We start from the raw sequence: 128,085 nt of genomic DNA, 5'->3' as shown, positions 1-128,085 counted from the left end.
TTGTTGAAGCTAATCATGCTGTCCAGGAAATTGACACTAGTGTGAGAGAGTTCAATGGATGAGTGGTAGTTATTGAAGTTGTGGTGGATATCTATAAAGGTCCTCTGTCCAGAGGATGAAAATATCATCGATGTATATCAGGTATATCATTGGCTTTGTGGTGCATTTGTCCAGAAATTCTTCTTCTTCAAGGTGGCCCACAAAGAGGTTGGCATATTGGTTTGAATAGCATGTTTGTTCTTGAATGTAGAATTGTTATGGGTGAGGATGAAATGGAAGCGTTTGGCAATGTGTTTGGGGTGGATAGCTGAATATTGTTCATTATCTTGTAAATACTGGAGGCAGGCAATGATGCCATCATTGTGAGGGATGTTGGTGTATAGGTAGGCAAGGATAGTGTTCTGAGGGAGGTTGTTAATGTTGCAGAGTTTCTGGAGGAAGTGAGTAGTCTCCTGGAGGAAGCTGGCTCTTTGTGTGGTGAGTGTTTTGAGGATACTTTCTATGAGTACTGATATTCCTTCAGTAAGAGTGCCATGGCCAGATCTGATGGGTCTGCCTGGGTTCCCTTGTTCATGTATTTTGGAAGCAAAAAGATCCCCGGGATAGGTTCATGGGAGATGAGGTTGTAGAGTTTCTCTTGGAGTTATTTGGAGAAGGATTGGATACTATCCTTACATTCCTTGGTAAATTGTGATATGGGGTCTTCTTTGAATTCTTTATAGTAGGAGTTGTTAGTTGACTTCGGTAACATAGTCATCACGGTTGAGGACTACAATGGCACCCTCTTTGTCTACGGATTGAATCACTCTTTGGTGGTAAGATTTCACAGACTGTCTTGCTGTCCTTTCAGTGGTGAAGAGATTGTGCTGATGTGATGTTAAGGATTTCACAGTCAATTAAGAGTGTAGTTTCATCCATTGTGGGGTGTCTAGTCAGATAATTCTTTTTTCTTATGACCGTATGTGAGGATGTGGTAATTGTGTGTGGTGTTATCACTGTTGTGCAAGAATTCTTTGAGGCGGAGTTAGTGAAATAATTCTTCTAATTCTCCACATTAGTATGGTATCAGGTATGATGCTGTATGGAATATGTGGGTCACTTTATAAGAGTGTTGATACCAATATTGGTAAAATTGCAAGGAATCTGACCAGATATGCTATGTAAGGTATAGGTATCTGAAAATGTTATGATTTGCAAAGTATGATAAACTTGTTTATATGTTAGTATCACGTTTGTATTATGAATTATAGATCTGTAGGGTATATCTGTATTTCCAAACTTGTGCTGTGTTTCTGGCTGACACCCCCTGACAAAATGGCATCAGCACGAAGCCTGCTTGATGGCTCATTAAGGGACATCAACTGTACAATAAACCGACTGAAAGGGCCAGGGACTACGCTTTATGACTTAGCAAGGCATGCAAGAGTGTGCCTATGGAGAGAACCCTAAGGCCTTTCAATGCCATGTGCCATGAGTTTGTGTTTGGAACAAAGGAAGTACCAGCCACATGGCAAAAGGACTATAAAGGGCAGCTGCATCATCTTCATTTTGTTTTCATTCCTGCTTCTTACTTCTGGAGGAACTTTGCTACAATCTGAAGCTCTGAACAAAGGACTGAATGACCCATCCAAGCTGTGGATGTACTCCAGAGGGACTTTCAAGCCAGCAAACTCACCAATGCTGCTAAGAACCTGATACATGGACTTTGAAGCTATGTATGTGACTGCTTTACCATTAACAACTCTCTTCTTGTTCTTTCTTTTTTCTTTATAATAAACCTTTCATTTTAGATGCTAAAGGATTGGCTGGCAGTGTGGTATTTTGGGTAAGATCCAACCTAATACTTACCTGGCAATGTGGGCCCTTTGGGGTCAGATGACATTTTGTATAGTGAGCAGCAGAGTTTTAAAATAACTTGTCACTGTACTGGATCTAGATGCAGACTGGGAGCCAGAGAACTGGAATGCAATAAGGGGACTGTATGATCCTTTTTTTTTTCTTCTTGATAATCAGTGTGGGGATCAGAAGCACACTTATGACATTTCCCAAGGTACAAGCTGGACTGTTGGACATCTCTGTCCCCTCAATTCTCCAATTGGGATGCCTTTTACAGGCTTCACTGTGAGAACAACCACTCCTAGTCTGTATACACACAGCCTCCAGCATGCAAAATCACTCCCAGCTGAATTATGAGTGCTTTTAGCCAGCCACTCCTGAATTATATTGCAGTGACACCAGCAAATTCACAGTCCCAGACTTGTCCTGCCCAGTTCTCACCTTCTGTGTAGTACAAGCTCATAGAAAGACTGTCATTTCATTATAGAAAATGATATGCACAAACCCTGTTATCTTAAATGGAGGTTCCAGATACTTCAATCCAAACACACACTGGTTTAGATAAAAAAATAAAATGTTTATTAATTACAGAAAGGTAGATTTTAAGTGATTACAAATAATGAGGCATAAAAGTCAGAATTGGTTACAAAGAAATAAAAGGCAAAAAATATCTAACTTAACAAGCTAAGTGAACTTAAAGCAAAAAGGGTTTTTCTCACCACATCATCACAGCAGTCTGGCTGGATTTTGTCCAAGTGGTGAATCCTGGTACTACATGTAACATAACACAGGTGTTCCACATTTTGGTCATTAGTCACACCTTCTGAATGATTGTGTCACCCACTGGCAGGTTTGAAGGTTGAGAGGTATACTTAGTAAACCAGCATTTGCTTTACTAGTATTTTTTACTAACATTTATGGCCATCCATGTAATTATGGATTGCTTACCCAAAAACTGAGTTGAAAGAATGTGAGGCAAAATCAAGCACTCAGAAATTAGGAAATGCCAGAATTACTGTTGCCCTTGCAACCCTAATTCACCTGCCCAATGCATGTCCTTGTGATACAGTCTTTAATTACATAATCACATTTTATTTTTCTCCAGGACCCCTGCCTCATTCTGTGCCAAGACTAGATGATGCTCAGGGAATGGTTTCTTATTCGGTCTTTTTCCTTAACTTCATTGTTCAGTGTGTGGTCGTTGGCCTTGTTTACTGCACTCTACTCAAAGCTTGCACTGAATACAGAATGGGCTCTTTTATAGATACCTCGTGGTAGTGAGTTCCACAAGCTAACTGTGCACTGTGCAAACAAATATTTCCTTTGATCAGTTTTAAATGTGCTCCTGTTCTTGATCACTGATATCGGGGGGCAGGGGGGGAAACAAGCAACTAGTTCCTGATGGCTTATTTGGGGTTTTTCCCCTAAGCAGCTTGCAGTATCCTAACACAAGGAGAAGTGTGGTCCCATTCCTATCACTAACTTCCTGTGGGTAAATCCCTCTGTAACACAAGGATAATACTACTTCCTCATACAGTAATGTTTGGGAAATGCTGAGTATCACAGTCACTGACCTTGGGAGCGTAGCGTCACCTCTAACAGAAATGGGCCCAGACTTGAAAACCAGAGTTTTGGTTCAGGTTAATCTTTAAAACTCTTTGCCAATCATAAGGAGGGGAACTTGACTAGTCCCTGATGTTAAGTCTCAGCCTGTTCCCTGGCAATGGCCAGTAACACAGTGGTTCGGGCACAATGGAGTGGATCATGTGAATAAAGACGTGTGGATGAACATGCTCTTTAATTCCATCTTCCATATCCTTGCAAGCAGCCCAAAGGGTAAATGCAAGATAAACTTTGCCAATCTGGCACAGCTTTTTGGCTACATGTAGAATTCCTTGGCACTGGGAAACCAGCACCTCCCTAACTAAATCCAACTGGAGAAAGGACAAGCACATCCAAACCAACATTTCTCTAGTAAAAGCCTGTCACTGAGCTGAGAAATGAAAAACAGGTTGAATGAGTGTGAAAGTCGTTTATTGAGAATTAGTTACTTGTTAAGTAATTATAATGTTCAGTGCAATACAAGACACAACTAAAAAGAGAGTCCTGGTCCCTAGTATTTTATAATCTGGCCCTCAAATTGATACTCTTAACACTGAATCGTACATTACCTCTCATATAATCCCATTGGTTTCAGTAGGACTACTCAATATGAATAGGGGTATTGCAGTTGGCCCTGAGAGAGAATATTTATGCTCCTGGAATACAGCTACCATCAATCCTCTCAGCAGGCAAGGTGGTGATTTGGTCCCGACTTCACCTACCAGAAATCACAACGTAAAACTTAATCTGAAAAAAAAATTGAAACCCTCTTCACAATACTGATTCTTCATATGACTGTTAAACAGTCACTTTATGGAGTGAATTCTACCCCAACATCTATTCATTGTTATAGAAATATTCCTCTGGAGTTTTTTCACCTTCTGTTGCAGCATGGGCATGGGTCACTTGCTGGTTTCAATTAGAATAAATGGTGGATTTTCTGTCTTTAAATCATTGTTTAAAGACTTCAGTAACTCAGCCAGAGGTTAGGGATCTATTGCAGGAGTGTTGGGTGGAGTTCTGTGGCCTGCAATTGTGCAGGAGGTCACACTAGATGATCCTGATTGTCCATTCTGGCCTTTATGTCTAGTCCTCATCCCCTGATTCTGTTCATGATAACAGACGTCATTCTTATAGCCCCGTTTACACTATCTTAAAAAGGTGTGACTTGTTTCATCAAAACATCCAGCTTGGCTTGATTTAAGAATTTCTACATTTTGATCTGGGTGAGAACATCACTTTTTTTCTACCCCATTTCTTTTCACATCCCCTTCACACCTCTCCCCCCGTTTATTGGTGAATGTAGAAAAAATATCAGAGGATTGAGCACAAGTGGGCAGAGTTTTACATTTATTTAAGACTCTTCGGGAGGATCCATTTTGCTAAGTCAGGCCAGGACATCTTTGTCCTGCATGCAGTTTACAGTTTCCCATTAGTATAATCCCGTTCCTCCTCTAAAATTGAAATGATCATCTCAGAAGCAGAAGTGAAAAATCTCAGCAAAATTGTTAAACAGATATATTTTAAATGATTTGGTTAAGTTAAAAAAAAATCCAACTGGAGTGCATTGTCTGTCCTGTGCAAATATCTTTGTCTTTGCCCTTTGATAATAAATGCAAACATCTAGTAGCCAAGCTCTTATTGCCATAGCAGCTAAGCACAGTGGAGCAAAACATACTTGTACAAAGTTATCCACAATGTGTACCATAAACTAGTCTCTATTGCAAGATTTCCAGGAACACACAGTACAAAATCAACACACTTAACAAACTCTGCAGCAAACACCACCCCCTTTCATTGTTCTCTGAAAGTTGCAAAACTCAAGTAGGGGAGGCCCGCCAATGGGAGAGTTCTCCAAAGCCAGAAAATTCTACCACCATGCCTGGGGAGTGCCACTACATCCTCTAATAACTGCCACAGTGGTGCCTAAATGTGAGGTGGTGCCTCCAGCAAGTAAGCCCACTAAGAGTTTTTAAGATCATTGACATTACCTTGGATTGCATTCCAAATGAACAGGGATCCAGGGCAAAGGTTTGAGCATGAGTGTTAGGCACTCAGAATGGTTTGCTCTAATAGCCAGGTGGATGCCATATCTGCACTAGAAGAAGCTCCTATGTAGTCTTCATGGGCAGCCCTACGCAGAGATCATTGCAGTAGTCTAGCCTAGAGGAGGCAAAGGCACATGCAGTTCTGATCAGGTTCTTATCCATGGCCTGCACTGTAGCAGCTGAATGCATGGGTGACCATTGTGAGGTCCATAGTAGAAAGGAAAAGTCTAAACTTTTTGCTCACTTACAGATATCAAAGTTTCAGTAGTCCACCAGTGATGACTGGGGAACGACGAGCTGGGAATTCTCTCAGTGAAATATGGGCATAATATAATACCATTGTTGGTCGGATGATTGGAGAGGTTTGGAGTTTGCCACACAAACACTCCTAGCAGTTCTCTGGCTGGTATCACCAGGCTGCTGCTAACTGGTATAAATAACCTTGTCCAGTGTCAATGTGGCAGATGAGTTTTTCCCATTACCATCTGGGAAATTTTTCTAGAAAAGTTGAGGAACCAAAACCTCATGTAAGAACCCAACCAAGTTCCCCACCCTGTTCTACTTCCTGTGCTTGATGGAAGTTTAGTATTGAGCAACTCAGGGTTAGACAAGGAGCCTTGAGTGTCTTCTGATCTGTAACCAAGCCTGGCACCCTCAGGATAGCCAGGTTTCTGTGTGCCCAAATTGTCTGCCGCCAGCACTGTTTGGAGCAGGATCAGGGGCGGCTCTAGGAATTTTGCCGCCCCAACACGGCAGGCAGGCTGCCTTCCGCAGCTTGCCTGCAGACGGTCCGCTGGTCCCGCGGCTTCGGCGGACCTCCCGGGAGGTCAGCCGAAGCCGCGGGACAGTGGACCCTCCGCAGGCAAACCGCGGAGACAGCCTGCCTGCTGCCCTCGCGGCGCTGGCAGAGCGCCCCCCCCACCAGCTTGCCGCCCCAAGCATGCGCTTGGCGTGTTGGGGCCTGGAGCCGCCCCTGAGCAGGATCCATTTCACCCTGGACTGAATGCCTGAGCTTAAAACCCGTAACATTTTTGCACTGGACTTAACACCACGGCAGCAATTGAGTAGTTTGGAGGGTGCCCTGGGGTGTGGCCACAAGCTGTTAGTTTATTAATGATAAAATACCAGAAAACAGTCTTCAAATAAGCAACCAGCTACATTACTTTGTTTCCAGCAGCACAATCTTAGGGACAATAGCCACTCCCTCTTTATAATCCCATCTATAATAAATAAAAGCTATGATGATGAAGCATTAAAACCCCATTCATTTGCTATCTTAATTCCTATGCTGGCAATCATCCTCTGTCACTTGGAGGTTTTCAGTTGATATTCGGTCTCTCTGAAAGATACGTGCTAGCTCAACCAGAAGTTATTGGGCTGGGTCCAGGAATAAGGTGACATTCTCTAGCCAGTGACATGCAGGATGTCAGACTAGATAATGGTCCAGGGTGGCCTTAAAATCTATACATACGGATCCCAGGGATTGGGGGAGCTAAGGCTGAGGTTTCCAGCACATCACCAATACCCATCGACTTTCACAGACCCCCCTTCTCCCCAGCCTGGTTACTTGGATCAGATCCCATAGAATCTCTGTCATTCATAAGAGTGAGCTCTCCTCATGGCAATTCCCATGTTAAAGTGCTGACAGATCACACAAGGAGATCGGAGGAGGGGGAAAGACACAAAGTCAATGGCATTTTTCTTCACAGAAAAGAAAACAAGCTGAGCTGTGATTAGTGTCAGTATGTGTCAGAAGGTGCCCCTTTGCAGCCCCTGCTGGGTCCCTATTCCTCTGGTTGCATTTGTGGATACGGGGATTGAATGCTCATATTTCTTCTTCCTGATGGAAATGCAGAGATCTGGCCCACTGATGTGTCCCTCTCTGGCCTGGCTTAGTGAGAGGAAGCTGATGACACAAGTAGCCCAGCCCTGCTCAGTAGGAGACAGGGCTATATTCATTTCTCATGGGATTGGTGGGGAGGTCATTGATGGGCACTGTGCCCTCAATCACTGTTTCAGTGGTTTGCCTGGAACACTTGCGACTCCCTTTCATGCTTTTAAGATTCTCTGAAAGGTGCTTCCTGAACTTCTTGGTGAGGAAGCAGTAGATGACAGGGTCCAGCATGCAGTTGGTGCTCAGGAGGCATAGAGTTACCTGATGGGCATCATTGATCTGCTGGCGCAATGGACAGTTTTCTTTCTGCCACAGCTCTAGGACCGTCAGGGTCCAGGGGAGGTCAATGAGATGGTGAGGTACAAAGCATATGATGAATACAGCGAGGACAGTGCATACCATCCTGAATGCCCTCTGCTTGACACGGGTGCTCTTCTGCAGCTGCACTGACTTGGTCAGCAGTGTCCTGATAATGAACAAGTTACACACCAGTATAAACAGGAAAATGAAAACAAAAATAATGAATATGACAACATGGATGGCGAGGATGGGCAGAGTGTTGCCAGTGGTGTTATAGCGCTCGAAACACCGCTTGATGGTGCTATTGTTAATCTCCTCCTTATTAGTTCCATCGACAATGAGGTAGTACAAAGCACTGCTCATTATCACCACCCAGATAGCTGCGGAGAGGAAGATACCCCTTCTCCGGGTGGGGAACTGAGCAGCTGTGATGGGCTTGGTCACTGCCTGGAATCGGTTGTATGTGATGACTGTCAAAAAGGCGATGGAGCAGTAGGTGTTAACAAAGAACAAGTAGCCGGCCACATTACACAGGAATGTAGGCATAATCCAGTTTCCTTGGTGGTGATAGTAAATGATCCACAGGGGCAGTGTGATTAGGAACAGCAGGTCAGCCACTATCAGGTTCACCATGAAGATCTTGATTTCGTTTAGTTTCCTCCAAGCATAAACCTGGCAGAAAATCCACAGCACATAGCAATTGGCAATGAAGCCCAGAATGAAGATGAAGCTGTACATGATGGTGAAAAGGGGGTATCTGAACTCAGAGTCCACCCCGCATGAGGTGTTAGCAGACAGGGTGGTGACACTCAGGGGTGAAAGAGTGCTAATTCCCCCCTTCGAGGACATTGTGTCACTGACCCGATTCTTCCAAAGCAGAAAATTTTCTGTCCTCTTCTTTTCTTCTTATTCTAAGAATACAAAACATATGATAACAGCATGTAGGGCACTGCCAAGCCCCAGAGCCACCTGTCTGTTCTCAGTTCATATCCTCTCTGACTGCAGGAGTTCTCCAGCATTCCTCTGTGCACACTCACCCCTCTGATCTCTCCTCTCTCTCTTCGACCTCAGACACCCACTCTGCTGTCTGCCCCCACCCACTCCGCTCCTTCCTCTTCTCAGTATTACTCCAGGTTCATACCCACCTACATCCTATGCCCACTTGCTCTGTGGTCCAATAGTTATTACTGGAAATCAGATGTGTTTCCTAATGTCTCCTTCTTGGACACTGGTCATATCACAGGACATTAGGGACCACATAAGCCATGTTCTTTAAAATATAGAATGGTTGGTCACCCTATGAGCTCATATCTGCCTACCCCACCTGCCCCTCCAATCTCAGCCTCTTTCCCAGAGCTGTGTGGTGGGGAAGTTGCTCTTTAATTGCTCCTGGCCCATCTGACTTGCACTGAACATAAGAATGGCCCTACCAAGTCAGACCAAAGGTCCATCTAGCCCAGTATCCTGTCTTCTGACAGTGGCCAGTGCCAGGTGCCCCAGAGGGAATGAACAGAAGAGGGAATCATTAAGTGATCCATCCCCTGTCGCTCATTCCCAGCTTCTGGCAAACAGAGGCTAGGGACACCATCCCTGCCTATCCTGGCTAATAGCCCTTGATGGACCTATCCTCCATGAATTTATCTAGTTCTTTTTTGAACCCTGTTATGGTCTTGGCCTTCACAACATCCTCTGGCAAGGAGTTCCACAGGTTGATTGTGCATCACTGTCCCTTCTCACATTTGCTGTGATTCTTTGCTGCTCCTTCTCACATAGGTTACTTCCTCCCTTTTCTCATTTACTGTTGACCAAGCAACAACCTATTGCCACATAAACACAGAGAAACCAGAATCATTACTTAATCACATATAGTATATGGGACAGTAGGCCCAGTGAGCTCCGTTAGCTCCACCTCTAAGAGCTCACCCATTTCTTTGAGGGAGGGATGTGTTTGTATAGGGACATATGCTGAGTTTCTTGTAACATGACTTTACTGTAAAAATATATCCCCCATGCTGTGAGCTATGATGCCTGCTGAAGCAACCAATGCATAATCAAAGTCCCTGATGGTGGTGCCCAGCCCTCTCCCCCCACCCTCTCCAGGGTGCAGTGTGGTGTGCATGCCCCATGAAATAGATCCATTCCATTGCAGGTTTTACTGACAAGCAGCCCGTGGCAGTGGGTGTGTTCATGGGTGGCAAGTTTGTAGAAATTTTGGTGGTGCCCAGAACCGCCCCCCCAACTCTGCCCCCCCAAACTCTGCCCCCACCTGCCTAAGGCTCTGGGTGGGGTTTCGGGGGGAGGTATGGGGTGCAGGTCCTGGGCTGGGGATTAGGGTGCAGGAGGGGTGCAGGCTTTGGGATGGAGTTTGGGTGCAGGCTCTGGGCTGGGGGTGCGGGTGTAGGAAGGGATGAGGGGTGCAGGCTCTGGGAGGGAGTTTGGGTGCTGGGTGAAGGCTCCGGGCTGGGGCAGGGGGTGGGTGTCAGGAGGGGGTGAGGAGTGCAGGCTTTGGGACAGAGTTTGGGTGCAGGCTCTGGGCTGGGGGTGGGGGTGTAGGAAGCTGAATATGAGTCAACAGTGTGCCCTTGTTGCCAAGAAGGCTAATGGCATTTTGGGTTGTATAAGAAGGGGCATTTCCAGCAGATCGAGGGACGTGATCATTCCCCTCTACTCAGCACTGGTGAGGCCTCATCTGGAGTACTGTGTCCAGTTTTGGGCCCCACACTACAAGAAGGATGTGGATAAATTGGAGAGAGTCCAGTGGAAGGCAACAAAAATGATTAGGGGGCTGGAGCACATGACTTATGAGGAGAGGCCGAGGGAACTGGGATTGTTTAGTCTGCAGAAGAGAAGAATGAGGGGGGATTTGATATCTGCTTTCAACTACCTGAAAGGGGGTTCCAAAGAGGATGGCTCTAGACTGTTCTCAGTGGTAGAAGATGACAGAACAAGGAGTAATGGTCTCAAGTTGCAGAGGGGGAGGTTTAGGTTGGACATTAGGAAAAACTTTTTCACTAGGAGGGTGGTGAAGCACTGGAATGGGTTCCCTAGGGAGGTGGTGGAATCTCCTTCCTTAGAGGTTTTTAAGCTCAGGCTTGACAAAGCCCTGGCTGGGATGATTTAGTTGGGTTTGGTCCTGCTTTGAGCAGCGGGTTGGACTAGATACCTCCTGAGGTCCCTTCCAACCCTGAGATTCTATGATTCTATGAAGGGGGAGGTGGTGCACGGTCTGAGAGGGGGTGCATGCTCTGGGAGGGAGTTTGGGGATAGAAGGGAGTGCAGGGTGAGGGCTGGGGAGGTGAGGATGAGGGATTCTTGATGCAGGAGGGAACTCAGGGCTAGGGCAGAGGGTTGGGGTGTGGGGTGAGGGCTGTGGGGCTGAGGATGAGGGGTTCATGCTGCGGGGGGACTCAAGGCTGGGGCAGAGGATTAGGGTACAGGAGGATGAGGGTTCTGGCTGGGGCTGGGGATGAGGGGTTCATGATGCAGGAGGGGGCTCAGGGCTAGGGCAGAGGTTCGGGGTGTGGGGGGATGAGGGCTCTGGCTGGGGCAGAGGATCAGGGTGCGGGGGGATGAGGGCTCTGGCTGGGGCTGAGGATTAGGGTGCAGGGGGATGAGGGGTTCATGATGTGGGGGTGCTCAGGGCGGGGGCTGAGGATTAGGGTGCAGGGGGGATGAGGGGTTCATGATGTGGGGGTGCTCAGGGCTGGGGCAGAGGATTAGGGTGCGGGGGGGATGAGGGGTTCATGATGTGGGGGTGCTCAGGGCTGGGGCAGAGGATTAGGGTGCGGGGGAAGAGGGCTCTGGCTGGGGCTGAGGATTAGGGTGCAGGGGGATGAGGGGTTCATGATGTGGGGGCGCTCAGGGCTGGGGCAGAGGATTAGGGTGCGGGGGATGAGGGCTTCATGATGTGGGGGCGCTCAGGGCTGGGGCAGAGGATTAGGGTGCGGGGGGATGAGGGCTCTGGCTGGGGCAGAGGATCAGGGTGCGGGGGGATGAGGGCTCTGGCTGGGGCAGAGGATAAGGGTGCGGGGGGATGAGGGCTCAGGGTTGGGGCAGAGGATCAGGGTGCAGGGGGATGAGGGTTGGGGCAGAGGATCAGGGTGCGGGGGGATGAGGGCTCTGGCTGGGGCAGAGGATCAGGGTGCGGGGGGATGAGGGCTCTGGCTGGGGCAGAGGATCAGGGTGACGGGGGATGAGGGATGGGGCAGAGGATCAGGGGTCGGGGGGAAGAGGGCTCTGGCTGGGGCAGAGGATCAGGGTGCAGGGGGATGAGGGTTGGGGCAGAGGATCAGGGTGCGGCGGGATGAGGGCTCTGGCTGGGGCAGAGGATCAGGGTGCAGGGGGATGAGGGCTCTGGCTGGGGCTGAGGATCAGGGTGCTGGGGGATGAGGGCTCTGGCTGGGGCAGAGGATCAGGGTGCGGGGGGGATGAGGGCTCTGGCTGGGGAGGAGGATCAGGGTGCGGGGGGATGAGGGCTCTGGCTGGGGCAGAGGATCAGGGTGCAGGGGGATGAAGGCTCTGGCTGGGGATGAGGATTAGGGTGCAGGAGGATGAGGGTTCTGGCTGGGGCTGGGGGATAAGGGGTTCATGATGCAGGAGGGGGCTCAGGGCTAGAGCAAAGGTTTGGGGTGTGGGGTGAGGGCTGTGGGGCTCATGCTGCGGGGGGGCTCATGCTGCGGGGGGGCTCAGGGCTGGGGATGAGGATCAGGGTGCAGGGGGATGAGGGCTCTTGCTGGGGATGAGGCTCGGGGTGCGGGGGGATGATGGCTCTGGCTGGGGCAGAGGATCAGGGTGCGGGGGGATGAGGGCTCTGGCTGGGGCAGAGGATCAGGGTGCGGGGGGATGACGGCTCTGGCTGGGGCAGAGGATCAGGGTGCGGGGGGATGAGGGCTCTGGCTGGGGCAGAGGATCAGGGTGCGGGGGGATGAAGGCTCTGGCTGGGGCAGAGGATCAGGGTGCGGGGGGATGAGGGCTCTGGCTGGGGCAGAGGATCAGGGTGCGGGGGATGAGGGCTCTGGCTGGGGCAGAGGATCAGGGTGCGGGGGGCATGAAGGCTCTGGCTGGGGCAGAGGATCAGGGTGCGGGGGGATGAGGGCTCTGGCTGGGGCAGAGGATCAGGGTGCGGGGGGATGAGTGCTCTGGCTGGGGCAGAGGATCAGGGTGCGGGGGGATGAGGGCTCTGGCTGGGGCAGAGGATCAGGGTGCGGGGGGGATGAGGGCTCTGGCTGGGGCAGAGGATCAGGGTGCGGGGGGATGAGGGCTCTGGCTGGGGATGAGGGTTTGGGGCCTTGGGGAGGCTCAGGGCGAGGGCGGAAGCACAGGGTAAGGGCAGCCTGCCTTGCCATTTCACGGGGAAGTTTCCATTTTCTGTTCCAAATTGAAACAAACATTAGTGAAGGGCGGGCGCTAGGACCCTGGGGCAGCAGATAGCAGTTCTTCCGGGAGCCGATCTCTGGCAGCGGAAGCAGGCAGGGGAGAGACCCGCGCTGATTTCTGTCAGGCAGGGACGCGGCGCGGTGGGGGGGACACGCAAGGGGAGGGGTGGCAGGCGGGGGCTGGGACCTTCTCCAGGCAGGGACGCAGCGCTGGGGGGAGGCCAGCGCTGGGGGGGCCGGAGCCCGATCCAGGCAGGGCTGGGGGAAGAGACCCAGCTCCAAATATTGCTGGAGCAGGGCACCCAGCCCTGAATATTCCTGGAGCCCGGGCACCGCACACAGATATAACCTGCCGCCCATGGGTGTGTTCAAAGCCTTTCTACAGCAGTGCCTGGAGTTTGGGCACAGTTGCCCTCTGGAAAGGCCCTGTGGAGTCTCTGCTGACTTATCAATGGAAGAGAACATAGAGGAAACTAATCTGTCCCTAACGCCTCACCAGGAGCCGAGTGGAAAACACAAACCAACGCCCCTGTTTTCCTCACAATGCCACCTTGCCCAGAGAGCACCTCTCGAGAGCGACTTGCCTGTCTCTGCTAGAAGACCCCTGGCCAGAGAGGGGGGGGGGCCCAAATGGGAAAGGGGTAATTCCTAGACATCCAAGTTGAGGAAGAGTTTGTAGGCTGGGAGATTGGAAGCTGCTGAGGGAACCTGCAGAGAGACGCTGTCTGGTGCCAGCTGTTGCTCAGTCAGGCTGCTCACTCAGCAGCAGCACTGAAGTAGCCCTTCGATTGACTGCCATGAGAGAGCAGAGGGAAGACACTGCAGCACCTGGCAGCACACAGGGGAGTGTTGCTAAAAGAGAGCTAGAGGTTTGCTCCAAACTCACCTGTTGCTTCCAGAGGAGTCCATCAGCCTTGACAGCCAGGACAGTGTTCCTGCCCTGGCATGTGCAGAGGGCTCTGGAGTGAGGTGATGCTGTTCAGTGCTGGTTAACCTCTGAGCCTGGTCCTCCCCACCCTGTTCAGTAAAGGAGACTTTTTGTGGCTTTGTTCCAATCCACCCTGTCTGCTGCACCCAGAGATTCACTCATGAGGCTGCTGCACTATATTTAGTAGCCTGGAGATGTCCAGGCAGAATCACCATGTGCTAATTTAAATCATTCCAAGCAAGGCCACCTCCTGGCCTTCCTTCCCCAGTGCGGTTGTGGTAGGGGTCAGTATTCAAGCCAGGGGCCAGAGGAACCATCTGGAATACACACTTTGGGGAAATACAATCAAATCTCTGTCTGCATCAGCCAGGGGCTTTGAAGTTGCTTCTCTCTGTACATCCATCCATCTAACCTAGGATTGGATTGTGGAGACTGAATTATACTCTCTCCTGGAATGACCCCTCTAGGTCAGTGTGTGCATGAAGCTGCCCATGCTGTGACTGAGAGAGGGGACTTTAGGCTCCGGGCTGGCAAACCACCACCATCTTCCAATTAACAGTGAATGGAGGTTGATGCTGAATGTACAACAAACCTTTTGTATTAATTATACACAGCGCCAAGGAGGCCAGCATTATGCACTGTAGTACAGAATATATGGGAGAGTACAGCCTGTAAAGGAATTGTTACCAAGTTCCTAGAGGCTTCCCGCTCCTAGTGCATCACACTTGCTCTAACAGAAAGGATTTCTCTGCCTATTTAATGCAATAACCATGGTTCTGTCTCTCCACACATCCTGTAGGCCTAGTCCAGGGAATGAGCATTGCAGCCCAATGAGTGCCGCACATTCAGGCCATCCTGGCTCACCGAGTGTGCATCCCAGCATAAATGGACAGATCCTCGGCTGCAATCAAGGCATTTAGTGCAGCTTAGGAAGTCAGGTTAAGAAAGTCGCTTTAAATTACCTTTCTGTTCCCCTTATCCCGGGGCCATCCTGGTCCTAGTCCCAACTCCAGCCTGAAGGCTGCTCTAACTTACAATATTGCCCAGCCGTCAGGGATCCATTGGGCAAGAGGGAACTCTGGGGATAGACCCTTTGCCAGGAGGGGTTTGTGCCATAGGAACCTTTGCAGCAGCATGACAAGCGCACTGGAGGGTCTGCCCACATCAGGCTGGGTCCCAGACTGAACAGATATTTCTAGCTCATCTCGTGTCTAGCTCCACTCAGTGTGATCTAGGCTTGGATTGGGCACCAGGCTGGGAGTGGAAACTGGGGTTCCATTCCCAGCTCTGCCCTGGACTCACTGTGTGACTCAGGAAAAATCACTGCATCTCTCTGTGTCGCCGTTAGTTTCCCCATCCGTAAAGCATGTTAAGTGCTACACATACTTATGTGTCCTGGGGAAATATGCCTCACATATTCAAGCCCCCAGGAGTACCTGTCCTGACGGAACGTCTAACGCTCCCATCCTAGCGATGGCGGGGCCAGTGGATCTCAGCCTGGCCCAGTGAAGAGGTGTCCCCAGAGGTGAAAGTAAGCTGGTACGGGCTGGTGCGGAGGACCGGTAAGAAAAGGAGACTGACTGAGGGAGGGAAAGAGAAGCCTGCTCCCTGCATAAGAATAGTTCAAACTCAGCTGTTCCCTGATGGTTCAGCCCCCAGGGCTAGGTTTCTGGCATCCTTGTTAATTTCACTCACAGTAGCTGGGGGCAGGGGGTCGAGGGGAGGGTGTGTTTGACCATGGCAGGGGCAGTCCCTGTCTGCCCCCGGGATGAGGGGAATCTCTCCTACTAATATACACAACAAATACAAGCATTTGGCTGCACAGCTTAAATCCAGAGCTAATAAAAGCAGGTGGAAGGGGAAAACTCACTGTCACATTGGTTTCTCATCTCCTCCCTCCCCCTCCTCCAGCCAGGCTGCAGCCAAGGCTCTGAATTCCTCCCCATTCTCCCCAGCAGGGGTTTTCCTCTAGGCTCTAGCTTGCAGTAGACTGGCTGAGATGCCTGCTATTGCTGCCTGCAAAAGAACAGTTTAAACTCAGCTGTTCCCTGTGCAGTTCAGTGCCCAGAGTTAGGAGCCATTTCTGGCATCCTTGTTAATTTCACTCCCAGTTGTTGTTGGGTGCGTGTGACCATGGCAGGGGCAGTTCTTTTCTGCCCCTGGGATGAGGGGATCTCCTAAACACAATCAAAATCAGGAACCATTTCCAAGTTCAAATCTATCCCATTCCCTCCCCACCAGAGGATCATGGTTGTGATGTCCAAACTGCTTGCAGATCCTCTTTGAAATGTTACTGTTTAAAAAAAACAACACAAAAAACATGGAGAACATGGTGGAAAGATGTGTCATGATGATTAGGGTTTATTTTGGGCAAAGCAATTTTGCTAAAGCAACTAAAGATTTACAGGGAAAGCAAATAGCCCCCATAGACAAAACCACAAAGGGATTAGAGGGGAAGACTGAATATTCAGGGAAATTATTGTGCCTCCTTTGAAAGAAATAGTAGTTTTCATTCCAATCCACTCTCTTTATATACTGATTTAAACACCTGAAATGTCCTGAGGACAGCGGGTGCAATCTCAGATCTCTTTTTGTTTTGTCCTGCCTGCAGAGTGCAGAGGCTGAAATTGATAAAACTTTCTTTAAATATCTTGTATCTTTCATGAAGGCTATTCCAGTTGTCCTTCATTCACCCCTGACTTTCTCTTCCTCTCCTCCTCCCCCGGCTCCCTCCCTGGCTGGCTGGCTGTGGTTTTTGCCTTGGTTACTTACTCCTTGGCAGACCCAGCCCAGCGGCACCTGCAGGCTCTCTGCAGGCAGCAGCCCACAGGGGCCGGTTGCTGGGGTCGCTGCTGGTCGGTGGCAGGCTGCAGCAGCATTGTTTGTGACACATTCATACACATACACATACGTACAGTGTGTATGTGTATGTATGAATGTGTGTGTCACAAACAATGCAGCTGCAGCCTGCCGCCGACTGCCCTGGCCCCAGCAACTGGCCTCTACTATTGTATTTTAGTAGTATTGGAGATCCCCTCATCCAGGGGGCAGAAAAGAACTGCCCCTGCCATGGTCACACACAGCTTCCCAACCCCCCCCCCCCAACAACTGGGAGTGAAATTAACAAAGATGCCAGAAACCTCTCTTAACCCTGGGGGCTGAACCATCAGGGAACAACTGAGTTTAAACTGTTCGTATGCAGGAGGCAGTCTCCCTGCTGCAAGCTAGAGGGAAGCCTCTGCAGCAGCTGCTGAGTGCCAGGCAGGGAGAAAGCACAGAGCTGAGCCTCGGCAGCCTGGCTGGAGGAGGAGGAGGGAAGACACAGAGAAAAATGTGACAGTGAGTTTTCACTTTTTCAGGCTTATTCCCATAGTAAAGTTTTATTACAGACAGTACTGGTAGTAGTAATAGGAGCTTTATTTTCTCTATCTATGTCATGCAATGGGAGGGATCCATGAAGTACGTAGGAGAGGTGGGTGGGTTGCTTGCGATTGGACCATATGGGTAAGAAATGTAAATTACTTTCAACCCTGTCCAAACCCCAGGGCTCCCAGCCGCCTCTGCAGCTGGTAGCTCCGGGGTTAATTTAAAGGGCCTGGCTCCTAGCTTCAGCCGAATCTCTGAGCCCTTTAAATCCTGATTTAAAAGCCCCAGGGTTTAAAGGCCCCACCTCTTCCGATAGAGGCCACGCCTCTTCCAGTTGAGGCCCCTCCCCCTCCACAGGACTCTGGAGTACCGGTAAGTCCTTTAAGTTACTTTCACCCCTGAGTGTCCCAGCACAATGTGCCCAGTGCATCCTAGCTGCATACTCATCTCTCAGCACAACATGTTCTGCAGGTCCTGGTACAATGTGCTGAAAGTGACCCAGCTGATGTACACATGATCAACTAAGTCCCTCTGGCCTACTGAGCAGAGCTGGGAAGGGGTTGTAGCCCTGAGGATTAGTCTGTTGGTCTGTATAAAATGTCTTTTTGATAAATTTAAGTATGTAATAGGCTTATAGATTTATAGATTTGCAATAGCTGAAATGCAAGACAGACATCCAGGTCAGACATCCTGTGTGATGCTGAAGGCAACCTTTGGACCCTTACTCAGAAAAGTAATACTAAGACAAATTACCTACGCAGATGTCTGGAGACCTTTAACTGAACCAATAACAGTAAAGTGTGGAAATAGGGATTTTTGCCCACAAATCTAACAAGTACACCACAAATGCGTACATATCTGTTAGCCTATGAGGCAGGTGTACCCTAACATTTCCGTGGGGGAAAGACGAAATTTGGGCATAGGAGGAAGGATTTCCGAATAATGCTCTATAAAAGGTGAAACAAATTACCATTAGGCAGGCGATACACCCATCTATCTGTTCCTGTTTACCCATCGCCTCCACCCCATCTACGCATCGATGCTACCCGTCTACAAGGCTATTAACTATTAATAGGCCGTGGTATTATTTCTTTTCAAAGCTGTAAGTATAAAGGAATCTAGTTTCTGCTTTACCTTTTTAAAGCACATAGTTTATATAGGGTTAAAACCAACTTCCTTTATCAGAAGTGTGAACAACACCCAAAGTGCTACTACACAGAGTGAGTTTATAACAGTGTATTATCATAAATATGTCTCTTAAAGAACTGTGATATTTTGTAACTTTGTAATCTCGAACTGTTTTAACATTTTTACATTTACTTATTGTTTCATTGATTTTAATAAAAGGTCTTTATGACTATTTCTGTCTCAGTATAAGTTCCTGTCATATACCCCGAAACTCCTTTTATAAACTCTGTGAAGCCTGATTCAGGACGAACTTTATCTTCTGATCACACACATTGGCGAGCCACACCCATATTATTAATATATATTAATTATTATTAATATTACTAATTAATTAGAAAATTAATTATCAAATAAAATTAAATTAAGTGGATAAATTCCACCGACCCTACTAACCCACCCCAAATCAGACTACATGGTGATTTCACTCCAGAGGTCGACTCTTCTCTGACTGCACTAATGGCGGAGGATGATGTTGGGGCACTATTCTGCTGTGGGCCCTGATGCTAGAATGAGATGTAAAATGAAGCACTAACGGCTTGTGATCATTAAAGATCCCTTGGCACTTTTCAATCTGGGTACGAATTCCAGTGCTGTGATGAAGCAGAGAAACTGCCAGTCAGAACAGCAGGGTTTAAGGAGAGTCTTTGGGCCCAGCTAGCCCCACCCTGCTATCCCTGCAGACAGTGCCAAGCCTGGAGAGGGGAGGGCTGACTGCAAAGAGGCAGGAGCTAGCTGCCTTACATAACATAAGAACATAAGAATGGCTGTACCGGGTCAGACCAAAGGTCCATCTAGCCCAGTATCTGTCTACCGACAGTGGCCAATGCCAGGTGCCCCAGAGGGAGTGAACCTAACAGGCAATGATCAAGTGATCTCTCTCCTGCCATCCATCTCCATCCTCTGACAAACAGAGGCTAGGGACACCATTCCTTACCCATCCTGGCTAATAGCCATTTATGGACTTAGCCACCATGAATTTATCCAGTCCCCTTTTAAACATTGTTATAGTCCTAACCTTCACAACCTCCTCAGGTAAGGAGTTCCACAAGTTGACTGTGCACTGCGTGAAGAAGAACTTCCTTTTATTTGTTTTAAACCTGCTGCCTATTAATTTCATTTGGTGACCCCTAGTTCTTGTATTATGGGAATAAGTAAATAACTTTTCCTTATCCATTTTCTCAACATCATTCATGATTTTATATACCTCTATCATATCCCCCCTTAGTCTTCTCTTTTCCAAGCTGAAGAGTCCTAGCCTCTTTAATCTTTCCTTGTATGGGACCCTCTCTAAACCCTTAATCATTTTAGTTGCCCTTTTCTGAACCTTTTCTAGTGCTAGAATAACTTTTTTGAGGTGAGGAGACCACATCTGTACACAGTATTCGAGATGTGGGCGTACCATGGATTTATATAAGGGCAATAATATATTCTCAGTCCTATTCTCTATCCCCTTTTTAATGATTCCTAACATCCTGTTTGCTTTTTTGACCGCCTCTGCACACTGCGTGGACATCTTCAGAGAACTATCCACGATGACTCCAAGATCTTTTTCCTGACTCGTTGTAGCTAAATTAGCCCCCATCATGTTGTATGTATAGTTGGGGTTATTTTTTCCAATGTGCATTACTTTACATTTATCCACATTAAATTTCATTTGCCATTTTGTTGCCCAATCACTTAGTTTTGTGAGATCTTTTTGAAGTTCTTCACAATCTGCTTTGGTCTTAACTATCTTGAGTAGTTTAGTATCATCTGCAAACTTTGCCACCTCACTGTTTACCCCTTTCTCCAGATCATTTATGAATAAATTGAATAGGATTGGTCCGAGGACTGACCCTTGGGGAACACCACTAGTTACCCCTCTCCATTCTGAGAATTTACCATTAATTCCTACCCTTTGTTCCCTGTCCTTTAACCAGTTCTCAATCCATGAAAGGACCTTCCCTTTTATCCCATGACAGCTTAATTTACGTAAGAGCCTTTGGTGAGGGACCTTGTCAAAGGCTTTCTGGAAATCTAAGTACACTATGTCCACCGGATCCCCCTTGTCCACATATTTGTTGACCCCTTTAAAAAACTCTAATAGATTAGTAAGACACGATTTCCCTTTACAGAAACCATGTTGACTATTGCTCAAGAGTTTGTTTTTCTATGTGTCTGACAATTTTATTCTTTACTATTGTTTCAACTAATTTGCCCGCTACCGACGTTAGACTTACCGGTCTGTAATTGCCGGGATCACCCCTAGAGCCCTTTTTAAATATTGGCGTCACATTAGCTAACTTCCAGTCATTGGGTACCGATGCCGATTTAAAGGACAGGTTACAAACCTTAGTTAATAGTTCCGCAACTTCACATTTGAGTTCTTTCAGAACTCTTGGGTGAATGCCATCTGGTCCCGGTGACTTGTTAATGTTGAGTTTATCAATTAATTCCAAAACCTCCTCTAGTGACACTTCAGTCTGTGACAGTTCCTCAGATTTGTCACCTACAAAAGCCAGCTCAGGTTTGGGAATCTCCCTAACATCCTCAGCCATGAAGACTGAAGCAAAGAATCCATTTAGTTTCTCCGCAATGACTTTATCGTCTTTAAGCGCTCCTTTTGTATTTTGATCATCAAGGGGCCCCCACTGGTTGCTTAGCAGGCTTCCTGCTTCTGATGTACTTAAAAAACATTTTGTTATTACCTTTGGAGTTTTTGGCTAGCCGTTCTTCAAACTCCTCTTTGGCTTTTCTTATTACTCTCTTGCACTTAAGTTGGCAGTGTTTGTGCTCCTTTCTATTTGCCTCACTAGGATTTGACTTCCACTTTTTAAAGGAAGTCTTTTTATCTCTCACTGCTTCTTTTACATGGTTGTTAAGCCACGGTGGCTCTTTTTTAGTTCTTTTACTGTTTTTCTTAAATTGGGCCTCTATGTATACATTGAAGTTGGGCCTCTATTTTGGTGTCTTTAAAAAGGGCCCATGCAACCTGCAGGGATTTCACTTTAGTCACTGTACCTTTTAACTTTTGTCTAACTAACCCCCTCATTTTTGTATAGTTCCCCCTTTTGAAATTAAATGCCACAGTGTTGGGCAGTTGAGGTGTTCTTCCCACCACAGGGATGTTGAATGCTATTGTATTATGGTCACTATTTCCAAGCGGTCCCGCTATAGTTACCTCTTGGACCAGCTCCTGCGCTCCACTCAGGATTAAATCTAGAGTCGCCTCTCCCCTTGTGGGTTCCCGTACCAGCTGCTCCATGAAGCAGTCATTTAAAGTATCGAGAAATTTTATCTCTGCATTTCGTCCTGAAGTGAAATGTTCCCAGTCAATATGGGGATAATTGAAATCCCCCACTATTATTGTGTTCTTAATTTTGATAGCCTCTCTAATTTCCCTTAGCATTTCATCATCACTATTACTGTCCTGGTCAGGTGGTCGATAATAGATCCCTAATGTTATATTTTTATTAGAGCATGAAATTTCTATCCATAGAGACTCTATGGAACATGTGGATTCGCTTAAGATTTTTACTTCATTTGAATCTACACTTTCTTTCACATATAGTGCCACTCCTCCCCCTGCACGACCTGTTCTGTCCTTCCGATATATTTTGTACCCCGGAATGATTGTGTCCCATTGATTGCTCTCGGTCCACCAGGTTTCTGTGATGCCTATTATATCTATATCCTCCTTTATCACAAGGCACTCTAGTTCACCCATCTTATTATTTAGACTTCTGGCATTTGTGTACAAGCACTTTAAAAACTTGTCCCTGTTTATTAGCCTGCCTTTTTCTGATGTGCCAGATTCTTTTTTATGTGACTGTTTATCATCTGATCTGGCCCTTACATTATACTTCTCATTCCTCTGCTCCTGACTATAACCTGGAGATTCTCTATCATCAGACTCGCCCCTAAGAGAAGTCTGTGTCCGATCCACATGCTCCTCTGCAGCAGTCGGCTTTCCCCCATCTCCTAGTTTAAAAACTGCTCTACAACCTTTTTAATGTTTAGTGCCAGCAGTCTGGTTCCACTTTGGTTTAGGTGGAGCCCATCTCTCCTGTATAGGCCCCTCCCATCCCAGAAGTTTCCCCAGTTCCTAATGAACGTGAACCCCTCCTCTCTACACCATCGTCTCATCCACGCATTGAGACTCTGAAGCTCTGCCTGCCTACCTGGCCCTGCGCGTGGAACTGGGAGCATTTCTGAAAATGCCACCATAGAGGTCCTGGATTTCAGTCTCTTCCCTAGCAGCCTAAATTTGGCTTCCAGGACATCTCTCCTACCCTTCCCTATGTCATTGGTACCTACATGTACCACGACCACCGGCTCCTCCCCAGCACTACACATAAGTCTATCTAGATGCCTCGAGAGATCCGCAACCTTCGCACCAGGCAGGCAAGTCACCATACGGTTCTCCCGGTCATCACAGACCCAGCTATCTACATTTCTAATAATCGAATCTCCCATTACTAACACCTGCCTTTTCCTAGAAACTGGAGTTCCCTCCCCTGGAGAGGCAACCTCAGTGCAAGAGGCAACCCCAGCACCATCTGGAAGGAGGGTCCCAACTACGGGAAGGTTTCCCTCTGCTCCCATCGACTGCTCTACTTCCCTGGGCCCTTCTTCCTCCTCAACAGCACAGGGGCTGTCTGAGCGGAGGTGGGACAATTCTACAGTGTCCTGGAAAGCCTCATCAACATACCTCTCTGCCTCTCTTAGCTCCTCCAGTTCCGCCACCCTGGCCTCCAAAGTCCGTACATGGTCTCTGAGGGCCAGGAGCTCCTTGCACCGACTGCACACATACGCCACCCACCCACAGAGCAGGTAATCATACATGCAACACTCAGTGCAATAAACTGGATAGCCCCCACTCTGCTGCTGGGCTTCTGCCTGCATTGTCTCCTAGTTAGTGGAAGGGTGGTTTACAGAAAGGAGTTTTGGAATGTAGTTTGGTTTACAGGTTTTAGGGGGGGGCCCACAGGGAAGGGGTTACGGCCGGCGAGGGACTCCCACTCCCCTTCTAAACTCCCTGTTCGCAAAGCTCCCTGGTCGCTTGTGCGCGGCTTTATAAAGCCCTGGCCTGAGTGAATGCCCCGCCCACTGATTAAGGCTCAGCCAATTACCAGAGGCTTCGAGCTTTCAAACCTGCCTCCAACTGCCAGCCAGAGCACACGGTCGCTCAAACAACCAAACAAACAAACAGACTGACAAACACAAGCTCAGCACACAGCAAGTAACCCCCAAACACAAACAAACACACACTACAGACAGTCACTTACCCCACAGATGCTGTATTAGCTCCTCCTTCACCTGGAGAACTCCCTTGCGAAACTCCCTGTTAGCAGCCCCTGGTCGCAAAAGCTGAACTTGCTACCCATAGGCACCAACTCTGTGAGTGCTCCGGCCATGGAGCACCCACAGAAAAAAATGTGCAGCTGCTTATCACCCACTGACAGCCTGCTCCTTCCTTCCCCTCCCAGCACCTCCAGTCCGCCGCAATCAGCTGTTCTGTGGCATGCAGGAGGCACTGGGGGGAGGGGGAGAAGTGGGGATGGGGTGCGCTTGGGGGAGGGGGCAGAACTAGGTGGGGAAGAGGCGGGGTCGGGGCTTGGGGGAAGGGGTGCAGTGGGGGCAGGGCCTGGGGCTGAGTGGAGGTTGGGCAAAGGAAAAAGACGGCGCCTGTGTCTCTACCTGAGGGGAAGGAGCTCTAGCCTACCAGCCAAGGCAGCCACCTGGGAGAGAGCACTGTCTTCCCAGCCAAGGGAGACTGCCAAGGGGACCTATGTACCCAGCACCCCAGGTAACTCACGGAGGCATTGGGAGGCTTGTCCTCACCCACCTGCGGCTGGCCTGGCCAAAGGAGCTGTGCAAGACCCAAGAGAGGTCAGCAAGCCTCTAAGCAAACTGCACTGGAGGGGCCACACCCCAAACTGAACAGACTGGTAGGACATAGCCCAGGGCAGTGCATTTTGACTCCCTGCTTGGGGCTACCCCTCCCTCCATCTGTCCCCCCCATCCTCCAGTTCAGAGGTTGCCATGTACAGGGCTCTGGGCTGGGACCTGGTGGAGAGGGAGGGCCTGGGTCCCTCTGCCCCACTGGCTTTAAAGACTGAGACTCCTCAACCAAGGAGGAGGCTGAGAGCTCTAACCAGCCCTCAAAGCCACCTGTTACAGATGTCTTGGCTAGATTCCAACCTGGGTAATTAGTTCTGTTTACCAAGAATTCCCCCAGCAGCTGTAGTGGGGGTACATCGTTCTCTCTGCTTCTTCTTGTAAACTCTAAAGTAATGCTGCTGCTAAGAGCTCAGGCCAGAGGTGACTGCATTTCAGCAACAGATGAAGTGATTCCTGTGGATGTGGCCTATAAAATGCTCTGGGATCCACTGGGATGAAAGGTGCTCTGGCAGGCTTCCCTCACCCATTGGCTAACAATATGGGAAGGGTCATCACTTAGTCATTGTTATGTTATACTCTAAAATCAGAAAGAGCATGGCCAAAGCCAGGAACGAAGGCAATACCTCTGTCTCCAGGATAATGATACTTCATGTTCATCCAGTGAGCTCCAATCACTTGACAAACAAGGGTGAGCATCATTAGTTCCATTTTACACTAGGGAAACTGAGACACAGCAGGGAAGTCACTTGCCCAACATCAGGCAGCGAGCCAGTGGCAAAGCTAGGAACAGAGCCCTGGTCCCTTGATTCCCAGTCCACTGGGCTGTGTCGCCCCAATACATGATAGACAATAGCATGGCAGCTTGGTACAGCAATCGCACCCAGGTAAACCATTCTAAGTCATTCAGGCTAGAATGCAAATTCCATATGAATAGCACTAGTGAAAGCTAGTCCCTGCTTACCAGAGTTGAATGGATGCAGCGTGATCTTTCCAATGCCAAACTTTGAAGAGCACTGGTGTATTCTGCTTGCTGGGTCTGCTTCCAGGTCCTGTCCGTCCCAGCCTGTGGCTGCAGCTTCCCCACACACACAGTTCTATTGATCAGAATTGCAGAACTGAAAGGATTGCAAAAGCTTCCTGCCAAGTCATTAGAGAAGAGGAAATGTCATGTGATAGCAGGGCGAAGGAAAAGAGAAATAAACTAAAACATGGGGGAAAAGCAAATTGACAGCAAAGACTGCGTGTCCCTGAAAAACCATTAGCAGTAGCATTTCATCAAAGGAACTCTACTTCTAATGGCTGTGTTCCTGAAAGAGATAGGGACATCACAATTCACCTCTAGAGGCCAAGTAGGAATCCGATCTCTTGTCTGTGGTTAAGTCAGGAAGCAAACAGCACTTGAATGGCATCTTTCCCAGCAGCAGGGCTGGCCTGTGCACAGGGTGCTTTTTCTTTACAAGTCCAAGAAAATTAATTGCTACATAAAGGCTGGGATTTTTGATGCACAAAGGCCACAGGAGCTGATTCTCCAGTAAAATAGTCAGCTCTGCATCTTTACACCAGTACTAAACAGACTTAAATCTGGGGAACCCAGCCACGCTAGGACTCCTGTTTTGCAAGGGGGTCCTCAGAGGTTGCTGAGCCATCCTAGCAGTTCCTATCCTACCCTCTACCAGGCACTGGTGTAGGGGTTGACTGGAGGAAAGAAGACATGGCCTGGGGTATCCTAGTGCCTGACAATCCCTAGCTCCCAGAACAGCCCTGGGGCCATTGTCAGCTGGTACAACTTAAAGCAGCATTGGACCACTCTGTGTTGCTCTTGGGAACTGACTTAGTGCTTGACAGCCCCAAGATTAGGGCACCAAAGATGATTTACATAACAGCCTAGGATCTGGGCCAGCGAATGCAAAGTTCTGGTTCCCATAGCCATTGTAACTGGAGAGCAATCATAGACTCATAGGGTTAGAAGGGACCACAAAGGTCATCTAGTGAGTCTAACCCCCCTGACAAGATGCAGGATTTGTTGTGTCTAAGCCATCCAAGACTGTTGGCTCCAGCCTCCCTTTGAAAATCTCCAGTGAAGGAGCTTCCACAACCCCGCGAGGCATCTGTTCCATTGTCCTACTGCTCTTACAGTTAGGAAATTTATCCTGAGATTTAATCTGATATGCTATAGTTTGAACCCATTGCCTCTTGTCCTTCCCTCTGTGGCAAGAGAGAACAACTGTTCTTCATCTTTTTCATGGCAGTCTTTCAAGTATTTGAAGACTGCTATCATGTTTGCCTTCAATCTCCTTTCTTCCAAACTAAATATACCCAGTGCCTTCAGCATTTGCTCATATTACTTGCATTCCATCCCTTTGATCATCTTTGTCACTTGCTTCTGGATCCTTTCCAGTTTCTCTACATCCTTTCTATACATTGGTGACCAAAACTGGACACCGTACCCCAGCTGAGGCCTACCCAGCGCTGAGTAGAGCGGTACTATCACCTCCCATGACTTGCATGCTGTGCCTCTGTTAATGCAGCCTAAAATTGCATTTGCTTTTTTTGCAACAGCATCATATTGCTGACTCATGTTGAGGTTGTGATCCACCACCACTCCCAGATCCTTCTCAGCAGTGCTGCTGCCAAGCCAGTTATCCCCATTCTGTATGTGTGCATTTGGTTTTTCTTCCACTTTACATTTGTCTTTGTTGAATTTCATTTTCTCATCTACAGCCCAGTTCTCCAGTTTGTAAAGAGCCCTCTGAATTTTAGCTCTATCCCCCCAATGGTCAGCAACCTCCCGCCCCAGCTTTGTGTCAAGTGCAAATTTGATCAGTATGCTCTCTATTCCCACATCCAGGTCATTAACAGAGATTTTTAACAATACTGGACCCAGAACAGATCCCTGTGGAACCCCCCTAAGACCTCCCTCCAATCTGACATCATTCCATTAATAGTTACTCTTTGTTTGTGGTTGTTTAACCAATTATGTGTCCACTTAACGGTAGTTCTGCCTGTAATAGAAAGAGAGCCTGAGATATAAGCCCTTGTATCAGAGGTCCGGTCTGTAGCCTGAACTAAAGTAGTGGTCAAGCCTTGCTAATATAAAGCAAAGTTAGTAAGAGCCATGCTGGGAGCAGAGTCAGGCTCTGCCTGCATTCAGGCTCACAGGGTCTGGCAAGAACAGGGCTGGTATTACAAAAACACACATTCCTGAGAAATGCTGGACACAGGACACTCACGCAAACACTTCTGGAAGGATCGTACCAGAACACCCCAATACCACGTATGGTACAAACACAGGCCCCGAGGATGATACAAAAATACACTGACCCCCTCTTAGAGATAAGGTCAGGATGACAGTGTGATGGATAGAGATGTTTTGATCGAACCAACATGTACAAGGTAATGGGTGGTAACTAACCACGTCAGAGGGTGGTAACTGACCATGTCAGAGGGGCAATACATAACTTGTTTGTATCAGTGTATAAAATGGAGTCTCAGACTGGGAGTGTCTTTGGCTGGCCGGGGGGCAGTGGAAAGTCCTGCCACTGACTGAGCCGGTCCATTGTGATGGGCATACATGTGTTAGTGATCCTGTAGAATCTATGGGATACTAGGACCGTGCTTCGTTAACAATAAACCTGGCCGGGTGCCTTAGCTACTAAACAAGTCTGTGGTTATTGGGCAGTTTGATCGGAACCTGCTGTATGGGCTATCTGGCCATAGCCAGTGCAGCATGCAGAGAGAACACATACACGTAGCCAACATCTGATGACACTGCGTAAGCCCACATTTCTCCAGCTTACTTATTAGAATGTCAAGTGAAACTGTGTCAAAAGCTTTCCTGAAATCCAGGTATATTATATCCTCCAAACCAATTACCCTGTGAAAGAAGGAAAGCAAGCTGGTTTGGCATGATTGTTCTTGGTAAATCCATGCTGGCTCCTAACGATCACCCCTTCATCCTCCTGGTACTTGCAAGTTCCCAGCAAACTCTCCGTGTTTGCTTCTCCTCTGTTCGCTGCTGTAATGCATACACACATTGTGGTGTTAAAGTCTCTCTAGAGCTGACTGGAGAACAAGAGCTCACTGGGACTAAAGGTCACTATGGGTATGTCTACACAGCATTTTGGAGCAAGCCTCCCAGCTTGGGTCAACAGACTTGGGCCTGGTCTACACTACAAGTTTAGGTCGAATTTAGCAGCGTTAAATCGAAATAACCCTGCACCAGTCCACACAGAGAAGCCATTTACTTCGACATAAAGGGCTCTTTAAATCGATTTCTGTACTCCTCCCCGATGAGGGGAGTAGTGCTGAAATCGACATTGCCGGTTCGAATTAGGGTTAGTGTGGACGCAATTCGACGGTATTGGCCTCCGGAAACTATCCCACAGTGCACCATTGTGACTGCTCTGGACAGCGATCTGAACTCAGATGCACTGGCCAGGTAGACAGGAAAAGCCCCGTGAACTTTTGAATTTCATTTCCTGTTTGTCCAGTGTGGTGAGCTGATCAGCACAGGTGACCATGCAGAGCTTATCAGCACAGGTGACCATGCAGTCCGAGAATCGAAAAAGAGCTCCAGCGTGGACTGTACAGGAGGTACTGGATCTGATCGCTGTATGGGGAGGGGATTCCGTGCTAGCAGAACTACGTTCCAAAAGACAAAATGCCAAAACATTTGAAAAAATCTCCATGGGCATGATGGAGAGAGGCCACAATAGGGACTCACTACAGTGCCGCATGAAAGTTAAGTTGCTCAGACAAGCGTACCAGAAAGCAAAAGAAGCAAACGGACGGTCCAGTGCAGAGCTACAGTCATGCTGCTTCTACGCTGAGCTGCATGCAATTCTAGGGGGCGCCGCCACCACTACCCCACCCCTGACCGTGGATTCCGAGGAGGGGGTACTCTCAGCCATGCCTGAGGATTTTGCAGATGGGGAAGATGATGAGGAGGAGGAGGATGAGCTTGTGGAGAGCACACAGCACACCATTCTCCCCAACAGCGAGGATCTTTTCCTCAGCCTGACTGAAATAGCCTCCTAACCCTCCCAAGGCAGTATCCTGGACCATGAAGCCGGAGAAGGGACCTCTGGTGAGTGTACGTCCAAATGCACATTCTACCACCACTCTGCACTTGCTCAGCCTATAGTTGAACAGCTCCTGACTACTGTCCAGGCTGCCTGTGTATGGCTTCATGAGCCATGGCATTAAGGGGTAGGCTGGGTCCCCAAGGATAACTATAGGCATTTCAACATCCCCAACGATTATTTTCTAGTCTGGGAAGTAAATCTCTTGCTGCAGCCGTTTAAACAAACTAGTGTTCCTGAAGACGCAAGTGTCATGAACCCTTCTCGGCCATCCCACGTTGATGTTGATGAAATGTCCCTTGTGATCCACCAGTGCTTGCAGCACCATTGAAAAGTACCCCTTGCGGTTTATGTACTGGCTGCCCTGGTGCTCCAGTGCCAAGATAGGGATATGGGTTCCATCTATCGCCCCACCACAGTTAGGGAATCCCATTGCAGCAAAGCCATCCAATATGACCTGCACATGTCCCAGAGTCACTACTTTTGGTAGCAGCAGCTCAGTGATTGCTTTGGCTACTTGCATCACAGCAGCCCCCACAGTAGATTTGCCCACTCCAAATTGATTCCCGACTGAACGGTAGCTGTCTGGCGTTGCAAGCTTCCACAGGGCTATCGCCACTCGCTTGTGAACTGTGAGGGCTGCTCTCATCTTGGTATTCTGGCGCTTCAGGGCAGGGGAAAGCAAGTCACAAAGTTCCATGAAAGTGCCCTTACGCATGCGAAAGTTTTGCAGCCACTAGGAATCGTCCCGCACCTGCAATACTGTGTGGTCCCACCAGTCTGTGCTTGTTTCCCAGGCCCAGAATCAGCGTTCCAGAGCTAGAACCTGCCCCATTAACAACATGATCCCCAAAGCGCCGCGGTTTGAGAGAATTCTGTGTCCATGTCCTCATCACTCTCGTTGCCGCGCTGCCGTCACCTCCTCTTCGCCTAGTTTTCCAGGTTCTGGTTCAGCATAAACTGCACAATAATGGGCGAGGTGTTTACAATGTTCTTGACTGCTGTGTTGAGTGGAGCGGGCTCCATACTTGCCGTTCTATGGCATCTGCACTGAAAAAAGGCGTGAAACGATTGTCTGCCGTTGCTCTGATAGAGGGAGGGGTGACTGACGACATGGCTTACAGGGAATTAAATTTCACAAAGGCAGAGGCTTTGCATCAATAAGAAACACAAACAACTGTCACACAGAATGGCCCCCTCAAGGACTGAACTCAAAAGCCTGGGTTTAGCAGGCTGTTGATTTCACGGAGGGAGGGAGGAAGCAAATGAATACAAAACAATCTGGTCTATTTCTTGTTTTGACCCACTCCATCTATCTTTTACATCTTAGGCTGGCAGCAGACAGTGCAGTATGACTGCTAGCCATTGTCATCATAGAATCATAGAATCTCAGGGTTGGAAGGGACCTCAGGAGGTCATCTAGTCCAACCCCCTGCTCAAAGCAGGACCAAACCCAACTAAATCATCCCAGCCAGGGCTTTGTCAAGCCTGACCTTAAAAACCTCTAAGGAAGGAGATTCCACTACCTCCCTAGGTAACCCATTCCAGTTCTTCACCACCCTACTAGTGAAAAAGTTTTTCCTAATATCCAACCTAAACCTCCCCCTCTGCAACTTGAGACCATTACTCCTTGTTCTGCCATCTTCTACCACTGAGAACAGTCTAGATCCATCCTCTTTGGAACCCCCCTTTCAGGTAGTTGAAAGCAGCTTTCAAATCCCCCCTCATTCTTCTCTTCTGCAGACTAAACAATCCCAGTTCCCTCAGCCTCTCCTCATAAGTCATGTGCTCCAGCCCCCTAATCATTTTTGTTGCCCTCCGCTGGACTCTCTCCAATTTATCCACATCCTTCTTGTAGTGTGGGGCCCAAAACTGGACACAGTACTCCAAATGAGGCCTCACCAGTGCTGAGTAGAGGGAATGATCACATCCCTCGATCTGCTGGAATGCCCCTACTTATACAACCCAAAAATGCCATTAGCCTTCTTGGCAACAAGGGCACACTATTGACTCATATTCAGCTTTTTGTCCACCGTAACCCCTAGGTCCTTTTCTGCAGAACTGCTGCCCAGCCATCGGTCCCTAGTCTGTAGCAGTGCATGGGATTCTTCCGTCCTAAGTGCAGGACTCTGCACTTGTCCTTGTTGAACCTCATCATATTTCTTTTGGCCCAAATCCTCTAATTTTGTCTAGGTCCCTCTGTATCCTAGCCCTACCCTCAGCGTATCAACCACTCCTCCCAGTTTAGTGTCATCTGCAAACTTGCTAAGGGTGCAGTCCACACCATCCTCCAGAATCGTTAATGAAGATATTGAATAAAACCGGCCCCAGCACCGACCCTTGGGGCACTCCACTTGATACTGGCTGCCAACTAGACATGGAACCATTGATCACTACCCGTTGAGCCTGACCATCTAGCCAGTTTTCTATCCACCTTACCGTCCATTCATCCAGCCCATACTTCTTTAACTTGCTGGCAAGAATACTGTGGGAGACTGTATCAAAAGCTTTGCTAAAGTCCAGAAATAGTACATCCATTGCTTTCCCCTCATCCACAGAGCCGGTTATCTCGTCATACAAGGCAATTAGGTTAGTCAGGCATGACTTGCCCTTGGTGAATCCATGCTGACTGTTCCTGATCACTTTCCCCTCCTTTAAGTGGTTCAGGATTGATTCCTTGAGGACCTGTTCCATGATTTTTCCAGGGACTGAGGTGAGACTGACTGGCCTGTAGTTCCCTGGATCTTCCTTCTTCCCTTTTTTAAAGATGGGCACTACATTAGCTTATTTTTCCAGTCATCCGTGGGACCTCCCCCGATCGCCATGATTTTTTCAAAGATAATGGCCAATGGCTCTGCAATCTCATCGGCCAACTCCTTTAGCACCCTCGGATGCAGCGCATCCGGCCCCATGGACTTGTGCTCGTCCAGCTTTCCTAAATAGCCCCGAACTACTTCTTTCCCCACAGAGAGCTGGTCACCTCCTCCCCATACCGTGCTGCAGAGTGCAGCTGTCTGGGAGCTGACCTTTGTCCTGTGAAGACAGAGGCAAAAAAAGCATTGAGTACACTAGCTTTCTCCACATCCTCCATCACTAGGTTCCCTCCCTCATTCAGCAAGGGGCCCACACTTTCCTTGACTTTCTTCCTGTTGCTAACATACCTAAAGAAACCCTTCTTGTTACTCCTAACATCTCCGGCTAGCTGCAACTCCAAGTGTGATTTGGCTTTCCTGATTTCACACCTGCATGCCTGAACAATACTTTTATACTCCTCCCTGGTTATTTGTCCAATCTTCCACTTCTTGTAAGCTGTTCTTTTGTGTTTAAGACGAGCAAGGATTTCACTGTTAAGCCAAGCTGGTCGACTGCCATATTTACTTTTCTTCCTACACATCGGGATGGTTTGTTCCTGCAACCTCAATAAGGTTTCTTTGAAATACAGCCAGCTTTCCTCGACTCCTTTCCCCGTCATGTTATTCTCCCAGGGGACCTTGCCCATCAGTTCCCTGAGGGAGTCGAAGTCTGCTTTTCTGAAGTCCAGGGTCTCTGTTCTACTGCATTCCCTTTTTCCTTGTGTCAGGATCCTGAACTCGACCATCTCATGGTCACTGCCTCCCAGGTTCCCATCCACTATTGCTTCCTCTACTATTTCTTCCCTGTTTGTGAGCAGCAGAGTCAAGAAGAGCTTTTCCCCTAGTTGGTTCCTCCAGCACCGGTGCACCAGGAAATTGTCCCCCTACACTTTCCAGAAACTTCCTAGATTGTCTGTGCACTGCTGTATTGCTCTCCCAGCAGATATCGGGTGATTAAAGTCACCCATGAGAACCAGGGCCTGTGATCTAGCAACTTCTGTTAGTTGCTGGAAGAAAGCCTCGTCCACCTCATCCCCCTGGTCCGGTGGTCTGTAGCAGACTCCCACCACGACATTACCCTTGTTGTTCATACTTCTAAATTTAATCCAGAGACTCTCAGGTTTTTCTGCAGTTTCATACTGGAGGTCTGAGCAGTCATACTGCTCTCTTACGTACAACGCAAACTCCCCCACCTTTTCTGCCCTGCTGTCCTTCCTGAACAGTTTATATCCATCCATGACAGTACTCCAATCATGTGAGTTATCCCACCAAGTCTCTGTTATTCCAATTAAAAATCATAATTCCCTGACTGTGCCAGGACTTCTAGTTCTCCCTGCTTGTTCCCCAGGCTTCTTGCATTTGTGTATAGGCACTTAAGATAACCCACTGATTGTCCCGCTTTCTCGGTCTGAGACAGGAGTCCTCCCCTCTTGCAGTCTCCTGCTTGTGCTTCCTCCCGGAATCCCACTTCCCCACTTACCTCGGGGCTTTGGTCTCCTTCCCCCGGTGAACCTAGTTTAAAGCCCTCCTCACTAGGTTAGCCAGCCTGCTTGCAAAGATGCTCTTCCCTCTCTTCGTGAGGTGGAGCCCGTCTCTGCCTAGCAATCCTTCTTCTTGGAAGACCATCCCATTGTCAAAGAATCCAAACCCTTCTCTCCGACACCATCTGCGTAGCCATTCGTTGATTTCCACGATTCGACGGTCTCTACCCTGGCCTTTTCCTGACACAGGGAGGATAGACGAGAACACCACTTGCGCCTCAAACTCCTTTATCCTTCTTCCCAGAGCAACGTAGTCTGCAGTGATACACTCAAGGTCATTCTTGGCAGTATCATTGGTGCCCATGTGGAGAAGCAGGAAGGGGTAGCCATCCGAGGGCTTGATGAGTCTCGGCAGTCTCTCCGTCACATCGTGAATCCTAGCCCCTGGCAAGCAGCACACCTCTCGGTTTTCCCGGTCAGGGCGCTTGGCAGAAAATGGGAAATGACCTGGCTGAGTCACTCCCATCTCTGTAGGATGATGATGGCGTTCAGTCCTAATGCACCATCTGCTGCCAAAAGGCAATGAGCTGCTGCTGTGTAGCAATACAGTCCCACATCTGCCAGCACCCAGGAGACTTATGGTAACAGTCAGCTGTGCGGGCTCCACGCTTGCCGTGGTATGGTGTCTGCACAGATAACCCAAGAAAAAAGGCATGAAACGGTTGTCTGCCGTTGCTTTCATGGCGGGAGGAAGGGAGGGAGGGAGAGGAGGGCCTGACGACATGTACCCAGAACCACCTGCAACAATGTTTTTTGCCCCATCAGGCATTGGGATCTCAACCCAGAATTCCAATGGGCGGTGGAGACTGCGGGAACTATGGGATAGCTACCCACAGTGCAACACTCCGGAAGTCGACGCTAGCCTCGGTACATGGACGCACACCGCCGAATTAATGTGCTTAGTGTGGCTGCATGCACTCGACTTTATACAATCTGTTCCCAAAAATCGAATTTTGTAAAATCGGAGTAATCCTGTAGTGTAGACATACCCTTGAGTTTGCAAGGCTCGTGCTAGTACTCTAAAAATAGTGTCTAGACAGCATCCCCCCCACCCCCACACGATCCACAGTATTATTAAACTGGTGCCCCATGCTCTATTGAAGGCAGTCCCCTACTAGCACTGCCAACCCGTGTATCAAGGGGGCACCCACCACCCCCACCGCCCCCCATTGCTGACACACACTGAGCTTCGTACGCAGCAGACGCTGCGGCAGTGGCTCAAGGCAGGCTTTGTGCTGTCACACGGAGGCTGCACCTTGCTGGAGCCCACAGCCCACCTGCAGCCCCTGGCCACTCCTGGCTCACCACAAGCATTCTGACAGGAAGTACCAAGCAATAACAACAACAACAATAATGCAAGTGTGTGTGCATGACAGAGTGTGTGTGTGTGCACGCACACGCGCATGTGTGTATGTATGTGAGTGTGGGAGAGAGCCAGTACGTGTGAGAGAGACAGAGAGAGAGATTGTGTGTTGGGGGGACTCTGTAACAGTGTATGTTGGGGAGTGTGAGACTGTGTGTGTGTGACAATCTGTATTATGAGAGGCAGAGTGTATGTGGGTGTGAGAGCCAGTGTGTGTGCGAAAGAGACTGTGTGTGTGTTGGTGAACTGTGAGAGACAGTGAGCGCACTGTCACTTTAACCCCCCCCTTCCCGCCCCCACACTCACCGAGTGGCGCAGGCAGGCAGGCTCCGGGCAGCAGTGGGCCGGGGCTGCGCCGCTCTGGGCTCCCCAGGGCTGGGTCGGCAGAGCCAGAGGCTGGAGCCCTCAGCCGGCCGGCTGTGGACCGAGGGAGGGAGGGGGTGGGGTTGAGGAGAAGCCTGCCAGCCCAGTGTGGGGGAGGGGCCGGAGAAGAGAGGATTCCAGCTGAGGCCAGTGAGGGTGGTGCCCCAAATTTTTGGGTGCCCTACGCAACTGTGTATGCCAAGGGACGGCCCTGCCCACCCCTCCTGCTGCACTCCAAACCCCTCAGCCTCAACCAAGAGCCCCCACCCCCAGCTGGAGCTCTCCCCCACTCCTGCACCCCAACCTCCTGTCCCAGCCCGGAGCCCCATCCTGCAAACCAAACCCCTCATCCCCAGCCCTACCCCAGAGCCCTCAGCCCCCTGCAACCCAACCCCCAGCCACGAGCCCCCTCCCGCATCCCTGGCCCCACCTCAGAGCCCACAACTCCAGCCAGTGCCCTTACCCTCTCCCACACCCAACCGAGTGAAAATGAATGAGGGTGGGGGAGAGTGAGGTGGGGTGGAGCGAGGGGCCTCGGAGAAGGGGCAGGGGTGGGGTAAGGGTGTTCAGTTTTCTGCAGTCAAAAAGTTGGCAACCCTAACGTCAGCTGCAGCTATGAGTTCCGCTGGAAACCAGGCCCCACTCTAGGGGTTTCACATCTGTGTGTCATTTCTGGAGTGCCCAAACGCCAAGGGTAGCTGGGGAATGCTGGCCATATTCTTCCCAGTGTCTTGGACAAGCCCTTCCAGTATGAGCCATTCACCTGCAGGTATGCACTGGGCCCACAGCACAGACACCTGGAGCCCAGCTGCCTTCCCCTTGCTGTGTGTGGCCCAGGCACCCAGCTGCCAGACTGCCAGTATACCAGGAGCAGTGTGAGGAGCCCAGCAGAACTGTCCATGGGGTAGGTTGTGGGAGCAGCTCAGGTGCTTTCCAGCACTAGGGACCCGTTTAGTGTATCTGAAAATCTGCACACAGATTGTTAATGAGCCAGAACATGTCAACATTTAATGAAGGGGGCGGGGGGGAGCTGTGCACCACTGCCTGTCACTGGCAGCAGGAGACTGGGAATGGCCCAAGCTGTGAGAGCCTGTCCCAGGCCCTTCCCCAACCCCCTGACATACAGAGGTGTCTGACTGTCTCTAGCTGGCCACAGAGGAACAGAGATGGTGGCAGCAGCCTCACTGTGGCACTGTTTGCCTTCTTGGGCTTGACTGAAAGAATCAGAGGTGTCATTCAGATCACACACCTCCAGGTGCATATTCAGAGCGGCACCTTTGGGAGTTTCTGCAAGCAGCCCCGACTAGCTCCCCTTCCCCATAACTCACTACAGACCCTTTCAAGCAAGAGAAGGGCTCACAGGATAGTAAATGTGACTCGAGGGCTGTCAAACATGCATTGGCACAACCATCAAACTGAGAACATGACTGAAATGTGGAACGCCTGGCTTTTGTCATACATTGCCCCATCATTGATAGGGTTTTTAACTACAGAACTTCTTCAGGGTGTTTTCTGACTGTACAAATTCAATTGATACAATTTTAAAATGAGAAAACTAGAAAAATTGATACCATTATATGCATCCATAACTCTCTTCCGCCCCCACCGCCAGGTCATCAGCAGGATTTGAAGCCAAGACATTCAGATCCTTAGCACACATGTTTACTAGGGGAGGAGCAGGGGCAGCTCTAGGATTTCCGCCGCCCCAAGCACGGTGGCACGCCGCGGGGGGCGCTCTAGCGGTCGCCGGTCCCGCGGCTCCGGTGGACCTCCCGCAGACGTGCCTGTGGAGGGTCCGCTGGCCTGCGGGAGGTCCGCCGGAGCCGCCTGCTGCCCTCCCGCTGGGACGCCGCCCCAAGCGCGCGCTGGGGTCTGGAGCCGGCCCTGGGGAGGAGCATGGTCTCATGGTTAGAGCAGTGGCTGGTTAGAGAGAATATAGCCAAGCTCATAGATTTGGCACATCTATTATGACAATTTCCCAACTCAAAAAGTGTTGCGTCTGACACGGGGGGGTCTATATTAGGGTTCATCTTCACAGCTAAAGAACTGATCATAGAACTACAAATTAATGGTAATTTAGATACACATGATCGTGATTTGATCACCTTTATAATGTGCAAACAGAAAAAAGACCAAACCAGTCCAACCATGTACCTGTTGCTTTAAAAGGGTCAATTTCAAAAAGTGAAAAACAGTTATGAGCCAATTCAGCTGGAAGTAAGAATTTTATCAGAAAAATGTGAATGATAATTGGCAATTGCTTAAGAATACTTTACTATATGCCCAAAAAGCCACAATCCCACAACTCAGGAAGAAGGCCATGCTAATTAAAAAACAGACCAAGTTTAGAGGGGAAGTGAAGGCAGTTATTTAAAACATATATAACTAACGGATGGAGAAGGTGCAGTAATGAATATAAATCAGAAGCTAGGAATTGTAGAAAATTGATAAGGCAAGCAAAATAACACAAGGAAAAATCTATGGCCAGTAGAGTTAAGAACAATAACAAGGCATTTTAAAAAGTAGCAAGATCAGAAAGAATCCTAACAATGGTGTGATGGGGTGTACCAGCCCCTTCGAGGCTTCCTGCTGGAAGCCCTGCGATCCTACCATCCCCCGCCCCAGGTAGGGTTGCCACCTTTCTTACTGCTGGTAACTGGATGCCCAAGGCCCTGCCTCTTCTCCACCTCTTCCCCCAAGGCCACACCCCTGCTCTGCCTCTTCCCTCAAGGCCCCACCTCTCCTCTGCCTCTTCCTCCCCATGTCCTGCCCCCATCGCTCACTCCTTTCTCCATCCTGCCTCATGTCACTTGCTGGATTGTCTCAAGGAGCCTGCTTGCAGGAAGGAGGGAGCCCCGATGAGCAGGGGCTGGCACCTCCTGTCACCCCACAGTAACCGGACTTTTGGTTCGGGTGCCATTTAGGGTTGCCAGGTCCCCTTTTTGACCGGACTTTCTGGTTGAAAACCAGGCACCTGGCAACCCTAATTAGCACCTGGACACAGAAGCCAAAAAATGGACTGTCCAGTAAAACCTGGACAGGTGGCAACCTAGACCCAGGAAGAAGCAGCAGAGTCGGGTCCTCCAGGCCTGCCTAAATAGGCCTCATGGAAGCAGCCAATCAGAGCCTAGCAGGCTCAGTTAAAAGGAGCTCTAGGGCCTGAGTAGGTCAGTTCCTGTCTGGGACCAGAACAGCAAGGAAGGGTGCTTGTTGCTGCTGACAGGAGCTCAAGAAGAGAACCAGAAGACAGCTCCTGGTGCTCCCTGCATTCAGCAGGAGGAGGAGGATTTGAGAACCTCAGCCCTGAGTCAGGGTGAAGAGAAAGGGGCTACATGGGAAAAGGCCCATGGAATAGCAGAAGCAAACGGAAGGAAGCAGTATGTAGGGTCCCTGGGCTGGCACCCGGAGTAGGGGGTGGGCCATGGTCCCTCCCCCTGCAGCCTACTAGCCAAGTGACCTAAGCCCCCAAGGGGGACAAGGCTCTGTTTGGAAGCCCAAGTGAAGACAGTTTTGTTGAACTCTTTGCAACCCTGGAATGGGACTGAACTTGAGAGACCCAGCTGGAGCGCTGGGGCAGTGAAGATAAAGAGGCTCCAAGCAGAAAGCCTCCGGGGGCAGTGCTCTATAACAGGGCAGGGAAGGACAAGCAAACTCCTGCTTTCCACTTTAAACTAGCCCTGCTGCTATTAGTAGCTCCAGCAGGGAGGTTTGCTAAGCACACAGGAATTTCAAGTTCAGGCCCCAATTCTTCCTGACCTCAGAACAGATCAGCCTTAGCATTGCCATATGTAGCATTGTACATGTTCAAAGCAGTGTGCAGTATTACCAAGGCCAAAATGTCACAAATTATGAGTCAGACCCTGCTTGGAATTGAGACTCTGCTGGGAATTGTGTGATTATGGGAGACTTTAATTTCCCAGATATAGACTGGGGGACAAATGCTACTAATAATAGTAGGGCCCAAATTTTCCTGGACTTGAGAGCAGACAGGTTTCTTCACCAAACAGTCGCTGAACCAACAAGAGATGATGCCATTTTAGATTTGGTACTGGTGAGTAGTGAGGAGCTCATAGAACAGGGGAGGCCAACCTCAGCATGAGAAGGAGCCAGAATTTACCAATGTACATTGCCAAAAAGCCACTGTAATATGTCAGCAGCCCCCTATCAGCTCCCCCACCCCACTCCCAGCTCCATCCCCTCCCTCCCCCCACCTCCCAATCAGCTGTTTCGTGGCATGCAGGAGGCTCTGGGAGAGAGGAGCGAGGGCACGGCAGGCTCAGGGGAGGGGATGGGAAGGGGTGGAGTGTGGGCAGGGCCTGTGGCAGAGCCAGGGGTTGAGCAGTGAGCACCCTCCCAGCACATTGGAAAGTTGGTGCCTGTAGCTCCAGCCCCGGAGTCGGTGCCTGTACAAGGAGCCGCATATTAACTTCTGAAGAGCCGCATGTGGTGCCGGAGCCACAGGTTGGCCACCCCTGTCACAGAAGAACTGGTTGTAAGGGACAACCTTGGTTCAGGTGATCATGAGCTAATTTAGTTTAAACTAAACGGAAGGATAAACAAAAATAGATGTGGGACTATGGTGCTTGATTTCAAAAGAGCAAATTTAAAAATTAAGGGAAGTAGTTAGGGACATGACTAGACTGAAGAACACAAGGATCTGAATGTGAAGTAGGCTTGGAATTACTTCAAGTCAAAGTTGCAGAAGTTATGTGAAACCTGCATCCTAAGCAAGGGGGAAAAATTCATAGGGAAGAGCTGCAGCCCAAACTGGATGGAATAAAGTACAACATGGTTTTACAAAAGGTAGGTCATGCCAGACCAATCTGATCTCTTTCTATGAGAAGATAATTGATTTTTTAGACAAAGGAAATGCAGTAGATTTAACCTACCTGGATTTCAGTAAAGCATACGGTTCCACATGGGAAATTATTAGTTAAATTCGAGAAGATGGGGATTAATATAAGAATTGAAAGATGGGTAAGGAACTGGTTAAAGGGCAGACTATGATGGGTTGTACTGAAAGGTGAACTGTCAGGCTGGAGGGAGGTTACTAGTGGAGATCCTCAGGGATCAGTCTTGGGATCAATCTTATTTAACATTTTTATTACTGACACAAAAAGTGGGAGTGTGCTAATAAAATTTGCAGATGACACGAAGTTGGGAGGTAATGCCAATATGGAGGTTGACCAGAATATTATACAAGAAGATCTGGATGACTTTGAAAACTGGAGTAATAGAAATGGGATGGAATTTAATAGTGCAAAGTACAAGGTCATGCACTTAGGGACTAACCAGAATTTTTGCTATAAACTGGGGACGTATCAGTTGGAAGCAACAGAGGAGGAGAAAGAGCTGGGTGTGATGGTCAGTCACAGGATGACTATGAGCCACCAATGTGATGCAGCCATAAAAAAGGCTAATGCAATCTCAGAAAGCATCAGGCAAGGGATTTTCAGTAGAGATAGCAAAGATACCATTATACAAGGCACTGGTGAGACCTCATCTGGAATACTGTGTGCAGTTCTAGTCTCCCATGTTCAAGAAAGATGAATTCAAACAGGAACAAGGGCTATGAGGATGATCAGAAGAATGGAAAACCTATCTTACGAGAGGAGACTTAAGGAGCTTGCCTTCTTTAGCCTAACCAAACAAAGGCTGAGGGGAGATATGATTGCTCTCTATAAATACACCGGGAGGATAAATACCAGGGAGGGGAAGTTTAAGTTCCGTGCCAATGGTGCACAGGAACAAATGGATATAAACTGGCCATCAATACATTTTGGCTTGAAATTAGGCGAAGGTTTCTAACTATCAGAGGAGTGAAGTTCTGGAACAGCCTTCCATGGGGAGCAGTGTGGGTGAAAAAACTAACTAGCTTCAAGACTGAGCTTGATAAGTTTATGAAAGGGATGCTACGCTGAGACAATGGCATGTGGCCTATCTGCCACTGCTAGTAGCAAGTATCTCCGGCCATTAGTGGAAGAGCTGGGATAGGACTGGTCTTTGGGCTTGCAGTTCATTGTCCTTTCCCCTTGGTGCCAGGGCACTGTTTCTCATTTGGCTTCCTAATCTTGTGTGCAGTATTGTGAGTCTGCCTGTAGCAAGGGCCAAAATCACGTTATGATACATTTGCAAGAGTGAGTAAACTGTCATTCCTCTAGGCCAGCGGTTCTCAAACTGTGGGTCGGGACCCCAAAGTGGGTCATTACCCCATTTTAACGGGGTTGCCAGGGCTGGCATTAGACATGCTGGGGCCTGGGGCCGAAGCCCCACCGCCCTGGGCCAAAGCTGAAGCCAAAGATCTTCAGTCCTCGATGGCTGGACTCAGGTTACAGGCAGTTGGGCTCAGGCTTTGGCCCCCCTGCTTGGGTGGACTCAGGCTTCAGTAACCCCTCTGGGGGTCACGCAGTAATTTTTGTTGCCTGAAGAGAGTCACGGTGCAATGAAGTCTGAGAACCGCTGCTCTAGGCCATGCTGCCTTAGCACATGATCCAAGGGCCCCAGATTAGTTGTGTTGTCTTGTCTCTTCTCTCTCTGGAGGTGACTGCCCATCACATTCACTGACCAACAGAGCCCATAGGATTCCAAAGCCACCCCCTTGGAGCCCCAGGGCTGGGAATGCCTGTGTATCCCTGACTCCCTTGTGTCACTCCCTCTGTGGTCAGTTTCTATCAAAGAGACTGACACACAAAGAGCACCAATGTTCATGTCATTTTGTGGGGAGGAGGATTATTTGCTGGCAATGAAGGGACAATTTGTCATTTTTGCTGAATAGTGATTTATACTGAGACAATTCAAGACATAGAAACAGTCAAAAATGCTTATTTCTTTAAAAGAACCAAATCATTTCCAGAGCCCAGACAGACAGTCCATGCACAGGAAATTATGTCATAGTTCTTACTATAAGCAGAAAGCTAGTGATTTCACAAAACCACTGGTTCATTAGTTTTACCTTCATTAATTAACAGAGAAGCGGAGGAGCTGCCAGAGTGGATCAGACCAGGGTCCCTCTAGCTTAGAATCCTGTCTCTGACAATGGCCATCACCAGCTGCTCTGGAGGAAGGAGCAAGGAGCCCGCAGTAGCAGTTATGGGACAGCATGCACTAGGAAAAGGCTCGTGCTGATCCCTTTAACTAGAGGTTGGTTCATGCCCTGATTCAGGAAGTTTCTATCCCTTCCAAAATTCTGGGGTGTTTTTGTTTGTTTCTTTGTTTCAATCTTTCCTATTATATCTCTGGATAGTCAGGTCTTCCATATAAACATCCAGACCTTTTCTGAACTCTGCTAATCCCGTGCCTCAATGAGTCATAATTTAAAGGAATTATGGATTATTTAGTATGACCTCCTGCATATCACCAGCTACTACATTTCACCCAGTTAGGCCTGTACTGAGCCTTTAATTCTTTATCAGTTGAATCCTGTATCAGCTTTCCCATTATTTTGCCTAGGACTGATGTCAAGCTAACTGGTCTATAATTACCTGAGACATTTTGCTTGGTCTTTATGACTATTGGTATAACATTAGCACTCTTCCTGTGGCTGTGAGTTCCACCTGCTAATTGAGCAATGTGCAAAAAAGTGTTCCCTTTATCAGTTTTGAATCTGCCATCTTTCTATTTCATTGAACATGCCCTTGTTCCTGTATTATGAGAGGATGTGAACAGGAGTGCCTAATTTACTTCCAGTGTTAGTTTCTCTACCTGTCACGTCTCTTCTCATCCCTTGAAGACCTGGACTTCGCAGATGATGTCGCTCTCCTGTCACATACCCAACACCATATACAAGAAAAAACAATTTGCTTAATGCATTCAGCCAGCAATAAGACAGATATCATGGCCTTTAATATTGCCTCGCCATCACCAGTATGGATAGAGGATTATGTTCTCATCAATGTAAAAACATTCACATACTTGGGCAGCACCATCACCCAGGATGGTGGAACAAGCTGGGACATCCAGAACAAAATCAATAAAGCTAGGAACACCTTCAGGAGCTTAAATACAGTCTGGAAATCATCAAAATACAACACCAAAACCAAACTCAAGATTTATCAGAGCTGTGTACTTTCAACACTACTTTATAGTGCAGAATTGTGAATGAGAAAGTATGACATGTCCAAACTGTCTTCGTTCCATACAACCTGCCTCAGAAAAATCCTCCGTTATCTTTTGGCCCAGAACAATCTCAAACTAAGATCTATTGACACAGTGCAGCCAAGAGGATCTGAGCACCATCATTGCCAGGAGACGTTGGAGATGGATCGGTCATATGATTCCATCACCAGAGTAGCAATGAGATGGACACCTGAAGGCAAGCAAAACGAGGCCACCCGAAAACAATATGGTGAAGAGCTGTGGAAGCCGAGCTGAAAAACCTGGGGCACAGCTGGGGAACCATTGAAAGACTTGCCAGAAACAGACAGGAGTGGAGGAGCTTCGTCACTGGCCTAAATGCCAGAGGCATAATAGGAACATGTTGATGATGGTAAATGCTGATGGCCAGCTGCTAGCTTTGCAGATGCAATTCTCTCGTATGAATCGGGCAGCAAAAAACAATGTTATAAAAGAAAGTCCAGAGACCTTTGTCAATGAGCATAAATAATTTTAATGCATTTATTTGAGAAAAATTCTCAATGGAATGCAATAAAGATTCTGCCCTCCTGCCTGGAGTCAGACATGTCATTATTAATTAGGAGTATTCTAACATGCATTGCCATCATGCCCAAAGGGACCAGTCAGGACCAGGACGTTGCTATGCTGGGTACTGCACAAACACACAGGTAGGGCTGGTCACTGTCCCAATGACCTCTAATGACAAGTCTGTTGCAGTTTTACTGAATAGCAGCTAATGAGTCAATGAGAAATGCTGTTGTCTGTGTATTTCCATTAAGCAACTGCTGAATGTTAACTGGACTCATTGCTGAAACCTGAGGAATTCAGCATTCTCACAGGAAAGGCTGAAATTCAGTGCCTGACTTGCCTTGTGCCATCACTCATGGCTGTGCAGAGCAGTTGTAATACAGTATCCTGCCATTTCGTGGCAGATGACATCCCCTTCGCACAGGTGCAAATCGCCACGTCGGATATAAGACATTAGGAATCAGGAGCTCATTCTGCACCACATATAACCCCGGGACATGTAGCAATGTAACTGTTACGGTTTTGTGTTCTGTGTACTGTACCTTTACATTTCTAGGAGCCTTTAGGCTGCAGAGACAGCTGCCATTTTGTGCAGCAGAGTGGCTGCAGCATATTACAGAGGAGGCACACACTGTCATCGTGAAAGTCATTGTCACTAAAAGTATCTTGCTGCTTTTTGTGTTGGAAAATGTACATGAAGACAGCCACTGACTGTGCTATAGTTCTGCTCTGGCCACAGCAGTACTGGAAAGTCTCTCAGAGGCCTCACTGAAATTCCAATAACAGCAGGATTTGGAGCCAGGACAGAACTGTGCTTCCACCATTCAGTAGTGACTGAGCCATGGGATACGTGACTCAGCGACATAAGATGCTAGTTCTAAATCTACTGTACAGAGTGATTCTCTGAAATCTTGGCCTTACAATTCGAGATGTGTAATCTGTGGCCCATACACAACAGCTCATGTGCAGCACTGCCACGTTTTGTCTATTTTGTTATTTTAATTCATGGTCACGCAGATACTGGCACTTTCCAACCTGATTGCTTCAGCAGTGCAGCATGGTGTCTTTGCGGCAGAGCATGAGGGACAGCTCAAAGCACAGCTCTGTGTGTAGCTGCATCATCTGGTTCTGATTTCTTGTGGCTGAAGTGGGAGGCAACACAGCTCAGTATTTCTGCCTTTGCCGGAAGCACCAGTGCTGAGTTAGATTTTCAAAGCACACCACAATGGAGACAGTACTGAGATGGGCCTTGATGTGAATTCAGGCCTGGTTAATTTCGCCAGTGGGTTGAGTATGTCAACTCCCATCTCAGCCACATCCCAGGGAGCAGGAGTCAGCAAAGTAGCTCAAGCTTCCGTGGCCCTAAGCAGTATTTTCTTTTACTCATGCCAGTAAATAAATATTAAATCAGCCCCCATAGCTTTCCACCCTGTTAGCACTCCATAGACTAGCAGGAAACAGACCTGCCTTGCTGGCCATGTTTAAAATACACCACAGGAAATTATGCAACACAAAATGAAATGTGTAATGTGTAAAGCTCTGTGAAGCAGAGTAATAGAGGCTCAAATGAAATGTTACCCATGACCCCAAATTTAACTAAATAGTGAGAGGGCCAAAAAAGTGCCCCTGTGGCTAAACAACAGAGTGGAAGTGGTCAGAGGCAGAAAGGCAGCCTTTAAAACCTGGAAGTCAAACCCTGCTGAGGAAAATAGAAAGGTGCATGAGCTCAGAGCAAGTGTAATGTGCTCCCATGCTGATGTTGCAGCATTTCACATCCATGTTCTCTCATCTGGGTTCTTACATTGGGCCCATCACTGCAGTATCTGAGCGTCTCCCAGCAGAAAATAATGGCATCCAGGGCCTCTCTGTCTTTCTTCCCTGTTCACCATAGGCAGGCTCTAGCTGCTCCTGAATGCAGAAGAGTGGTGCTGGCCACAGTGATTAGCTTCAAATGCAGCCAGGCTGGCCATCCTGGTTTCCTCTGCCAGCGAGCTGTGTAGTCTGGGTCTGGTTCCCATGAGGACTCTGTCAAACCCAATTGTTAGTTTCCCCACTCAGTGAGCAGCTGTTGTGGGAAGTCCTGGCTGAGGAGGAAGAAAGCTGATACCTCAGGCAGGTGGGGCCAGAGTCATGCAGGGCTTTGAGGGCCAGGAGCCTAAACTCTGTGTTCAATGGGGAGCCAGAGCAAAGAACTGGGCAATGTGTTCCTGGGAGCCGGTGCGGCTGGGCAGACGCTGCTGCACTATGAACCAAGTGGCGCATGCTCAGAGCTTGGCCTCCATTTCCTGAAGACAGAGAACTGCAGCAGCCTTATCAGGGCATTTCCCATGCAACTCTGTGGCCAGCTCAAGCAGCTGATAAGATCAGGTGTGAGCTGCTGGCCGGATGCAGATTGGAGGGTGTTCTGCTGTGGGAGTGCGCAGGAGCAGGGCAGAATCAGGCTGGCCTGCACAGATGCGGATCGTTCAGCTAAACAAGATTCCTAGTGGTTATGTGAGTATTTTGGTGCAGGTCTGTGTGGCTAGTCTGACCCTGGAATAAACCTGGGCTTAGGGTGGATTCAGCTATGGCTGGTAACAAACCCAATTTAGCTAACTCTGTTCTAGCCATGGGCGCCAACTTATATGGGCTCGTGGAGCTAAAGCCCCAGGAATATTCACAATCAGGGGCTCTGCTCCACCAATATTTGGAGCTAGGTTTCGCCCCTTTAAATCCCAGCCGCAGCCGGGAGTCAGAGGGCTCTGGGCTGCCAGCAGCAGCGGGGAGCCCAGAGCCTTTTAAATCCCAGCGGCGGACGGGAATCAGAGGGCTCTGGGCTGCCCGCTGCGGCAGGGACCCCAGAGCCCTTTAAATCCCAGCTGTGGCCGGGAATCAGAGGGCTCTGGGCTGCCGGCAGCAGCGGGGAACCCAGAGCCTTTTAAATCCCAGCCGCGGCCGGGAATCAGAGGGCTCTGGGCTGCCGGCAGCAGCGGGGAACCCAGAGCCTTTTAAATCCCAGCCGCGGCCGGGAATCAGAGGGCTCTGGGCTGCCCGCTGCGGCGGGGAGCCCAGAGCCCTTTAAATCCCAGCCGTGGCTGGGAATCAGAGGGCTCTGGGCTGCCTGCAACCGCGGGGAGCCCAGAGCCCTTTAAATCCCAGCCGTGGCCGGGAATCAGAGGGCTCTGGGCTGCCCGCAACCGCGGGGAGCCCAGAGCCCTTTAAATCTCAGCCGTGGCCGGGAATCAGAGGGCTCTGGGCTGCCCGCTGCGGCAGGGAGCCCAGAGCCCTTTAAATCCCAGCTGCGGCTGGGAATCAGAGGGCTCCGGGCTGCCTGCAATCAGAGGGTTCTGGGCTGCCCGCAGAGGCAGAGAGCCCAGAGCCCTTTGAATGCCAGCCGCGGCGGCTGGGATTTAAAGGGCTCAGGGCTCCTCGTGGCTGCCAGCAGCTCAGAGCACTTTGAATCCCAGCCCCTGGCCGCTGATTGCCCCCTCCCCAGACCCCTGCCCCAACTGCCTCCCAGGACCCCCACCCCCTATCTAAGCACCACTGGTCCTTGTCCCCCGATTACCCATTCCCGAGACAACTGCCCCTTGGGACCCCAGCCCCTATCTAAGCCTCCCTTCTCCTTGTCCCCAACTGCCCCCTCCTGAGACCCCACCCCCTACCTGTCCCCTGATAAACCCCCTGGACTCCCATGCCTATCCAATTGCTGCCTGTCCCCTGACTGCCCCTCCGAACCTCTGCCCCATCCAACCCCCCCTGCTCCTTGTCCCTTGACTGGCCCCTGGAACCCCCTACCCCCTCTCCAACCTTGTAATCTTGTGGCACTGATGCGTTGTAGCTTCATTTTATATCGGCTTACAGGGCGGGAGCGGGGGGGGGGGCACCACCATTTTGGGCCCCACCAAAAATTACACAAACCTGCCGCCTATGGTTCTAGCTATGTAGTTTCCAAGATAGGAATGTCCACACAGCCTGGCACAGGAATACCCACTCCAGTTAAACCAACACAGGAGGCGCCCAAGGCCATGGGCCCATCTAACTATCTAAGGCCAAGGGATGGGGTTGCTCTGGCAGAGTTCTCCAAAGTATTCCCCTCTCACTGCCAGAATCAGCTCCACCTCATATGGGGTGGCTGCTGCCGCTCCTCTCACCCCAGTGCTGATGTTGGCCAGGCAGCGAGAGGCCTAGGAAACAGCGCAGGTAATGTTGGCCATGAAGCCAGAGCAAAGCTAGGTGTGGTCTGTGCCCTGCTGGCCCCTCAGCCTGGGCATCTTGGCAGCTCACCTGCTGGTTTCCTGCAAATGCTGAATGGGGAGGGGAGTGGATGAGCCCCAGGAGATGGGAGTCCTGGAGGTTGAGGAGTAGTTGCCCAGATTGACCCTGGGCTTCAGTCAGAGATGAAAGGCCAGAGCCATTTCAGGACCTTGCTTGTCCTCCTGCTGCTTTGGAGGCAGTAGCACAGCATGGTGGCAAATGCTGCAGAGACCTGCAGCAGGAGCAGAGTGGTTGCAGCCCTGGTCTGTGGGCAGAGCCCAAGTGCTGGAGCCTGGTAGGGACAGGGCAGGAGCTGCTTGCAAAGTGGGGGAGCATTCACTTTGCACAGGTGGAATGAGCAGACATGCTATCAGGTGCAGCGCCGGGTCCATGCCTTAGTCACAAGGATTCACAGTAACTTTTCACTCCAGAGACTCTAGCCCAGCTGGAAGGAGCTGAGCAATATCTCCCCAGGCTGGCTTGCCATACCTGGAATATGTTCACACTTCACAGCCTTCAGCCTGGCTTGGGTCACTGTGAGGCAAGTGCCTAGTCCCTTGTCCTGTGGTGTGGCACCTCCGTGCGCTGGCTGCACAGGGGAAGCCATGTTACCTGGAAGGAGGAGGACGTCCCAAACTGTGCATGTGGCTTTTGTATGAAAAGCTCCCACAGCGAGTGTCTCTGGTCTGGTGCTTTCCCCACAAGAGCCAAAGCAGGACCATCCCTGGGATGCAGCAGGATGCTGTGTTTGAGTGCCGGCTGGCTGGTCACTGGTCCGGCCTGCAAAGGCAGCGAAGGCCAGTGGGCAGAGCACTAACCTGGGTTCTGTGCCTCCTAGGGTTAGAAGGGCACCGTGGAAGGGCTACATATGGCGATGGGCATGAAGGCTTCAAATAGACCTCTGGGCTCAGTGTCACTGCAGCATTATTCAGCTGAACCCAAAACCAGGAAGGAGCCATTTGTGCACAAGGCAAATCCCCGGGGAGTCCCTTTCCCACCCATGCTGCTGAATGCCCAGGAGTTTGGGGCTAGCTCCTTCCAGCTCCATGCTCATAGAATCATAGAATCTCAGGGTTGTAAGGGACCTCAGGAGGTATCTAGTCCAACCCCCTGCTCAAAGCAGGACCAAACCCAACTAAATCATCCCAGCCAGGGCTTTGTCAAGCCTGACCTTAAAAACCTCTAAGGAAGGAGATTCCACCACCTCCCTAGGTAACCCATTCCAGTTCTTCACCACCCTACTAGTGAAAAAGTTTTTCCTAATATCCAGCCTAAACCTCCCCCTCTGCAACTTGAGACCATTACTCCTTGTTCTGTCATCTTCTACCACTGAGAACAGTCTAGATCCATCCTCTTTGGAACTCCCTTTCAGGTAGTTGAAAGCAGCTATCAAATCCCCCCTCATTCTTCTCTTCTGCAAGCTAAACAATCCCAGTTCCCTCAGCCTCTCCTCATAAGTCATGTGCTCCAGCCCCCTAATCATTTTTGTTGCCCTCCGCTGGACTCTCTCCAATTTATCCACATCCTTCTTGTAGTGTGGGGCCCAAAACTGGACACAGTACTCCAAATGAGGCCTCACCAGTGTTGAGTAGAGGGGAATGATCACCTGTAGCCTTCCCTCCCACCGCCAAACCCAGGCCTGCCTGCCTGTCAGCAGCACCCCCAAAATGATGTCCTTGGAGCTCACACCTGGAAGCAGTGGGTCCCTGCACCCTCCTGCTGACTTGGGGGGATTATCAGTCCAAGGGGAGTTCCCTGTCCCCCAGAGCTGAGGCTGGAGAAAGCAGCTGCTCCTCTTCCCTTCCCAGGAGACACGCCGTCCCCTCCTCCCTGACCCTTCAGTAGTACATCTCCATCAGGCTTACAGCCCAGCTGGCATTACCTTGGCTGCTGAGCACTACGGACACTGATGCTAGCCCCCTATCGCTGCCCACCCCAGTGGTGTCAGTCCTAGACTATGGGTGCTCTGCAGCAGGGACACACATTCTTTGCAGTGTTTGCAGAGTACCCTGTACAATGGGATGCTGCTCCCTGTCTGAGGTCCTTTGGCATGACTGCCGCAACAAAAATAAATAACCCAGGGAGTTGCTCCTTCCCTGCCCTTGATTCTCCCCAGCCTATTCCCAGAGCACCCCTGCTCTGCCATGCTCAGAGTGCAGGCACCGCAGCCTTGGGGAGGCTCTCTGCTGGGCAGCTCCAGCACGTGACGCAACCAAGAGCCTTGGCATGCTCAGGCTGTGAACGTAGCCAGTTCCTCCTGTCTCTGTGAACAGCCTCAGGATGGGCTCATTTCTAGGGAGCTTCTATGCAAAATCAGAACTACTGACTGCAAAGGACTGGGGATGGGCCAGTGATACCTCTCAAGCCTAGGTCATGGGTTCCAGTCCCACTATGAGGAGCTGGGGATGAGACAGTCCCACATGATGGCTGGGCAGGGAAGGGCACATCAAATGGAAATGAGAGGCTGCACATTTAACACCGAGCAAACAAAATACATTTTGGACAATGCACAGTAACCTATGGAACTCACTGCCACAAGAGCTTAACTGAATTCAAAAACAGACTGACCGTTTGTACGGAGAATAAGAATGTGCAGAGATATGATAGTAGAGAATGTTATTAAATCTAAGCAAGAGTTTTTGAAGAGACACAAATCTTCCTGTTTCAGAAGAGGAGCCAATCCTTACCTAAAGGGGTCGAAGGGGTCAGGAGGTGCCTTCCCCCAGGGCAGGTTATCCTGTAACTGCTACTGCAGGGCTCCTTCCACCTTCCTCTGCAGCAGCTGGTGCTGGCACTGTCAGAGACAGGATCCTGGGCACCCCGCTCTGATCTACTATGGCAGCTTTTAATGAAGGTGAAACTAACAAAGTGACGGTGCTGTGAAATCACTAGCTTTCTAATTGTACCAAGAATTGTGAAATCATTTCCTGCACATGAAATGTTCAGCTGGGGCGTGGAACTGATTCAGACTGGATGCCGTGTCTCAGAGAGCAGGCAATGGGGTCACAGGCATCTCTGCTCCTTGTCCTTTCTCCTGTATCAGAGGGTATGGCTACACTTGCAGCTGTACAGCACTGCCGCGGGAGCACTCCCGCGGCAGCTCTTTGAAGTGCGAGTGTGGTCGCGGCGCCAGCACTGGGAGAGAGCTCTCCCAGCGCTGCAGGTACTCCACCTCCCCGTGGGGATTAGCTCACAGCGCTGGGAGCCGCGTTCCCAGTGCTGGGGCACTGTTTACACTGGTGCTGTACAGCGCTGTAAATTGCTGCGCTCAGGGGGGTGTTTTTTCACACCCCTGAGTGAGAAAGTTGCAGTGCTGTAAAGCGCCAGTGTAGCCAAGGCCTAACTGGTGCAGACACCTCAAGCAGGTAGGAGTCGAGTGGCGAGAGTAGTGGTGGGTGTGGGGAATTCAGGGGTTGTGAGCTGAGTACCACACTCTGGTCCCCTGCAATTCAATCCTTGGCCACCCAGGAATGGAATTTTCCTGGGTTTCTGTGTCCCCTTCCCTCCACACTGTGTGCAAATCTCTCAGCGGGAAATTCATGGAGCAAGCACCAGTGGCTTCTGGTGAGAATGTAGCACTGTGGACACTGACTCCATGCTAGGCAAGAGAGCAGCACAGAACATCCTGTTTGGAGAACAGTGACTTGCCTGTTCAGCTCTCCGCTTACTCCAGCTTGATATTCCCTGGCTGAGTGAAACCTGCTCAGTGTGAAATGGTGCCAAACCGCTCCTGGCCTGTGACTGGCTAGAGCAGCCCCCAAAGCGCCAGCATCTCTGGGCACCTTCACCCCACGCCTCAAACAAAGCAGCAGCTAGCAGAAAACAGCTGACCAGAAATGACCAGCCATCCTGTGACACCAGAGCCCCGGGCTGGTGCTCCCCAAAAGCCTGGGTACGGTCCATTTGCAGCACTTGACAAGAAGGTGTGAGGAACAGTGGGGGCGGGAGGGAATAAACATGGGGAAATAGTTTGACTTTGTGTAATGACCCATCCACTCCCAGTCTTTATTCAAGCCAATTTGATGGTGTCCATTTTGCAAATTAATTCCAATTCAGCATCTCTCGTTGGAGTCTGTTTTTGAAGTTGTTTTGTTGTAATATTGCGACTTTTAGGTTTGTAATTGAGTGACCAGGGAGATTGAAGTGTTCTCCGGCTGGTTTTTGAATGTTATAATTCTTGATGTCTGATTTGTGTCCATTTATTCTTTTACGTAGAGACTGGCCAATGTACATGGCAGAGGGGCATTGCTAGCACATGATGGCATATATCACATTGGTAGATGTGCAAGTGAACGAGCCCCGGATGGTGTGGCTGATGTGATTAGTTCCTCTGATGGTGTCCCCTGAATAGATATGTGGACAGAGTTGGCACCAGGCTTTGTTGCAAGGATAGGTTCCTGGTCTCTAAGGTGCCACAAGGACTCCTGTTCTTTTTGCCGATACAGACTAACACGGCTGCTGCTCTGATACAGAGTTAGGGTGGCCAACTTTCTAATTTGTGAAACCTGGACACTGAGAGACAGAACCTTTCCTGCCCCCTGCTCCACCTCTCCCCCCTGAGGCCCCACCCCTACTCCGCCTCTTTTCCCTAAGGCCCTGCCACCGCACCCCTTTCCCCCGCCTGTCACTTGCTGCTCTCTCCACCTCCTGCCCCCTGCCAGCTGGGTGACATGTGCAGGACGTTCGAGGTCGAGCCACACTCTGGGTCTGGAGGAGTGACTGGGGCAGGGAGAACCATGCTCCGGGGTGGGGGTGACTGGGGCAGGATGGAGGGGCAGCACCGCAGGGGTGAAGCACAAAGGAGGCTGAGAAGGGGTCCTGGCTGGGGAATCTGGCCCCGCTCCTCAAATGCCACATGCTTCAGGAGCCCTCCCCCTAGACCCCAGCTGCTTGTACCTCTCTCTGCCAGAACCAGGCAGTTCCTGAGTGCTCCTCCTACTCCAGCAGTAGCTGCTCTTCCCACCTTCCTAGCGGCGGAACGGAAGCCGATTGCGGACGGTTACTCGGGTAACTGGACTCTTGGTGTTGGGTCAGTAGCGCTGACTGGACACTGCCAGGTCCCCTTTTAACCAGACTTTCCAGTCGAAAACCGGACACCTGGCAACCCTATAGAGTGCAGTTGCAGACAAGACTGCAGCTGGATCCCACCAAGACACCAGACACCCTGAGCAACAGGAGGAAATGTTGCTCTTATTTGCATTGAGCTTTATCAGAAACTCTCTTCCTTCCACCCTGGTGAGGCTGGGTGTGACGAGCTAAAGATCATCACCAGCATGCTCACATGCTCATCACCAGCATGAGGAAGGTACTGTAGCCCCCGTCTTCCCACTGCCGCCCTTCCCACAGAACCAGAATGGGGCACAGGCAGAAACCTGCTGGGGAGAGTTGCAGACAGCTATTCATTCCCACGTGCCCTTGGATGCTTTCCCGGGGGCTCAGATAGCGAGCCATAGGGAGCACTGATTGCACTGAAAACAAGTGCTGGGCAGAGCCCAGAGACAGGGCAGAGACCCCAGCTCAGGTAGGGATGCACAGCGTGGTTTCTGGCCCAGGCAGATGGAGGAAGCAAAGGGGTTTTGGAGGCAGCCAAGGGATCAGCCCAGTGATGGGGGAGAGAGATTCCCACCAGGAGAACAGCCAGGAAAGGACCTTCTTACCTTGGGGTCATGAAGCAGCAGAGCACAGGGAGCTGGAGCTGCCAGGAGACTTTGCAAAGGCCAAGCTCTGAGGGATCCCTGAGAATGGAGCCTGTTTCTTGTCTGCTCAGAGGATTCTGCCCCAGAGTAATGAGCAAGAAGGGGAGGTGTGAAAGGGGAGGGATGCATGGGTTCACAGCTGAGTGAGTCATCTTCCTCTTGGCAGCTGCAATACTCGCCAAACCTGCTGCTGCTCTCAGGGAGTGGCCTGGACCAGGTGCTGGGGATCCCACCCATTGACTCACACAGCGTGTGGCAGCTGTTCTTGCAACTGGGCTGCTGCTGAATGGCGGGTCCCCTCCCAGGGAGGGAGCTGTGGGAGGCAGGAGGCTGCGCATAGCACCTTGTAAATCAGGACTATTGGTGGTGTTATATCAGCGGTTCTCAAACTGGGTCGGAACTCCAAAGTGGGCAGGGCCGGCTCCAGGGTTTTTGCCGCCCCAAGCAGCAAAAATAAAAATAATTTAAAAAAAAAAGCCGCGATCGCGATCAGCAGCTCCACCACGCCGCTTTCTTCTTCAGTGGCAATTCGGCAGCGGGTCCTTCACTCCGAGAGGGAGTGAGGGACCCGCCGACGAAGAGCCGGACATGTGGCCCCTCACCGTTGGCCGCCCCAAGAAGCTACTTGCTGGGCTGGTGCCTGGAGCCGGCTCTGAAAGTGGGTCACTAGGGCTGGTGTTGGATTTGCTGGGGCCCAGAGCTGAAGCCACAGCCCGAGCCCCATCACTGGGGGCCAAAGCTCAAGGGCTTCAGCCCTGGGTGGTGGGGCTCAGGTTATAGGCCTCCACCTGGGGCTGAAGCCCTTGAGCTTCAGCTTTGGCCCGCCGACCCTGAGCACTGGCTCCACACGCCCATTGGCCAGGAACTATGGGGTGGGTGGTGTTCTGTCCTAGTGGCAGCCGGTGTAGGAAGCAATCACTTGAGGACAGAGAGCAGACAGCTAACCAAAACCTCCATTTTATTTACAGAAACAGAGAGCTCACTCAGCCGGTTGAAACCGGCTGAGCTATCCCTTAATAGTCTAACTCAGTTGCCATAGTAACAAAACCCATGACAACCAAATACACAACATATTCCTCCCCCCCTAATAAGAACATCCCCTAAATAAAACACACACTAAACTAGAGAAGGAGGGTAGACTGCCTCCATTCCCGGCTAAACCCTGGGGATTATTTTGCCCCATAACCGTGGGTTCGCCCTAACTAAAGATACAGCCGATGAGGAGGCCTTCTGTCTCTAGGTGGATTACGGCGAACTTCTGGTGTTATTGCACCCGAAAGCACTAGGGGCTCAGGGTCCGCAGCACGAATAGGTGAGGAGGTGGTATCAGCTCGTGCTGGGCAAAGGGGTATCTCAGCTGCCGGCAGTAATGGAGGAGAACAGTCCGGAACAGGTGACTCATGATTCGGTGTCTCACCAGGAGGGGTGAAGTCAGACCCCTCAACTGCAGATGGGTCCTGAAGACTGGCATGACCTGGCAACAGCTGATCTACATGTCACCGCCAGGTAAGATTCTCTGCAGTCCGGACTGTATAGGAAACAGGTCCTGTTTGAGTGATGACTGTGGCCGGGACCCATTTAGCTCTGGAAGTATAATTCCGAGCCAAAACTGGCTGCCCTGGGCTAAAGGTTCGGTCTTTTGCTCTGGGTGCCCATCTGATTACTTGATATTGCTGCTGATGTTGCACAGTTTGTCGGGGTTCAGAAGGTTTCAGCAGATCAAAGCAAGTGCGCAGCTGTCGTCCCATCATTAGAAAGGCTGGGGAAGCCTGGGTCGTAGCATGAGGTGTGTTTCTATAGGAAAGTAAGAAGGTATCCAGATGCTTTTGAATGGAGTGTTGTCCCTTTGCTGATTTCAAAGCGTTTTTCATTGTCTGCACAAATCTTTCAGCTAATCCGTTGGTGGACGGATGATATGGTGCTGACGTGATGTGGTGTATCCCATTTGCCTTCATAAAATTTTGAAACTCCTGAGAGACGAACTGAGGTCCGTTGTCGCTCACAAGTTGTTCTGGCAGACCAAAACGACTAAAGAGTCCTCGTAGTTTTTGGATAGTACTCTCTGCAGTAGTGGACTGCATTATAGAGACTTCTGGCCATTTAGAATGGGCATCTACTGCCACCAAGAACATGCTTCCTTCAAGGGGGCCAGCAAAGTCAACGTGAATACGTTGCCACGGGTTTTCAGGCCAGTCCCATGGGTGTAGGGGTGCCCACTGGGGTGCATTTCTTACACTCTGACATGACATACAAGCTTTTGCCTTCTCTTCAATAGCACTATCCAATCTAGGCCACCAAAAATAGCTTCGTGCAATTTCCTTCATGCGCACTATTCCACAGTGACCGGAATGTAGCTGTTCTAACATCTGTGATCTCAGGGGTGGTGGAATAATGAAACGCCTCCCCTACAACAAACAACCAGATTGGACCGATAACTCCGTCTGCCTGGACATGTAGGGAACAAGGTCGGGTGAGACCGGAGAGGTTTGTCGAAATTTTCCATGCATCACCAGGTCCATAACTTGGGATAATACTGGGTCAACGCGGGTTGCCTTCTTTATCTGAGTAGCAGTGATGGGTGTATTCTCTACCTGTTCAAAGTAGAAGATTTCCTTTTGGGCACTATCTTGATGTTTGACCGGTAAAGGCAACCTTGAGAGGCCATCTGCATTGCCGTGCAGAGTGGATTTCCGATATTTGATTTCATATGTGTGTGCAGAAAGTATCAATGCCCAACGTTGCATACGACTAGCAGCTAATGGGGGAATGCCTGTGTAGGGTCCAAAAATTGATGTCAGAGGTCGATGGTCTGTAAGAAGAGTAAACTTTCGCCCAAACAGGTACTGATGAAACTTCCTAATTCCAAAAACAATTCCTAATGCCTCACGTTCGATTTGGGCGTAGTTAGTTTCTGCTTTGCTTAGAGTGCGTGAAGCAAAAGCAATAGGTCTTTCTTCTCCTGAAGGCATAATGTGTGACACGACCGCTCCCACTCCATAAGGGGAAGCATCGCAGGCCAATTGCAGGGGTAAGGATGGATCAAAGTGCGTTAGAACTTCAGAATTTAACAATGCATCCTTAGCTTTGTTAAATGCAACATCACAGGCTTCAGTCCACTTCCAGGCCTTGTTCTGCCCAAGGACTACTGGCTAACTGTGAGATGAACTTTCCATAATAGTTCAGTAGTCCTAGAAATGAGCGCAGCTGGCTTACATTTTGAGGTGGGGGAGCCTCCACAATAGCTTTAACTTTTGCAGGGGCCTTATGAAGACCTGCAGAATCGATGATGTGTCCCAAATATTCAACAGAGGGCTTGAAGAATTCACACTTGTCTTTGCGAACTCGTAGGCCATACTCTTCCAGTCTTTGTAGGGTAGCCTCTAAATTCTTTAAGTGATCCTCTTCATTTCTTCCAGTGACCAGGATATCATCCAGATAGCACTGAACTCCTGACAAGCCACACAAGATCTGGTCCATAGCCCTCTGGAACAGGGCGGGAGCCGATGTGATTCCGAAGGGTAGGCGACAGTATCGATAAAGCCCCTTATGAGTCACAATAGTCAACAGCTCTTGGGACTTTTCATCGACGTGCATCTGTAAATATGCTTGACTCAGATCAATCTTACTGAACTTTTGTCCCCCAGCCAGGCCTGCGAAGAGGACATCGATGCGGGGAAGCGGGTATTGCTCTGCACACAACACTGGGTTGACAGTGACTTTAAAATCACCGCAAATCCGGAGAGAGCCATCTTTCTTCACTATTGGAACGATAGGAGTGGCCCATGAGCTATGGGTAACTGGTATTAGGACTCCATTGGTGACCAGGCGCTCCAGGTCTGCTTCAACTTTTGGCCTGATGGCATATGGCACCGTTCGGGCTTTTAGATATTTTGGTGGACTGCCAGGTTTAATGTTCAATGTCACAGTGATTCCCTTCATACTTCCCAAATCATCTCCAAAAACAGCAGCATGTTTCCTTAGTATAGGGGTTAGACTGGTTTCTTCTTTAGTCATCCGGTGCACTTCTGCCCAGTTCAGCTGAATCTTCCCAAGCCAAGACCTACCCATTAAGGCTGGGTAGTCACCTCTCACCACAAACAGTGGCAATTTAGCCGCCTGTCCATTGAGCTCCACCTTAACATCAATAGTGCCCAACATGGGCACAGCTTCACCTGTATACGTCTTCAGAACAGTTTTTGTTGCCTTAAGCGGAAGATGCTGTAGCTTTTCCTTATACACAGTCTCAGGAACCAGCGAGACAGCTGCACCGGTGTCTAGTTCCATGCGTATAGGTTTGCCCTCCAATAAGGGGGTTACCCAGTATTCATGTGAGCCCGCTGCCAAAGACAAAACATGCAGTGGCACTTCCTCTTGTGAGGAGGTGTCACCTTGATCATCCTGGGTCTGCTCTAGGGTATGCAAGGTTCCTCTTTTTGTCGGCCAGACCACAGGCCTCTTTTTCTTTTGTTTACAGGCATACTCAATGTGTCCCTTTTTGCCACAGTGTCGACACACCAGGTCCTTACACCAGCATTCTGATGCCTGGTGACCCAGCTTACCACAGCGGTAACATTCTTGACTCTGCACCGTTTTGTGGGTCAGTTCTTGTGACACTTTTTGCACCCTAGGGGATGCACCGATGTATTGTGCCTCCCTTGTAGCCAGTTCCATGGAGACAGCAATATCAACAGCCTTCTGTAATGTAAGCTGAGCCTCTGTCAGTAGGCGCTTCCGTATAGCTTCACTGCAGAGGCCACACACTAACCTGTCACGCAGGGCATCATTTAACATCTCTTTAAATTCACAGTGTTCTGCTAGCTTTTTTAAAATGGCTACAAATTGTACAACTGTTTCATCTTCCTTTTGGTCTCTTTTGTGGAACCTATATCTTTCAACAATTACCAGTGGTTTTCGGGAGAAATGAGACCCCAGGATTTCCACAATGTCACTGTAAGATTTAGTCTCAGGCTTAACAGGGTGTAGTAAGCTGCGTAGCAGAGAGTAGGTTTTAGCCCCTACAACAGTTAAGAATATTGGCACCTTCTTCGCTTCTGTAATGTCATTTGCAATACCAAAAAGCTCAAAACGCTCAGTATACACATGCCACTGCTCTGTATTCTCATCAAAAGGCTCCAGGGGCCTGGTCAGAGTAGCCATGATTTTTAGTTTCACTTTCACAGTCAGTGCAAACAAGCAGCTTTTTTTCTTTGTTTGGTCTTTACCTTGACTTCTACTTCCTTCTGTTACTGGAGCAGCACCAGGATCCCATCCTCGTCTCCAGTGTTATGTCCTAGGGGCAGCCGGTGTAGGAAGCAATCACTTGAGGCCAGAGAGCAGACAGCTAACCAAAACCTCCATTTTATTTACAGAAACAGAGAGCTCACTCAGCCGGTTGAAACCGGCTGAGCTATCCCTTAATAGTCTAACTCAGTTGCCATAGTAACAAAACCCATGACAACCAAATACACAACAGGTGGGGGAATGGTGCCTGCAGGTAAGAGCAGTGCACGGAGCCTCCTGGTCCCCCCGCCTAGGAGCTGGACCTGCTGGCCGCTTCCAGGGCACAGCGCGGAGTCAGGACAGGCAGGGAGCATTCCTTAGCCCCGCTGCGCTGCTGACCGGGAGCCGCTCGGAGTAAGCCCCTGCCCCAACCCCCGGCCCCTAGCCCTGAGCTCCCCCAAACCTGGAGCCCCCTCCCGCACCCTGAATCCCTCATTTCTGGCCCCACCCCAGAGCCCGCACCCCTAGCCAGTGCCCTTGCCCCCTCCCACACTCCATCTCCCTGCCCCAGCCCAGTGAAAGTGAGTGAGGATGGGTGGGCGAGAGCGAGCCACCGAGGGAGAGGGAATGTGGTAAGTGGGGACGGGACAGGGCTAGGGTGTTCATTTTTGTGCGATTAGAAAGTTGGCAACCCTACCCAGCATGGGACCATGGGCAAGCCACTCCTTTGGGCCCACTTCCCCCTCAGAACTTCCCTCCCACACAGGGTAGGGCAGCCAGGCGTCTGGTTTTCGAGCGGAACACCCAGTTGAAAAGGGACCCTGGTGGCTCCAGTTGGCATCACCGACCAGGCTGTTAAAAGTCCGGTCGGTGGCACAGCAGGGGACCGAGGCTAAGGCAGGCTCCCTGCCTGCCCTAGTTCTGTCAAGTTCCCAGAAGCGGCTGCCAGGTCCTTGCAGGCCCATGGCACATGGGCAGCCAGGGAGGCTCCATGCGCTGCCCCCGCCCTGAGGGCCGGCTCCACAGATCCCATTGGCTGGGAACCGTGACCAATGGGATCTCTGGGGGTGGCGCCTGCGGGCACAAGGGCAGTGGGTGGAACCTTCCTGACTGCGCAAGCATCTAAGGCCTGCAGGGACCTGGCAGTCGCTTCCCATGAGCTGTGGTAAGCGCCGCTGAGACCCCATGCCCCAACCCCCTGCCCCAGTCTGGAGACCCCTCCTGCACCCAAACTCCCTCCCAGAGCCTCCACCCCCCAGCCTCCTGCCACAGCCCTGAGACCCCTCCTGCACCCCAAACCCCTCATCCTGAGCCCCACCCCAGAGCCTGCACCCCCAGCTGGAGTCCTCAGCCCCCCACACTCCACCCCCCTGCCCCAGCCCTCTCCCGCATCCCCAGCCCCACCCCAGAGCCTGCACCCCCAAATGGAGTCCTTACCCCTCCTCCACACCCCAGGCTCCTGCCCCAGCCTGGCGAAAGTGAGTGAGGGTGGGGGAGAGCAAGCAATGGAGGAATGGGGATGGGGTGAGCGAGAGCAGGGCCTTGGAGAAGGGGCGGGACAGGGTGAGGCCTCAGGGAAGGGGTGGGGCAGGGGTGTTCAGTTTTGGGTGATTAGAAAGTTGGCAACTCTAACCCAGGGCAGTAGTGAGACTTGAGTCCCTGCTGTCCAGAGGCCTTAGGCAACACACTGGCATTAATGGAGCTTTGGAGCCGGCCTCCTGAGACATGAGTGGCCTTGGGTGACTGGCCTGATCCTCGTTACTTTTCGTGGGTTGTCGTCCCCAGTGCAAGTGAAGGCATCAGCCCTGCCCACCATCACTGTGCTACTCATGCCTTAGCAACTAAACAAGGCATCCGATCACCAGCACCATGGCAGGCCTGCCTTTCTTAGGCACTGGCATACGCTGCTCTGGGAGCACTGCACTCGGATGTGACGGGCCGTTTCCTCAAATGCGTGTGAAGTTTGCGGATTGTGGCACTGCTGAACCATGGGAAGATTGTCCCTCTCTGAGTCTCTGATGTAACAACAGCTCACATGTGCACTCACTCACAGGACTTGCCCAATGTACGTAGGAAGAGAGCATTGCAGGGGAATTTTTTGTGTACTCTTTTGCAATTACACTGGTTTTAAAAGAACAGATAAATTCCAGCTAAGGGCCAAACGGTCACAAGTGTTAGCTGCACAAATGTGTGCCCCACACGTCTGTTGGTGCATGCAATACCTGCAGTTAGGGGAGGAAACTGACCATTTGCATACCTCATCATCCTATTAGAGTGCATTAGCACTATGTGGTGGGCTGTGCCTCGGGGGAACACCTTACGCCCCCATGTTCATCCTTGTAAAATGATTGTGTGGTATCCAGTGCAACGTTTGTCATGTCTTGTGTCTTTGGAAGGCTCATGATGCACTGAGCATTGTTGTTACAGTAATGTTATAGGTTCTAATTTCCTGTATGTAGTTATGAGGCAGAAAATGTATCCTCATCAGGGCCGGTGCAAGGAATTTTTGCGCCCTAGGCAAAACTTCCACCTTGTACACACCCCCAGCCCTGTGGCAGCTCTCTCCCCTTGCCCTGAGGACACCCCTCCCCCGCGGCACCTCCCCACCCCAGCTCACCTCTGCTCCGCATCCTCCCCTAGCACGCCACCCCTGCTCTAATTCTCCTCCCCTCCCAGGCTTGCGGCGCCAAACAACTGATTGGCACTGCAAGCCTGGGAGGTGGGAGAAGTGGAGCAGCGACCGCACGCTCCGGGAGAAACCGTTGTAAAAAAAAAATTGGGGGCACCGCTTTTTGGTGCCCCCAAATCTTGGTGCCCTAGGCAACCGCCTAGTTCACCTTAATGGTAGCACCAGCCCTGATCCTCATGGCTTAAAATAAGCCCAGGTAAAAACTCTCCAAGAGCAGAGAGGCAGTTCACACCTCATCAGGGCAGGTATGGGACAAACCCAGCCCAGCCTCACAGGAACAAAGGACACTGGCCTAGACAACAACAAAAGAATTTGTAAGGAGTCACCCCCCTTCCTTTGGTCAGTTTGGAACTGCGATGAGGTGATGCTCACCTGACTCTGAAGGGGGAGGGCAAAGTCAAGAGGGAAGAAAAGACATGATAAAAGGGAGAGACGTTTGCCAGGCTTTTCCTCTCTCTTCCACCTCCACCTACAGACAGCACCACCAAGAGACTGAAGCGCTGATCATGGGAGAGCCTGACTGAAGAGCAACCAGCCAGCCTGTGGTAAGAAGCATCTACATTTGTAAGGGCATTGAAAGTGTTAAGATCAGCTTAGAATGTATTTTGCTTTTATTTTATTTGACCAAATCTGACTTGTTATGCTTTGACTTATAATCACTTAAAAATCTCTCTGTGTAGTTAATAAACTTGTTTGTTTATTCTACCTGAAGCAGTGCATTTGGTTTGAAGTGTGTCAGAAACTCCCCTTGGGATAACAAGCCTAGTACATATCAATTTCTTTGTTAAATTGGCAAACTCATATAAGCTTGCAGCGTCCAGCAGGCATAACTGGACACTGAAGACGGAGGTTCCTAGGGTTGTGTCTGGGACCAGAGATATTAGCTCAGGGGTTGGCAACCTTTCAGCAGTGCTGTGCCGAGTCTTCATTTATTCACTCTAATTTAAGGTTTCGTGTGCCAGTAATACATTTTAACGTTTTTAGGTCTCTTTCTGTAAGTCTATAATATATAACCAAACTATTGTTGTATATAAAGTAAATAAGGTTTTTAAAATGTTTAAGAAGCTTCATTTAAAATTAAGTTAAAGTGCAGATCCCCCCAGACTAGTGGCCAGGACCGAGGCAGTGTGACTGCCACCGAAAATCAGCTTGTGTGCCGCCTTTGGCACCTGTGCCATAGGTTGCCTCCCCCTGGACTAGCGAAACAATGGGTGACACTGCTTGCAGTCCTGGTGGGGAAGAGGAGCCTGCTGCAACTGTGAGCACCCTGCACAACTGAACTAACAGCAGAAAGCTGCCATGACAGCTATAGTGGACAAATGGAGACCTTCGACAGTGCCATGGAGGACTGGCTGTCATATACAGGGAGGCTGGAGCAGTATTTTAAAGTAAATGAGATTTCCCCAGAAAAACGTGTAGCGTCTTTACTGAGTGGGATGGGGGGGGAACCTACAGTTTAGTACGCAGTCTGATCACCCCAGAGAAGCCAGCCAGCCAAACCTGAAAAGAGATGGTTCAAGAGCACCTGTCACGCAAGACCCTGATTACAGCAGAAAGTTTCAGGTTTCATAAGCAGAATCAGCTTGAAGGTGAATCTGTTTCCTCTTTTGAGACAGCGTTAAAAAGATTATCAAAACACTGTGCTTTTAAGGATGGTGTCATGAATAGTTAGTAAAGGGTTAAAGCATAGTACCTGGTGGGCATCTGACCTGAGGACCAATCAGGGAAGAGAATTTGAAACTCCTAGGAGGGAACTTTTCCCTCTGTTTGGGGGGGTCTTTGTCTTTGGCCGGTTGGAGTTCAAGAGACCAGACGAGTTAATCAAGTCCCTACAAGTTCCACCTTTCTGAACTAATTTCTTCTAGTCAAGATAGTGAGTATTAGAAAGATACTTTGTGTCCTTATCTAATAATCCTATGTTTGCAATTCTGTGTGTTTGTTATTGATTATTCTTAATTCTGCTTGTACTGGTTGTACTGAGAAAGAGAGAGGATTCTCTCCAGAACTTAGCAAGGTTATACCCTATGAGTGCCCAGCTTGGATTCATAGAGATTCTATATTTTCTTTTGTTCTCTTAATAAATTCTTTTCTTTTCTTTGGACTTGGTTAATTCCTTCCCTGGGGGAAATTCAGGGGAAGGGGAGGGGGAAGTGGGCTGCTTCCCTGTGTGTAGAGATTCAAGGCGTTTGAATCCAGGCACCTCTGTCTCCAGAGCAGGCTGGAGAGAGGGAGGAGGGGGGAGGTTCCTCCTCTGTGAATTGATCTGTGTTCCCAAGGGGGGAAACAGGGGTGTCCCGGCCCACGGAATTGACCGGGTGGTGGCAGCCGAAGGGGAGACCTACCCTAGGATTTTGGGGTGGGGGAAGACATGCGGGTCCTCACTTTGGAACCGCCCAGTTTCAAGTGAGGGTAGACTCCTGACATGGTGGCAGCGGAGTTTCGAACCCATTGTTACAAGCAGTTTTTTTCAGCTGGGCTACGCTGAAGGGAGCTATTCTCTTCTTCTAGAGCAGGAAAGCAACCTGACAGAAGAGGGAGTTTACAGTTTCAGCCAGGTTGGCTGGAGGGAATTAAGTTCCAGCAGGCTTTGTTGGAAGCAGTTTTCTTCTGTTTGCTTGAGGCAGCTTGAGGAAAAGGCAAGTTTCAAGCAGTTTTCAGGGTTGGGAGGAGTTTTTTTTCTCTGCTGGCTATGCTGAGGAAAAACTCTTCCCTAGAGGTGTGTCCTTCCTTTGTGATATCAGGTATCACTCAGGATTCCTAAGGTGGGGGGAAGTGCTCGCCAAAGTACATTCCCATCCAACAGGAAAAACAGGTTTGGGGGGGGAAGAGACAAACCCTCCAGCCAGGTTTTTTTTTTTTTTTCTCCCTGTGTCTTTTGAAAGGATCAGAAGACAGGAGAACACAAATCCCTGAGGAATAGACCAGATTTTTCTCAGGGGTATTGTTAGCAGCAGCCTTTCAGCTGGGCTGCTGGGTACAGCAACTCAGAGCAGAGGGAGACAGAGAAATTTTTTTTTAACTCTTTCCCTCTTTCTCAGTACAAACCAGTAACATTACACAAACCACAATTTGCTATACAAAGGATTGATTTCTCTTTCTTTACTCAAGTTATCATAGGCAGGGGTAGGGACTGTCAAGCAACACATACGGTTCACTGACTGCAGAGGGGTGTGGCCAGCACCTGAAGGCACAGACATGACTGACTCAAAGACCGAACTGGAAATTGCTCAAGTAAATTTAAAAATCCTACAGGCACAAAAAGAGAAGGAGGAAGCTGCCCATCAGAGAGAGATGGAAAAACTAGAAGCTACCCAAAAAGCCAAAGAGGCAGAACACAGGAGGGCGATGGCAGCCAAAGAGGCTGACCGGGAAACCAAAGAGTTAGAGCTCCGAATCCAGACACAGGCTTTGGAATTAGAAAAAGCTAAACAGCAAACTCCACCCAATCCAATCCCTCTTCAACCTACTGATCAACCTTCTCGGAGAAAATTTCCCGCCTACAGGGCCAGGGATGATGTTGAGGCCTTTTTAGAAAACTTTGAGAGGGCCTGTATTGGATACCATCTTCCTAAAGATCAATACATGCTGGAGCTGAGGTCACAGCTCAGCGGACAATTATCCCTGGTGGCAGCTGAAATGCCTAGAGACCTGATGGACGACTTTCCACTGTTCCTAACCAAGGCCAGACTCAGAATGGGCATCACCCCTGATCACGCCCGTCAGCGTTTCAGAGCCCAGAAATGGAAACCAGAGATGTCATTTCCAGAACACGCTGCTTACCTGGAAAAACACTATTTCTCCTGGATATCAGGATCCAAGGTTAAGGAGCTAGACGACCTACACCTCCTGATATTGATGGAACAGTTCCTAGATGGTGTTCCTGAGAACATTAGACGCTACATCCAAGATGGTAAACCAAAAACTCTCACTGAGGCAGGAGAGATTGGAGCCAGATGGATGGCATCGGTAGACAACACGAAAGCTACTGCCAAGGGGAGCGAATCCAACAGGGTACACACCGACACTAAACCCTACCGTAGCGGACCAATCAAACCCACACCTACAACCCACGGACAGTCACACTCTACCTCTTCTTCTACCTCACCAGTCTCCAGTAGACCAACACAAACCGGTGACCCATCAACTGGGCGATGTTTTCAATGCAATGAATTGGGGCATATCAAAGCCAAATGCCCAAAGAACCTAAACCGAGTGCAACTCCTTGCACCTTCACACCAAGGAAAGCCGGACATAGATGTATCTCAAATACCCTTAGAACATAGGGAAACTTTGAGAGTGGACGAAAAGGAGATCATCGCATGGAGAGACACTGCAGCACATGTGTCAGCTATCCACCGAACCTTCGTGGACCCCAAATTCATCAACCAGAAAACCAAAGTGACAATTCGACCCTTCATGTCAAAACCTGTAACATTACCTACAGTGCGTTTACCTGTCCAGTACAAGGGCTGGTCAGGGAAGTGGACTTTTGCTGTCTATGACAACCATCCGATTCCCATGCTACTGGGGAACGACTTGGCCCGACACATTGAACAGCAAAAAACAGAGGGAGTGGTTACACGCAGCCAAGCCAGACGAGCTGCCGGACCCATCCCTGTTCCTGAGCCATCCACCGGGACCCCGTCTGTGTTACCAGAGACCCAGACAGAGGTGGTGGAACCGGATCCCAGGCCAACACCTACAGCAGCCATAGTACATCCAGTCCCAGAACCGGAACTGGAAGAGCAACCAGCGCCAGCACCGGCGCCAGCGCTTGCAACTCCACCGCCAGAGGGCGCCAACGGGCCTGAACTGGCAGAAGCAGCAAACAACCCTACCCAAGAGGCTCAGCCGGAGCCTGAAATGACACTTTGTGCACCAGCGGGGAGCGGTCCACAGTCAACGGAAACAACCTCATCACCTACATCGCTTCCAGAGGAACTGGTGTCTCCCGCCTCAAGGGAACAGTTCCAGAGAGAGCAGGAAGCCGATGACAGCCTCAAGAAAGCATGGGCGGCGGCACGCAGCAACCCACCGCCTCTCAGCTCTACTACCCGATCCCGGTTCGTTGTGGAGAAAGGACTGTTATACAAGGAATTTCTTTCTGGTGGACACCAGGAGGGCTGGCATCCTCAAAAACGGTTGCTCGTTCCGACCAAGTACCGGGAAAAGCTCTTAAGCTTAGCCCATGATCACCCTAGTGGCCATTCTGGGGTGAAACGAAGCAAAGACAGGTTGGGAAGGTCCTTTGACTGGGAGGGGATGGGCAAGGACGTTGTCAAGTATGTCCGGTCTTGTGAGGTATGCCAAAAGGTAGGAAAACCTCAAGACCAGGTCAAGGCCCCTCTCCAACCACTCCCCATAATGGAGGTCCCATTTCAGCGAGTAGCTGTGGATATTATGGGTCCTTTCCCAAAAAAGACCCCCAGAGGAAAACAGTACATACTGACTTTTGTGGACTTTGCTACCAGATGGCCGGAGGCAGTAGCTCTAGGCAACACCAGGGCTAACACTGTGTGCCAGGCCTTAACTGACATTTTTACCAGGGTGGGTTGGCCCTCTGAAATTCTTACAGATTCGGGAACAAATTTCCTATCAGGGACCATGAAAGACCTGTGGGAAACTCATGGGGTGCATCACTTGGTTGCCACCCCGTACCATCACCAAACTAATGGCCTAGTGGAAAGGTTCAATGGAACTTTGGGGGCCATGATCCGCAAATTCGTCAATGAACACTCCAATAATTGGGATCTAGTGTTACAACAGTTGCTGTTTGCCTACAGGGCTGTTCCACATCCGAGTTTAGGATTCTCACCATTCGAGCTGGTGTATGGCCATGAGGTTAAGGGGCCATTACAGCTGGTAAAGCAGCAATGGGAGGGGTTTACACCTCCTCCAGGGACTAACATTCTGGACTTTGTAAGCAACCTTCAAAACACCCTCCGAGACTCTTGGGCCCTTGCTCGAGAGAACTTAAGAGATGCTCAAGCGGAGCAAAAGGTCTGGTATGATCGACATGCCAAGGAGCGGTCCTTCAAGGTAGGAGACCAGGTCATGGTCTTGAAGGCGCAACAGGCCCATAAGATGGAAGCGTCCTGGGAAGGACCATACATGGTCCAGGAGCGCCTGGGAGCTGTTAACTACCTCATAACATTCCCTGATTCCTTTTTAAAGCCTAAAGTGTTTCATGTTAACTCTCTAAAGCCCTTTTATCCCAGAGAATTACAGGTCTGTCACTTTACAGTTCAGGAAGGAGATGACACCGAGTGGCCTGAAGGTGTCTACTACGAAGGTAAAAGAAATGGTGGTGTGGAAGAGGTGACCCTCTCCACAACCCTACAACGTCTACAGCGGCAACAGATCAAGGGACTGTGCACTGACTTCGACCCCTTGTTCTCAGCCATCCCAGGACGGACTGAGCAAACCTACCACTCCATTGACACAGGTAATGCTCACCCGATTAGAACACCACCCTACCGGGTGTCACCTCATGCCAAAGTTGCTATTAAACAGGAGATTGACAACATGTTGGAGATGGGTATCATCCGCCCTTCTACCAGTGCATGGGCATCTCCAGTGGTTCTGGTTCCCAAACCAGATGGGGAAATACGCTTTTGTGTGGACTACCGTAAGCTAAATGCTGTAACTCGTCCAGACAACTATCCAATGCCACGCACTGATGAGCTATTGGAAAAGTTGGGACGTGCCCAGTTCATCTCTACCATTGATTTAACCAAGGGATACTGGCAGGTACCACTAGATGAACCCGCCAGGGAAAAATCTGCCTTCATCACCCATGCAGGGGTGTATGAGTTTACTGTGCTTCCGTTCGGACTGCGGAATGCACCTGCCACCTTCCAAAGGCTGGTGGATGGTCTACTAGCAGGATTGGAAGACTGTGCAGTTGCATACCTCGATGATGTGGCCATTTTTTCTGATTCATGGCCCGAACACCTAGAACATTTGAAAATGGTTTTAGAGCGCATCAGGCAGGCAGGACTAACTGTTAAGGCCAAAAAGTGTCAAATAGGCCACAACAGAGTGACTTACCTAGGACACCAGGTGGGTCAAGGAACCATCAACCCCCTACAGGCCAAGGTGGAGGCTATCCAACAGTGGCCTGTCCCAAGGTCAAAGAAACAGGTCCAATCCTTCTTAGGTTTGGCCGGATATTACAGGCGATTTGTACCACACTACAGCCAAATCGCTGCCCCACTAACTGATCTGACCAGGAAAACCCAGCCAAATGCGGTTAAGTGGACTGATGAGTGTCAGAAAGCCTTTACCCAGCTTAAGGCGATGCTCATGTCGGACCCTGTATTAAGGGCCCCAGACTTTGACAAACCCTTCCTAGTTACCACCGATGCATCTGAACGTGGGGTAGGAGCGGTACTAATGCAGGAAGGACCGGATCACAACTTCCATCCTGTCGTGTTTCTCAGCAAGAAACTGTCTGAGAGGGAAAGCCACTGGTCCATCAGTGAAAAAGAATGTTACGCCATTGTGTATGCCTTGGAAAAGCTACGCCCATACGTTTGGGGCCGGCACTTCCAGCTACAAACTGACCATGCTGCGCTAAAGTGGCTTCACACCAACAAGGGAAACAACAAGAAACTTCTCCGCTGGAGCTTAGCTCTCCAAGACTTTGACTTTGACATTCAACACATTTCAGGAGCTTCCAACAAAGTTGCTGATGCACTCTCTCGTGAAAGTTTCCCAGAATCAAGTGGCTAAAAACTGTTCTTAATATGTTTTCATGCTTAGTAGTCGATGTAATAGTGCATGTGTTTTATTACTCTGGTTGTTTTACAGTTCTAGGAGGAAATCGCCGCCAGTGGATCCCACTGTGACGATTTGGGGGGCGTGTCATGAATAGTTAGTAAAGGGTTAAAGCATAGTACCTGGTGGGCATCTGACCTGAGGACCAATCAGGGAAGAGAATTTGAAACTCCTAGGAGGGAACTTTTCCCTCTGTTTGGGGGGGTCTTTGTCTTTGGCCGGTTGGAGTTCAAGAGACCAGACGAGTTAATCAAGTCCCTACAAGTTCCACCTTTCTGAACTAATTTCTTCTAGTCAAGATAGTGAGTATTAGAAAGATACTTTGTGTCCTTATCTAATAATCCTATGTTTGCAATTCTGTGTGTTTGTTATTGATTATTCTTAATTCTGCTTGTACTGGTTGTACTGAGAAAGAGAGAGGATTCTCTCCAGAACTTAGCAAGGTTATACCCTATGAGTGCCCAGCTTGGATTCATAGAGATTCTATATTTTCTTTTGTTCTCTTAATAAATTCTTTTCTTTTCTTTGGACTTGGTTAATTCCTTCCCTGGGGGAAATTCAGGGGAAGGGGAGGGGGAAGTGGGCTGCTTCCCTGTGTGTAGAGATTCAAGGCGTTTGAATCCAGGCACCTCTGTCTCCAGAGCAGGCTGGAGAGAGGGAGGAGGGGGGAGGTTCCTCCTCTGTGAATTGATCTGTGTTCCCAAGGGGGGAAACAGGGGTGTCCCGGCCCACGGAATTGACCGGGTGGTGGCAGCCGAAGGGGAGACCTACCCTAGGATTTTGGGGTGGGGGAAGACATGCGGGTCCTCACTTTGGAACCGCCCAGTTTCAAGTGAGGGTAGACTCCTGACAGATGGGCTTAACGAGGCCCTAAGAGAGAAATTTGTGCGTGGACTGCTTAATGAAAGCGTACAGAAGAGGCTCTCAACTGAGGGAAATTTTACCTTTAAAAGGGCAGTAAGAAATTGGAGTAGCAATGAAAACTGCAGAAAGAGAGGCAATAAAATTGCATACCGGCACTAAAACTGAAGTAGGAGCGCATAAACTATCTGTAACTCAAAGCAAGAGCCGGTCCACGTGGCAGACAGACTCATGTTTTCACTGTGGAAAAGAGTTCCACACTTCTTTTGATTGCCAGTTCAAAGAAGCAGATTGTAACAGCTGTAATAAAAAAAGTCGAATCCAAGTAATTTGTCACACTAAGAGAAATAAGGAAGAGACCCAATCAGGATACAGAAAAAGGAATATCAGTGTACATTCCGTAGCCAGAGGCAATAGTGACACAGACCGTGAGGGTGGAGTGGCCAGCCTGCATGTATATAGGGTAAGCAAAAAATGAAAAGTCATCAATCTGGTTGAAACCCTGGGTGGTGGGAAAATGCTCAGAATGGAATTGAATGCTAGCTCTGCCATGTCTGTTACCTCACGTTCAGAATATGAGAAAACTTTTCTAAATACCAAACGGAAGGGGCCACTAATATTACTAAAAATATATGGGAGAAAAAATAGTGCCTGTTATATCCTTGGGGGCAGCCGGTTTAGGAAGAAATCACTTGAGGCCAGAGAGCAGATAGCTAACAAAACTACCATTTTATTTACAGACACAGAGAGCTCACTCAGCCGGCCGAAGATGGCTGAGCTATCCCCTAATAATCTAACTCAGTTGCCATAGGAACAAAAACCATGACAACCAAATACACAACATATTCCTCCCCCCCTAATAAGAACATCCCCTAAATAAAACACACACTAGACTAGAGAAGGAGGGTAGACTGCCTCCATTCCCGGCTAAACCCTGGGGATTATTTTGCCCCATAACCGTGGGTTCGCCCTAGCTAAAGATCCAGCTGATGAGGAGGCCTTCTGTCTCTAGGTGGATTACAACAAACTTCTGGTGTTGTTGCACCCGAAAGTACCATGGGCTCTGGGTCCGCAGCACGAACGGGTGAGGAGGTGGTATCAGCTCGTGCTGGGCAAAGGGGCATCTCAGCCGCCGGCAGTAATGGAGGAGAACAGTCAGGAACAGGTGATTCATGATTCGGTGTCTCACCAGAAGAGGTGAAGTCAGACCCCTCAACTGCAGATGTGTCCTGAGGACTGGCATGACCTGGCAAGAGCTGATCTACATGTCGCCGCCAGGTAAGATTCTCTGCAGTCCGGACTGTGTAGGAAACAGGTCCTGTTTGAGTGATGACTGTGGCTGGGACCCATTTAGCTCTGGAAGTATAATTCCGAGCCAAAACTGGCTGTCCCGGGCTAAAGGTTCGCTCTTTTGCTCTGGGTGCCCATCTGATGACTTGATATTGCTGCTGATGTTGCACAGTTTGTCGGGGTTCAGAAGGTTTCAGCAGATCAAAGCAAGTGCGCAGCTGTCGTCCCATCATTAGAAAGGCCGGAGATGACTGGGTCATAGCATGAGGTGTGTTTCTGTAGGAAAGTAAGAAGGTATCCAGACGCTTTTGAATGGAGTGTTGTCCCTTTGCTGATTTCAAAGCATTTTTCATTGTTTGCACAAATCTTTCAGCTAATCCATTGGTGGACGGATGATATGGTGCTGACGTGTTGTGGTGTATCCCATTTGCCTTCATAAAATTTTGAAACTCCTGAGAGACGAACTGAGGTCCGTTGTCGCTCACAAGTTGTTCTGGCAGACCAAAACGACTAAAGAGTCCTCGTAGTTTTTGGATAGTACTCTCTGCAGTAGTGGACTGCATTATAGAGACTTCTGGCCATTTAGAATGGGCATCTACTGCCACCAAGAACATGCTTCCTTCAAGGGGGCCAGCAAAGTCAACGTGAATATGTTGCCATGGGTTTTCAGGCCAGTCCCATGGGTGTAGGGGTGCCCACTGGGGTGCATTCCTCACACCCTGATATGACATATAAGCTTTTGCCTTCTCTTCAATAGCACTGTCCAATCCAGGCCACCAAAAATAGCTTCGTGCAATTTCCTTCATGCGCACTATTCCACAGTGACCAGAATGTAGCTGTTCTAACATCTGTGATCTCAGTGGTGGTGGAATAATGACACGTCTCCCCCACAACAAACAACCAGATTGGACCGATAACTCCATCCTCCTGGACATGTAGGGAACAAGGTCGGATGAGACCGGAGAGGTTTGTCGAGATTTTCCATGCATCACCAGGTCCATAACTTGGGACAATACTGGGGAGGGGATAGCTCAGTGGTTTGAGCATTGGCCTGCTAAACCTAGGGTTGTGAGTTCAATCTTTGAGGGGGCCGTTTAGGGATTTGGGGCAAAAATCTTTCTGGGGATTGGTCCTGCTTTGAGCAGAGGGTTGGACTAGATGACCTCCTGAGGTCCCTTCCAACTATGATATTCTATTCTATGAACACGGGTTGCCTTCTTTATCTGAGTAGCAGTGATTGGTGTATTCTCTACCTGTTCAAAGTAGATGATTTCCTTTTGGGCACTATCTTGATGTTTGACCGGCAAAGGCAACCTTGAGAGGCCATCTGCATTGCCGTGCAGAGTGGATTTCTGATATTTGATTTCATATGTGTGTGCTGAAAGTAACAATGCCCAACGTTGCATATGACTAGCAGCTAATGGGGGAATGCCTGTGTAGGGTCCAAAAATTGACATCAGAGGTCGATGGTCTGTGAGAAGAGTAAACTTTCGACCAAACAGGTACTGATGAAACTTCCAAATTCCAAAAACAATTCCTAATGCCTCACGTTCGATTTGGGCGTAGTTAGTTTCTGCTTTGCTTAGAGTGCATGAAGCAAAAGCAATAGGTCTCTCTTCTCCCGAGGGCATAATGTGTGACACGACTGCTCCCACTCCATAAAGGGAGGCATTGCAGACCAATTGTAGGGGTTAGGATGGATCAAAGTGCGTGAGAACTTCAGAATTTAGCAATGCATCCCTAGCTTTGTTAAATGCAACATCACAGGCTTCAATCCACTTCCAGGCCTTGTTCTGCCCAAGGAGCTCATGAAGTGGTTTTAGCAGTATGGCTAACTGTGAGATGAATTTCCATAATAGTTCAGTAGTCCTAGAAACGAGCGCAGCTGGCTTACATTTCGAGGTGGGGGAGCCTCCACAATAGCTTTAACTTTTGCAGGGGCCTTATGAAGACCTGCAGAATCAATGATGTGTCCCAAATATTCAACAGAGGGCTTGAAGAATTCACACTTGTCTTTGCAAACTCGTAGGCCATACTCTTCCAGTCTTTGTAGAGTAGCCTCTAAATTCTTTAAGTGATCCTCTTCATTTCTTCTGGTGACCAGGATATCATCCAGATAGCACTGAACTCCTGACAAGCCACACAAGATCTGGTCCATAGCCCTCTGGAACAGGGCGGGTGCAGATGTTATTCCGAAGGGTAGGCGACAGTATCGATAAAGCCCCTTATGAGTCACAATAGTCAACAGCTCTTGGGACTTTTCATCGACGTGTATCTGTAAATATGCTTGACTCAGATCAATCTTACTGAACTTTTGTCCCCCAGCCAGGCCTGTGAAGAGGTCATCGATGCGGGGAAGCGGGTATTGCTCTGCACACAACACTGGGTTGACAGTGACTTTAAAATCACCGCAAATCCGGAGAGAGCCATCTTTCTTCACTATTGGAACGATAGGAGTGGCCCATGAGCTATGGGTAACTGGTATTAGGACTCCATTGGTGACCAGGCGCTCCAGGTCTGCTTCAACTTTTGGCCTGATGGCATATGGCACCGTTCGGGCTTTTAGATATTTTGGTGGACTGTCAGGTTTAATGTTCAATGTCACAGTGATTCCCTTCATACTTCCCAAATCATCTCCAAAAACAGCAGCATGTTTCCTTAGTATAGGGGTTAGACTGGTTTCTTCTTTAGTCATCAGGTGCACTTCTGCCCAGTTCAGTTGAATCTTCCCAAGCCAAGACCTACCCATTAAGGCTGGGTAGTTACCTCTCACCACAAACAGTGGCAATTTAGCCGCCTGTCCATTGAGCTCCACCTTAACATCAGTAGTGCCCAACATGGGCACAGCTTCTCCTGTATACGTCTTCAGAACAGCTTTTGTTGCCTTAAGCGGAAGATGCTGTAGCTTTATACACAGTCTCGGAGACCAGCGAGACGGCTGCAGCGGTGTCCAGTTCCATGCGTATAGGTTTGCCATCCAATAACGGGGTTACCCAGTATTCATGTGAGCCCGCTGCCAAAGACAAAACATGCAGTGGCACTTCCTCTTGCGATGAGGTGTCACCTTGATCATCCTGGGTCTGCTCTAGGGTATGCAGGGTTCCTCTTTTTGTCGGCCAGACCACAGGCCTCTTTTTCTTTTGTTTACAGGCACACTCAATGTGTCCCTTTTTGCCACAGTGTCGACACACCAGGTCCTTACATCAGCATTCTGATGCCTGGTGACCCGGCTTACCACAGCGGTAACATTCTTGACTCTGCACAGTTTTGTGGGTCGGTTCTTGTGACACTTTTTGCACCCTAGGGGATGCACCGATGTATTGCGCCTCCCTTGTAGCCAGTTCCATGGAGACAGCAATATCAACAGCCTTCTGTAAGGTAAGCTGAGCCTCTGTCAGTAGGCGCTTCCGTATAGCTTCACTGTAGAGGCCACACACTAACCTGTCACGCAGGGCATCATTTAACATCTCTTTAAATTCACAGTGTTCTGCTAGCTTTTTTAAAATTGCTACAAAATGTACAACTGTTTCATCTTCCTTTTGGTCTCTTTTGTGGAACCTATATCTTTCAGCAATTACCAGTGGTTTTGGGGAAAAACGGGACCCCAGGATTTCCACAATGTCACTGTAAGATTTAGTCTCAGGCTTAACAGGGTGTAGTAAGCTGCGTAGCAGGGAGTAGGTTTTAGCCCCTACAACACTTAAGAATATTGGGACCTTCTTCGCTTCTGTAATGTCATTTGCAATACCAAAAAGCTCAAAACGCTCAGTATACACATGCCACTGCTCTATATTCTCATCAAAAGGTTCCAGTGGCCTGGTCAGAGTAGCCATGATTTTTAGTTTCACTTTCACAGTCAGTGTAAACAAGCAGTATTTTTCTTTGTTTGGTCTTTACCTTGACTTCTACTTCCTTCTGTTACTGGAGCAGCACCAGGATCCCATCCATCGTCGCCACTTGTTATATCCTTGGGGGCAGCCGGTTTAGGAAGAAATCACTTGAGGCCAGAGAGCAGATAGCTAACAAAACTACCATTTTATTTACAGACACAGAGAGCTCACTCAGCCTGCCGAAGCTGGCTGAGCTATCCCTTAATGATCTAACTCAGTTGCCATAGGAACAAAAACCATGACAACCAAATACACAACAAAAACTATAACTGCATTAAAAAAAAAGAATTAGATAAGTTAATGGAGGATAGGTCCATCAGTGGTTATTAGCCAAGAGGGTCAGGAATGCAACCCCCTGTTCTGGGTTTTCCTAGCCTCTTCCTCGCAGAGGCTGGGAGTGGACAACTGAGGATGGATCACTCCATGATTGCCCTGTTCTCTTCATTCCCTTTGAAGCATCTGGCACTGGCCACTATCGGAAGAAAGGCTACCGGGCTAGATGGCCTGCAATGTTCAGGAGGTCAGACTAGATGATCACGATGGTCCCGTCTGACCTTAAAGTCTGTGAGTCTGTGGACCATTGGTCTGACCCAGTATGGCTGATCTTAAGTAATATAGAGGAGGAATAAAAGAACCAGCAGCTGTTATTTCCAACAGCAGATCTCCATTGTGGGCCATAGGCCCTTAGGTGAGAGGCTACCTTAGATGGGAAGTGATACCCAGAGCCTCTGGGCATTGTTCACAAGGTGATTTCTGGGCTTCAGAAACCTGTCTGGAGCACAGACCCTTTATGCTGCTTTCCCCCATCTTAGCAGGACCTTTCAGCCTGTGCATGTAGGAGGGAGTGTTGTCTGGGGTTTCGAACAGGGCTCTGGAAGTCAGGACTCCTAGGCTCTAATCCCAGCTCTGCTACTCACTCACTGTCACTTGGGCAAGTCACTTCACCACCCGGTGGCTCCACTTCCTCATTTGCAAAGTGGGGATAAAAGGAATCCTGGTCTCACAGGTGTGAGGTATTTGTAAAGCATCTTGAGAGCCTCTGCTGAGAGGTGCCAGTGAGGTGGCCAGTGCAGAACAGACATTACTCTGGAACATCAATGAGTCGAGATGGAGCAAGCTTTATTTCCTTGGCCTCTGGGCTTGGGCGGGCAGATGTGGCAAAAGAATAACTTGGTTCCCTGTTGTTGGGGCTACATCTGCTGCCCCTGAGTGTGCAGCGCAACAGAGCTGCTGCATGAAACTATCACAGTCCAACTGCTGCCATTTACCCTGCACAAGAGAGGGACAGGACGGGGCGGTAATGCATGGGGAATCTTTACTGCAGCTGCTGATCACTGATAGACCCTGTTTTTCTTTGGCTCTCCAGCTCCCAGATTGACTGACTCCCACTACGCTGCTCAGTATTATCACATAAGCGCCTCTGAATTCTGGCTTGGCTTACGAAGGGGTTGCGGACTGCACAACAACTCATACAAAACTCTGCCCCCCTGATGAAACCAGCTCATGTTTGCATGAACCTGCCACCAAACCCCTTTGCCATCACTGTGATCCAGAAACAGCTAGGAGGGTTTGTAGGAAAAAGCCCCAGCCCTGGGATTAATGGCAGTGATCAGTCATCCTGGGGTCACAACTAAGATTGTTCGTTTCAGCCAAGTTTCATTGTGAGTTTGTGAGTGCGAGGTTTGGACAAACCCAAATGCAACAATGAAATGCAGCTTCTGATATTTGGTGTTTTAATTCAAGCCCCCCTTCCAGGAGTCAGTTGCCTTCATAAGAATCTCAGCTTTCACTTTAAAAAGTAAGTGGCTAGCCTGCCTGGTTGCAGAGAAAAGTCTGAAAATCTGACCCAAATGAGTCCCAAAGACTCAGAAACCAGAAGGAAATGAAAAGAACCACAAATATATTATTTATTAAAATCTATTGACTTTTAAGCCAATTATTGGGTGGCCTGGCTCACGATTGTTGACTGTTTGATTTGGCAATGCTGAGAGTCACCAAAAGCAGCAGCATATGGACAGCTCCAGGACAGTTACCTCTTTAAAAAGAAATTTGCCAGACTTTGGTAAACCTGTGAAAAGGGGCCATGCTTCAGACCAGTCCTTATTTTAGTTCAACCACTTTGCCCACCAGTGATGACAATCTCCTGTACTAATAGTTCCAACTTCAAGGGCAGATGACACCGAAAGCAAGAGCACAGGGGAAGTGGCCTAAATTCCTTGCCTGTGATACTAACAACACTCAAACCTATTCATAGGGAAAGAATTGTTTAAGAACACTTTACTAGATGCCCCAAAAAGCCACAAGCAAGGAAGACGGCTGCATTGGTTTAACAATCTGACCTGGTTTAGAGGGGAAGTGAAAGAAGCTATAAAAATAATGTATAACTAATGAAAGAAACCAGAAGTTGATAGCAATGAGTATAAATCAGAAACTAGGAATTGTAGGAAATTGATAAGAGAAGCAGAGGGACACCAGGGGAAATGTATGGCAAACAGAATGAAGGGCAATAAGGTGTTTTTAGACGATTAGGAACAAAAAGAATCTTAGCAATAGTATATATTGGTCCATTTGTAGAAGGAAATGGTAAAATTATCAACAATAATGTAGAAAAGTCAGGAGTATTCAATAAAAAATTCTCTTTTGTATTTGAAAAAAAAACAACAGATGATGTAGTCTAATTTGATGATGATGATGATGATGAACACTTTTACCATTCCACTAATATTTCTGGAGGATGTTAAACAGCAGCTACTATAGTCAGACATTTTTAAATCAGCAGGTCCAGATAACTTGCATCCAAGAGCTTTAAAAGAACTGGCTGAGAAGATCAAGGGCCTGTGAATGTTGATTTTCAATACGTGTTGGAATATCAGGGAAGTTCCAGAGGCCTAGAAGAAAGCTAGTGTTGTGTCAATATTTAAAAAGGGTAAAAGGGATGACCTGGGTAAAATTATAGGTCTGTCAGCCTGATATCAATCCCGGGTAAGATATGGAACAGCTAATACAGGATTTGATTAATAAAGAATTAAGGAGGATAACGGAATTAATTCCAATCAACATGGGTTTATGGAAAATAGATCCTGTCAAACTAACGTAATATCTTTTTTTTTAAAAAAAGAGATTACAAATTTGGGTGACAAAGTTAATAGTGTTGGTGGCAAAGGCATAGACTTTATAAATGATATAAAATTAACAAGGCAAACATTAAATGGATTAAAATCTGGCTAACTGAGGGGTCTCAAAATGTAATTGTAAATGGGGAATCTCCATAGAGTGGGTATGTTTCTACTGGGGTCCTGAAGGGACTGGGTCTTGGCCCTACACTATATAACATTTTTATCAATGATGTGGAAGACAACATAAAATCATCTTTGGTAAAGGCTGCAGATGACAAAAAAATCAGGGAAGTGGTGAATAATGAGGAGGACATCTCACTATTACAGTGTAATCTGGATTGCTTGGTAAACGGCACAAGCAAACAATAAGTGTTTTAATATGGCAAAATGCAAATGTGTGCATCTGGGAGCACAGGATGCAGGCCATACATACTAGGAAGGGGGACTCTATCCTCGGAAGCAGGGACTTTGAAAAAGATTTGGGGGTTGTGACACAGAGACCCACTGGCAAAGGGTCCCTTCTTTTTGTAAACAGCCCTCACCATAGGCGCCAACTTTCTTCAGCGCTGGTGGGTGCCTGCACCCCCCCCCCCCGCCCCTGGCCTCATCCCCATTCCAACCCTATCCCCAAAGTCCCCGCCCTAACTCCACCCCCTCCCTGCCCCTATTGGATCCCTTCCCTAAATCCTTGCCCCAACCCTGCCTCTTCCCCGCAGCGTGCCACATTCCCCCTCTCCCTGCCTGCGAATCAGCTGTTTCAGGGAGCAAGCGCTGGGAGGGAGGGGGGGAGAAGCAGGACGCAGCAGCATACTCACAGAGGAGGCGGAGGCGAGCTGGAGCAGGGGGGTGGGACCCACGGATTCGGTGCCTATGGCCCTCACCTCAGACCTTACAAACTCATTACACCAAACACATGTCTTGCAGAATATTTAGCCATAGAGAGTAACATGTAAGGTATTTAAGGAAAACTTGTACTTTGTCAAGATTCATAACCCATGTGAGATGCATGGACTAGAGGAATATTTCAGGAATAATGTGTGTGTGTATATATATATATAAAGTATCCTATAGGGACTTGAAGTTAAAAGTAAAGATTAGTCACCAGGATGTCTCAGGAATGGCCCATTTACACCAAGGAGATTGTCACAGCCCCCAACTTGGCCAACTCAATTGTTTAGCCCAGGGGTTGGCAACCTTTCAGAAGTGGTGTGCCAAATTCACTGTAATTTAAGGTTTCCCATGCCATAACATTTGTAGAAGGTCTCTCTCTGTCTATATTATATCAATAAACTATTGTTGTGTTTAAAGTAAATAAGGTTATAAAAATATTTAACAAGCTTCATTTAAAATAAAATTAAAATGCAGGTCTTATCAATTTACTGTGACCCTTCCCTGGGATTGTTGTCTGGGGTTCCAGCCACCAACCCTGCTCAGTCTGCTGCCGGTCTGGGATCCAGCCACTGGTCCTGCCCGCTGCCGGTCTGGGGTTCCATTTACTCAGCCGGCAGCAGGCTGAGCAGGCCGGTGGCAGGCTGAGCAGGGCCGGTGGGGGGGCTGAGTGGCTCAGCCCGCTGCCTGTCTGGGGTGCCAGTAGCACTCAGTCTGCTGCCGGCCTGGGTTCTGGCTGCCGGCCCCTTGCCAGTTGGGGTCCCAGCCACCGGCCCCGCTCAGCCTCCTGCTGGCCTCGGTGAGCAGAACCCCAGGCTGGTAGCAGGCTGAGGGGGGCCGGCGACCGGGACCCCGGCTGGCAACAGGGCAGCAGCCGGAACCCCAGAGCAGCGCGTGCCATCAAAAATCGGCTTGCGTGCCACCTTTGGCACGTGTGCCGTAGGTTGCCGACCCCTGTATTAGCTAGTGTCATTCGGTTGCACAGTCCAAGGAGCAGCTTACATGGCAGAAGCTGTGCATGAACAGCCCAGGAGTGGGGGTTCTCACAGCAGAGCAGGGTAAGGCTGGATCCCAGAGCCAAGGATTGGAGTGACGTAGCAGATCACCAGTCCGGATAACACCAGAGGGGAACATCACACAAGGTCACTGAATATGCAGCTTAGACACACAATTTCTGTCCTAATATTTATGGAAATAGTCCCCTAAATCTCCCCGGAGAACAGCACTACAGATTTATGCTGGCCTCCCACACAAAGCTGCTACAGGTGCAATTTTAAACCACGTTAGTTAAACGAGAGAGAGAGTGTGAGTGTGCGCGCGCGCACTTGTCCAGCAGTTTAAACCTGCCTTCTAGTAGGGCAGCTTGCCCTGTCATTTACAGATGCCAACTGAACCATGCTGAGGTGCGTCCAGGTCAGGGTCTGCACCAGTAGTAGCACATTGGGTTTAAACCGAGTCCAGCGGAAGTTGTGCGCATAGAGGATCTCATCAATGGAGGGAGGGCCACACCAAACCTGTGCGGTGCTGTAAGCCTGTTGGGCCCGATCACTACACCAGTCCACAGGTTTGGGGGCCGTCTCAACTTGGGGAGGGGGGGCCTGAGGCAAAGTGCCCCTCCTGTACAGGTGCTGGGTCCAGAGCAGTTCCCCAGAAAACCCCCACTGTGGCTGAAAAGGCCTTGGGCTTCTTCTGCCAAGAGAGGAGAATAAGGACCGGTCACCGGTGGGAAGCTGGTCGGGCTGATGGTGTCACCACTACCTGCACAGGGGCAGTGCACCTACCACGCCCTCTCCCTCTAACACCGAACAAGTGGCCAGCTGGTGGGGGGCCAGGGGCCCCAGGCCTGCTTGCACTGCAGGCCAAGCTCTCCCACACTCTTTCATTCCATCGCCTCCAGCCTGTGGGCGCCCCTGGCAGTGCCACAATGCTCTCTCCAGGCCAAGCCCAGGGCAGGGGGTGCTGTGGGGAGCTGGCCTTGTCCAGGCCTATGATGGACCTGCTAAGGAGAGCGGTCAGTCTAGCACTACTGGCGCTTGTGCTATCGCGGCTCTCAGCAGCACATACCTGGCCCTCGGCCCGGAGCTCCTCTCTCACAAAGCCCCAGCCCTGGCGACCCAGCTCCTGCCCGGGCCCAACAGTGGAGTGACTCTAGGCTCATTCTTCCTCCCCATCCCTGTCCTTGGGCCAGGCTGCAGAGCCCAGCTGGGCCTGGCCCAGCTTGGGGGAGGGGAAGGCAGGGTGTGTGTGGGTGCCAGGCTGGGCCTTTCCAGCCTCTCACAGAGGCTGCCGACTTCACTTTTGTTATAGAAAATTAGATCTGGCAAGAGCCATGTGGCTCAGGCTGCCCATTAGCATTGGCGCCGGCAAGCTGGGAGCTCAGCTCTTCTCCCCACTCCTACTGCAACTGGCCTGATTCCAGCCTGTCTCCACTGCTGCATCGTGCCCCAGGAGCCCCTCACCCCCATGCCCAGGGACACAGCTAGGCCTTAGCACCAGCGTGGGGTAAGGTACAGTGCCTTGGGCAGAGCCACCCGGCTGGCAGCCCAACCTGTTTGATATTGTCCATTGGCGACAGCTCCTTGGGGCAGGCCTCAGGTTAGGCCTCGTGCTAAGTGCCACAGGCCGTGGATGCAGAACAAGCAACACTCACACTGCCTGGGCAGCCAAGGACTCAGTGAGAGAGTAAATTTAAACCAAGGGCTGTTGCTAACAGTGCTTTAGCTTATGGCTTAATAACATGTGAAAATTAATTCAGATTGCGGTACAGTGTGAATTTAACAAGCAATAGCTATTCCTGAATAGCTGCCCATGTGGACAAGCCCTTAGGCACACAGCTACTGTACTTGAAAGCCCGTGATTTTCCCATTTGCTAGTCACCTTGGACATGTTCCAAGGATCTTTTGGTCCTAGGCCATTTTCCCTTCAGTTTAGCACACCCTGTGACCTCATGCTGTCCGAGCTGAGCTATGAAAGGAGCTGTGGTGCCTTCCCTCACCTCCTTAGGCCCTATGTTGATATCTGGGCACAAGAAAGAGGGGCAGGTGGGTGGGGAGCACACATGTGCAGACTCCAGCTCAAAGAGCTCCCGCTACTGGCAAGTAATTTTTAGTTTGAGAGGCTGCTGCGCATTATTCCCACTCCTAAGAATCTGGAGAGACTGAGGGAACTGGGGTTACTTAGTCTGCAGAAGAGAAGAGGGAAGGGGGATGTGATAGCAGCCTTCAACTACCTGAAGGGGGGTTCCAAAGAGGATGGAGCTCAGCTGTTCTCAGTGGTAGCAGATGACAAAACAAGAAGCAATGGTCTCAAGTTGCAGTGGGGGAGGTTTAGGTTGGATATTAGGAAAAACTATTTCACCAGGAGGGTGGTGAAGCACTGGAATGGGTTACCCAGGGAGGTGGTGGAATTTCCATCCTTAGAGGTTTTTAAGGCCTGGCTTGACAAAGCCTTGGCTGGGATGATTTAGTTGGTGTTGGTCCTGCTTTGGGCAGGGGATTGGATTCATAGAAACATAGAATATCAGGGTTGGAAGGGACTTCAGGAGTTCATCTAGTCCAACCTCCTGCTCAGAGCAGGACCAACACCAACTAAATCATCCCAGGTCTCATCCAACCCTAATATTCTATGATTCAGTGTATGAACTATCACATCCATATGATGTTTCCTTGTTGAATATACATTGGCCGGCCAGCCCTGTAGCTCTCTGAAACATAGCCTGACATATTGGACTACGTAAGTGCACGCTGCCATATGCCCTAGCAGCCTCAAACAGCTTCTTACTGTGGTGAGAGGATATGTTGCTAAGCCTAGAATTATGCCGTGGACCATCTGAAAACCTTTGCCTGTTGTGGAATCCAGGACAGGTCCAATAAATTCTACTTTCTATACTGGAAACAGGACAGACTTATCTGTGTTGATCAGCAAGCTAAGCACATTGAACATGAACCAGATAACGTCTACACTGGACAATGCTTACCTGGCTCAACCTCTTACTGACCAGTTGTCCAGATAACAGAAGATGTGGACTCCTGATCTCCAGAGGAAAGCCGCTACCACAGCCATACAATTTGCAAATACACAAGGGACAGCTGACAGAGAAAGGGGCAGCACTGTGAACTGATAGTGAGAACTATTGACTGAATTTTAGAAACTTTTTGTGGCCCCAATGAATAGCTGTGTGACAGTAAGAATCCTTTAAATCAAGAGCAGTGCACCAGTCCCTTGGCTCCAGGCAAGGGATAATGGAAGGAATTTCAATTTCTTAAGGAACTTGTTTAACTCTCTCATACCTCAATAGGCCTGAGACTACCTCCCTCCTTTGCTTTTGGGATCAGGAAGTATTGGGAGTAAAAACCGTTTCCTCTGAGCAAGAGAGGGACTTCTTCTATAGTCCCAACAAGAAGCAGCAACTGTATCTCTCACAACACCATGGCTTCAAGAGAGAGGCCCCTGAAGGAGGGATCGGGGAGGCGGGGAATAGAAATTGAAGGGTGTATCCCACTTCCACTGTGCTTAGAACCCTCCAATCCGTGGTGATGTGGCCCAAGCACAATGGTAATGGGACAGGCAAGTTCCAAAAATCAGGGAAGGGAAAAAGCACTTTTGGAATTGGTATTCTGTCCTCCACCAACCCACCAAAATGTGCTCTTGGAGGATGCAGCCCACATGGCAGGGGCAGAGGGTTGTGGTTGATGTCTCTTGTAACCCCTACCCATCCTCCTTGACAGATCACAGGCTCAGAGGTCCAAACCCCAGGAATCACTGGGTCTGATAGGGGTGCAAGGACCCCTTTCTGCCACTGGTCTATAAATCCCCAGGGGCCTCAGAGTCACTCTGGAGTCCCTGTGCAGACTCTGCACAATCTCAGTTTTTCCTGAGAAGAGAGACAGCCCCTCAGAGGGGAGACCAAGGATTGTTTGTTGAACCTCCAGGAAGCTCAGAGAACTGTAACTATGAAGATGGTTGCATAATGATGGTGAAGGCCCGCAATGAGCTACAGAGTTAGATGCACCTAGAACAGCCTGTAGAGCTGTTCTAGAAACCAACTTGCCCACCTCCACCATCACCTCCAATTCTTGTTTTGTGTCATCTAGGAGCTTGTCCTTAAACTTTGAAATTGTATCCCATAGGTAAAATCGTCACTCCCCAGCAGAGCTTACTGGTTTGCTAATCAAAGCTGTAATCCTCCTGTGGAATAAAGCTTCCATCCGAACAAGTCTAGTTTCTTAGGCCTTGTCTACACTACAAGACTATTTCGAATCAACTTAGTTCGAATTTGTGGATTCGACCTTATGAAGTCGAATTTGTGTATCCATACTAAATACACTAATTCGAATTTCTGAGTCCACATTCACGGGGCCAGCGTCGACTTTGGAAGCGGTGCACTGTGGGAAGCTATCCCACAGTTCCCGCAGTCCCCGCTGCCCATTGGAATGCTGGGTAGAGCCCCCAATGCCTGCTGGGGGGAGAAATGTGTCGAGGGTGGTTTTGGGTAAGTGTCGTCATTGAACCGTCAATCACAACCTCCCTCCCTCCCTCCTTGAAAGCGCCTGCGGGCAATCTGTTCGTGCACTTTTCTGGTCAGTGACAGCGCGGACGCCACAGCACTGCAAGCACGGAGCCCGCTGCGATCATCGCCGTTTTCTCCTCCTCGCACTTTATCGTCCACCTCTTCCACAGTCAGCTGATGAGAAATTGGGCTACTTTTCAATGGTGCTGCAAGCACTGGGGGACCATAGGGGACGTTTTACAAACATCAACGTCGGGTGGCCAGGCAAGGTTCATGATGCGTGTGTTTTCAGGAACTGTGGGCTGCTCAGACGCCTGCAGGAAGGTAGTTTCTTCCCGGACCACGAAATAACTGTTGTGGATGTGCAGATGCCTATAGTCATCCTCGGGGACCCAGCCTGCCCACTAATGCACTTGCTCATGAAGCCCTATACAGGCGCCTGGGACAGCGACAAGGAACTCTTCAAATACCAGCGAGCAGCGAGCAGCGTGACCTGTGACTGTTCAGTTTCTTTACAGAGAAGCTGAACCTGCCCCTGTTTCTTTACCCAGTTACTGTTGACTCTCCTCTTCGGTTACATACCCCGTTCACCCCGTTACCCCCACTTCCAGCACACGTGTAAAAATAAAATACATGTCCCATTATTACTTAACAAAGGTTTCTTTATTCATGACTTTTCGTGAAAGGGTTGAAACTGGGACGCAGGCTGTGCTGGGTAGGGTGTGCGGTGATGTAAAGACCGCCTCTAAACTCAAGGAATGACAGGCTCCTGCTCCTAGAGCGGTCCGCAGTGCCGGAAGGCTTCTTTCAATGGAGCCTGCCATCCCTCTTTATGGAATTCTGTGTGCGGGCGGATATGTGACCTTGTGGTGGAGGAGGACGGATACAGATTCCTCAGCTGCGTGACTCTGCGGTCCAGGACAAGGACCGCTGTATAAGATCTGTAACCGCCCTCCCCCGCTGCAAAGTCACATCTCCCCCGCCCACACAGATCCTGGAAACCACCTCCAAAAACCGACCATGGTGCCTACTGACTGCACCGTGTGTGTGACCCACTGCTGATCCTGCCCCCGTGTCTGTACCCTGGGAAAGGTGACTGTCCTATGCAATTAACCACCCCCTTCACCACGCCCCCCATTCAAACACAGTCTTCTTTGAAAAAACATAACGGAAACAGTAATTAACAGCAAAGCATTTTTATTAATTAAGTAGACAGTTAGGGGATGGGACTGGGATTGGGACTACTGTGAGTCTGGAAGTGAAGGACTTCGGCAAATGTAGGGTATGAGAGCTTTTGGGTACTTGAGCACTGTGCTGTGGTGCAGTGACAGTATTCACGTCCCCGGCCGCCCCTCCTTCTGGTTATTTTGGGTGAGGGGGGTATGGGACTTTGTGGCGGGGGAGGGCGGTTGCAGATACACTGCAGGGGGGCTTTGTGCTCCTGCGGTCCTGCAGAACATCCACAAGGCGCCTGAGCGTGTCCATTTGCTCCCTCACTAGTCCAAGCATTGTTTCAGTCGCCTGCTTGTCTTCCTCACGCCACCTCTCCTCCCGTTCGCTGTGTGAGCGCTGGCACAGAGAGACGGTCTCCCTCCACTGGCTCTGCTGGTCCGCCTCTGCTAGGTAGCAGCCCATACGTTCCTCGAACATCTTGTCCCTTGTCTTTTTCTTTCGCCGCCTAATCTTTGCCAGCCTCTGCGAGGGGGATGCTGTGGCAGGTCTGGAGACAGTGGAAGCTGTGAGATGGGAAACAGGGAGTGAATTCCTTGCAAAGATACATTTTTGCGAACAATTCACTGAGTCTAGGCTGTCTCTGTGAATTCTGGGTTGAGACCCCTGTGCCTGCTGGGGCAGAAATCATTTTCGCGGTGGATTCTGGGTAAATGTCGCCAGTCATTCCTTCCTCCGGGAAAGCAACGGCAAACAATCATTTCAAGCCCGTTTTCCCAGAATTGCCCTGGCATACGCCATAGCGTGGCAACCATGGACACTGTTTTGCCTTTTGTGTATGTCACCGTATGTGTACTAGATGCCGCTGACAGAGGCGGGCCAGCAGCGCTACACAGCAGCATGCTTTTGCTTTTGCATGACAGCAGAGATGGTTACCAGCCATATTGTACCATCTACCATACCATAAATTGGTAATAAGATGGTAATAAGATGGGCATGGTTACCTGTCCTTTTGCACTGCCCCATTTGGTGCTGTCATAAGTGCCCCTGGCCGAGCAGCCAGGGGCACAAAAGCAAAAATTGGGAATGACTCCCTGAGTCAATCCCTTCTTTTTGGTATCTAAAAATAGAATCAGTCCTGCCTAGATTATGGGCAAGTGTACTAGAGAACCACTGTATCATAGAACCAGAGAGCACAGCTGCTCTGTGTCCGATCCTGCATAAATTATGAGCTGTATGCTATTCACAGGGGGTGCTCCTGCAACAACACCACCTGTTCATTCCGTTCTTACCCCAGCCTTCCTGGGCTACCATACCATTGTCCCCCCACTTGTGTGATGAAGTAATAAAGAATGCAGGAATAAGACACAGTGACTTGTTTGTGAGAAATGAGTGGAAGGAAGCCTCCAGCTGCAATGATAGTCCAGGCAGGACATTAAGGAGTGTGGATGAAGGAGCCCATCATCCCTCTGCTAGTCCAGGGGCAATTGAATCTTTTATTTACAATGAAGGGTGGGGGCTGATGGAGCTCAGCCCCCTGTTGCAACGATGAGGACGGTTACCAGCCATATTGCACCATCTGCCATCAAAAATTAGGGACAGGCGCCCTTGATCGACCTTACTGATGCTAGTCGGCATGGTTACCAGCCCTTTTGCACTGCCCCATGTGCCAATAGGCTGATGATGAGGACGGATTTCCATCGTTTTGTACCATCAGCCATCCATAGCGTGGGGGGAGCAAGGATGTTGGTGTTGAGTGCTGCACCATCGCGTCTATCTGCAGCATTCAGTAAAGATAGGGTGACATGTAAAAGAGTCAACAGAGGATTGTTTTCACTTCTGGTGGTGGGTGGGGTGTGTGCGCAAATTGCCGAACTATGCCCTGACCCACCGCAGACACTGTGTTTGACCCTAGAAGCATTTGGAGCTCATCCAAGAATGCAAATACTTTTCGGAGACAGCAGGAACTGTGGGATACCTTGCGTCCTCATTCCCCCCTCCCTCCATGAGCGTCCATTATATTCTTTGGCTTTCCGTTACGCTCGTCACGCAGCTGCGTGCTGAGTCTGTGCTATGCCGTCTGTCCGTAGATTTTTTAAAAATACTTTGGACCAGGCGTAAAATTACAGTAATTACCCTAATTAGATGCAGGAGTCTCCGAGCGAGATCACCCTGAGGAGGGTCACTGAAGGAGATAGAGAGCGCATGCTGCGTGAAAGCTAGCACGAACCAGGGCCCGATGCAGCCGTGCTCGGGGAGGCAGTGCTCCCTGAGTACCTCATGAAAGCCTTGCGCGGAAAACTGTGCTACCACGGAGCACCCAATAAGGCAGCTCTCCCCAGGAACCTCCTGCTGATGCTTTTCGATTAACGCAAGGAGAGCTTCGTGGAGATCTCCAAGGATGATTTCTGTTCTATCCCCATATCTAGAGAGACCTCCTTTTCACACAGGTAAGATTGCTGTTATATTAAGAATAAAAGTTAACATGGTTAAAGCACTTACCGACTGCTCCTTCCCCTGATTCAGGGTCCGGGTTAATGGCCGGGGAGGGTTGTTGGGGGATCTCCGTGACGGTGATGAATAGATCCTGGCTGTCGGGGAAACCAGCGTTGTAAGCGCTCTCGCCTGCCTCGTCCTCCACAAACCCTTCCTCATCTTCACCGTCCACGAACATCACCGAGGAACTGGCCGTCGACACTGTCCCATCGTCAGAGTCCATGGTCACTGGTGGGGCAGTGGTGGCAGGCTCCGTAGCGTCCGTTTGCCGCTTTGATTTTTTGGTAGCCTTCTCTGGGGTCCTTGATTTTCACGCGGCACTGCGTTGCATCCCGCCTGTATCCTCTGTCTCTCATGGCTTTGGAGACCTTCTCGTAGGTCTTCGCATTCCCTGTTTTGGAGCGCAGCTCCGAAAGCACAGACTCCTCGCCCCACACACTGATCAGATCGAAGAGTTCCCAGTCAGTCTATGCTGGGTCCCTCTTTCTATTCACAGATAACATGAACTCCTCTGCTGGAGAGCTCTGCATCGTTGCAGGTGCTGCGGAGCTCGCCCCGATGTCCAGCCAGGACGTCAGATTCAAAGTGCCCAGACAGGAAAATGAATTCAAATTTTCCCGGGTCATTTCCTGTGTGGCTGCTCAGAGCATCGAAGCTCGGACTGCTGTCCAGAGCGTCAACAGAGTGGTGCACTGTGGGATAGCTCCCGGAGCTACTAAGTTCGATTTGCATCCACACCTAGCCTAATTCGAGCTAGCCATGTCGAATTTAGCGTTACTCCACCTGTCGGGGTGGAGTACCAAATTCGAACTAAAGAGCCCTCTAGTTCGAATTAAATGGCTTCCTGGTGTGGACGGTTGAGCGGTTAGTTCGAATTAACGCTGCTAAATTCGAATTAAAGTCCTAGTGTAGACCAGGCCTTAGCCTCCTTGTTTTTTTAGAGTCAGTGCCTGGCGACCATGCCTCTCCCTTTCATTAGCTGCAGATACTTCCGGGGAGCCTGGAGGGGGACAGTTGTAGAAAATGTTCGAACTGCTGAGAGGGGACATAGTATCTCTTCTCTGCTCTTTTTGGGATAGATGGTATGGATGCTGGGCTCTGCCTAGAATAGGTTATTCTAAAGTAGACTCTAGAATAGCCTCACCAACCGGCAGAGTTATCCTCAGTGGAGCTGCCGATGTTAAAATGTCCTCAAGCCTTTGGGACTATTCCTGGAGCTCCTATGTGTGGACATCCAGAGCCAAAGCCATCCTTCTCAACAACTCCTGATGGGCTTTTCAGTCATCCAGTGCTTGGGACAGAGGCTCCCCCACAGCAGCCTTATCATGGGATGAGGAAGATGGTGCCAATGACTCTTGGGGCTGATCCTGTCACAACTCTTCCCAACGTAGCTTGTGAGAATGGTCCTGTCCTGGCATAGTGCCAGACCCAGCACCGAGAGTGAGCCGCTTATAGCGATGTTCTTGATAAGCAGCCAAGAAAGGATATGGGGAAAGCGGTGGATGTGATATATCTTGACTTTAGCAACGCTTTTGATACGGTCTCCCACAAAATTCTTGTCAGCAAATTAAAAAGTATGGATTGGATGAATAGACAATAAGGTGGACAGAAAGCTGGCTAGATTGTCAGGCTCAACGGGTAGCGATCAATGGTTTGATGTCTAGTTGGCAGTCGGTATCAAGTGGAGTGCTCCAGGGGTTGCTCCTGGGACCGGTTTTGTTCAACATCTTTATTAATGATCCGGATGATGGGATTAAGTGCACCCTCAGCAAGTTGGCAGATGACACTAAGCCAGGGGCAGAGGTAGATACGCTGGAGGGTAGGGATAGGGTCCAGAATTACCTAGACAAATTGGAGGATTGGGCCAAAAGAAATCTGATGAGGTTCAACAAGGAGAAGTGCAGAGTTCTGCACTTATGAAGAAAGAATCCCATGTGCTGCTACAGGCTGGGTACTGACTGGCTAAGCAACAGTTCTGCAGAAAAGGACCTGGGGATTACCATGGACAAGAAGCTGGATATGAGTCAGCAGTGTGTCCTTGTTGCCAAGACGGCCAATGGCATATTGGGCTGTATTAGTAGGAGCATTGCCAGCAGATTGAGGGAAGTGATTATTCCCCTCTATTCGACACTGGTGAGGCCAGACCTGGAGTATTGCATCCAGTTTAGGTCCCCCCATTACAGAAGGGATGTGGGAAAATTGGAGAGAGTCCAGGGGAGGGCAACAAAAATGATTAGGGGACTGGGGCACATGACTTACAAGGACAGGCTGAGGGAACTGGGGTTATTTAATCTGCAAAAGACAAGGGTGAGGGGGGATTTGATAGTAGCCTTCCTGAAGGGGGTTCCAAAGAGGATGGAGCTAGGCTGTTCTCAGTGGTACCAGATGACAGAACAAGGGGCAATGGTCTCAAGCTGCAGTGGGAGAGGTCTAGGTTGGATATTAGGAAACACTAGTTCACTAGGCAGGTGGTGAAGCACTGGAAGGGGTTCCCTAGGGAGGTGGTGGAATCTACATCCTTAGAGGTTTTTAAGGCCCGGCTTAGAATCATAGAATCATAGAATCTCAGGGTGGGAAGGGACCTCAGGAGGTCATCTAGTCCAACCCCCTGCTCAAAGCAGGACCAAACCCAACTAAATCATCCCAGCCAGGGCTTTGTCAAGCCTGACCTTAAAAACCTCTAAGGAAGGAGATTCCACCACCTCCCTAGGTAACCCATTCCAGTTCTTCACCACCCTACTAGTGAAAAAGTTTTTCTTAATGTCCAACCTAAAGCTAATGACAAAGCCTTGGCTGGGATGATTTAGTTGGGTTTGGTCCTGCTTTGAGCAGGGGTTGGACTAGATGACCTCCTGAGGTCCCTTCCAACCCTGATATTCTATGATTCTAAGTAGGTTGGGAAGGATGTACGGATGCTCTGGATGAAGGTGGGAACCCCCATGAGTTCCAAAAAGCCCACTGATATGGCCCTGCTCCCTGTGTGCAGACCAAGGGTCCTTGCAATATGCACCTGCTGGATTTGGGAGTGAAGCCAAGGTGGGCAGGCAGTGAATGCTGCCCCGATGAGTACCACTAAGGAGAAAGCTCTCTGACAACTGTGCCCTGAAGTGCACATACATCTACAGCGGAATAGATATGTGCAATCACTCAAAGAACCACCACTGTTGTCTTGCTCAGGCCAGACCAATAAGGATAGCCATGGCTCTGTTGTGTTTGATTTTCCCGAGAACTCCCTGAATTGGAGGAACTGGGAAAACACAAAGAGGAGACCAACTCCCCAGTCTAGAAAAAAATCATCCAGATGGACAGGTTGTCTGCTCCTGTTCTGGAGCACATTTAGAGTTGTACCTTATTGCGAGCAGGTCTCTCTCTAGATAATCCCACAGAGAGAAGACATTGCTTGCTTCCGAGTCCTTGAATGACCGCTCAGGCTGATCACAGGTCTCTGCTCAGCAGCTTGGCCTGTATCCTCTCCTTGCCTGCAAGGCAGGAAACTATAGAATAAATTCAGTGTATGATTCATAGATTCCAAGGCCATCTTCCCATATAACACAGCCTCCCCAAAACAATTCCTATGGCAGATATTTTAGAAGAACATCCCATCTTGATTTAAGTGATGGAGAATCCACCACAACCTTTGGTAAGTTGTTCCAGTGGTTAATAACCCTCACTGTCAAAAAGTACACCTTATTTCCAGTCTGAATTTGTTTAGCTTCAATTTCCAGCCATTGGATCACGTTAGACCTTTCTCTGCTAGACTGAAGAGCCCATTATCAAAAATTTGTTCCCCATGTAGGTACATACAGACTATAATTAAAGTCACCCTTAACCTTCTCTTTGATAGACTCCTCTTTGAGCTCCTTCAGTCAGTCACTATAAGGCAGCAAAGAGTCTTGTGGCACCTTATAGACTAACAGACATTTTGGAGCATGAGCTTTCGTGGGTGAACACCCACTTTGTCGGATGCATGTAGTGGAAATTTACAGGGGCAGGTATATATAGGCAAGCAAGAAGCAGGCTAGAGATAACGAGGTTAGTTCAATCAATCAATCAATCCTTTCAGGATAACACTGAACAGCTCACTGATACACAGTTACCCTCCCACCAACAGCACAAGAAGAAGAACTCCACATGGACTCCTCCTGAGGGTCAAAATGACAGTCTGGACCTATACATAGAATGCTTCTGCCGATGTGCACAGGCAGAAATTGTGGAAAAACAACATCGCTTGCCTCATAACCTAAGTCGTGCAGAACGCAATGCCATCCACAGCCTCAGAAACCACCCTGACATTATAATCAAAGAAGCTGGTAAAGGAGGTGCTGTTGTCATCATGAACAGGTCTGACTATCAAAAGGAGGCCGCCACTTTCCTCAGATCCCACTGAGGAATACACTAAGAAACTGCACCATCTACTCAGGACACTCCCTACACTAACACCGGACACAAATCAACATACCCTTAGAGCCCCGACCAGGGATATTCTATCTACTACCCAAGATCCACAAACCCGGAAATCCTGGACGCCCCATCATCTCAGGCATTGGCACTCTCACTGAAGGACTGTCTGGATATGTGGAATCTCTACTCAGACCCTATGCCACCAGCACTCCCAGCTATCTCCGTGACACCACTGATTTCCTGAGGAAACTACAATGCATTGGTGACCTTCCAGAAAACACCATCCTAGCCACCATGGATGTAGAGGCTCTCTACACAAACATCCCACACACTGATGGAATACAAGCTGTCAGGAACAGTATCCCTGATGATGCCACAGCACAACTGGTTGCTGAGCTCTGTGCCTTTATCCTCACACACAACTATTTCAAATTTGATGACAATATATATCTCCAGATCAGTGGCACCACTATGGGCACCCGCATGGCCCCACAATATGCCAACATTTTTATGGATGACCTGGAACAACGCTTCCACAGCTCTCGTCCACTCACGCCCCTTCTCTACCTATGCTACATTGATGACATCTTCATCATCTGGACCCATGGGAAAGAGACTCTGGAAAAATTCCACCATGATTTCAACAGCTTCCACCCCACCATCAACCTCAGCCTGGACCAATCTACACGGGAGGTCCACTTCCTAGACACCACGGTGCAAATAAGTGATGGTCACATTAACACCACCCTATACCAAAAACCTACCGACCGCTATGCCTACCTTCATGCCTCCAGCTTCCATCCCGGGCACACCACAAGATCCATTGTCTACAGCCAAGCACTGAGGTACAACCGTATCTGCTCTAACCCCTCAGACAGAGACCAACACCTACAAAATCTCCATCAAGCATTCTCAAAACTACAATACCCGCACAAGGAAATAAGGAAACAGATCAATAGAGCCAAAGTGTGTCCAGAAGCCTCCTACTGCAAGACAAACCCAAGAAAGAAACCAACAGGACTCCACTGGCCATCACATACAGTCCCCAGCTAAAACCCCTCCAACGCATCATCAGGGATCTACAACCCATCCTGGACAATGATCCCTCACTTTCACAAGCCTTGGGTGGCAGGCCAGTCCTCGCCCACAGACAACCTGCCAACCTGAAGCATATTCTCACCAGTAACTGCACACTACACCACAGTAACTAACTCAGGAACCAATCCATGCAACAAACATCGATGCCAACTCTGCCCACATATCTACACCAGCGACACCATCACAGGATCTAACCAGATCAGCCACACCGTCACCGGTTCATTCACCTGCACATCCCCCAATGTAATATACGCCATCATATGCCAGCAATGCCCCTCTGCTATGTACATCGGCCAAACTGGACAGTCTCTACGGAAAAGAATAAATGGACACAAATCAGATATTAGGAATGGCAATATACAAAAACCTGTAGGAGAACACTTCAACCTCCCTGGCCACACAATAGCAGATCTTAAGGTGGCCATCCTGCAGCAAAAAAACTTCAGGACCAGACTTCAAAGAGAAACTGCTGAGCTCATCTGCAAATCAGTTCATCTGCAAATTTGACACCATCAGCTCAGGATTAAACAAAGACAGTGAATGGCTTGCCAACTACAAAACCAGTTTCTCCTCTCTTGGTTTTCACACTTCAGCTGCTAGAAGAGGGCCTCATCCTCCCTGATTGAACTAACCTCGTTATCTCTAGCCTGCTTCTTGCTTGCTTATAAATACCTGCCCCTGGAAATTTCCACTACATGGAAACGAAGTGGGTATTCACCCACAAAAGCTCATGCTCCAAAACGTCTGTTAGTCTATAAGGTGCCACAAGACTCTTTGCTGCTTTTACAGATCCAGACTAACACGGCTATCCCTCTGATACTTGACTCTATAAGGCAGGTTTTCTAACCCTTTAATCCATTCTTGTGGCTCTTCTCTGAACCCGCTCCAATTTTTCAACATCCTTCTGGAATTGTGGGCACCAGAACTGGACACAGGATTCGAGCAGTGGTCGCACCAGCGCCAAATATAGAGGTAAAATAACCTCTGTACTCCTAGTCAAGTTTCCTGTTTATGCATCCCAGGATCATATTAGCTCTTTTGGCCACAGCATCACACTGGGAGCCCATGTTCAGCTGACTATCCACCACACTCTTCCTCCCCACCCCAAATAAATATTTTTCAGAGTCACTGCTTCCCAGGATAGATTTCCCCATCCTATAGTTATGGCTAAAATATTTGCTCCTAGATGTATACATTTACCTCAGATTTACACATTTACATTTATGCACCACTCCTGCAGAGCTCTGGCCTCTTTGTACAGCTGGCTGGAATTGCACACCCTCTTTTCATATAGAACGGTGCTGTTGGCTGGGGAAGAAAGGACGTGAGAGCCCTATGAATTGCTCTTAATTCTAGAATGTTGCTATTAGGTTTTTCTTGCAGAAATTCCAATGATGGTGCCTTGGCAGAGTCTTGTAATGAGCTTCACAGCCCTGCCTGGAAATACTGGAGGTGATTGTGGCCAAGAGAGCTGAAGGGTTGAAGACAACTCTGTTGAGGATATTGCGAAGTTGAGTCCACCATGAAGGACAGGAACACATCTCTGGGCAGTGCCAATCTCATAAACATGCTGTCTGAATCTGGTATATGTTGCTAGCCACTGTAGAGGCTTCATCTTTGGATGAGGTCCCTCAGCTTGAGGAAAGACATCACTGTTTGACACAAGTTCCAAAAAGGGGAAACAATGAGAAGGTTGAAGGGATCTCGTGCTTCCTGCCGAAGGGGAAAGGCCGTTGCAGCGGAAGATGATGTGGCAGATCTCTCCAGGGGGTTTTACAGCTTGTACTTCTGCCACTACTGAGCAGGGAACTGGTGTCGGCATTGCTTCCTTTGAAAGGAAAGGGAAGCAGCGGTTGGGTTTGATGTCTCTGATAACCCTGAGTCTCTTTAGAGGGGAGTTGAGACATCCCCAGAGCCCTTGCGATAGGATTGGTCTCTTTCAGTTTCTCTAGAACCTTTTCTGTTCTGCAGCAACAGCCCTTCACCATCCCATGGGAAGTCTCCTCCCCAGTGTAAGTAAACAGCCACAAATGGTGGCTTGGGGCAGCTGCAGATGCTACAGCTTTAGATGCTGTATCAGAAGCGATGGCGGATGCCCTCAGGCCATGCTGAACTACCAGCTGAGTGTCAGGGATTAGGGCTTTGGCCAGTTTTCTCTGTTTTTTCCAGCAGTGACTGAGCAAACAGTGCTATTTTCTCCCAGAAGGGATACTGGTATTGGGACATCAGCGCCTGACAGTTCACTCCTCTAATACCTAGTGTGCAGAGAAGCATCTAGCTTCTTACCTTCACTAGCTGAAGGGCTAGAGTGGACTTGACCACCTACAGCTCTTTGACTGGCAACCACCACTACCAACAAATCTGGGGCTGGGAGAGCAAGAAGCCCTCATGAGGCAGATAGTACAACTTGTCTGCAAGTTTAGAAATTACCTGCCCAGAAGCTGGGTTTATTCAGGTGTTCTTTGTTGGCTACAATAGGTCATCTAGGCCTGGCAAGGTAATCTGACTCCTAGATGGTGAGTCCAGGATATTGAAAGCTAGGTATGTCATTTCCTTCAAGAGTACTTGTGGCACCTTAGAGACTAACAAATTTATTTTAGCATGAGCTTTCGTGAGCTACAGCTCACTTGAAGTGAGCTGTAGCTCACGAAAGCTCATGCTAAAATAAATTTGTTAGTCTCTAAGGTGCCACAAGTACTCCTGTTCTTTTTGCGGATACAGACTAACACGGCTGCTACTCTGAAACATTTCCTCCAAGGTCACTGAAGGGATATGTAGGGTAATAGCCTCCTTCTCTGTGCTCATGAAGTTATATCCTCTGGGCGAGAGGACGCACCCATGGTCATCCAACAGAGTCTGAATGTCTGGATCTGTACATCTGTCTTCTGAGTTCAATAGGACTTTTCATCTCATCCCCAGCCACCACATGCAGGAATAGTGAAGTAGACTGTTCCTTCGGTAGCAGGAAGAGTAACTAACGCAGGCGGGACAGAGCCAGTGCAGGACCCTCTCTTTGAGCTCTTATGTGAGAAGGCTCCTTTTGCAACTGTCCTTGCTCAGTCCTTTTGATTTGAGGGAAGGGTTTTATGGACACATTGTTCATTGTGGTACCTTCCAGCCCTGCCACTACCCAGCAAGGAATTAATTCCTATCATACACCTGGATGAAAAAGTGTGATCTCATGGTCTGAAGGGCTGGAGCCAAGAGCCTTGGTAATGCTCTCTAGGTTCCCTGGGAGGAGAAGGAGAAGGAAGGTGTCAAGCCAGTCAGTCTCTTTCCAGAGTAGAGTGCAGATACTGAGGTTTCCAAGGATGACAACAATGGTTTTAATAAATGCAAAGCTGAGAAGGGTCAGATATTGCCCTGGAAAACTAGTAAGAGTCCTAGGGGGTGGTTAGTGTGTTTCTGGGAGGTTTGCATAACTGGGGAAACTAGCTTAGCCTTGTACAGATTTCTTTTTCTCTCCCAGAGGAGGAACCATCCCTACTCCCTTACATTTCCCCCCGCTGTCTTTTTGCACTGAGGATAAAGTATCTAGTGCCACTGAGGGGCCCCTGATCTAAGGGTGTATCCTCACAAGGGAATCCCAGGGGCTTGATGAGATGAAACTATGTCACTATCAGAGGGGTAGCCGTGTTAGTCTGGATCTGTAAAAAGCAACAAAGAGTCCTGTGGTACCTTATAGACTAACAGACGTATTGGAGCATAAGCTTTCATGAGTTCATGAGTGAACTTCGTCAGACAAAGTGGGTATTCACCCATGAAAGCTCATGCTCCAATACGTCTGTTAGTCTATAAAATGCCACAGGACTCTGTCACCTATGTCACTATGGTAATTATGGATCCAGTAGGAACCGAGGCTCTGAAAGAGCATCAGGCATCTTATCAGGCTTATAATGAGCATAAGACTGGCACTGTAGCCCTATGTCAAGCACAGAGAATGAATCCATATTACAGCCTTGGCCCTCAGTACCAGACTTTATTTTGACTCTGGCTTTGGTGGCTGGAGCCTTGAGGGGAGACTTTTATACATCAGTGCACAGAGCCAGAAAAGCCAGATCCTGAGGGGAAAGCCCTTGAGGGCAGGCTGTCAGCAAAGGTCGATACCTCTAAGGCCAGGCATTTCTTAGAACTTGCTCCAGTCTAGGAGGCTGACAAGACTTTGCCAGGCTTTTTAGACACCTCAGAGGACTGCTGCATCTTGCGGCCAGAAGGAGCTGCTACTTCCTCCAGCAATGGCACAGCTCAGAGATGCTGCTTCCTAGCCCTGGGGGTGGAGGTGCAGCCTGTGGAGCAGTGAGGGGAATTACCTTCCCCCCACCTACTCCCCTGGGCAAGCCAAATGGACGTGTGCCTGAAACAGGAAAAACAGCAGGGCAAGTGACCCAACTCTTGAACCCTGGTTTCTCAATCTTTGGTTCTAACATTTGGCAACTGGGGAAGGGTGCGGGGAGGAGGCCGGAGGGTGTGCTCTGCACTAGAGTGTCAGTGCTGGGGGCCGAGGGGAGGACTTGGCTTTGTACCCCAGTGCTGAGATCCTGAGAGAAAAGAAAGGCTACATAAGACATTTTTAAAAAATTGGCCAGCTAAGGTGACGGAAGTGGGATGAGTCTGGGTCAGACTGACCCTTTATGGCTCCTGGTCCATCTACTACAGCAGGGGTCGGCAACCTTTCAGAAGTGGTGTGCCGAATCTTCATTATTCACTCTGATTTAAGGTTTCACGTGCCAGTAATACATTTTAATGTTTTTAGATGATCTTTCTATAAGTCTACATACAACAAGAGTTTAGTTATATATTATAAAGTAAATAAGGTATTTAAAACATTTAAGAAACTTCATTTAAAATTAAATTAAAATGCAGAGCCCCCCGGACTGGTGGTCAGGACCCAGGCAGTGCGAGTGCCACTGAAAAATCAGCTCGCGTGCCGCCTTTGGCACGTGTGCCATAGGTTGCCTACCCCTGTACTACAGCATCTGGAAGGAACTGAGGTTGCTGGTGCACCATGCCCCCGATAGCCCCATCTTTGACTGTTCAGAGCTGGGGGGAGGAGCCAGGGGTGCACGAGCCCTCCAAAAGGGACTGCTACTAGCGAGTTCCACTAGTCTAAGCTGTACCCGTAGTGCATCCTCAGCAGCAGGAATGGGTAGAGACCATTCAAAGAGACCACTGATTTAACTTAACAAAGAGAAGGTTAAAGGGGTAATGAGTGTAGTTGATAGGTATTGACATGGGCAACAGCTATTTAATAATGGGCTCTTCAGTCTAACAGAAAGATATAACATGATCCAATGGCTGGAAATTAAAACTGAAATAAAGCATGTTTTTACCAGTACGAGTAATTAATCATTGGAACAATTTATCAAGGATCATGGTAGATTCTCCATCCCTGACAATTTTTAAATCGAGATAGGATGTTTTTTAAAAGCTCTGCTCTAGGATTGTTTTGGGGCTGTTTTCTGGCCTGCGTTACACAGGAGGTCAGACTACATAATCACTCTGGTCACTTCTGTTCTTGGAATCTATAAAAACCACTTTGTTTTACAAACTGAACATGCGACCCAAACCAGCCCAGCAGCATCCTTTCAAGGGGCTGGGAAAGTCTTTATCTAGCAATGGCAGGGTGCTTGGGCCTCTACATGCCAAAGATAGACAGCTCCAGTGCCCAAGGGCATCCAGCCTCCTGGCCAGAATAGATGGGACACAGGCAGGAGTCTGGAGGAGGAAATCATACAATTACAAAGACTGTAGAGTCAGCACAGGAAGGAACAGCAAGAGCCATTGCTAGATTTTTTTTTGAGCTATCATGGCAAAGCCAAGCAGACCTTTCCCTCACAGCCAATCAACAGGCAGCTGCTCCAATTTGCAAAATAGTTCTGCTGTGGTATGAGCCTGCAGAAGCAACCCTGCAACCAAGAGCAGCTTTGTGGGAAGCGTGGCCTCATGGAAAGAAAATTCAACCTTGACAATGGAGTCATTGCTGTGACTCTAATACACGCTGAATAGAGTGTCCATGAGGCAGGCTGCCAAATTATCCCCTGGCCAGAAAGCAGGGGTAATTTCTACCAACACTGGACTCAACAGCTTTTACCAGCCATAAGGGAATGAAAACCACGTGGCACGTCACATGTCAAAGCTCCACCAGCATCTCCAGAACCAGACTGAGCAAGATGGATGGAAACTCCTCTGGCAAACACATCCTAGTCGTGCTCCAGACAGCCAGTTCACCACAACCAACTGATCCCACCTCCAGAGAGAAGCCAGCAATACTTGTTGGTTCCTCTCAGGAACAAGAGTATGGACACAGTCACCTCCCTGCAGGAACCAGCAGCACTACACACTCCACCTGAGCTTAAACCCGGTCCTCAGAGAATGGCAGACTGCTTTCCAGAATGTACAGGAAGTGCAGCCCCCGCAACTGGAGATGATAGAGTGAAGGTGATTCATGGAGCAGCAGCAACTGCATTCGCTCAGCTCTTCACCATCTGACTCTGCACATTAATGCCCATTGTGTCTGCTTATGGAATGAAGTGCCAAAGCAGTGACTTAGAGAAGGGATCTTCACTCTCCAGAGCAGGGGTCGGCAACCTTTCAGAAGCGCTGTGCCGAGTCTTCATTTATTCACTCTAATTTACGGTTTCGCATGCCGGTAATACATTTTAATGTTTTTTTAGAAAGTCTCTCTCTATAAGTCTATATATTATATAAATAAATTAGTGTTGTATTGTAAAATAAACAAGGTTTTCAAAATGTTTAAGCAGCTTCATTTAAAATTAAATTTAAAATGTTGATCTTACACTGCTGGCCTGCTCAGCCCACTGCTGGTCTGGGGTTCTGTTCCACTAGGCCGGCAGCGGGCTGAGCGGGGCCTGCAGCCAGAATCCCAGACCGGCAGTGGGCTGAGTGGCTCAGCCCACTGCCGCTCAGGGGTTCCATGTGCCGGCTCCTGCCAGCTGGGATCCCGGCTGCCGGACCCGCTCAGCCTGCTGCCAGTCTGGGGTCCCGGCCCTGCCCACATACAGCGGGTACCTACCTTCTCCCTGGTTCTGGCCCATTCTCTTCCTCTCTGGGAGTGCACTGAGCACAGGGCTGGGGGTGAAGGGTCTGCCCAGGAGCTACAATAAGGGAGGGGGCTCAGGGTTGGGGCAGGAGGTTTGGGTGTAGGGCACTTACCTGGGCAGCTCCCATTTGATGCGAGCGGTGCAGGTGGGAATGTGGGGGGCGGGGTGCAGGAGCTCCCGTTTGGTGTTCAGGGTCGGGGTGGGGATGTGGGGGGACTGGAGATGTGGGGGGTGCAAGAGTCAGGGCAGAGGGCTGGGGGCATGTGAGGGGGTGCAGGTGTTAGGGCAGGGGGGGCTGGGTATGTGTGGGGGTGCCAGAGTCAGGGCTGGAGTTGTGGGGAGGTGAAGGAGTCAAGCAGAGATCTGGGTGTGTATGAGGGAGGTACAGTGCTCAGGGCAGGGAGTGTGCGGGGCTGCGGGGCTCTGGGCAGAGGACTGGGGGTGGGGGGCGGGGTTAGGGCTCAGGGCAGAGTGACTGCCCTCTTCAGAACCCCCAACTCCCCCGCTCCTTGTCCCCTGACTACCCCCTCCTGGGACCCCTGCCCCCCAAGACCCCATCCCTATCTAAGCCTCTCTGCTCCTTGTCCCCTGACTGCCCCCCAGGACCCTACCCCCTACCTGTCCCAACTGCCTCAACCCTTATCCACCCCCCCACCCCCAGACAAACCCCCGGGACTCCCATGCCTATCCAACTGCTCCCCACCCCGACAGGACCCCCAGAACTCCCGACCCATCCAACCCTCCCCCTGCTCCCTGCCTGCCCCAACCCCTCTCCACACCCCTGCCTCCTGACAGGACCCCGAGAACTCCTGACTCATCCAATCTCCCCAGTTCCTTGTCCCCTGACCACTCCCTCCAGACCCCCCCCCACCCTAACTGCCCGCCCCGGGACCGTCCTTGCTCCCTGTCCCGACTGCCCTGACCTCTATCCACCCCCCGCCCCCGACAGACCCCGGGACTTCCATGCCCCATCCAACCCCCCCCCCCCCCCCGCTCCCTGACCACCCCGAGACCCCACCACCCCTAACCACCCTACTCGGGGTCCCACTCCCATCCAACCCATCCTGCCTTCTGTCCCTTGACTGCCCTCACCCCTTATCCAACCCCAGACCCCTTACCATGAGGCTCCAAGCAGAGCCAGATACGCTGCCCCGCGGGAGCACACAGCCCCACCCCTGAGCACTGCGCGTGCGGCAGCAGGGCTCCGGTTGAGCAGGGAGTATGTCTGCCTCCCCGCGGAGCCAAACACTGCCCCGCAGGAGCGCGCAGCCCCGGCCCCCAGAGGACTGCACGTGTGGCAGCAGGGCTCATGGGGAGGAGGAATGCGGGGGAGGAGCCAGCAGCTTGCTGCGCTCGGCCGGGCACTCAGACCCCGTAGCTTGCCGCGCTGGGAGAGTGGGGCAATTTGCCCACCCCATGCGCACGGCTATGCTTCTGCTCCCTGCCCCCACAGGGGAAGTGGAGGGCAGAGGAAAGCGAGCCGGGCTGAGCAGGATTTTTAATGGTACGCTGGAGTCCCGGCAGGCAGCAGCATGCCATTAAAAATCGGCTCACGTGCCGTCTTTGGCACGCGTGCTATAGGTTGCTGACCTCTGCTCCAGAGTCAAGTCGTAGCAATTTCTATAGTGACCATCTAATGAGTTTGCAAGCAGGTGGGGGAGCAGAAGCTGGCCTGAGGAAGCATTCACACCAAGCAAAGAAGTGCCAAGTACCAGAGGCTGATGTTCTCCCTCAACAGCTCAAATTTGCATCTTTGAAATAATTCTGCGCAAGAATCAAATAACTTGGGTAAAAATTTATTTTACATACAGAACAGATTATTTTCTTTACAGGTGACTAGCAAGTCTGAGATTCCCAGAGCTCTGAACTGGAGAGCCAGGAGATTGCAGTTTAGGAATCAGACACAGGGGGTGGCTTTCAGCGCCACGCACTTTGATGGGGAACTGCAGAAGGTTTAACTGCCCAACACCAAGTCAGGCTCAAGCCCCCACCACTTGTGTCGGGCTGACAAATGACCCCCGGCTGTAGAGATCTTTCCAAAGTTTGACTCGCTGAGAAGGACGAAGCCTGGGAAGGTGCCAGGCACCATTTCAAGCATCTTGTTTAATTCGACTCTCACAAAACTATACATGAAGGTGGTGGAACAACACAATCTCTGTGAAGTACAAAACATTAAGTTACGGGGCTGCAAACAAACAGGACAGCAACAACAGCAGGACCCTCCTAAGCCGGTTATTCTATGAGCAGCTGGTTCATGACTGATTTTATACCACGATCCTAATTCAAATGTACAGAGTACAAAAAATACTTTGACCAATATTCAGTTGTACCGGAACCAAGCAATCTACTAAAAGCAAGTATTACTCTAGAGGCCAATAAGTCCTTAAAAGCAGGGATGGGGCTGAGGAGACTTGCTCGTGCATAGCTGCCGCCAGACTCATTCGCGCTGCTCCATTTTTACTTTGGGAGGTCTCAGGAAGGTCCTGTTTTTTTTTTCTTTCTTCCCTTTTGTATTTGCCTGGAAGTTTCTCCAGCTGTCCACACGGCCATCCCGACTCTCCTGAACAGGACAAAGGAGGAGGAAGGGTTAACAAGAGCCAAGAATGGGTCACCTCCTACCAAGTCCAGCAGATTGCTGGCATTTTCCTCTTTGCCCGGCAGAGGGCACACCCCACGGAGATCACCTAGCACAGTGGTCCCCAAACTGTGGGGTACACCCCTCCCAAAGGGGGCATGGAGGAACTTTCACGGGCCACCGGGGGGTCCTTGGCCAGCCCCCACAGGGAGTGGGGAGGGAGCACCACCCGGCCCTGCTCTTGGCCCCGACTCCTGACCGTGGCTCTGGCCCCGCTCTCGGCCCTGGCTCCTGACCACAGCTTCCGAGCTGGCAAGAAGAAGGTTGCTAATTGGACGTATACACCTACCTAAAAGGTATCAAGCACTAATAGTATAAACAGGTGCCAGGATGGCACCAGAACAGTCCGGTATGAACACATTCCACAGAGATAAGGAGGTACAAGCGGACTCATCCTAAACAACAGGATAATACGATGGATAGACTTGTTTGTTCAAACCAACATGTACCGGGAGAGAGGCAGCATCCCAACACGCAGAGGGGTTGGACCTCGATGCATCAGGAGGGCTGTGTAACTTGTTTGTACTTGTGTATAAGAATACATCCCTGGGGCGGTGTCTTTGTCCGGCCTAGGGTGCAGTGGAGTGTCCCACCACTGACTGAGCCGGTCCATTGTCAGGGGCACATATTTGTAGTATGTCCTGTAGAGTCTGTGGGAAACTATTACTGTGCTTCATTTGACAATAAACCTGGCCGGGTGCCTTTGTACCTTATATCTGGGTCATTGGGGGTTCTCTCAGGGTTTGCTGTGTCAGCGATCTGCAGAGCCGGGTCAGCACACAGAGGGAACACACACACGCAGCCGACTGTTATCATCATTGAACAGTGCAGAGCACCACACCACTGGCGTCTGACGACATAGGAAACCATTTCTCACTATCCAGGGACAGACAAGGCACTAACTGATCCTTTCCTTTCCTGACTCCTAGAATTCTAGGCAGCAGACTCAGACTGGAGCATGATGCAGCAGAGAGGAAAGCAAAACGTACATGAACAAACACTAGCGAGTCACATGGAGATGCAGCAGGAGCATTACTAGAAAAATTAATCCATCCTAAAATACAAACGTGGGTCCAGTTTACATATAAATTGCAGTTACTGTCTGGAACGCAACTGAATGAACGCAGTTCCTACTCCGGAGACCTGCTCCCTATGTGAAGCTGTCAGTGCTACTGGCTTCTGTAACACAAAATGAGGTTAAATTACCCTGCAGAGCCTCTCGGCTCTGGGAGGGAAGCTGGATTCCCCTTTGGCTCTCAGGCCAGAATGGTTCACTACATTCTGATTGCCAAACTTTTGTTGCTGGTGTTGATGTACTTGCCAGAAAGAGCCTCGAGTGACCAGCAGGAGCGTATACCACTGGCTGCCAGAAAGAGCTTTTTATTTGTGAACTCGGTGGGTTTGAAATGGAATCAGAGGAACATGGAACTTTAGGGTGCCATTTTCAGGGTCACTTTCCAGGTCCGAATCCCATTTGAAGCAAAAACATTTGTCTTGCAGCACTGAGAACTCAGAGGAGAACCTCTCCTAGAAACAAGAAACCTGAAACAACCTCAGCAAGGGTCTCCCCTCCAACAACACACACAGGCTCTGACCAAGAATTCACATGCTCTTCTGTCTCAAAACCTTCTCTCCCAGCTAGAGAGGGGTGTGTGTGGGGGGGGGGTGTCAATTACTCCAGTTCCCAACGTTAGCACATCTAGAGGGGAGCTCCACCTCTGCCCCCATTTGGTCTGATACTCTGCGCCTCTGGCAATCTCAGCAAACTGAGATGGCAATTTTTGTGATGCGAGCACCTGACCACCTGAAACTAGCCTGGGACCCACCGACTAATTCCACACTGGTTGTTGAACAGCCATCAGAGGTTAACTGTTATTGGTCACCAATGACCTGGGCTCAGAGGCAACCCAATCTCCTGACTTGGGGTAGATATCAGTCGGTGACCTGGAGGTGAAAGACACTGGACTGCAATTCACCAGACACCTACTCTCAGAAGGGGCAGTGAGACACCCTTCAGTACTCATGAGATACGCATGGGTCTGGTTCCTGTCCATCAAGAAGGCAGAAAACAGGTTCCTGTAGGATTCTTCACTAAAATGTGCCTACTTGGAGTGCCAAGTGCCTTTAGCAGATGGGGTGATCTTCCTTGTTCTTCGTGTACATGCTCTGCAGCCTACCCAAGAGCGGATATGACTCTCTAAATGCAGGTGGCAACTGGTTACGCTTGCAGATTACCTCAAAGTTCTTCTGCCATTCTCGCTCTCGCTTGGCTTTCTCTTGAGCCTCGATTTCCTCCTCTCTCTGTCGCTTCCTGTACAACAGGCCATAAAGCAATAGTTATGGACCCACCAGCACCTACATTAAAAAGACACACAAAACCCCTCACCACAGAGACATCTGCTCTGATTGTAAAGGGGAGACTAACTGCTTATCAGAACAGATGGATGAAATACTCACTTCTAAGCATCTAGTAGAAGAAAAGTGCAATCTAATGTAGCATTATTGATACAAGACCCTACTTGCAAACCATACAGATGAAAAAAAAATTATACACACACACACACACACACTCTAGACCATATAAAAAACTGACTGGTGAGCCACCAGGACATGGATGTCACCAAATGACATCACACAACACCCAAAAGATTTCAGGCACATAATTAACATTAGGAATTTAGTCCTTTGCACACAAACATACATGCCATTTTATTTAATTGTTCCTCTGGGAAATGCCAGTATCCTCAGTTTAAAATAACATTGTCTTTACAAACCAAGTCTCCACACCGTAAATTTACACACACAGAATTCTGCAGTCATGACACAGTCTCTCTTCTCAGTGTACTTGAAAAAAGATCCTCTTTCACACAGACAGAACTCCGGTGTTGCTCATACCTTTCATGCATCTCTTTAGCTTCTCTCTCTTTCCTTTTAATTTCCAGTTCAGCAAAGAGCTTCATTGTTTGTTTGTACACAGCCTGTTTGAACTGTAAGCAACAGAACTTTAGTTCAACAACATAATGTATCGTAATGTGGTTACATAAGCCTCTGTTTTACACTAGCCCTTCAGGTCTACAGTCTAGCATCCAGGGGTTATTAGGGACAAGTAAGAAGCTCCATATGAGACCCATAGTCAAAGGGCATTAATCATAATGTCGTGTGGCACAAAAGCTCAACTCTTGGCATCCAAGTTAATGCATTTCCATTGACCTCCACAGGAGCTGACAAGTCAGCAGGCCACTCCAGCCTTCCCTTGCTAGAGGGACAATTACCCTTTACCTCAGGATCCCTGTTACCAGCAACTGCAGAGCCAGAGGAACGGGATAATGCTGCACAGAAACACTCTGGTCACACAGCCTATTGGGTATGGATGGCTGGAGTGAAGAAGTGCACCCCACTTCAGTTCTGCCATTGGTGGGAAAGGAAGGGGAAAGCATGCAAGAGGGGGTACTTCCCCACAACGCCACTCTGCCCACAATCCCTACCCAGCACCTCCTTCCACAGCAAGAGTCAAGTATCACCCAAGGTCAGAATCATGTACCTTTTGGAAGCCCACAGGACAGAATTTTAATGCTCAAAAAATTGTAATGCTCTCTTATTTACAAGGCAGCCAGCCTTAATAGCAACCCAACCTAACGGGAGGCATTGAGGGGCCATCTCACATTATGGCCTGCATCAGAAAAGAGCTTTGTTAGCCTGCCATAGTCTTTTTTCCCCAACTTTATTACTAAAGCAGAGTCGGAATCAAAGCTCTCACTGACAAGCCCTGCTACCCTTCTGTTGAGTCCTGCAATGTAGCCTTGTCTGCTGCTACAGAAAGAACATGAGGTCACTACCCAGGTATTATGGACTTCACTGCAAAATCATACTACACTAAAAAACATGCTGAAAAATGGGAAACCTGGGTTTAAATAAAAGAACCTTTAATAACCAACATACATAACAAGGAACTTCTAGAAACAAATGGAAAGTAAACAATGGTACTTCCAGGGGTGAAAGTAACTTACAGGACTTACCGGTACTGCTGGAGTCCTGAGGGGGCGTGGCCTCATCCGGAAGGGGCGTGGCCTCTCAAGATTTAAAGGCCCTGGGGCACCAGCTGTGGCTGGGAGACCCAGGGCCTTTAAATCAACCAGGGTCTCCCAGCTGTAGAGGTAGCTGGGAGGCCCCCAGAGCTCAGGGGCAAATTAAAGGGCCCAGGGCTCCGGCTGCCGCAGGGAATCCTGAGCTTTGCGGGGCTGGGGCAGGTATTTAAAGGGCCAAGAGCTCCTGCAGCTGAGGGGAGCTCCAAGCCCTTTAAATCCTGGCCCCAGCCCAGCCACCGGAACCGCGGCTGGGATTCAAAGGGCTCTGGGCTGCCCACAGTGGCGGGGAGCTCTGAGCCCTTTAAATCTCAGCTGCAGTGGGGGGTTTAAAGGGCTCTGGGCTGACCGCAGCCGTGGCAGCCCACAGCCCTTTAAATCCGGCCCCAGCCCAGCCGCCAGAGCCGCGGGCAGGGAGGGGGGGGGTTAAAGGGCTCTGGGGCTGCCAGCTGCGGCGGGGAGCCCAGAGCCCTTTAAATCCCCGCAGTGAAAGCCAGTGCAGTCCGGCACGGCATACTGGCTCTTGCCGGTACACCGTACTGGCTTGTACCGGCTTACTTTCACCTCTGGGTACTTCACTAAGGGCTCTTTATTAGCTGTCAAAAGAAAGTCCCTTTGTAAGAACAAAAGACTGAAACTAGAAGAACATCCTTTAGTTTCTAAATACCTATTGAAACATTGTAGAAATAAAAACTGCTTAATAGTCCTAGATTCCAAGGTCAGAAGGGATCACTGTGCTCACCTAGTTGACCTCTAGTCTGGAGTCATTGTGGATAGTTCTCTGAAAACATCCACTTAATGTGCAGCAGCAGTCACACAAGCTAACAATGTTAGGAACCATTAGGACAGAGATAGATAATAAGACAAAAAACATCATCACATACTATATAAATCCATGGTATGCCCACACTTTGAATACTGAAAGGAGTTCTTGTCGCCCCATCTCAAAGAACAGATATTAGAATTGGAAAAGGTATAGAGACAAAAATGATTTGAAGAACAGCTTCCATACAAGGAGAGATTAAAAAGCCTGGGACTGTTCAGTTTAGAAGAGATGACTAAGGGCTGATATGACAGAGGTCTTCAAAATCATGAACGGTAAGGAGAAAGTGAATGAGGATGTGTTATTTATCCCTTCACATAACAACAACAACTAGGGTCACCTGATAAAATGAACAGCCAACAGGTTTAAAACTAACAAAATGAAGTACTTCTTCACACAATGCACAGTTGCCATGGGATGTTGTGAAGGCCAAATATAACTGGATTAAAAAAAGAATTAGATAAGTTCATGGAGGATAGGTCCATCAATGGCTGTTAGCCAAGATGGTCACAGATGCAACCCCTGTTCCAGGTGTCCCTAAACCTCCAAGTGCCAGAAACTGGGATGGGACGACTGGGAAGGGATCACTCAAAACTGCAGAGGGCCAAGAACAGATTCCTCTTTGACTTTCAGCCCCTTTAAACAGTCCCAAAAATATCTGCTCTCATGCAACTTACTATTTCTGGATCATCCTCCTCTACGTTGGTTGGCTTTCCTTCCTTCTTTAACAACTTCTTTTTTTCTTTCACCTAAAGAGCGTCATACATCAGAACAAAAAGAGCATTTTATTGGTGTTAGGTTAGGGGTGTCCAGCTAATTCTGCAACCCCGACAAACCATGTAACTAAGTGTTTTGCAGAGAGACCTTAACCTGGATTTGTGTTTTACATTACATCCAAGTGTTAAGTATCAGAGGGATAGCTGTGTTAGTTTGTACCCACAGAAACAACGAAGAGTCCGGTAGCATCTTAAAGACTAACAGATTTATTTGGGCATAAGCTTTCATGGGGAAAAAGCCCCACTTCTTCAGATGCATGGAGTGAAAATTACAGATACAGGCATAAATATATATTGGCACATCAAGAGAAGGGAGTTACCTTACAAGTGGAGAACCAGTGTTGAAGGCCAATTCTTCACATGCCAATATATATTTATGCCTGTATCTAATTTTCACTCCATGTATCTGAAAAAGTGGAGTTTTTTTACCCAGGAAAGCTTATGCCCAAATAAATCTGTTAGTCTTTAAGGTGCCACCGGACTCCTTGCTATCCAAGTGTTGTGGCTCTATATACACATACACACACACACGCTTACTTTGTACCAGTCTACTGAGAAGTTTCCCCCAATCGCTATCAGAACAGATGAGTTTCTTGGTTTAGAGAGCCACTGAGGTTCCCCTTATCAGCCTCTCTCTCCAGTTTAGTGTGTGTATGACTAAGCCTCCCTTTCAGCTTCCTCCGTCACTTTACAGGGCTTCTTCCCAAAACAAACCTGCCCCACTACACATCCAGTTCTAACCATCCTCTGCCTCCCTGTGTTTGTTCAGTATCATTCATTCTTAGAGTTTAAGTCCAAATGGGAACATTAGACCATCTAGTCTAACCTTGAGTATATCGCAGGCCATTACATTTCACCCAGTTACCCCTGCATTGAGCCCAATTATTTGTGTTTAAGTTCATTCTCGCTCATGCAACTGGACTGTAGCTCCTTGGGGCACAGATCTGTTCTGGGTTTTGGACAGCTCACCTATTCTGCCTTTAGCATACACTGTGCTGTACAACTAAATGACAACAATTCTCTAAGCACCAACGGCTGTCACACATGAAGTACTTACAGTATGTTCCACATATTCTTTCCCTGCCTGTATCACATCCAAGGCCCTCTTCTTTTGCTCCTGGTCCAGTAGCAACTTGTATGCTTTGTCCACAGCTGACAAGAACATAAAAACATAAGAGTGGCCATACTGGGTCAGAACAAAGGTCCATCTAGGCCAGTATCCTGTCTTCCAACAGTGGCCAATGTCAGGTGCCCCAGAGAGAATGACCAGAACAGGTAATCATGAAGTGATCCATCCCCGTCGCCCATTCCCATCTTCTGGCAAACAGAGGCTAGGGACACCATCCCTGCCCATCCTGGCTAATAGCCACTGATGGACCTATCCTCCATGAACTTATCTAGCTCTTTTTTTAACTCTGTTATAGTCTTGGGGTTCATAATGTCTCTAGCAAAGAATTTCACAGGTTGACTGTGCATTGTGTGAAAAAAATAATTCCTTGTGTTTGTTTTAAACCTGCTGCCTATTAATTTCATTGGGTGACCCCTAGTTCTTATGCTATGAGAAGGAGTAAATAACACTTCCTTATTTACTTTCTCCACACCAGTCATGATTTTATAGACCTCTATCATATCCCCCCTTAGCTGTCTCTTTTCCAAGCTGAAAAGTCCCAGTCTTATTAATCTCTCCTCATATGGCAGCCCTTCCATATCCCTAATCATTTTTACTGCCCTTCTCTGAATCTTTTCCAATTCTAACATATCTTTTTTGAGATGGGGCGACCACATCTGTATGCAGTATTCAAGGTGTGGGCGTACCATGGATTTATATAGAGGCAACATGATCTTTTTCTTTCTTATTATCTATCCCTTTCTTAATGATTCCCAACATTCTGTTTGCCTTTCTGACTGCCGCTGCACACTGAGTGGATATTTTCAGAGAACTAACTACAATGACTCCAAGATCTCTCTCTCGAGTGGCAACATCATTTTATATCTATAGTTGAGATTAAGTTTTCCAATGTACATTACTTTGCATTTATCAACATTGAATGTCACCTGCCATTTTGTTGCCCAGTCACCCAGTTTTGAGAGATCCTTTTGTAGTGCTTCGCAGTCTGCCTGGGACTTAACTATCTTGAGTAGTTTTGTATCATCTGCAAATTTTGCGACCTCACTGTTTACCCCTTTTTCCAGATCATTTATGAGTATGTTGAATAGAACTGGGCCCAGTACAGACCCCTGGGGGACACTACTATTTACCTCTCTCCATTCTGAAAACTGACCATTTATTCCTACCCTTTGTTTCCTATCTTTTAACCAGTTACCAATCCATGAGAGGATCTTCCCTCTTATCCCATGACAGCTTACTTTGCTTAAGAGCCTTTGGTGAGGGACCATGTCAAAAGCTTTCTGAAAATCTAAGTACACTACATCCACTGGATCCCCCTTGTCCACATGCTCAGTGAGCCCCTCAGAGAATTCCAGTAGATTGGTGAGGCATGATTTCCCTTTACAAAAACCACGTTGACTCTTCCCCAACAAATTATGTTCATCTGTGTCTGACAATTTTGTTCTTTACTAATATAATAATAAAATAAATAATAATTATAATTGGAGATATACCTATCTCCTAGAACTGGAAGGGACCTTGAAAAGTCATTGAGTCCAGCCCCCTGCCTTCACTAGCAGGACTGATTTTTGCCTCAGATCCCTAAGTGGCCCCCTCAAGGATTGAGCTCACAACCCTGGGTTTAGCAGGCCCATGCTCAAACCACTGAGCTAGTTTCAACCAGTTTCCTGGTACTGAAGTCAGGCTTACTGGCATGTAATTGCCGGGGTCACCTCTGGAGCCCTTTTTAAAAACTGGCATCACATTAGCTATCCTCCAGTCATTTGGTACTGATTTAAATGATAGGTGACAGACTACAGTTAGTAATTCTGCAACTTCACATTTGAGTTACTTCACAACTCTTGGCTGAATACCATCTGGCCCTGGTGACTTATTACTGTTAATTTATCAATTTGTTCCAAAACCTCCTCTAATGACACCTCAATCTGGGACAGTTTCTCAGATTTGTCACCTAAAAAGAATGGCTCAAGTTTGGAAATCTCCCTCACATCCTCAGCCGTGAAGACCGAGGCAAAGAATTCATTTAGTTTCTCCGCAATGGCCTTCTTGTCCTTGAGTGCTCCTTTAGCTTCAAGATCGTCCAGTGGCCCCACTGGTTGTTTCGCAGGCTTCCTGCTTCTGATGTACTTAAAAAAAAAAAAAATTGCTATGACTGAGTCTTCAGCTAGCCGTTCTTCAAATTATTTTTTGGCCTTCCCAATTATATTTTTACACTTCATTTGCAAGAGTTTATGCTCCTTTCTATCTTCCTCACTAGGATTTAACTTCCACTTTTTAAAAGGATGCCTTTTTGCCTCTCACTGCTTCTTTTACTTCGTTGTTTAGCCACAGTGGCACTTTTTTGGTTCTCTTACTATATTTTTTTAATTTGTGGTACATATTTAAGTTGGGCCTCTATGGTGTCTTTAAAAAGTTTCCATGCAGCTTGCAGGGATTTGACTTTTTGCACTGTACCTTTTAATTTCTATTTCACTAACTTCCTCATTTTTGTGCAGTCCCCCTTTTTGAAATTAAATGCTATAGCGTTGGGCTGCTGAGGTGTTTTCCCTGCCACAGAGATGTTAAATTGAATTATATTTTTTCACTATTACCAAGCGATCCAGCTATATTCACCTCTTGGACCAGATCCTGTGCTCCACTTAGGACTAAATCAAGAATTGCCTCTCCTCTTGTGGATTCCAGGACTAGCTGCTCCAAGAAGCAGTCATTTAAGGTGTCAAAAAACTATCTCTGCATGCTGTCCTGAAGTGACAAGTACCCAGTCAACATGGGGATAGTTGAAATCCCCATTGGGTTTTTTATTTTAATAGCTTCTCTAATGTCCCTGAGCATTTCAAAGTCACTATCACCATCCTAGTCAGGTGCTCGGTAGTATACACCTACTTCTATATTCTTATTATTAGAGCATGGAATTACTATCCATAGAGATTCTATGGTACAGTTTGGTTCATTTAAGATTTTTACTTCATTTGATTCTACGCTTTCTTTCACATAGTGCCACTCCCCCACCAGCATGACCTGTTCTGTCCTTCCAATATATTTTGTACCTTGTTATTACTGTGTCCCATTGATTATCCTCATTCCACCAAGTTTCTGTGATGTCTATTATACCAATGCCCTCATTTAATACGAGGCACTCTAGTTCACCCATCTTATTATTTAGACGTCTATCATTTGTATATAAGCACTTTAAAAACGTGTCACTTTTTAGCTGTCTGCCATTACGTGATGTAATGGAATGGGACTTTAATTTGACAAAAAACACATTCACAAAACACTACAAGTCTTAGTTACTACGTGACTTTTGTATACCGTTTCCAGGGATCTCCTAGGTCAGTCACAACTTGACTAGCTAGAAGAACTTATCATCAATACAGACTCCAATGGCAAAGACCTTCCCTGGGCCACATTTAGGATTCATTAGGCTTGAAATTGTCAGTCCCAGTAGGTGGTGGGGTTTTAGAGCACCAGGCAGTTAGTTTTATGCTGCATGACTCCTACTGGCTTTAGTGCAAAGTGTGTGGCTAAAACCCACAAAACACTGCCCTCACACTGGGCACATGTTTTTCTACTCCAGTTAGAGAAGTCCCACTAGATCTATACGCCACTTGAGTTTCAATTTCTGTTATCAGACTGTAACAAAGCAACTGCTGCCACCTAGAGGAATTCTGCAGCTATAAGAGAAAGTAATCATACTGAATATCTGTATTTCTCTCTCTCTCTCCAAACGCATCTACACTCAAGGCCCAGTTTGCAGTCCCTCACCATCCAAGGAAGAGAACAAGTTCTCTCCTGATCTAATAAATTAAAGCATCAAAACCAGCTAAGGAGAAACACCAGTACAATAGCACCAGATGTGACACTGTCAGGGATATTACCTTCAAAGGCCTTCTGGGCTCTTTCAGCATCATCTTGATTTTTGTCAGGATGTACCAATATGGATAACTACAAAGAACGAGAAAGTATTGCAAGATTAGAATAGTTTTTACAGATAATGGATATTTCATAGATGCCTCCATGGAAAAAAGCACTCTTTCTGAGGTAAGCGACATCCGACAGGAGAAAAGCATCAGCTAAAAAGGTATCACACTGCTTATATAGTATAGGATTCTCTCCTAGTGAAGAGAAAATTGACTCACTGGAGCTTCCCCACTTAGTGTAGTATCAGTAAAGGTCTGAAGAGGACATTCTAACCAGTGGCAGCTTTATGGCTAAATTTAGGTGGGCATCATGATTCCACAGATCCACATGGACTCAATAAAAGCACTTCTGACAGAACGCTCAGTCCTTAGCTTGTGCTGATTACAGTGTAGAACAAACACCCTTCCTTAAGTCCCGCTGCTCCAGAGGCCCCTGTCCACTGCCTAGCTCAAAACTCTGCTGCACACAGATATGGCCTGCTCCTCAGTGAGGTTATTTCTAGGGCACAGGATATTTCAGTTGAAAGGCCTGAACACCCTCACTATGCAAGGGATGCAAAGTGCAGAGAATTAAGATCAGCAAGTCATAGACATTGAGAAATAACTCCAGGCATCCTGACTCCCAGCCCCATACTCATTTCCTCAGGCCATAGGTGTATTTGGGGGAGATGCAATGCAACCGTTGGGAGTAGAATCCCCTTCACCACATCCTGTTCTCCCACAATACCGGGAAGTTCCCTGGCAGAGTAAGAGAGTTGTTCTGCAAAAGTCAAGTGCTCACTGGACTCCTTAGCTACACATACAATCCATCATTGGGGCAGGGTCATGGACTTTGCTAACATAAATATGCACTGGGCACTTCAACACTCTCTTGGTCAAACCAAGACCAGTTTCTTCTCAGACCAGGCCACGCACTGCTCTGCAGCAAAGGCTATTTCCCCACCAACATGCAGCCTTCATACCTCGGCCATTACAGATAACAAGAGCTGCTCCAAAAAAGTGCAAGAGCTAGTCCCTAATGGGCATTCTCCTTATGCTCATAAACAGCTGACCCAGCTTTGCTCAAGTTCTCAAGGTCCCTCCAGAGACATTCGGCACTACCACAGCTAGACCAACACAATGGCCACATACCTGCCGGAATCTCTTCTTTATTTCTTCATCTGTGACATCAGGATCCATCTGTAGTACCTAGAAGTACCCACAGCAGAGAGAGTTTCATGACAGGCACCAATTGTCAGGTTCCCTGCGGCCCAGCCCTGTAACACCTGTTTCACTGGCATACAGGGACAAAAAGTCAGTCAGAGGGGGCATGGCTGGAGCATGTTGCTGTTCCAGTCTCCAGCTGGCCCCAGTATCTCAATGATGCAAAGGTGCCAGGAAGCCACCTTTAGCTGCTAACTCAATTTCAGCCCTGCAGTACAGCTCAACTTGTCTAGAATAGAAAATTGGAGTTGGTAGTATTTAGTGAAATACTGGCAGGTTAAGTCATTTTTAACAACCTGTTTCCTGCCCAAAATTACTAATATCACTTTTGATTATTGATCTGATGGAATAACTATGACAGTCTCTACCATTAATACTGTTTGTTTAATTTACGCATTTTTCTCATCTTGAAATGAAAACAGACTGGTGAGTTTCACTGCCTGGTTCTAGAGCAGCAGTCGGCAACCTTTCAGAAGTGGTGTGCCGAGTCTTCATTTATTCACTCTAATTTAAGGTTTCGCGTGCCAGCAATACATTTATGGTTTGTAGAAGGTCTCTTTTTATAAGTCTATAATCTATAACTAAACTATTGTTGTATGTAAAGTAAATAAGGTTTTTAAAACATTTAAGAAGCTTCATTTAAAATTAAATTAAAATGCAGAGCCCCCTGGACCGATGGCCAGGACCCGGGCAGTATGAGTGCTGCTGAAAATCAGCTCATGTGCCACCTTCGGCACTCGTGCCATAGGTTGCCTACCCCTGTTCTAGAGTGACAGCCTTGCGGTCCAGAGTTTGGAAGTTTGTCAGAGGAAGTGCCCACTAGGATGTATTTGAATTTAGGAAATCTCTCTTATGAACTGGTCTGCTGAATGAAAGATCTGGGGAATTTCTGTGCTAGCTCAACTCTTGAGTCTATAGGGACTGCCGTGGATGATGTTAATTAAAGAAATTGAAAATTAACTTTAATTCCAGGAAGAAAGCCTTTGTGTAGCTGTTGGATTTCACAGGGTTTTCTGAAAAAAATGTGTCCACTTTCTAACCAAGTGTCAGGATTCTGTGCAGAACTATTCTGCAGACTCACCCTGGCAGACAGAGCAATTGGGCTCCTCTTTAGCTCAAACTCAGGAACATGGAAGGCTGAGAGTTTCTCAGGCTAGAGACAGGAACAGGAGATCCTGCACAAAGGCACCCTCAGAAGAGCCAATTCAGGCTAATGTTTGTTATATGTACAGTACAGCTTCAATGCTTTGCTACACCATGAATGCATGATGCAGTGCCCAAGGGGGCACACCCTCATTTCACATATCTTGTTGATCCTCTAAAGTGCCACAGGTAACTTACTTGAGTTTGCTTACTGCCCTGAAAATTACATAAAACTTTATTCCAAGAAGCAATCTGTTCTAAAGCTTTGCTTCAGACATACAAAATAAAATGCACAAGCAGTAAATACCAATGGAGTCAAGAGTCTAAGACAAGACCAAAAGCTGGTGAGACAGTCGTGTTATACCCTCACCCAAAAGATGCCAGCCATAAACCTGCCAAGTCTCCCAGTGATACAGCATACCAGTGAAACCTGCCAACAGGAGGTGTGTGTACAGCTTGTGCCTCCTATTGGCTGAGCAGGGAATGTGAGGACACAGTCCGTCTGGTAATAAGGTAATAATTGGAGATATACCAATCTCCTAGAACTGGAAGGGACCTTGAAAGGTCATCAAGTCCAGCCCCCTGCCTTCACTAGCAGGACCAATTTTTGCCCCAGATCCCTAAGTGGCCCCCTCAAGGATTGAACTCACAACCCTGGGTTTAGCAGGCCAATGCTCAAACCACTGAGCTATCCCTCCCCCCTTGCTATCTGGAACTATGCCTGGATGTATTTTTCAACGGTTATTAAATATCCAGTAGGTACACAAGGATCTCTAAGGAGGAATCAGTAATACGGAGAGGGCTCAAACTTACTTCAAATGGATTCAGGTTGAAATAGGAGGATCCAGGTCGGGTCAGTCTCTCAATCTGGTTTTTTGGCGTTAAAACAGAGTCACGCTTCTCGATCTGCTTCACCTGGAGAGGACACTTCATTAACTGAGTGATCACCACATAATGTGTTGCATTCTCATATGACCACCATGACAGAGGGTTTCTTTCAAAGGCAACCTACACAACATCCCACCCAGACTCAGGTCTGCAGCCACCAGCTCAGTGGAGACCTTCCTTGCTCAGGTATTTGCTAAGATCACTTTATTCTTTTGCTGCATAATGCTATAGAACAATGCTCTCTCTTCACCTTCTCTGTCTCCTCAGCCACAACAGTCCAGATACTGCTTTTGCTTCTTCCTGCACTAACCTGTTCAGCAACTGTGCCCTAAACCCCAGACCACCTGATTCCTGACATCCTAACAATGCTGCTCACCTTCAGCCTTCACCATTCTCTAAGCTATATAAACTGCCCCTTAAGGTCTTTCTACACACAAACCTTCATGGGTTTAACTAGAGGTGTGGTTTTAAACTGATTTAATTAAGCTGGCACAAATGTGTGTGCAGATTTATTTATTTAAGAGTGGACTAATTTTGGTTCATCTTACTATTTTTTTCTTCTCCATAGGCTTAAGCTAAACTGAAATAAGAGTGTCCACATACATACATTGGTTCAAATGAACCAGTTTAAAAGTCAATTTAAGTTAAACCAACACAACATAAGAACAGCCATACTGGGTCAAACCAAAGGTCCATCTAGCCCACTATCCTGTCTTCTATTCAATTTATTCATAAATGATCTGGAGAAAGGGGTAAACAGTGAGGTGGCAAAGTTTGCAGATGATACTAAACTACTCAAGATAGTTAAGACCAAAGCAGATTGTGAAGAACTTCAAAAAGATCTCACAAAACTAAGTGATTGGGCAACAAAATGGCAAATGAAATTTAATGTGGATAAATGGAAAGTAATGCACATTGGAAAAAATAACCCCAACTATACATACAACATGATGGGGGCTAATTTAGCTACAACGAGTCAGGAAAAAGATCTTGGAGTCATCGTGGATAGTTCTCTGAAGATGTCCACGCAGGTGTGCAGAGGCGGTCAAAAAAGCAAACAGGATATTAGGAATCATTAAAAAGGGGATAGAGAATAAGACTGAGAATATATTATTGCCCTTATATAAATCCATGGTACACCCACATCTCGAATACTGTGTACAGATGTGGTCTCCTCACCTCAAAAAAGATATTCTAGCACTAGAAAAGGTTCAGAAAAGGGTAACTAAAATGATTAGGGGTTTAGAGAGGGTCCCATACGAGGAAAGATTAAAGAGGCTAGGACTCTTCAGCTTGGAAAAGAGAAGACTAAGGGGGGATATGATAGAGGTATATAAAATCATGAGTGATGTGGAGAAAGTGGATAAGGAAAAGTTATTTACTTGTTCCCATAATACAAGAACTAGGGGTCACCAAATGAAATTAATAGGCAGCAGGTTTAAAACAAATAAAAGGACGTTCTTCTTCACGCAGCGCACAGTCAACTTGTGGAACTCCTTACCTGAGGAGGTTGTGAAGGCTAGGACTATAACAATGTTTAAAAGGGGACTGGATAAATTCATGGTGGCTAAGTCCATAAATGGCTATTAGCTAGGATAGGTAAGAATGGTGTCCCTAGCCTCTGTTTGTCAGAGGATGGAGATGGATGGCAGGAGAGAGATCACTTGATCATTGCCTGTTAGGTTCACTCCCTCTGGGGCACCTGGCTTTGGCCACTGTCGGTAGACAGATACTGGGCTAGATGGACCTTTGGTCTGACCCGGTACGGCCATTCTTATGTTCTCACCGTGGCCAATGCCATGTGCTTCAGAGGGAATGAACAGAACAGGTAATCAAGTGATCCATCCCATCACCCATTCTGGCAAACAGTGGCTAAGGACACCACTCATATGTAGACAGCGCTCATGTTAAACTGATGCAAGCTTTATCTTCACATAAACTTAACAGTCAGGAAAAAGAAAAGAAAATCCTCTGCACTTGAGTGGGATGGCTGATTGTCTAAGAGGCCAAGTGATGAGGTGGAACAGGTTCAGCAATGGTGCAGTGCTCAGCGTGCACACACAAAGCCGCTTTCAGTGCAGGTATAATGAAAAAGAGGAGCTGTCTGAAGTGTACATTTCCCACTGAGTGTGATCCTCAAAATACAGTGTACTGTATGTACAGCTTAAATATGACACATTAGGTCCCCTTCATTTGCAACAAGGGTAGTGAGATGAGCCCCCTCTTGACAAGGAAGGGAAAGACCCCTCTGACCGGCAGCTTTTAGGTCACCTTGAGAGCTTGGAACAGAGATTCAGCACCCTTCATCTGTCCTCATCATTTACACTCTTCACTCTGCTACCCTATAACATGCATTCTGCCGGTTTATCTCCTACTTTGTTACAGTGGCCAGTATACACTGGAATCGAATAAATGCCTTATCCAGTATCATGTTACTCTGACATAGGTAACTTGTTAGTTACCTTCCTTTGGGGTTTTGTTGGGGTTTTTTTGTTTGTTTGTTTTTGGGGGGGAGGTAGCATAAGGATGTAGTCCACTTTAAAAAAACAAACAAACCATTCTTATGCCAGAAAAAAGTAAGTGGTGCATTTGGGCTGCTGGTTGGTCTCACTGGCTGAAACACTGTAGATAAATGTACAGTCGGACAGTTGCTGCCATTGACACTAATGCTGCCTCTATCCACTTCGCGTCTCTTCTAGGGGGTCTGTCTCTATGACCGAAGTCAGCGGGAGAAGGCAAAGAGAAGCTTCCCACAGTGATTCCAGCCTCATCCTCTGCAGAATCCAGGTTTGCATTGAAAAGACAAACGAAGCTTTCGAGGCTGCAGGCGCCTGGAGCTAGAGGCCCAGGCCTGCGTCCAGGGGCCCGACTACCCGAAGCAGCAGCCGCCGGCCGGCCGGCAGTGGGGGCGGGGCTGACAGACCCCACGCGCCCCGCGGGGCCAAGGCGGGCCGTGCCCCTGCGCTGCAGCAGCCGGGCGCTCCGCGCGGGGGGGGGGGGGCACCGCCGCTCGCGGCTCGCAGCGGCTCTGCCCCAGCGGCGGCTTGTCCGGGAGGGGCGGGGGGGGAGAGGCGAGGCGCGGGCCGAGCAGAGCCTCGCCACAGCCCGGTGAGCCCCGACGGCCCGCGCGCAGGTACCTCGCTGTAGAAGGTGAGAAACGCCTCCTCGGCGGTGCCCCCGGCCCCGCGCTCCCCCGGAGCCGCCATCGCCCGCGCCACGTGACACGGTGACCCCCACGTGACACAGGCAGCGTGCCCAACTGGGGCCGGCAGCCGTCACGTGATCGGAGCTAGGTTACGCAAACGGGCCCCGCCCTAGCCGGGCCCCGCCTCCTGCTCGCTGCTGGGGGAGGGCGAAAGGCCCCGCCCAGCCCGAGACCGGACCCCGCTCGCTCCGCCGTGGTCCCCTTCTGGGCGGGGACCCGTGATCTCCCCCGCGCCCCGGTTCTGTGAGCTACTTACCCGCCAATGTAGGGGCTGGTTGGGCGTTTGAATTGGACGGTGGATACACGCCTTACACAGGGCGCCCCGAGGCGTGTGACGTTCTCCCTCTGGTGTTTTTAAAACCTGCTGCCTGTTAATGTCATTGGGTGACTGCTAGTTCTTGTGTTATGTGAAGGATTAAATAACTTTTCCTTATTCACTTTCTTCGCACCAGTCAAGATTTTATAGACCTCGATCATATCCCCCCTTAGTCGTCTCTTTTCTAAGCTGAAAATTCCCAGTCATTTTAATTTCTCCTCCTGTTTCATACCCCTCATCATCTCTGTATCTTTTCCAATTCCAATTTATTTTTTTGCGGATGGGGTGACCAGATCTGCACACAGTATTCAATTCTGTTTATATAGCGGCAATATGATATTTTCTGTCTTATTATCTATCCTTTTCTTAATGATTTCCAACATTCTGTTTGCTTTTTTGACTGCCGCTGCACATTGAGCAGATGTTTTCAGAGGCCTGTGTTGGTGAGTATCTGAGGGTACGTCTACACTACAGGATTATTCCGATTTTACATAAACCGGTTTAGTAAAACAGATTGTATAAAGTCGAGTGCACGCGGCCACACTAAGCACATTAATTCGGTGGTGTGCGTCTGTGGTCCGAGGCTAGCGTCGATTTCTGGAGCGTTGCACTGTGGGTAGCTATTCCGTAGCTATCCCATAGTTCCCGCAGTCTCCCCCGCTCCTTGGAATTCTGGGTTGAGATCCCAGTGCCTGATAGGGCAAAAATCATTGTCGCGGGTGGTTCTGGGTAAATGTCGTCAGTCATTCCTTCCTCTGGGAAAGCAACGGCAGACAATCATTTCGCACCCTTTTTCCCTGGATTGCCCTGGCAGACGCCATAGCATGGCAACCATGGAGCCTGTTTTGCCTTTTGTCACTGTCACCGTATGTGTACTGGATGCCGCTGACAGAGGCGATACAGCAGCGCTACACAGCAGCATTCATTTGCTTTTGCATGATAGCAGAGACGGTTATCAGTCGTTCTGTACCGTCTGCTGCCATTGTAAATTGGCAATCAGATGACGGTTACCAGTCCTTCTGTACTGTACTGTCTGTTGCTGTCATGGGTGCCCCTGGCTGAGGTCGGCCGGGGGCGCAAAAGACAAAAATGGGAATGACTCCCCAAGTCAATCCCTCCTTTATGGTATCTAAAAATAGAATCAGTCCTGCCTAGAATATGGGGCAAGTGTACTAGAGAACCAGTGTATCAGAGAACCAGAGAGCACAGCCGCTCCGTGTCAGATCCCGCAGAAATGATGAGCTGCATGCCATTCACGGGGGGTGCCCCTGCAACAACCCCACCTGTTTGAAGAATGGCTAGCCAAAAACTCTAAAGGTAATAACAAAATGTTTTTTAAGTACATCAGAAGCAAGAAGCCTGCTAAACAACCAGTGGGGCCCCTTGACGATCAAAATACAAAAGGAGCACTTAAAGACGATAAAGTCATTGCGGAGAAACTAAATGGATTCTTTGCTTCAGTCTTCACGGCTGAGGCTGTTAGGGAGATTCCCAAACCTGAGCTGGCTTTTGTAGGTGACAAATCTGAGGAACTGTCACAGATTGAAGTGTCACTAGAGGAGGTTTTGGAATTAATTGATAAACTCAACATTAACAAGTCACCGGGACCAGATGGCCTTCACCCAAGAGTTCTGAAAGAACTCGAATGTGAAGTTGCGGAACTATTAACTAAGGGTATGTCTACACTACCAGAGTAGTTCGATTCTACTTAAATCAAATTTGTGGAACCAATATTACAAAGTTGAACGTATGTATCCACACTAAGGACAGTAATTCAACTTTGTGAGTCCACACTAACGGGGCAAGCGTCGACATTGGAAGCGGTGCACTGTAGGCAGCTATCCCACAGTTCCCGCAGTCGAGCCCCCAATGCCTGCTGGGGGAGTTTTGGGTAACTGTCGTCATTCAACCGTCACTCCCGCCTTCCCTGCCTGAAAGCGCCAGTGGGCAATCAGTTCGCGCACTTTTCTGGTGAGTGACAGCGCGGACGCCACAGCACTGTGAGCATGGAGCCCGCTGCGATCATTGCTGCAGTTATAGCCGTTGTCAACTCCTCGCACCTTATCGTCCACCTTTTTCACAGTCAGATGCTGAGAAATCGGGCGAGGAGGCTACGGCAGCGCAGTGAGGACATGAAGTCTGAGAGTGGCACAGACCTCTCACAAAGCACGGGACCCCGCGCCGTGGACATCATGGTGGCAATGGGTCATGTTCATGCTGTGGAACGGCGATTCTGGGCCCGGGAAAAAAGCACGGATTGGTGGGACCGCATAGTGCTGCAGGTCTGGGATGAATCATAGTGGCTGCGAAACTTTAGGATGTGTAAGGGAACTTTCCTTGAACTGTGTGAGTTGCTGTCCCCTGCCCTGAAGCGCAAGGACACCCAGATGCGAGCAGCCCTGACTGTGCAGAAGCGAGTGGCCATAGCCCTCTGGAAACTTGCAACGCCAGACAGCTACCGGTCAGTAGCGAACCACTTTGGCGTGGGCAAATCTACTGTGGGGATTGCTGTGATGCAAGTAGCCATCGCAATCGTTGAGCTCCTGCTTTCGAAGGTAGTGACCCTGGGAAACGTTCAGGTCATCATAGATGGCTTCGCCGCGATGGGATTCCCAAACTGCGGTGGGGCTATAGATGGAACTCACATCCCTATCCTGGGACCGGACCACCAGGCCAGCCAGTATATTAACCGAAAGGGCTACTTTTCAATGGTGCTGCAAGCACTGGTGGACCATAGGGGACGTTTTACCAACATCAACGTCGGATGGCCGGGCAAGGTTCATGACGCGCGTGTTTTCAGGAACTCTGGTCTGTTTAGACGCCTGTAGGAAGGTATTTTCTTCCCGGACCACAAAATAACTGTTGGGGATGTGGAGATGCCTATAGTGATCCTCGGGGACCCAGCCTAGCCGCTAATGCCCTGGCTCATGAAGCCCTATACAGGCGCCATGGACAGTGACAAAGAACTCTTCAACTACCGGCTGAGCAAGTGCAGAATGGTGGTGGAGTGTGGTTTTGGACGTCTCAAGGGGAGATGGAGAAGCTTACTGACTCGCTCAGATCTCAGCGAAACCAATATCCCCATTGTTATTGCAGCTTGCTGTGTGCTCCACAATCTCTGTGAGAGCAAGGGGGAGACCTTTATGGCGGGATGGGAGGTTGAGGCAAATAGCCTGGCTGCTGATTACGCCCAGTCAGACAGCCGTGCGATTAGAAGAGCCCAGCGGGAAGCACTGTGCATCCGGGAGGCTTTGAAAGCTAGGTTCCTCGGTGAGCAGGGTAACCTGTGACTATTACGTTTGTTTACAAAGAAGCTGAACCTGCCTCCGTTTCTTTACCCAGTTAATGTTGACTATCCTCTGCAGTTACATACCCCGTTCCCCCCGTTCCCCCCCTTCCAACACACGTTTAAAAATAAAATACATGGAACTTTGTTAATTAACACCGTTTTCTTTATTACTGATTTCGCGGTAAAGGGTTGAAACTGGGACGCTGACTGTGGTGGGTAGGGTGTGAAGTGATGTAAAGACCGCTTCTAAACTTGAGGAATGACAGGCTCCTGCTTCTAGAGCGGTCCGCAGTGGCGGACTGGTTGTTTCAACGGAGCCTGCCACCCCTCCTTTTCGGGACTCTGTGTGTGGTGGCTATGTGACTTTGTGGCGGGGGAGGACGGTTACAGATCCCCTGCTGCGTGGCTCTGTGATCCAGGATAAGGACCACTGCATAAGATCTCTAACCGCCCTCCCCTGCCACAAAGTCACATATGTCCCCCCCCCCCCGAACATGAAAACCACCTCCCAGACTGACCAGGGTGCCTAGTGACTGCACTGTGTGTGTGACCTGCTGCTGAACCTGCCCCCGTGTCTGTACCCTGGTAAAGGTGACTGTCCTGTCCAATTACCAACCCCCATCCCCGCCTTCAAACACCGTCTCCTCTAAAAGAACATGACAAAAACAGTAATTAACAGAAAAATATTTTTTATTATCAGCTAGACAGTTAGGGGATGAAACTGGGACGGGGGCTTGGGTGAGGCGGGAAGGAAAGGACTTATCAAAATTTTGGGAATGAGAGCCTTCTTCTACTTGAGCACTCTGCAGGGGTGGAGTGACAGTTTTCACGGCCCCTGCCGCCCCTCCTTCTTGGTACTTTGGGTGAGGGGAGTATGGGACTTTGTGGTGGGGGAGGGCGGTTAGAGATAGACTGCAGTGGGGCTCTGTCCTCCTGCCTCCGGTCCTGCAGAACATCCACAAGGCGCCGGAGCGTATCCGTTTGTTCCCTCATTAGTCCAAGCAGCGTTTGAGTCGCCTGCTGGTCTTCCTGCCGCCACCTGTCCTCCCGTTCGCTGTGTGAGCGCTGGTACTGTGACATGTTCTCCCTCCACTGGGTCTGCTGGGCCGCCTCGGCTCGGGAGCAGCCCATAAGTTCTGAGAACATCTCATCCCGTGTCCTTTTCTTTCGCCGACTAATCTGCGCCAGCCTCTGTGAGGGGGATGCCGGGGTAGGTCGGGAGACAGTCGCAGCAGTGTGATGGGAAAAAGGGATTGAATTCCTTACAAAGATACATTTTTGCGAACAATGAACATAGTCTAGTCTGTCTCTGTGAACAAGACCATGCACAGCACCTATCTCATGCGCACTCAGGACAAGTTCGAATTTTTGGCCTTCACATTCAGTGCCTGGGGTCTTGCAGTGGAGATCAGACAAGCGGGGCAGCACAGCAGAATTCGAGTAGCAGGCAGACATGGTAAGCCGTAGACTTTTGGCTGCTTAAAACTTAATTTATAGCAGTGCCCTCCTTTCACGGTCAAAGCAATGCTACTAGCGTTGGCCAGTTCCTGCTGCCGGCAATCCGGAAAGCATGAACTCTGCCCCTGTCCCACCCCCTCGCGGCTGTCCCCGGGAAAGATCCCTGTATGCTGCCCCTGTCCCACCTCCACCACGTGGCTGTAAACCGCCGGTTATAGTTATGTAAAGGAACAGGCAAGCAGTCCCAATACTAACATTCCCCTAATTCAAAGCAGGCCACCATGAGCGAGATCACCCTGATGAGGATCAGTGACACAGATAAAGACCGCATGCTGTGTGAAAGCCAGCAAAAACCAGGGCCCTATGCCGCCATGCTCGTCGAGGCAATGATACCAGACTACCTGATGATAGCCTGGCACGGAAAAGTGTGCTACCACGGAGGACGCAATAAGGCCGCTCTCCCCAGGAACCTCATGCAGAGGCTTTTCAATTACCTCCAGGAGAGCTTCGTGGAGATCTCCCATGAGGATTTCTGTTCTATCCCCGTATATATTGACCTTCTTTTCGCATAGTTAATATTCCTGTTCTGTTAAAAATAAATGTTTACATGTTTAAAGCACTTACCGACTGATCCTTCCCCTGATTCAGGGTCCGGGATAACGGCTGGGGAGGGTTGGTAGGGGATCTCCGTGAGGGTGATGAAGAGATCCTGGCTGTCGGGGAAATCAGCGTTGTAAGCGCTGTCGACTGCCTCATCCTCCTCATCTCCTTCCTCATCTTCCCCGTCCGTGAACATCTCCGAGGAACCAGCCGTCGACGCTATTCCATCCTCAGAGTCCACGGTCAGTGGTCGGGTAGTGGTGGCGGCCGCACCTAGAATGGAATGCAGTGCCTCATAGAAACGGCATGTTTGGGGCTGGGATCCGGAGCGTCCGTTTGCTGCTTTGGTCTTCTGGTAGCCTTGTCTCAACTCCTTGATTTTCACGCGGCACTGCGTTGCATCCTGGCTGTATCCTCTCTCTGTCATGGCTTTGGAGATCTTCTCGTAGATCTTCGCATTCCATTTTTTGGAGCGCAGCTCCGAAAGCACAGACTCATCGCCCCACACAGCGATCAGATCCAAGACTTCCCGATCAGTCCATGCTGGGGCCCTCTTTCTATTCTGAGATTGCACGGACACCTCTGCATCGTTGCCAGTGCTGCTGAGCTCACCACGATGTCCAAACAGGAAATGAGATTCAAACTGGCCAGACAGGAAAAGGAATTCAAATTTTCCCGGGGCTTTTCCTGTGTGGCTGGTCAGAGCATCCGAGCTCGGACTGCTGTCCAGAGCGTCAACAGAGTGGTGCACTGTGGGATAGCTCCCGGAGCTATTAGTGTCGAATTCCATCCACACCTACCCTAATTCGACATGGCCATGTCGAATTTAGCGCTACTCCCCTCGTCGGGGAGGAGTACAGAAATCGAACTAAAGAGACCTGTATGTCGAACTAAATAGCTTCGTTGTATGGACGGGTGCAGGGTTAATTCGATTTAACGCTGCTAAATTCGACATAAC

At 49.1% G+C, this 128,085-nt stretch overlaps 2 protein-coding genes across 7 annotated transcripts; both read right to left on the bottom strand.

Annotated features, from left to right (window-relative positions):
• Positions 1-6,434: 6,434 nt before the first annotated feature.
• On the bottom strand, positions 6,435-54,280 carry PTAFR (platelet activating factor receptor). 5 transcript variants are annotated; one of them, XM_044997908.1, is made up of 5 exons: positions 54,154-54,280; positions 25,382-25,557; positions 13,942-14,072; positions 9,339-9,497; positions 6,435-8,591 (listed from the first exon to the last, which is right to left on the bottom strand). In XM_044997908.1, the coding sequence occupies exon 5, from the start codon at positions 8,527-8,529 to the stop codon at positions 7,420-7,422; it is 1,110 nt and encodes a 369-aa protein (XP_044853843.1). In that variant the 5' UTR covers positions 8,530-8,591; positions 9,339-9,497; positions 13,942-14,072; positions 25,382-25,557; positions 54,154-54,280; the 3' UTR covers positions 6,435-7,419. The 5 variants fall into 5 exon arrangements, with proteins under 5 accessions (XP_044853843.1, XP_044853845.1, XP_044853848.1 ...); XM_044997910.1 differs by lacking the exon at positions 9,339-9,497; XM_044997913.1 differs by lacking the exons at positions 9,339-9,497; positions 13,942-14,072 and having other exon boundaries at positions 6,435-8,352; positions 8,542-8,591.
• A 49,160-nt stretch (positions 54,281-103,440) lies between these two features.
• Positions 103,441-121,554, bottom strand: DNAJC8 (DnaJ heat shock protein family (Hsp40) member C8). 2 transcript variants are annotated; one of them, XM_044998091.1, is made up of 9 exons: positions 121,397-121,554; positions 118,185-118,286; positions 116,157-116,213; positions 114,984-115,050; positions 111,034-111,128; positions 109,878-109,949; positions 107,191-107,282; positions 106,531-106,606; positions 103,441-104,220 (listed from the first exon to the last, which is right to left on the bottom strand). In XM_044998091.1, exons 1-9 carry the CDS (start codon positions 121,463-121,465, stop codon positions 104,098-104,100), a joined length of 753 nt encoding a protein of 250 aa, XP_044854026.1. In that variant the 5' UTR covers positions 121,466-121,554; the 3' UTR covers positions 103,441-104,097. The 2 variants fall into 2 exon arrangements, with proteins under 2 accessions (XP_044854026.1, XP_044854027.1); XM_044998092.1 differs by lacking the exon at positions 121,397-121,554 and adding an exon at positions 120,816-120,863.
• Between the last annotated feature and the right edge of the window lie 6,531 nt (positions 121,555-128,085).

Source organism: Mauremys mutica, chromosome 23 (genome assembly GCF_020497125.1).
Source record: "Mauremys mutica isolate MM-2020 ecotype Southern chromosome 23, ASM2049712v1, whole genome shotgun sequence".
NCBI classification, from domain to species: Eukaryota; Metazoa; Chordata; order Testudines; family Geoemydidae; genus Mauremys; species Mauremys mutica.
Note: the sequence above shows the minus strand (reverse complement) of the source record. Positions and strands in the feature narration are given on the sequence as shown.

What these genes read in the sequence shown, in the direction of transcription:
- PTAFR (XM_044997908.1), bottom strand. Translation starts at nt 8,529, where the DNA reads ATGTCCTCGAAGGGGGGAATTAGCACTCTTTCACCCCTGAGTGTCACC.
- DNAJC8 (XM_044998091.1), bottom strand. Translation starts at nt 121,465, where the DNA reads ATGGCGGCTCCGGGGGAGCGCGGGGCCGGGGGCACCGCCGAGGAGGCG. An exon ending in TTCTCACCTTCTACAGCGAG is followed by an intron (nt 118,287 to 121,396) that starts GTACCTGCGCGC and finishes TGTCCTCTCCAG; the next exon opens with GTGAAGCAGATCGAGAAGCG. An exon ending in GCTAAAGAGATGCATGAAAG is followed by an intron (nt 106,607 to 107,190) that starts GTATGAGCAACA and finishes CCTGTTGTACAG; the next exon opens with GAAGCGACAGAGAGAGGAGG.